The 130,174-nt window shown below is 44.5% G+C and overlaps 3 protein-coding genes across 11 annotated transcripts; 2 read left to right on the top strand and 1 right to left on the bottom strand.

Annotated features, from left to right (window-relative positions):
* Positions 1-17,590: 17,590 nt before the first annotated feature.
* Positions 17,591-19,526, top strand: CCIN (calicin). Its single transcript, XM_030567222.1, has one exon. It carries the CDS (start codon positions 17,728-17,730, stop codon positions 19,501-19,503), a length of 1,776 nt encoding a protein of 591 aa, XP_030423082.1. The 5' UTR covers positions 17,591-17,727; the 3' UTR covers positions 19,504-19,526.
* Positions 19,527-28,303: 8,777 nt separating this feature from the next.
* Positions 28,304-50,995, top strand: CLTA (clathrin light chain A). Of its 4 annotated transcripts, XM_030567926.1 has the most exons (7): positions 28,304-28,582; positions 40,353-40,390; positions 42,429-42,546; positions 44,631-44,742; positions 47,972-48,025; positions 49,452-49,487; positions 50,538-50,995. In XM_030567926.1, the coding sequence occupies exons 1-7, from the start codon at positions 28,357-28,359 to the stop codon at positions 50,707-50,709; spliced, it is 756 nt and encodes a 251-aa protein (XP_030423786.1). In that variant the 5' UTR covers positions 28,304-28,356; the 3' UTR covers positions 50,710-50,995. The 4 variants fall into 4 exon arrangements, with proteins under 4 accessions (XP_030423786.1, XP_030423787.1, XP_030423788.1 ...); XM_030567927.1 differs by lacking the exon at positions 49,452-49,487 and having other exon boundaries at positions 28,305-28,582; XM_030567928.1 differs by lacking the exon at positions 47,972-48,025 and having other exon boundaries at positions 28,306-28,582.
* Positions 44,749-127,426, bottom strand: GNE (glucosamine (UDP-N-acetyl)-2-epimerase/N-acetylmannosamine kinase). Of its 6 annotated transcripts, XR_004001069.1 has the most exons (14): positions 104,968-105,062; positions 87,558-87,760; positions 79,573-80,024; positions 77,372-77,524; positions 76,461-76,673; positions 75,562-75,649; positions 74,758-74,968; positions 70,834-70,963; positions 61,699-61,920; positions 60,444-60,626; positions 59,339-59,455; positions 56,855-57,090; positions 47,392-47,589; positions 44,749-46,770 (listed from the first exon to the last, which is right to left on the bottom strand). XR_004001069.1 is itself a non-coding variant. In XM_030567920.1 (13 exons), exons 1-12 carry the CDS (start codon positions 105,040-105,042, stop codon positions 56,855-56,857), a joined length of 2,283 nt encoding a protein of 760 aa, XP_030423780.1. In that variant the 5' UTR covers positions 105,043-105,062; the 3' UTR covers positions 44,749-47,589. The 6 variants fall into 6 exon arrangements, 5 of the variants coding, with proteins under 5 accessions (XP_030423780.1, XP_030423781.1, XP_030423782.1 ...); XM_030567920.1 differs by having other exon boundaries at positions 44,749-47,589; XM_030567921.1 differs by lacking the exons at positions 44,749-46,770; positions 47,392-47,589 and adding an exon at positions 55,858-56,652.
* Positions 127,427-130,174: the final 2,748 nt, after the last annotated feature.

The following is a 130,174-nucleotide window of genomic DNA, read 5'->3' as shown; positions in this document are numbered from 1 at the left end:
GGACCACCCCCCCGCCTCTTCCACCCCTTCCTCGCCCCCATTCCAACTCCTTCCCCAAATCCCAGCCCTGCCTCTTCCCCGAGCACACCATGTTCCCACTCCTCCCCGCCCCCCCGGAGCATGCTAACGCCACCAAACAGCTGTTTGGTGGCAGCCAGGCAGGAAGCACTGGGAGGTAGGCAAAGGAGCGGGGGCGCGGTGTGTTCGGGGGGAGGAGGAGGTTTGGCAGGGGGTGAGGGGAGGTTGGCTGCCAGTGAGTGCAGAGCACCCATTAATTGTTCGCCGTGGGTGCATTGCCCTGGAGCACCCACAGAATCGGCGCCTATGGTAGCAGGGATTACCCTTCATGCAGCAGTGGATGATTTTTTAAAGCCAGTCTCATGATTTCTTGGGCGGAGGGAGGCTGACATGATTTTTAATGTTTGCAGTTGACAACACTGACACCATCAGTGAGCCAGGCAATTTAAACACTTAATACCCCACCCACCCTCCACTTTGGTCCCCACTCTTAGTCTCCCCTCCCATTGTCAAGTTCCTTTGGGGGATGGGGGTGGGAATAGAGTGACCAGATGTCCCGATTTTATAGGGACAGTCCCGATATTTGGGGCTTTTTTTTAATTTTGGGCTCCTATTACCTCCCACTCCATCCCGATTTTTCACATTTGCTATCTGATCACCCAAGGTGGGAACTATTTGTGCTCAGGCGAGTGACTATCAAAATGGTGTCATCTAACTCACCAGCCCCACTCCCAGTATGTGTTCAGAGTCCTGGCTGCTTACTTTAGTCACAAAAGGACAACTTTACTACTTTCTCTTGCAAAGGTAATGCAGCTATTGGAGAACCATCTGGATTCTTTTCTGGCTCACAGGTCATAATCAGAATTGTTAGCTAAAGGGGACAGAATTTCTAATAAAAGGGACATGATAAAATTTTATGAAATAATATGAATCGAAACGTTCCATTGGAATTTTTTTAACTCCCCCTTCCCCCCCCCCCCACACACACTCTCTCTCTCTCTTACTTTGGTAATTAAACCACTTGCGGTCTATCCGCATTTCCTAAAGATATTTGCAGTTAGTCCAAACAACTTACTAGATGGGGTCTCCTGATACATGGATGGCACACTCCCATACATACCTTTCTATCCCAAACATCCCACTCTAATCTTGACAAAGTGTGGTTTAAAACACCTGTTGTTGCTGGAACCTAGCTGGAACCTAGTTGTTGCTGGAACTTCGGAAATATTAGATAAGATTCTTCACATCATATGTTTCTGAAATTTCAGATATCTTGTCAGTCATGAATAAGGCCCTTTGTTTTCAGTTTGTGTTTTATTTAATGTTTCCCAGCGAGAGGGATGTCGCTGCTTCCAGGGAGCCCCCCAGGTAAGCGCCACCCAGAGCCCACCTCACCCCGTCCCGTGCCCCAACCCCATGCCCCTCCCACACCCAAACACTGCTGTTGTTGGAGGGGAAGGGGCAGTGGCCCAAGATTGCGCTGCCAGCAGCAGCCGATGCAACTGGCACACGGGCTGCCTGAGCTGCCCCCGGGCCCTGATTCTCCATTGCCTTGAACTTTGTGTAGTCTTTCCAGCTGGGTGAATTGGGAGGGAAAGGAGAGTAAGGAAGCCTAACATATTGATGGAGCTGGGCCCTATTCCATTTTACTCTGCCCCTGCAGGTGTCCAAGTATTTTAGGTCCAGTAATTCCAGACTGGGCTCTTTATTTGCAGATTTAGTACCAAAGCTCTTTTCTACCAACGTGTGAAGGCTTTATTTCAGAAGCAAAGGCGATGTAAGGAAAATACTTCGCTTCCATGAGGATTCACCATTCAGAATGTAGCAAGAGAAAATACTAATGTCTAACTGACTTTCCACCCAGACCTTTAAAGAATGATGACGTTGTGGTAGGCATTTGCATTAGTGAGATAAAAAGCTGATTGTTATATTTGTACAGCAGGTTTCTGAGTCAACACAAGTCAGTTATTCAGGTCAGCTATGTTAACAAGAGAAACAGTGAGCAGTATATTTGCATTTGTTGGGTGTGGTAGTGTTTTACTGGCATTTACTGCATTTTAACCTCAGGAAAAATGAATGTGTCATCGATCATTCAGTACAAGAGAACATATTTTAATTGGGATCAAAAAATGATATACTTGTTAAAGTGTGGACACTTGGAATCTCTGTCTGATGAATGATCCTGCTCTCAACTTCATCCTTGACTGAACTTTGTGCAACTGTAAGATGTGGAATTGTTTATTCACTCCCTTTAATCCCTGATTCTTTTCTTTTCTATGAAATACTCTGTTTTAAGTAAAAACAACGAGGAATCCTTGTGGCACCTTAGAGACTAACAAATAGAAACAAGTAGATGTAACATAAATCCAGAGACTAACAAATTTATTGGGGCATAAGCTTTTGTGGGCTATAACCCACTTCATCAGATGCATGGAGTGAAAATACAGTAGGCAGGTATAAATATACAGCCAGGGCCACCTCTAGCTTTTTTGCCGCCCCAAGCAAAAAAAGAAAAGGGGGAGAGGGTGCCGGAGAGGCAAAGCAGGGAAAAAAAACCAAAACAAAACCACAGCAGGGCCAGAGCGGCAAAGCGGGGTGGGAGGAACAAAAAAACAGCGTGGCTGGAACTGCAAAGCAGGGGGGAAAAAACTGTAGCACAGCCGGAGCAGCAAGGCAGGGGGTTAAAAAAAACAACAACCAAAAAACCCCACAGTGCGGCCGGAGCAGTAAAGCGGGGACGGGGGACAAAAACAAAAATAAAAAAACGGTGGGGCTGGAGTGGCAAAGCAGTTGTAAAAAAAATAAACCCTGCGGCGCGGCAAAGCCAAGTGGGGGGGGATAAAACAAAAACACGGAGCAGCAAAGCAGGGGCGGGGTTGAACGGCGTGGCTGGCAAAGCAGGGATAAAAACAAAACCAAAAAACCCTACAGGACGGCCGGAGCTAGGGTGCAGGGGGACTTCCTGTGCTGCAGAGTGCACGTCCAGTCTAATGGAGGGGAGGGGGAGAGAGAGAAAGGGGGCGGCCAGCGCTTCAGTGGGGAGCTCACCCCGCAGCCCAGACTACCGCACCACCTGCGGGAGGGCTCCACACTGCTCCGGTTGGCGGGGAAGGAAGGACGTTGGCTGCCCTGCCGAGTTTGCTGCAGGGCGCTCCCCTCCTCCGCACCCTACAGGGCAGTCAGAGCAGCAAACAAACAAAAAAAGCGACCATGCTGCCTTAGCTTTGGGCGGAATGCTGCCCTGTGGAATCTGCCACCCCAAGCCCGAGCTTGCTCAGCTGGTGCCTGGAGCCGGCCTTGTACACAGCACATGAAAGATCGGAGTTGCCTTTCCAAGTCGGGGGGTCAGTGGTAACGAGGCCAATTAAATTAGGGTGGATGTGGATGTGAATTGGCCTTGTTAGCACTGACTCCCCCCAACTCGGTAAAGCAACTCCCATATTTTCATGTGCTGTATATTTATACCTGCCTACTGTATTTTCCACTCCATGCATCTGATGAAGTGGGTTTTAGCCACGAAAGCTTATGTCCAAATAAATTTGGTAGTCTCTGGATTTATGATACCTCTATGTGTTTCTGTTATGTATACAGAATTGCTATTCTTTAAAGCAGTGGTCCCCAAACTTTTTAGCTCGTGCCTTCCCCATCCTCACCTGCCCCACTCCCCGGAGGTGGGGCCAGGAGCAGGGCCATGGCTCTGGGAAGGGGTATGCAGACACGGGTAAGAGGGTTGAGGCTGAGGCCATAGCTGGAGGCAGGGGCAGGAGTTGAGCCTCGGCTGGGGGCTGAGGCCAGCAGCTGGTGCCCCAGGTGCAGGGTTGGGGCTGCCAGAAGCAGAACTCCAGAGTGGGGCCGGCAGTCAGATCCCCAGGCGTGGGGCAGGCAGCAAGGACCCCGGGAGCAAGGCCATCAGTTGGAGCCACAGGCGTAGGGCTAGCAGCTGGAACCTTGGTCACAGGTCCGACAGCCACGCCTGCAAGTGGAGCCCTGGGAGCAGGACCAGCAGCTGGTACCCCGGGCATGGGGCTGGCACCTGAGGCCAGGAGCGGAGCTGGCTGGTGCTCCCTCCCCGACCCCGTAGGAGCTGGCCCAGGCTTACGGTGACCAAACAGCAAGTGTGAAAAATATAGACAGGAGGTTAGTGGTAATAGATACCTATGTAACACAAAGCTCCAAATATTGGGACTGTCCCTATAAAATCAGGACATCGGGTCACCCTTCTCGGGCCCCAGCCACGCCCCCCCAAATGTTCCTTTGCGCCTCCCTGTGGGAGCATGCCGCATAGATTGGGGATTTCTGCTTTAAAGAATAGTGCTCTTGAATATAAAATTCAGCTTGTGTTATACATCACACTTTTTTATGTTGATAATGAGGCATAGGTGGGTATGTAGCCCAAACTGGTCAACCTTCAACAGGCTGCATTATATCAGCAATATAAAAGAGATCTTGGAGTCTGTGTTACCTTGACAACTTTAAAATATACTGGACCAAATTAAGCCCTGCTGTGTAAGCAGGTGCAACTTCCAGTGAAATCAACAGTTGTGCCTACTTAAACCAGAGATGAATTTGGCTTATAGAGGTGGAAGTGGCATAAATAGAGAAACTCTTGCTGTGTAAAGGTTCAGCACCCCAATGTAGCCAACATTCATGATTTTATTGGGAATATAGTGTGTAAGAATAGGGTAGTAGCTATTTAAATAGTGTTTGAGCCTCACCATTTTGCATGTTTTAGAAGCTGCCAGAACCAACCAGAGCAGCAGTATGTATATGCAGTGATGCCTTAAACACAGTTATCGGGATCCTGTACTACTCGTGTAATTCCTTTATAGCATGTTTATTATGTAAAGATCAAAAGACACAACAGTGAATCTGGCAATGTTATTTTTTCAAGGGTTCTCATGGATTTCTTCAATAGTGTGTAGTTTTGTTTTTATCCAAAAATGTCAGCCATCTATTCCTACCTATGGAACTAAAGCCACAGTCTATCCCTGAGGATGGCCAAGATGGCTGCCACGACCCTTTGACCTTTCAGGGAAAAGCAAAGCTGTTTCCCGCAGAGATGGCTTCCATCTCCCATTGTTTTCAATACAGGGTGGGACCCAGGCTGGCTTCAGGCTTTTTAATCACCCTATAAGGGACAAATAGGGAACAGAATTTGGAGGTGCCAAGAATGAGAATGAATTGCCAAGAAGGGGAATGTGTTAGGAAACTAAGAAGGAATGTATCCCAGTCAGAGTTTGGATAGCAGGAGGCAGAGGGAGAGAGATGAAGGCGAAATTGGGGAGCGGGAGGCAGGCTGAGGGTTGCAGGGGAAATTGGGGAGTGGGAGGCAGGCTGAGGGCTGCAGGGGAAATTGGGGAGTGGGAGGCAGGCTGAGGGGATTGCAGGGGAATGTGGCATGGCAGAGAGTGATGGGTAGGGGAATGTGAGGGAAAAGGAAGGAAATATGGGGGTAGGTGAATGTAGGAAGTAGGAGGGAATAAGAGACTGTTGGGGAACATGGCAGGTGAATGTGAAGCTTCCTGTCCTGTCTAGAGACGGAGGGAGAGGAAGGGCATAGAATGGTAGCTCCCCAGAGTTGCCAGTTTTGGTTGTACATATTCCTGGAGGTTTCATCACAAAACATAATCTGTAATTAAAGATTAATCTTTAATTCCTGGAGACACCAGGAAAATCCTGTAAGGTTGGCAACCCTCCATACCAAGAGGATACAGAAAGTAAGCACAGTCCTCTCGGAGCGTGCAGTAGGGACATCTGCATTTTTGAGAAGGTACTGAAGCTTGAATTTTGAACCTGAGACGGTCACACACAAATTGAGGGTGTGAGGCTTCCCCCAGGTGAAATAAGCCGGAAAGCACTCGAGAAACAACATGACTTTTTTCAAAAAAGCTCATAATTTTTTGAGATCTGACTCACAATTTTCAAAGGAGTTGGCAGTACTGGGAGATATGTGATAGTAGCCACACTCCATGCAGTGGAACCCCCCTGCATACAGTTAGTTACTGCTGCTCTCTCCTTTTAATGAAAATTTGGAAGACTTATTAATTGTCCTTAACAAGGTAGTTCATCTACTCCCCTCTGTGATAAGTAAATAAGAACATCTGGATGCTGAGCCGCAAACAGGAGCTGCTGCCTGACACAAACTGTTAGTGAAGTGTAGCAGGGGGGTGATGAACCAGTGCAGGCAAGTGCAGTGAAATCTTGACTAAACAAATTTAAAAAACTGACTAGAAAGAAGTGAAAAATTCAGTGATGTTCTGGGTGTAGCTGACAGGTGTGTGCGGGGACAAAGTTGTTCCAGCAGAGACAGTAGCGGAGCTGGCTGGTGTACATAGTTAAAACTATTAGTTACACTTGTCCCCTTAAGCAATTAGCATCATTAAAGGTTGGCACAATACTAAGAGGTCCAGATGAATTAGGTCCCTACATTCTAAATCAGGGGTATCAAACTCAATTTGCTTTAAGACCTGTGCCAGTCCTCAAATCCTCCCAGCAGGCCAATAATGTCACTGAAGATGATGTTCAGAAAATAAAATGTTTATATTGTATTTTTTAATTTGAATTTCTTAGAAATAGTAAAACTGTCAGAAAACCTTATACAATTCTTTGCCTGCCAGAAAGTTTTTAGTGTTTGCCAGACACCTGGCAGTGCTTCAGTTCTGTCAGTTTGTTGATGTTTGGCCTCCATGACTGAACAGTTGAAACCTTCAGGATTGCATTAAGGTGTGCGTCAGATAGCTGTGTTCAGTATTTTGACTTGTTTATATTCATTGTGGAAAAAAGTGATGTTGTCTCCATGGCTGACTCTGCCTGGTAACTAATGATGATATCTCTGTCCCTCTCCCCCCGCCAGTGGGAGCTACGGGGGGGAGGGGGTGCCTACAGCAGACATTGCCGGCTGCGTTTCTGTGTCTCTCCTCCGCGGGCCGCAGTGGGGAGGTTCTCGGGCCACAGATGGCCCGCGGGCTGGGAGTTTGAGACCCCTGTTCCAAAGGAACCAACCAGGAAAATAATGTTGAAGGTTTCTGATATCTCAGTAAGCAAAGAGTTCATATTGGAAAAGGCCAAATGTAATTCACTTATGTAAAGCCCAATCTAACAACCAATGACATAACTGAAAAGACTCCCACTGATTTCCCTGGGAGTCAGATCAGGCCCTTAGAGTGGAAATAAGGGCACACCATGAAGTGTCTGTTGAAAGTTGCTGAAACCCTGACATTCATAGTGAGGCTGATCCTGGAAATAGTGATATGGGGCCAGGTTGGAAAATATTTAGCTTTCCAAAGGGGGTTCCGGGGCAGCTTACATTGCCACTGTACATGTTGCTCAGAGTCTCTGGATATAGAGACTGATCCTGTGAAAACTAAACACCTTCAACTCCCATTTCAGTCTGCTGGAAATGAGGATGCTCAGGACCTCCCAGGTCAGACCCAGATAGAAGCATTTATTTTTCAGGGATGTTAATTTGTCACCTTTCATGCACATTACAGAAAGTGCAGGCAGCTCTGCCCATAGTTAAGGTTGTCTGACACTTTTCTTAAAAGACTCTGTTTTCAGTTGTTTATAACTTTGTTAAATGAATAATACCTATCTCTTAGAGCTGGAAGGGCCTTTGAAAGGTCATTGAGTCCAGCCCCCTGCCTTCACTAGCAGGACCAAGTACTGATTTTTGCCCCAGATCCCTAAGCGGCCTCCTCAAGGATTGAACTCACAACCCTAGGTTTAGCAGGCCAATGCTCAAACCACTGAGCTATCCCCCACACTGCCCCCTTATCTGTTTGGTCTGAAATTTCACAAGCTGGGTGTCTGCCTCAGGCTCAGTTATTTTTCAAAATAACAGTAAAAACAGCCATTTATCAGAACAAGATTAGGGAAAATACATTATTTTGTCCATGTTAAATTCTTACAGTTGTTTCATTGAGCAACCATGGCACTTCCATGCTTTCAAGCAGGAACTTGAAAATTGGCTGGTGTGTCGCTTTCATGTCAGGGGTGTTCTTTTTGCTTTTCCTATGAAAAACTGCTCAAAACTGGCCAAGTTTTGAGCCTCTGAAAAATCTCAGTTTGCACATGCTCAGCAGAGACATGTTAGTGTTTGACAGCTAAATTCTCCAAAGATTCCATCTGCACTGAGCATGCTCCATCCCATCACAGCTCCTCCGTGCCTTGGACTGTGGCATTGGAGTAGGACTTTCCCTGCAGTTCCTCTATAGCCAGGAGTTACTGTGGTGCTGGACACAAGGAGACCTTGGTGCTCACAGCCCAGGCAGTAACAAGGAGAAGGAGGAACTGGGGGACAGGGATTGAGATAGGGAGTTGAGGTGGGAGGGACTGGGACTCAGATGAGGCGATGGGGTGGGGACTGGCATGCGAAAATGCTGGGGTGCCTGAGATGGTATGTGGCACTGAGTGGTGATGTGGGAGACTGGGACTAGGACAAGTAGCCAGGGACAAGTAGCCTAGGGGTGCCTGGTGCAGAAGTGACAGATTCATCTCTTCTGGGACTGACCGCATCAGCTAATCGTACCGTCCCAAGGGGCCCCCCAAAGTGCAGGGCCGGGGCAGAAGTGACTGATTAGTCCCTTCCAGGACCGACCATGCCAGCCAATCGCTCTGGCCTGTGGGGTCCCCCAAAGTGAGGGGTTCGGAGTGGTTGCCCCGATTTGCCCTACCCAAGGGATAGCTCTGGGGAGAGGGGAGGGGAAATTAGACCCATAACAGGGCTGGTCATAGGAGCAGGCAATCAGGGACCCAACGTTTGGGAGCACCAAATCATCAATAAGGTGGGGTGTTGGGGGGGGGGGGTAGGAGGCCTTTTGGTTGGTGGGGGGCAGGGCTGAAACCTTTTTCTGCCCTGGGCAACAAAGCACCTAGGGCCCTGCATGGAGTAAGGATATGGGAGACTGGGTTAAAGAACTGAGATGGGGTAAGGGAAGACTGAACTTGGGACATGGAGTCAACTGTGGAACTGGGGGAAGCTGGAACTGGAATAAGGACAGGCTAGAGGGGATGGGGCTGAAAGGGTCAGGCTTGTGGGGAGCAATGGCAGAAGGGTCTGTAACCACTAGAGCCCCCTCCTCACACAACATGTGATGGAATTTCTGTTTTTTCAGATTGCTTTTTTTTAAACTTAGGGGGAAATATTGCCCCCCTGTTGAAAATGTGTACCTTATTTCCTGGTTTTGATTGTTTTCCTCCTTGTTCCATTAGGTGGCGATATGCTAATTTTAAAAGGAAATAGATTTCCTGGATGAACTGAATTTGACACTCCATGAGTTGAGTCAGCTTGGTTTTCGTGTTTAGCTTTTCCATGGTAATGCTGTAAAATGATATAGTCTTGCATTTTTGTTATACTAATGCCAAAATACACATTAAATCACATTAGATTGTTCAGCCCAGAAAGCCCCTGGGGCTGCAGGAAGCCTGTGGGACTGAAGCTGGGGGAAAGGGAACATTATTTCACTGTGAAAATATTTTCATGGATCAGAGGCACAGAGTTCATAGAGTTCTACAGTATGTTATTTGTGAGAACCAGAGTGTCTGTATTATCTGTATCCCATTCTACCTTCCAGTACACTTCACTGAAAGTCAACATACATGGGGACCTAAAATTAGCATCCTGTTCTGGTTAGCTCCTGGTATCAAGTCCCAAACAGGCCCATGCATGTGCTGCAAAAGCAGTATTGACATATGCCTTGTTCTGACCAACTCCCAAACAGAGCTTCTTTGTGGAACCTATTTCTACTAGGAGTATGAATCAGCTGTGCACAGAGAGGCAAGGATTGCAGAAACATAAATATTGGTATCACATTCCAAAAGACTCCTTCACAACTTTTTTCAGTGTGGGCCAGTCTGTGAAATTTTGAAGGGGTCAAAATAGGAGCAGTCAGCACCTCTTGTTAGTCATGAGTTTTGTGTCACATTCCTCTGCAGAGTCTGGGCTTGGTTCACCAAGTTATTGTCTATACTCAAGTCTTTGTCACAAAAGCCCTTATCTATACACACACACCCTACTGTGGACACACTTGTATTAGTCTAATGGTGCCTTATGCCAGTATAGCAATACCCAGAGGGAAGGGGAATTACCCATATTACCATACGGTACCTTTTTACCAATATGACTGTAGTCACACTAGAAGATGTACTGGTATAATTATATCATTAGAGAAATCACACCCTAACCAAAATAGTTCTACTCGTACAAAAGACTGTGTGTAGACAAGGCCTAAGAAATACTCTAGGTATGTTTTATAAACTGTGAATACCCTTACCATAATGGAACACTGTGCCTCTGTTTGCCATCTGAAGATAATAGTGGCTTCCTAACTTTGTAATGCACAAAGATCTATGGATGATGGAAAACATGGTACAGATGCTAAGTATTATTATTTGTTTGTATAAGCTATGCAGAACAGATGGTTATTTCCATGAGCCTTCTATATTAGATGTACCAGAGTATTGTCTTAAGGGTCGTGTTAGTAGGCTAAAAGCCTCCAGGTTATGATCTCTTGAAACTGTGAATAATCAGTCACAAGACAAGGGGAAATTAAGTTTAGTGCTGTCTCTAATACTTAACAATACATACTAAGTAAAGAAGCCTGAAAATGTATAAAAATAGGAATACCTCTGTACATACACCTATTATAGAAGCACACACTTTCTGGATCTAATTTGTTAGTGATTTGGGCATGCTATTTTGTGCCCATGACAATTCCTGGGTAATTATCTATATACTACTTGTTTTTGCTGATAAGTCAAGTAGTTAGACATCAAAGCTACCATTAGTTGTGCCTGCAAAAGAGTGGGAACAAAAGAAGACATAATTATTTGTGGTTTCAGAACTGCCACTTCAGAAAGAGAGGCTGAGTTGACATCTGCTTGAGAATCTGGCCCTTTTGTATATAGGAGGAATAGTTACACTGTATATTAAGGTTACATTTATAAATAGTTGCTAGAGGGTTAGTAAAATATTAATAGATGTCCTAAGCATGTTACAGATGTGAGTAATATGTATTATAAATTGTTATAAGCCCATCATTTGAAAGGATTATAGATGGTTATAAGCAACCTATTGATGTGTTCGACTCTATAACAATTGATTAACCATTTATTAAAACATCTTTTAAGCATTTAATTCTAGAGAAACGATTTACGAATGTAAACTTAATACAAAGTGTGCTTGGAACTATGTAAATAATTACAATGAGGGGCTCAACACAATTTAATTGATTAACAGAGCAACTAATTAAAACACCTTTATTAAACACTATTTAATAAAGGTGGAGCAGAACCATGCTCCAAACATTGTGATATTTGGAGCAGTTTCTTAAGGAAGTTGTCTGATACAGTTAGTCTCTTGTTCAGGTTCCTCTAACCACTGGTCCTCACTGCAGCTAATCTACATGTATTTACCTTCATAGTTTTAATACACCATGAAGTCCTTCTCCATTGTGTCTTGACAGATGTGCAGCTATCAGCCTTCAAGGACATTGACTTGACTGTGTGTGCTACTGCATTACAGGAAGGCTTTGGCAGGCTGGAGATGCCGTACTACCTTTCCTAGAAGATCATTAGACGTGCCAAGTTCGTTCCATACAGACACACCAAGTTCTTCCCACCTCCACCGAACTAGCGCACACCCTGTGCTTGAGGCAAGTTTCCTGCCCAACCCTGTGAGTTAAGTAAGTAGGTAAAAGATGCCTCGAGTACATGAATTCCCGATTTCTATGAATTACAGAGCTCCAGAACCAGTAGTTTTCAACTCTTCCAAGTTGTAGAATCCCTAATAAGCACTTTGCAATAGCAATTGTGCACTTGCTTTTTGATGAACGCTATATGCAATGGGTGAAATCCTGCCCTCGTTGAAATCAATGGGAATTTTGCCATTGACTTCAGGTGGGCCGCGTTTTCACTCAATATGTATTGCCAATATATTTTTTTTGTACAATCAGAACACACATATATCTTTAAGCCTTTACTTTTAGGGATAACAGCACAAGAATCACAGGCAATATTGTCCCTTCATGTTACAGCTGGAAATTGTCCCTGTCATTAGATCCCACCCAAACTCTGCCAGTGCCTGACCTGAGGCTGTGAGAATGTTGTGTCCATGTTTCATTCTGTGCACTTTTATTAGTACAGTTTGACTGCAAGTCCAATAATGGACCTCTTTTAAAGCTTTTATACTTTCTAGCAATTCAAAGATTCCTAAAGCCTTTGATAGATGCACATAGTTAGGTGCAGACTTTTGCAGTCTCATGGGAATTGTGAAATCTTTTCTAACTTCTTAGAGGGGAAAGTGTGAGGCTGAGTTTGATATTTTTTTTCCTCCTATCGCAAAAGCCTGTTTGAACATTGCCCCTGAGGACCATTTGCCTAGGATCAAGGCAGCTGTTGTACATGTAGCTCCCTACCTGACACCACTAGCAGATCACCTGTAGCCGGGACTCATGCTACACTTGTGATAACCAAGCTGAGATTTTCCTCAGACACCTTAGTCAAACGCACACTGGTTTGGATTAAAACATAAAATAAGTTTATTAACTAGAAAGGGATAGATTTGAAGTGATTATAAGTGATAGCAAACAGATAAAAGCAGATTACCTATTAAATAAACAAAACCATAAACTGAGCTTAATATACTAGGATATGAATTAGCAAATTCTCACCCTGAGTGAGAAATTGGCTGGCAGATTCTTAAGGCACAAGCTGCCTTTGCTTTGCAGCTTGGGTTTCCCAGGTTTTCATACACAGGCTAGGAATCCCTGTTTGGTCTTTGTTCCTCGGATGTTTCCAGGTGTGTTGTAGGGAGAGTGAGGTACCATTGTGATGTCATTTCCCCCTTTGATATCTTCTCCCCACTTGCTGGAAAGCTCTTTTGCTGTGACCTGGGTCAAACAGTTCCCATTCTGTAGTGCTATCTCTGAGAGGTTTCTATTGTACGCAGTTCCTGCGGTAATCCTTGTGTTCGTGTGCATTTTCTCAATGAGCTATTAACATTGTTTGGCCTTTTTACTGGTGTACATGAAAGGTTGCTTGTGGGTGTTTTCAACCTCACGTTTCAGTAACACATACATAGCCAAATCTCATAACTTCACATATGATGATAGCACATACAATCCAATGAGATACTGATGTCTAGCAGAGCAAGACTTTTAGAATGATACCTTGCAAGGCGCACTTTGTACAAAACATATCCTAATTACATGACAGTGGTGAATAAGGGGGTTCCAGGGTGTCAAACTGCTGGCCAGTGCTGATAGGCAGCCTCCCAGAAACTTGGATAACAAAATTGCTGAGAAGCAGAAAGGCAGCTACCAGAGGAACAAACACGCCAGAGAAAGAAGCTGGTAACAAGCTGCTGCACAGTGACAAAGACCCAGAGAAAAGCCGACCTGAGCCACAGGCTGCAGAAGCCTACAGAACCAACAGAGGGAGGAAGGAGCTCAGGGGAAAGCAGGAGAATTGTGGAGGACTGATTCTGCCTGCCTGCATTAGGGGCCCTGAGCTGGAACCCAGTGGAGTGGGGGAGGGCTGGGTTCCCCCACTTACTCCTTAACAGAGAGTTAAGAGCAAAGGGGGTTCCAGGCCCTTCAAGGGTCAGGGCAAGATAAACCCCAGATAAACAGAAGGGAAGTCTGCACTGCCCCCCCGTGGGACAGGAATTAACATCCTTGCCTTCAGAACAGGCCTGCAGAGACTCAGACAAGAATGGTGGCCTGACCTCCTGCTCTGTTCTGAGCAGACTCTGCACAATGCCCTGTCTGTCCAAAGGGGGGTGCTGACACACGAGGAGGCGCCAGCCCACAGACCCTTACTCAAGTGATTATTCCTTACTGCTGTGAGGCCAAGGAGACGGCTCTTGTGAACAAGGGTTGCAGAGTGAGCAGGTGCGGCTCTAGACATTTTGCCACCCCAAGCACAGCATCATGCCACGGGGAACGCTCTGCCACTTGCCGGTCCCATGGCTCCAGTGGACCTCCTGCAGACACCGAAGCCGCGGGACCAGCGGACCCTTCGCAGGCATGCTGCCAAAGGCATCCTGCCTGCCGCCCTCCTGACGACCGGCAGAGCGCCCCGCGCAGCATGCTGCCCCAATCACGCGCTTGGCGTGCTGGGGCCTAGAGCCACCCCTGAGGGAGAGGCCTTTGTTTTGTAAAGAAAGGTTAAATGTGAGACAGTTGGATTGAAGTGTGCAAAGGACCAGAAGACACTATGAATAGGAGGAGAAGGGAAGGAATAGAGATCAGGGTGATGATTGGATGTCTTGCCTCAATATTACAACATTGTTATCTGACTTGTTTCTGATGTCAGAATCCCACAGGGGAGGTAGCAGTTTGGGAAGAGAGAAAAAGAAGGGGAATGTGATGATTGGCTGATTTATTTCTGATGTTGCAATCTCCTAAAATTCTGAGGTTTTCATAGTGTGGCAGGAGGAGGCAGAGACATGAAGTTGGGAGACTAGGTGAAGGGTCAAGAGAGAACAATACTGCTGATTTTTCTGTCCTGAGAAGGGCTAGAACACAAGTTAATTTACATATTGAACAAATCATATTACAAGGGATCACCATAAATCTTCAGTTACTTGAAGAACTGAGATTTCAAAACTGTGGACATTTTATCATGGAAGAAGATCCTTAATATTTCAGAGCAGAAAGAAAGAGGTGGGGCAGAAACAGAGAAAGAAGAGAGAGCGATCATGTGTGAAAGAGATCAGATCATGGAAAAGGAAAAAGAAAGCAGAGGGGAATTTTAAATTATCTATCTGTTGATCTATCTATCAATCTATCTTGTAAATCCACTGATCTATTACTCTCTTATTTTAAAAATAGCCACTATTTTGTAGAGACACAGAAATGAATCATGTGAGCTTCTCCAGCAGATATGAAGCCTCATGACAGAGACTGGGCCACGTCCTGCTCACTGTACTCATGTAAATACACTCTTTTTGATTCCAAATGTGAATGGACAAAATTAGGGCCCAGTCCTGCAACTACTTACTCCGAGGCCTAATGCTTACTATGGAGTGTAATCCTACTGAAGTTAATAGAACTGTGCCGGGATAGCAAGCATTCTGGACCATGGTAACACTAGAAACTCTGAAAGACTTCCAGAAATCATATCCCTACTCATCATGGCTGGTGAAATCCAGCAAAAACTAAATCAAAATTTTTAAGAGGGAAGGCCACCTGCCCACATACCTGTAGCATCTAATAGTCCAGCCAATTTTCCAGAAACCAGCTTTGGACAACAACAGTCTCACAGCTCACCACCTGCCCTACCTAAGTAAAATCATGCAAACATTATCAATGATGTAACTCCAATAGAATGGGCATTTGCCAGTATCCAAGAACCTTCACAAGCACGATTCAGAGCAGGTCACAGTATAGAAATGGGTTTCATCGCACTTATGGTCTCCTTGTGGAGATCGCACTTATGGTCTCACTTATGGATAGAGTTGAAACCTCCATGCTCATACTTCTTGACTGATTCACAGGCGTCAGCTGCAAGGTCTTACTGATCTGCTTTCATCACTTGTGTCATAAACAGATAGTTAAGGGTTAATGTCTCTTACCTGTAAAGGGTTAAGAAGCTCAGTAAACCTGGCTGACACCTGACCAGAGGACCAATGGGGGGACAAGATACTTTCAAATCTTGGTGAAGGGAAGTCTGTTTGTGTTGTTTGTTTTGTTCGTTGTTCGCTCTTGGGGCTAAGAGGGATCAGACGTACATCCAGGTTTTCTCCAATCTTTCTGATCAGTCTCTTATGTTTCAGAATAGTAAGTAATAGCCAGGAAAGGCGGATTAGTCTTATGTTTGTTTTCTTAACTTGTAAATGTGTCTTTTCTTGCTGGAAGGATTTTTACCTCTGTTTGCTGTAACTTTGAATCTCAGGCTAAGTGGTGGGGGAGGTCCCTCTAGGCTATATGAATCTGAATACCCTGTAAAACATTTTCCATCCTGATTTTACAGATAATTTTTACCTTTTCTTTTTTTAATTAAAAGCTTTCTTTTTTAAGAACCTGATTAATTTTTTTTCTTGTTTTAAGACCCAAGGGGATTGGGTCTGAACTCACCAGGGATTGGTGGGGGGAAAAGGAGTGGGGGAAGGTTAATTTCTCTTTGTTTAAGATCCAAGGAGTTTGGATCAGTGTAGCCTCTCAGGGTAACCCAGGGAGGGGAAAATCTGGGGGAAAAAGATGAAGGGAAGGCTAATTTCTCCTTGTTTTCAGATCCAAGGGGTTTCGGTCTTGGGTTCCCCAGGGAAGGTTTTGGGGGAGCAGGAAGTGTGCCAAACGTTATATTTTTGGCTGGTGGCAGCGTACCAAATTTAAGCTGGTAATTAAGCTTAAAAGTGATCATGCAGGTCCCCACTTTTTGGACGCTAAAGTTCAAAGTGGGGTAAAAACCTTGACAACTTGTCTGGGTGAGCAGTATAATTCAAATCTGGATCCAGTTGCTTCTCTCCAACAGATCAGAGAGTAGAGATGAGCAACAGCTCCTTGTCTCCAAGCCCTCACACAGGGATCAGTCCTGCCCTCTCCTTTTCACCAACTTTAGGAAAAATCGTTAGGCATCATAGACTCCAGTGCTGTCAATGTGCTGATGTCACCAACAGGCTTTACAGCTCATTCTCAGCAGTGCTGGTGTCACAAAGCCTATGTGAGATGAGCCCACAGATGAGACACAGAAGTCACAATGCCTACAGGAGACAAGCACGTGACTGAAGCTCAAATCAGGTGAGACAGAAGTGATAGCTGGTAGGAAGAGGTAAACAATCTGAGGATCTTAAAAAAAATGACCCCGCCCTCCACCAAAGGCACCTGTCAAGATTACCCAGGTAACATGAAGCATTGGAGCACTGCAAGACTCATCCCTGCTTCTTGGGAACCAGGTAACAACAATACCAGGAATGCCTTCATCCACCTCTGCGGATACAGGAGACTTCACAAAGATCTCACAATCCATGTTTGTCACCTCTAAATCGGGTAATTCCCTCCACTTGGGGTGATTGATGAGGGCCAACCCAAAACTCCAGCTTGTTCATCTGGCAGCAGCCTGTTACTGAGTTGAAAGGAACACATGATACCAGAGTTCCACACTCCCCTTCTGGGAATGGGCCCACTTCAATATCTGGTCCTAACCTCAAAGTCTTTAATGGGCTGGGGCCAGGTTACCTGCTCATAAGACCACAGTGCTTCTTGGGGACACAGATGCTCCTAAAGTAAGAATATTGGCAGCTGAAGGCATGGTGAATTGGGTACTGGACCCTATACAGTGAAATAATCTACCGGGGGAAAAGAGTGCATTCCAGATCCACCACCTTGAAAGCTCGGTGCAAAATGCATGTTCCTGCAAACGCCTAACCTAGCCATAGTGATGGGGCAAAAATGATTTTATATAAATACGTATATAGCTCTTACCCCAGGTAGGTGAGAGAAGACCCCAGTCTGGTTTGTCTTGTGCCTCTCTTATTTTACTATCTCCATGCCTGGATACTGCAGCAATTCATACTCTATCTATATCACAGCTAGCCAGATTGTTAAAAGACTCTTTTTCTACATGTCACAGGTGTTGAATTGTGACCTGGCTGCTATACCTAATGACATCACTCCTCTGTCACCGAGTGGGGCTTTCATAACACCTGACAAGTAGTCCTCCTACAGCTTGCACTCTCATCCCTGTTTCTTGCCCAACCATACTAAGAACATGAGGATGCAGTTCACAGAAAAGAACCACAACAGCTTGGTCCTGCAGGCCCTCAACAAGCAGAGAAAGAATAGCGAGTTCTGCGACGTGGTACTCAGCGTGGACCAGCAGGTCTTCTCTGCCCACCTCAATGTCTTGGCAGCTGTATCTACCCACGTGAAGAATCTGATCTCAAGCAATGACATGAAGATAGGTGATGAGCTCTTTATCATCATCGATGCTAATTTCCTGAATCCTACCTTGGTAGAGCAGCTACTGGACTATTTCTACACTGGTAAGGTGTTGGTGTCTGAGAAGAATGTGGAGGAGTTGCTGAAGGGGGCTAACTACTTCAGCTCAGAGTCTCTAAGAGCCCACTGCTCTGACTTCCTCCTTAGGTCCCTCAAGAAGAACAACTGCCTGTGCTACCTGTTCCTAGCCAACACTTATGAGCTGAAAGAGGTGGCAAACAGTGCCTACGTTGGTATCCGTGAGAACTTCCACTACTGGTCGGGCCCAGAGGGGATTTCAGACCTCCTGCGCTGTCCCCACCAGATCTTTGGCAAGCTGCTAAGGGACGAGAACCTCCACGTGCAGAACGAGGACCAAGCCTTTCTTGCTCTGCTCCAGTGGGTGAAACACAAACGGGGAGAAAGAGATAAGTATTTCAAAAAGTTCTTCCCCTACATTCATTTAACTGGTGTCTCGACCAAGACGCTGCTGGCTGCCAGCCACGAAGTGCTGCTGTTTGAAAGTCACTCTGGCCCCCTGGCCCAGATGGAGACCATTTTGAGTGACAGAAAGCAAGAAAGTCCTCAAAATCTGCTGCTTTTCCAAAGAAAGGGGGCCTTAATGGACTCAGTGGTGATTTTAGGAGGCCAGAAAGAGCATGGTAGATTCAATGATGGGGTTTTTGCTTACATTATTGAGGAGAACATGTGGCTAAAATTAACGGAGATGCCGTATAAAGCAGCCGCTCTCAGTGCAGCTGCAGTAGGGAGGTACATCTACGTCTCTGGAGGAACAACAGAGCAGATATCTGGCTTAAAGACTGCCTGGAGGTATGATATAGATAACAACTCCTGGACTAAACTGCCTGATCTGCCCATAGGTTTGGTCTTCCATACCATGGTGACGTGTGGGGGAGTGGTGTACTCTGTAGGAGGCAGCACAGCCCCAAGAAAATATGTCTCTAACATCTACAAGTATGATGAGAGAAAAGAGAAGTGGACGCTGGCTGGGAAGATGAGCATTCCTATGGATGCAACTGCATTGATCACAAAGGAAGACAAGTCTATTTTTATTGTGACAGGAAGATGCCTGGTCAATGGGCGTTTCTCCCGAGTAGGGATAGTGGATTGTTTTGACACTCAGACAGGAGAAGTGGTACAGTACCTCACCTTTCCCATTGAATTCAATCATAAACCTTTGTTGTCTTTTCAACAGGACAACATCCTGAGCATACAGAGCCATAAACAAAGTCTGAACATAAACCTGCAGAAGATTAAAGCCAACAAGTCCACGAACACTGTGCCTCTCTTGCCAAATAACTATACTTTGGATTTGTCTCATGCAGTATGCTCTGTTGGTGACAACAAGGTGTTCGTGTGTGGAGGCATCATTTGTGCAGGTGAAAAGCGTCCTGAAGATTATTCTGTCAATCCAAATGCCTACCTGTTAGACCAAAAGACAGGGGAATGGAAAGTTTTATCTGATCCTCCGGAAGCTCTGGATTGCCCAGCTTGCTGTACAGTTAAACTACCTTGCAAGATTCTCCGAAAAATTGTAATAAGTTAATTTGGAAAAAACAAATACAATTCCTAGCAATAAAGAATGATTGAATCGCTGATACAAACAAATGATACATTATTAATTCACTTTGTTTCTTTATGTCATAGCAGATTCGAGTGGATGTTACTATTTAGCATGCCCATCAGTGGTCCCTCATTCCAAGGAACAGTCACTTATTTGTATCCCAAAATTACAAATGTGATGTTCCTTCACTTTGAAGATTCTTTATTTCAGCAATAGAGAATCATGGGCCTGAGATTATAGAAAGAGTTCTTAAACTGAAAGGAGTCTGACAGTGTTTTACATTTCATGCATGAATATTTTTGGGTTCCCCTCATTTTGGGTCTCGGTCATACATTGCATTCCATATTTGGGTCTGGCCACGTTCAAAAGAATGCTGTGCAACAAAGGATATCTACATCTATTTACAAATCAAGGGCCTGCTCTTGTTCCCATGGAAGTCAATAGTAGCTTAAAAAAAAACCTAGATAAATTCATGGAGGGTAGGTCCATTAATGGCTGTTAGTCAGGATGGGCAGGGATGGTGTCCCTAGCCTCTGTTTGCCAGAACCTGGGAATGGGCGACTGGGAATGGATCCACTAGATGATTACTTGTTCTGTTCATTCCCTCTGGGGCATTGGCCACTGTTGGAAGACAGGATACTGGGCTAGATGGACCTTTGGTCTGACCCCATATGGCCGTTCTTATGCTTAGTCATTGACTTACATGGAAGTAGGATCAGGTTAGGTGTTAGAAGATATGTTAATATTCAAAGGAGGTATATTTAGTTGATATGGTTGGGTAGTCAGGGAAAACTCAGAGTGTAAAAAATACAGTGGTGGCCAGAGAGTAGTACGGGGATATGGAGTGTGTTATTAGCTTGATCCAGGGTGCTGACGTGACTCAAGAGCCTCGTCTATGCTACAAAGTTATGATGGCTGCTAGCAATGGATCTTCCCGAACAGATGTTGATAATGCTTTCAGGGCTAGTGTCGATGGTACAGAACTGTTTTCCTCACGGTTATAGAAAGTGTGATTGAGATGTACCAAGAATATTTGAGGCCTTGATGGACTCAGGAATGATTTTAGAGACTTAGAAGGAGCATGGTATGTGGATTGATGAGGATTTTTGCTTACATTATGGAGGGGGACATAAGGCTGAAACTAAGGGCATGTCTGCAATAGAGCTGGAAGATGTAATTTCCAGCTTGATGAGACATACCCGCGCTAGGTCTGACCAAGCTAGTGCACTAAAAATAGAAGTGTAGCAGTCCCAAGTACAATCCCATCTGAACCCAAGTCATGCAAGGTGGCTAGTATCAGAGGGGTAGCCGTGTTAGTCTGGATCTGTAAAAGCAGCAAAGAATCCTGTGGCACCTTATAGACTAACAGACGTTTTGGAACTAGCAAGATGGCTAGTTCCTTCTGCTGCTGTGGCTACACTTCTGTTTTAGCTGGTATTTCTCCTCAAGCTGGAAATTACACCTCCAGCTCCTGTGAAGGCATAACCTGAAAGAGATGCAAATAAAGCAAGACTCATTATTTGCAGTGGTGCTGAAATTGCTCTTATCCTACCTACACTAGACGTAAAACCCTTTTCATCACCAGTTCAGAGGGTTCCATTGTGGACAAGTGTTGGCAGGAATGGGCCAGTTTCCCAGTGTAGATGGAGTTTTATTCTTTGCTCTCTGCCGGCTGGGCACTGGATTATGTGACATGAGTTGAGGTATCAGTCCTGTTACTAGTAGATAGGTACTTACATCAGAAACCATCAGCACTGTCCTTAGCAGCGTCAGCGGGGACCCCAAGAACTCGATGCTATGGAGAATGACTCTCTCCCACTCAGGTCAAGGCTGAAGCAAGCTGGCAGGCCAGTTACTCAGGCCACTGATATCAGTAGGACTACTCACATGTGTAAAGATAAGCATGTATGTAAGTGCTTTGCTGAATGGGGCCTCAGTGTTATCCTTCCCAGATTTAATTCACTAACTCATCATTAAGGAAGTATTTCCATGTCACTGTCAATATTTAGATTCACTGGTGTTGTGCATTCTTTCTTATTGTGGATAGGTTGGGGATAAAGTAAGTCTATTTAGATGGGAATTTGAAGTTGCTTACATTCCCCAGTGGAGTTCCTCCATGTTGTAGTACTTTTATTCTTTATAATGCAGCCTTTCCCCTGAGGAACAGATCATTCAGTTACTTGAAAAAGTGGCAGCAAACAGGTAACTTGTTCTTATTTCTTAGTAGATACTTATTTCAAGCTAATAGCATTTTATACAGAGTTGAAATTGCTGCCTGCTGGTCTCTTCAGCATCCGTTCTCATGCTGTATGAGCATTTCTGATAGCTCCCTGCAATGATTGCACGGTGATGGGGGAATATAATCTTTATTAGGAAATGCTGTGAGAATCAGTTTTCTTTCTTCATTTCCTTGATTCTGCATTATTCTTGCTGAGAAGCAAATACCCTGAAGAGAATAAATGGAAAATCCAGAGAGAATGCCAGTTTGGTGACATTTTTTTATATTCTAAGGAAATCTGCGGAGCCTAACACTACTGTTTCTTTATCCGTATCCTCTGCCTCCTGCGCTGGCTGTTCTTAGACTGTGAATTCCTCCATGCACGTGCTGTCCCTTCTTGAATGTTTGTCCAGTGCCTAGCACATCATGAGCACTGCTGTAAATAAATGATCATGATAACATGCGATTGCCCCACACATCTGAGATGGAACCAAATCTCATCACTTCTTTGTCCAAAAACATCTCTAAAATCCATCCATTTCCTTCTATCCCGTCAGCCAAAACTCTCACCCAGGCCTTCATCATCTGCTTCGTTGGTTATTGTAACTCACTCTGCATGTCCAAACACTCACATTGGCCTCTTCCAGTCCAGTCACAGAACAGCTGTTAAGATTGTGAAACTACCAGGCAAAGAAACAATGTCACTCCCCCTGTGACTCATCTGCTAGCTTCCCTGCCTCCATTCCATTACTTCAAGCTCGTTGTCCTTGCCTTCAAAAGCCTCTTTACTTATTCTCCCTGGCCTCTTTTCACATTGCCTCACTTCCTTCCCTGTTGCTGCTGGTGCCATTTGCCTGCTTATCTCTGTGCTTTTTTCCACCCCACCCCCATGCATGGAATGCCCTTTCTGAGCTGGTCCAGAAAGCCACTTCTTTCTCCTCATTTGCATACCTCCTGAAAACCCACTGTTACTGTAACCAAAACCTAACCAGTTTATAACAACAGCAAGGGTACAGAGTTATTGGGTAGTCGACATATCTATGCCAAAAAGAAAGACTATACCCCCACCCTGGATTACTTAGTACACCTGTACCCCAATATAACACTGTCCTTGGGAGCCAAAAAAATCTTACCATGTTATAGGTGAAACCACGTTATATCAAACTTGCTTTGATCTGCCGGAGTGCGCATCTCCCCACCCCACCCGAGCACCGCTTTACCGCAATATATCCAAATTCGTGTTATATCGGGGTAGAGGTGTACTATCAAAATGTTGCTTATGACTGTGACGTTACAGTCTATATGATTTTATAAAAATATGCTAATGAGTGAATATAATGTAGCTGAAATATGCTTCATGCAAAGTGTGTCTTGTAAGGTATCATTACAAAGCTTATAATCTACTGAGTGTGATCATCCTATTTGTATAAAGGTACCACTCTTGTATCTGAAACTAGAAATATGAAATATAACTCTGAGGGCCTATTGTAGTTATGCAAAGTGTGGGCCATTAATGGTGGTTTGAAATCTTGATGACTCCCATTAACCAGGACAGTTGTCTGCAGATGGGTGCTTTACCTGTAAATCTTCCTGTATATGTGTGTGCTGGCAAGTGAGCAATGAAGTCTTGCAGTGACATGTGATCATGTCACCGGAACTGGAATCCATCTTTAACCTGGTGTCTTTCCATTGAGAAGGAGGGGGTGGAAACCCAGAGGGGGACAAAGGATTCCCACCTTATACAAAAGATATACAAAGGGGTGGAACAGAATAAAGAGGGAGAGGAGCCATCATGAAGAATCCCGTAGCTACCACCTGAGCTGGAACAAGAGCTGTACCAGGGGAAAGGATTGTGCCCAGGCCTGGAAGAGGTCCAGTCTGAGGAAAAAATTTACTGAAGCATCTCTGAGAGTGAGATTATCTGTATTCAGTTTGATTAGCCATAGATTTGTGCATTTTATTTTATTTTGCTTGGTGACTTACTTTGTTCTGTCTGTTACTACTTGGAACCACTTAAATCCTACTTTCTGTATTTAATAAAATCACTTTTTACTTCTTAATTAACTCAGAGTGTGTATTAATACCCGGGGGAGCAAACAGTCATGCATATCTCTCTATCAGTGTTATAGAGAGCAAACAATTTATGAGTTTACCCTGCATAAGCTTTATACAGGGTAAAACGGATTTATTTGGGTTTGGACCCCATTGGGAGTTGGGCGTCTAAGTGTTAAAGACAGGAACACTTCTGTTAGCTGCTTTCAGTAAACCTGTAGTTTTAGGGCAGGTAATTCAGACCCTGGGCCTGTGTTGGAGCAGACGGGAGAGTCTGGCTCAGCAAGATGGGGCTGGGGTCCTGAGCTGGCAGGGAAAGCAGGAGCAGAGGCAGTAGCGTAACTAGTGGGATTCAGCGGAAGCAGCTGCTTCCACTCAGGCCGGCAGGCGCAGAAGTGGCGCCTGCCGGCTGGAGGAGCCACAGAGCAGCAGCGACAGCACGATGCGGAAGCTGCGCCTGCCGGCTGCGCTGCCTGCTGCACAGCCGGAGGAGCCGCGGGCAGCAGGCCGGCTCGGAAGCACAGGAACGAAGTTGAGCGGGGAGAGAGGGGGTCCGGTCTGGGGGCGTGGCCAGAGGGAGAGCTGGGGGGGGCGCCTCTTTTATGTTTTTTGCTCCTCCTACCCTGAAAACCTGGCTACGCCACTGAGCAGAGGTAGTCTTGGCACAGCAGGTGGCAGCTTCCAAGGGGGTTTCTGTGATTCAGCCTATCACAATGACCATAAAGCTCCCTTACTTATTTGTATGTTATCCTTTTTCCACCTTCCATCCATGTGAAATCTTTTGAGTAGGAACTGTGTCTTGTATCTTTGGAAAGTGATTAGCACATTGTAGGCACTGGGAGAAACAGAATAGTGATTGAGAAGTTTAGATACACCCTTCTCTCCACTCCACCTTGATCATCCACATTTACTTAACTCTCAAGATGACAAATCTATCTGAAATGTTGAGTCATATCCAGGTCCACTGGAGCGGGAAGGGGAATTGTAGTGGAAAGAAATGGATATAAAGGAATTGTGTGGTAAGTAAAATATGGACTGTTCTTGTAACAGAAAAGCTTTCACAGCAAGTACATGCGTAAGAGATGTGCCAAAAAGATTATGGGTATTTAGAAATTGGATCACTCTTTTTAGCATACTCAGAGAATCTAGAATCTTTAGCCAGGTTCACTGAATATTAACCTGATTCTGAATAAGTAATAAGGAATATATGTTGTAATATGTTAACATTGTATTGTATCCAGTGGCATAGCCAGGTGGAGGGAACAAGGGGAGCAATAAAAAAAAAAGGCGCCACCCTCTGCGGTGCTTTTACTCACCCAGCGGCGCTCTGGGTCTTCGGCGGCAGGCCCTTCACTCACTCCAGGTGTATTCGGCGGCACTGAAGGTCCCACCGCCGAAATGCTGCCAAAGACCTGGAGCGACTGAGTGAGTCTGACAGACTGAGACCCACCGAGTGAGTAAAATGAAATCGCCACTGTGGGTGGTGCCTTTTTTTTTTTTAGTGCTCCCCCAGGTGACTAAAAAGGTGCCAAGAAATTGACAAGGTGCCACTTGTGCTCAGTGGGAGAGCAGGGTCCCCCACTCCCCCCCAGCTACGCTACTGATTGTATCTTTGCTTTAATGAAAAGGTTCAAAAAAGAAAGAAAGAAAGAAAGAAAGAAAATCTGATATAAACAAAGTCTCATCTTTTTCAAAGTATGTATCAAATGGCTCTAGCTAAACTGGGGAATATATACAAATTAGTTGTCAAAGATTTTAAGGGGGGAGGGATAATTCAGTGGTTCAAGCATTGGTCTGTTAAACTCAGGGTTATGGGTTCAATCCTCAAGGGGGCCATTTAGGGGATTTGGGGCAAAAATCTATCAGTACTTGATCCTGCTACAAAGGCAGGGTACTACATTCAATAACCTTTCAAGGTTCCTCCCAGTTCTATGAGATAGGTATATCTCCAATTATAATATATATATATGAGGATTAGGAGTATAATCTATAGTCCATGGAAGTCAGTAGGAATCTTTCCATTGACTTCAATAGGCTTTGGATCAGACCCTAGTCACCTATGCCCACTTAATGTTAACTGTCATCAGTTTTTGATTTCTGAACCCCCCAGCTCTTGTGCATTACAGTTCTGTGAATGCCAGTCATTTTCTAGATAAATGCCAGTTGTAGGCAGAGGTGAAAGTAAGAAAAATTAGTTACCAGCACGGGGCCCGGCTCCAGGCCCCCACAAGGGCCAGGGCCTCAGGTGGAAGGGCTGGGACCAGGGGGTCAGCCTCCCCCTGACAGCTCTTCCACATTGCCCAGCTTGTGCCACCCAGGGCAATTTAAAGGGCCCAGGGCTCTGGCCACTGCTGCAGTAGCCCCAGTCGGGAGCCCCAGGCCCTTTTAAATCATCAGGCTCCAGGGCAGCTGCCCCTTTTGCCCCCCCACAATCAACAGCTCTGGGGGGTGCAAAAGGGCAGCGACATTAAAGTGCTGTTGTGGTACCAGCAGCCACTTCTTACCGGTATGCCGTACCAGCCCACTTTCACCTCTGGTTGTAGGAAGCCTGTCTCATTTACATGCCTGAAGAATTTTAGACAGCTGGTAAGGGTTTGTTTAAAATTCCATACACTAATCTGGAAAAGACATATTCTATTAAATGAATCATTTCTGAAGTAGACAGCCTTTAGAAACATTAAGTAAAGACTTAATCGACACAATGTCTTTCCAGTGATAGTAGGCACATGTTTACAAATCCCACATTCTCAGAGATGCCTGAATATAGTTGCTCAATTACTATTTATATTATTGAGAGTTACTCATTTAACCTCCCTGTACAAAGCTTTACCTGCAAGTGTGAAATATAAGTGGATGGAAGAAGAAGGGGAGCCCAGCTTTCAGCAATGGAGATGGGGTGCACTGCCTAAATCACTTATCTTTGGGGCAGCAAAAGCAGAAGTTGGTTGTTAGAATGATGCAAAAAATATTTCAAGGTGCAATTCAAGATAGTTCCACTTTTATCCTTCAGCCCTGGGCCATGTCAAATCATTCATGGAGGGGATTCTTCATCACCCCCTCACAGAGCATCAATTTTTAAACCACGGATTAATTTAAGCCATTCTGACGTAGATGAGATAGCAATTATCCTGTGTGCTAAATGTGAAAACTATTCAAAGATTCACTGGCATCTTATGCAAAATGTATTTAGAGACAGTTCTGGTTATTTGTTATATATTCCCATCTTCCCCATTCTTTGTTGTTAGAAGCATTTGCAAGAAATCAGGATCTTCTTAAGAATTCTTTTCCTGATCTTGACTCCTCACTATCATGTTGTTTGTGAGAATTCAATCATTTCCAAAGAAATACACTGTGGTGTAGAACCAGCAGCTTCTCTCAGAGAGATGGGACATCATGAGAAAGAGCGAGAGGAAGGCAGAACCCCCTACCTGATTAAGGGAAGGTATAGGAATGACAGAATGGTGGATGAGAGGCCTTAAAAAGGTGGAATTTTGAAGTGAGAACAAACTATGTGTTTGGGTCACTTAGGACTCCAAGAGGAACATGGAATAAGCCTCACTGAACTTTGTTACCTCCTTTGTATAGTGCTTTGAGTTCTATGGATGAAAAGTGTTATATATAAGAAATGGGAAATATTTTTATTTTATTGTCTCCACAAGATTATTTTTGTAAAGAAATGCATCTTTGCTCTGACTTCATGTTGGAGTTGAATTGCAAAACCTCCAGCAAATGCAGCATCTTGGTTTGTTGTCTCTGATTTCCTCAGCAGGCACCAGAACCTGTAATACTCATTTATTACACTTTTTGGGAAAACTCTTCTGCCCTACTAGCCCAGTGTTTACTGACTTATTTCCTAGCAAAACACATCTGAAGCAGGAGGGAAGGGTCAGTCTGCATTTCCTTTGGGCGGGTGATGACATTTTGATGGCATGTTTTGACATCACAGCATACTAGTCCCCTTTTAACAAACTCACAAGGCAGGCAGGCACCCCACTTCCACGGTTTTGTTTTTAGCTGACTGTGGCTATCCCTACTCGGGGAGTCTGAGCCGTTCACAGCTGGAGAACCGGCCCACAACGTAACAGACACACCGCGTTTCACACGCGTGTGCAACCAGAGTGCACGCCCACACGGAATACAGACAACGTAACCCCCAGAGGACACGTCTATACACAAGACACCTGTGCACTGGCCCTGGGTGCGCACGGGCACACGCAGCTCCACACAACGTAAGACCTCACCCGCCCTGACTCCTAGCCCGAGAGGGGTGGGGGGAATGGAATGGAGTGGGGAATGCTGATTGGTCCCAGCTCCACTCACGTCCCCGCCTCACCTGTCTCGGGGCGCTGCTGGAGTCACGTGCAGGTTTGTCATCCCCGCCCCTGCCTCTCGTTGATTGGCTGAGTGTTTCCTCTGTGCTCTCATCTCATTGGTGAGTGGCGCCCTCAGTCCCCGCCGGGCGTTAGATTTCCGGGGGAGGGAAGGGGAAGTGGCGGTCTCGGACCGGAAGTTGTCCTCGCTCGCGCCCCGGCCGTTGCCCGTCGCGCTCCGTGTCCGTTGCTGCCATGGCCGAGTTCGATCTGTTCGGCGCGCCGCCCGCCCAGCCGCCGGCCGGGGACAGCCCCGGCGTGGGGAACGGGGCGCTGAGCGGCGGCGAGGAGGACCCGGCCGCCGCCTTCCTGGCCCAGCAGGAGAGCGAGATCGCGGGCATCGAGAACGACGAGGGCTTCAGCATCCTGGAGAGCGGCGAGGTGCCGGCGGGGCTGCAGGGCCACGGCGGGCCCGCGCCGGGTAGGGCTGCGGGGACGGGGGGGGGCTGGTCTCTGCGCTCCCCCCCCCCGCGGGGGTTGATTCCCGCGGGGCCAGGGCGGGCCTCGGAGCTGGGCGGCTCGTGGGCCGGGCCAGGGGCGCCCCGTCCGCCGCACCAGCTGTTCCCACTCCACAGCATCGACCGGGCCGCTCTGCAGCCAGGCTGGGGACGTGGCACGCCGGCCCGTAGCCGCCGCTGTCCCCCCGGGAGTCGGGACCTGCCCGCGCCAACCTCCTGGCCCGGGGACCATGGCGAGTTCCTGTGGCTCTGACACCTCGAGTTCTCTGGGCCTTTCACCTCTCCCGTGGCAGCCCTCGGGCGCAGCTGCACTGGGCAGCTGAGTGCAGGAGCCGTTGTTACATCTGCCTGGGGCCCTAATTGCCCATAGAGTCCTGCAGAGGAACGGATACCACGTATTGTGGCTAATAACCTCACTCCCATTATTAGAGTGGCAGTGCTGTAGTTGCAACGTGTCTTGCTTTGTGTAGTGCTCGTACACTGAATAGGCATCTTATAAAGCAGAATTTCACGGGGAAAAGTGTTTTCTGTAGGCAGATGTGCTGTGCTGAAAAAATGTCTGTTTGGCCCTTCACTTCAGTGTGGTGCACTGTATAAGCCTCCCATATCAGTGCATGATATCACTTCTCCTACAAGTGTTGAAAGTAGTACCTGTTTAAACTACTAAATCAAATGAAGTTTAGCAATTGCAAATTAAACTTAATGTAAATTGTAGAATTTCTGGTTTGCTTATTAATATTGCTTTAAAATAGTGAATTGTTTAACATTTTAAAAGCAGCAAAGAATCCTGTGGCACCTTATAGACTAACAGACGTTTTGAAGCATGAGCTTTCGTGGGTGAATACCCCCTTCCTCAGATGCATGTAATGGCCATTACATTGCATTACATGCATCTGAGGAAGTGGGTATTCACCCACGAAAGCTCATGCTCCAAAACGTCTGTTAGTCTATAAGGTGCCACAGGATTCTTTGCTGCTTTTACAGATCCAGACTAACACGGCTACCCTCTGATACTTAACATTTTAAGAGTATCTTAACTTTCCTTATCTTGCAGAATGAATTCTTCAGTGCTGTACCTATAGCTTAATAATGGTATTTTCCCCATCTATGTGTGATTGGTTTGAAAGGACCATTATTAGCCTCAGTTTATGGACTTGCAAACCAAAACATTGCTGCTTAAAACAGCATGATGGACCTGTATTGTATTTAACGCTTCAGTCTTAATTTTGTGAATCTTTAGCTTTACTTTGAACTGGTCAGGATTCCTGATTCCCAAATAGACCAATGTACAGTGGATATTGGAACACGGAGATTTGTTGAAGGATGCATAGAAGCTGCAGGCTTGATGTCACTAAATTAATACATTCTATAAAGTTGAAAAGATTGAACAGCAGAATCCTTGATATTACCTCCAGAACTGGAGTTGCGTCCTCCAGGTTTAGTTAAACATTCTTCTTTTAGATGAGAAGTGGAGGCTTTGAACCTGATGTAGAAAAGAGCAATTCCTATTGAGAATGTTGATCGCTTATGAAAATCTGGCCATTTCATTTAGGTGCACAAACAGAAGCTGATGTTGAGCTTGTCTGAAAAATGTAGATGAGACTTGCTGATCCTATATCCATTCCACCAAGGACAAGCTAAGCTCTGAAGCATTTGGATCGCCTCTTTCAGTATGGTGTTTTTGGCCACTGGGCTAATATTTAATTTATGTAGCCTTCAGTCATTGTTTCTTAGTAACCTTTGTACCTCCTCCTAACTTAGAAAAATTGCCTTTGCATAATACATGCTGCTGCTTCTTCAAAGAAAGGTGCTCTTTGTATTTCTTAACGAGCTAAAATTTGATGAAATATTAGTTGAGTGTGTTGGCCTTACGCTTCGTGCATACATGGAGAAATGTGTAACTGTGTCAGTCTCAGGATATTGGAGAGACAAGGTGGGAGAGGTGTTATCTTTTATTGGACCAATATCTGTTGGTGAGAGAGACAAGCTTTTGAGCCGCACAGAGCTCTTCAGGTGACCATCTTATCACCAACAGATGTTGGTCCAATAAAAGAGATGACCGTACCCACCTTGTGTCTCCATTACACTTTTATGGGTACTCAGACTTTGCTAGACTTGCTACTTGTTTCTGTATTTTAAGTTGACTAATATAATGCATTTTTAAGTACTTGATGTTTTAATCCATCTCAAATATACAGAAATAGGATTTTTTTTTATAGCTTTGAAGTTGGAGATGTGCTGAATGATTGAGTTTGCGTTTTCTTATCTCATATGGTCCCTTAACTGAACACTTCTACTGTGAAGACACTGTAGAGTCTAGCTGGGATGACTAGGTGGACTGTGGAAGAGCATGAGACTTCCAAATGTAAAGCTTCCATGGTGCTTACTATTCCATTAAGGGCTACTTCTAAAGTAGTCACGGATGCAGCCCTTCTTTCCCAGTGCTCACAATGGAGCATAAACTCTCCTGTGTTGAGTATTCTAACAACTTTCTGCTAGGGATGTTTACATGGGAGTAACTTCCTGAGCTCTGGTGTTTGGTCCTGGCTTCTATTTCCTGCCCCATGTCCATCCTGCTGATAGCAAATAGTGCCTGTATAGATGAGTGACTTCACAGAGCACTCCGACTTCAACCAGGAATAAGCAGCAGATGAGTTTTTAAGGAACATGCACTTCATTTTTTATCATGAAATCTTTGATAACCTAATGGGTGTAAGCATAGATTTCAATGTCTTCCACTGTGCAGGTCTCTAAACAACATACAGCTGGAACTTCTTCCCAGCCTAAGTGACTTCCTAAAAGGCAAGAAACAACTTCTTTAATTTCACAGAAAAGTACTTCCTCTATGGGAAGCTTCCTCATGTCCCCTACGATCTTTCCTGTCTCCAGCAGAGCAACTCTGAAATAAATAGATCTAAAGTCAGCCTTTGCGCCACATCCATAGTGTGGCCGTCACACTGTTATGATTCCTCCTCTAATACAGAGAACCCTGCTGAACCTTCCAAAACTAATTCGGCTTGATATGAAAACCTCTAATTTTTTAGTAAGCCTCTCTTTTTAAATGACACGTTCACACTTCTGACATCCATATAGAAAAGATACAAATCTGTTGCTAATAGAGTCTCGAACAAATGAGTAGAAAAGAGGATTATAAAATAGAACTTCATAGTTTAGTTGGGAAGATCAGTCATTCAGTTCCACTTGAATTAAATGTAATGGGTGTTCTTCCCCAAAAGCCAGTACAGAAGGCTGACTTTCAGTTTGAGTTGCTGTAATTAGTTCTGATGACACCAAGAATTTGAACCTTCCTACTGCCCTGCTTCTCTGGGAGGTGAGGTTACTCAGAATCCTTAGTTCCACCTCTGACTATAAAATTGCATAAAGGTTGAAACAAAAGGGGAATCAGGACAGCTGTCAAATTCTTGGTGAGATGTAATAGTTTTGCACAAGACCCAATAGAAGTAATTAGCTAACTGCAAGCAAACTGCTTTTTGCATTGTGTTCATCTTAAATAAGCGCAGCAGCAGGGGATTTGTGGATTTACTTTTTTTAACTTTAATCATTTGAACTGCCTTAGATACCGATCATACCAAATAGGATGAGTTGTATGTAAGGCTGTATTACCAGAGTAGAATCAGGCTTTATGCAGTAGTCATGAAATAAGATTATAGGTGCCTCCATAGGAAATAACAAATTACAATGTAAGAAATGAAATTGTGCAGTGAAAAGTAATTACCAGCTTCAGCTTGGGTGTTTGTGAAAGGTGTGCTGGAGCAGCTTGGAAGTATGCTTTTAAATAAATAAATAATTTTAAAGAAGTGCAGCATTAAACTGTCTTAGGCATGTGAAAGAAATTCCACTCTAGTGTTATGTTCAGTTAAAAATCAAACCAATGGATGGTGGAACATTACAAGATATGGTGGAGCCATATCAAACATTTGACCAATTTTGACCCTCGCTATGTCTCTTGTTAGGCACCCCTTCCCCAGTTACACGCCTGTGCCTGTGTTTCTGTGTGGAAATCCCATAATCCACACCACTCTCTCCCTGGTTCCCCAGATCACAGCATCCCCATCTACTAGTTGTTCCCACAGCTAGGCCAACTGGGTCCCTGCTTTAGGCTTCCTCTGCCATAGGAACATAACAGGGAAAGGGTTAAAACAATGAAAGGATTCACTGTTATCCATTTGAGCACTGACAACTGAACTGCAGTAACTGCCTGGTTATCTGTGGAGAGCTCCAGCTAGAATTAACCTTTAGTTTTCCATAGAGCAAGCTATTCATAAGTTGATATTCCCTATTTTCTAAGGTTGCAAAGACCTTCTAGTAGAACAAAGGGTAAAGACCTGCTTGCTTTTTTTGAGGTACAGTTCAGATTATGAAAACAAACTGCCTGGATATTAATCTTTTCTTGCTATAGAAGTTAACTGTGTCAGCATGTCAGCATTTTTTTTTCCATAAGAAACACTGTGGAAACCAACACCACACTAAGCTATATTGGTGGCTCACGCATACGGCTGCAATTTAGTAATGGAATCCGAAATCTCCAAAGGCCTCTGACTTCAGCCAGCCTCAGCTGGGAGCTGCAGGGTCCAGGAGCTCCTGGTTGACAAGGGCCCTGCAGCTGGGAGCTGCTGTAGGAGGGGGACCATGTAGTTCTGGACCCTTGTGTGCTGGGGACCCCTGTAGCTCCAAGCCCATGGCAGATGCCCAGAATCCCCATTTTTGTCATGAATATTTTCAGTAAGTCAGGGACAGGTCACGGGTGTCTGAATTTTTCATTATTGCCCATGACCTGTCCACATTTACTAAATATCTATGACCAAAATCTTAGCCTTACTCATATACAGTGCATTCCAAAACAGTTGCTACTCAGTTAATGGGAGACTAGTAAATACAACATGATTACTTGCAGAGTTGGAAAAACTGCTTACTGGTGTGCCCTACTGTGGATGTCAGTGGTGTCTAAAGAAGGCTATGTGGGCTCTCTTTGGTTGTTAATCTTCTTTCCAGTCACTTTCACATTTTTCACAGGGAGTTGCACTACCCCATTACTGTTCTTTGAGTGTGAAGTGTCTCTTCTGGAAGTGTTTCATAATGATGTGGCTTGAAGTTGGTGGAATGCTTAATTTAGACAGTAAATTGTATGTTTATCTTCAGGCTGCAAGGCAATGTGAGGTGGCTGTGCCTGTCTGATAGGCACCCTGCAAGCTAGATCAGAATTACAGCCTAAGAGGACAATAGCCACTTAACACTTTTTTTTTTTATTGGTCTGCTGTTGCTTCTGCAAATAACAGTTAGGTCTGAATTCAGAAAAAATAAGTCTAATCTTTTTGCAGTTGTAAAGTTAAACTACAGTGTGCAGTATACTACTGTGGGAGAGTGTGTGTATACATATGGATATAGATCACACACACTCACTCCTGCTATGTGAGAGTGTCTGTGTAACCTCCCTCAAAGGTCTCTGCAAACATCTGGAGGAGGAGACTTCCAGTTGCTGTCTTATGAGACAGGGGTTATATTGAAAACCTGGTAAGAGTTAATGAGCCCTGAAGGGTAACTTGCTGTTCTCTGGGGAGAGAGCAGGGTCTAGAATCTACTTTTGTAGACCCTCTGTTTGCAGTTATCTTTAGTAGCAGGGGAAAAAAGGCATAACTGAAATTGGAGGTTTGGGGGTTGGAGAAAGCGGAAGGTTTCAGGTGGGCTCCCTCCTGAATGACTGACTGTGTGGGGGCTGGGATACTTGAGTCTTCACTTGATTCTCTCCTGTGGAAGAAGTAATGTTGTAGAGCAGGTATTAAGTTGCAGCCTACCAAGAAATGGAGGCGCTAGTGGAACCTTGTGTAGGGGTGAGGTGGGGTGGTGTCTGGCTTGTCTGTTCTTCTGTTACTGCAACTCATCAATTCTGGCTGATATGAAGAAAGCTGGGGGAGAGGAGTGGAACAAGAAACAAATCAAGTCTTCCTAAGAGAGCATATCCTAAATGCACTGTTTTGCAAGTGCATTTACCAATCCCCCCCCCCCCCAATGACTATGAAGCTGCTGTTATTCCCCCATCTGGGGTTAATGCGAAGATGTCAGTGTTAAAGTGCAAGAATCTCAGGGTGTTTGCTGAGCTGACGTCTTCTAGAATCTCCTTAAAACTTCTAGTGCTTGCAGGTTTACTGGGCATTGGCTTACAGCTTAATGTCCATCACACTTGTATGTTATATTAACTAGTGTAGTTTGCAAGGAAGGAAAAACAGTTCAACCACGTTAATTAGATGGGACCTTGACAAGGTGGAAAGGCCCATCTCCAAAAGCTACTGTTCAGTGTTGTCAGTCCTTTAACTAGTCAGCGCCTGCATTGACTTGCTGTAGTGAGAGCTTACACAGGGAGCCAACCAGTTAATAAACAGAGTAGTCAGACAGCATGACTGCAAAGAGAACTGTTTAACATTAGGTGTATCAGCTGGGTATGTTCCGTTGTAGCCTTTCCAAGGAATTCTGGTCCTATAAATAGTGTCAAGTTTCACAATCGCACTAATACATCTCAGAAGGGGAAATGAGATGTCATCATTAAAAGGAGCTTCTGAGCTCGCTATGTGGCATAGTGCCCCTCTGTAGGGGAGAGATGCTTGAGTAGGAAAGCAGGTCTCATATATTCCTAACGCAGTTGCTTAAATTTGGCCAATTATTTAGGGTAACATGATGGTGACTTCTCTTTTTGGCTTTTTTTAAACAACGAGGTCTCTTTCAGCTTGAAGGAATTTATCAGAAAATGAAACGCTTCTTCTGCTGCTTCTGTTTAAATTAATAATTTAACATTGGGCAAGAAGTGTCTTCAGTTTCCAAATTCCACTAGGCTTTTCTTTTCTGGTGATGCATATAGAGACCACTCCTATGGGATGGTAAAGTCATCTGCAAAATCTAGTTGGGGAGTTTGTTTGTTTTTAAGTACACTAGAAAGGAAGCTTCAGAACTGTAAAAAGACGTTTTACTCAGAAAAACAGGGTAGCAGACTAACCTGTTTAAAGGACAGGAAACTTGAAGTTGCCACCTAGTCTCCTCAACTGCCCTGTTCTTGAGTGGGCTGCTCAGTACTGGTGGGGTTTCAGATCCCTAAACTTGTAGAAATCTTGGGTTCTATGCAAATCTTGTGAACACCTGTTAGAAGCCATGGCCATCTGCAGAATTACTGTATGTCATACTGGGTTCCTGGCTGCCCTGTCATGGTCCCTGCAGGGACTGCTTTCCTAAATTGACAGTAAGCCCTGGGGGTGGGTCAGGGGTGTGATGAATAGGATGGTTTGCTGATGTAGGTAACCCCTGTCCCTTTTTCAGGAGGACAGCGAGTGGCTGTAGTACCCTTCCCTTCCTGAATGTGTAGAGACCAGTTGAGCAGGTTTCATATGAAAGGACTTCATCCTCCTCTTGCTAGGAGAGCATGCCACAGAATCCCTTCCACGTGCTGTGGGGCTTTTCTGTGTAATGAAGGGGAACACTTGGTTTAATAGACTACGAGATTGGAGTGGGGGTTAGAACAGGTATTCAACAGAGTAACCCCTCAAGGCAAGGAGTGCTCAAGGTAGCTGCAATTAGGAATAATAGAACAAAAGTTGGAAAAATGCTAAATCTGAGCGGTATGTGTGAAGACTTGAGTATAGTGTTTGACACAATTTGGGCAGTGCTGTGGAAAACCACCCTGATTAGTCAGAGATGGGCTAAATCAAGGGCACATCACTGAACACTTTGGAAGTAATTGAATTAAACACTAATTGTCAGTAGGGCATGACAAAGCTAAGTGGGAGTTGATAGCACTAACGGGTGGACTTTCATGCCACCAGTACGTGGTTTTGTGTCGGTGATTGAGAAGTGTCTTACTAAAGAGAAACCTGATGAAATTGGTTCTGAACTGTTGTCCATGAAGAGATTCTTGACCTCTACCAATTGGGCCTTACCTTGGGGTATCTGGTACCCTATATAAAGAGCCTTACTGCCCCATGTGAAGACGTAGCCTTAACTCTCAAATTTACAAATCAGATTTGAGAGCTGCCCAAAGGCTGGGCTGGGACAGCAAACATTAGAGACATTTCCTTGCTTTGTTTGTGCTCTTCTAGATGCCTGTTTATTGCAATCTGAATTAAAATATTTTCTCATGAAGTCCTCTTTCAGGACCTGTGTTCCCTCTCCCTCTTTAAGCTAGCCCTATATTTTCATTTGGCCATTGTCTCTCTCTGAAATGTGTAGAGGAAATTCTTCAGGGCTCTTAAGAGGCATTTCTCGCACTCTTCTCTCCCCCACCCCCATCACATAGTGGGATATCTAAGGGTATGTCTACACTATATGAAATTAGGTTGAATTTATAGAAGTCGTTTTTTTTGTTTTTAGGAATCAATTTTAGACAGTCAATTGTGTCCCCACTTAAGGCCATTAACTCGGCAGAGTTTGTCCACAGTACAAGGCTAGTGTTGCCTTCCAGAGCGTTGCACTATGGTAGCTTTCCCACAGTCTCTGCCGCCCACTGGAATTCTGGGTTGAGATCCCAGTGCCCATTCTGGGTTGAGATCCCAATGGCTGATGCCGCAAAAACAGTAATGCAGGTGGTTCTGGGTACATGTCGTCAATATCTTTTTTGAATTGTGACCACACTACCCCAAATTCAACCCGGCAAGGTTGATTTCAGCACTAATCCCCTTGTTGGGGGAGGAGTACAGAAATTGATTTTAAGAGCCCTCTAAGTCGGGGGGGGGGGAGAGGAAACAGCTTCGTCGTGTGGACGGGTGCAGGGTTAAATCAATATAACACGTAGTGTAGACCAGGGCTAAGGAAGTTCTCTAACTCCAGCTTCTCAGAGCTTTGAGTGTTTTTCTTCAGGTTTTGCCTGCCTTCTGCAGCTCAGATCCGCTAACATTTAATTGACTCTGGGATTCATTTGTTACATCTCAAAATGCATTGCATACCAGAGTGTCAGATCTCTGCCTCGCTGAGACTGTTACACCATGGAGAGATTAGGTCCCCCAAAGTGCCAGTATGCACCACAAGATTGGTTACTGGAGGTTCTTCAGGATGCAGTGGCACAGGCAGTTCTTGTAGCCTGTCTGTCTAAATCTGCCACTGGCTTTGGAGCCAGTGAGCGGCTTTGATATTGTTTTTGCCTGATGGAAAGACTCCCAGGCAGGATATATTTAAGGAAAGCAGACAGACTCTTCATGTGTCAAGAGCAAAGGCTGTCTGTCTGCTGCACAACTCAGCATTATTTGTACTGGGTCCAAGGCTGGCAAGCAGACACTTATTCCAGACCGCTGATACTGAATTATGCAAACACTCTACCTGAATAAAGTTGCAATAAGAGAATGCTTGGCTTCTAGTACTGCTTCTATTTTAGTCCTTTTGTGTTTGGCTTGTGGTGAATATTGGTACTGTATACAGAAGAGGGAATGGTGGTCTGCATGGATGAGATGGGGGTCAGTATGCTGACTTCGAGCTTCTCAAAATTTGCAACTGGAATACAAAGAACTAACATGCAGAAAGTAATTTACTACTGTCTTTACTGCTTTCTAATGTTAAGAGGATTGCTTTACAATGTCTAGACACAAATAGTCTTAAAATGCAAAGGTGCACATACATTCTTCTTGGGGACATTGTGTTCATAGTTCTAATCAGCAATATTTGTGTGTGTGTGTGGTATTGAAATTCATCTGCAGAGGCCATCTGTTTCTGCAGCCATGTAATTATATATGAAAACGTCAGTTTTCAATATATGCACTCAAAATGCTCCTCCCCATAGTATGTAGGTGCTATAGTGACCTTTAAAGTCTCTCTCTAATATACAATGACATCTAAAAAGCTACATTAAAAATGTTAAAATTGCAGAGCTTGTGCAACCTTAATTGGCTCTCTAATGCGAATGTAATTACATGATCATGTGTTCCACAGGACCCCTGCCTTGTTAGCTCACTGAATGGTAGCTATTGAGAACCGAAATTCCTTGCAAAACTTGCATTTTAAGGATCGCATGAATCACAGTACACACATTTCAACAACACTATACTAAAACTTTAAGCAACTCCTTACTGCTTTGTAATATCTAAAAATATAAGAATGGCTGTGCTGGGTCTCACCTATTGTCCCCCAGTATACGATCTTCCAACAGTGGTTGGTGCCAATGCTTGAGAGGGAATGGACAGGGCAATTTATCGACTGATCCATTTTCTGTCATCCAGTCCCAGTATCTGGCAGGCAGATGTTTAAGGCCAACCAGAGCATGGGGTTGTGTACCTATCCTCCATGAATTATTTAGTTCTGGCTTTCACACGATCCTCTGGCAGAGTTCCACAGGTTAATGGTGTGTTGTGTGAAGAAATACTTAATTTTTTTTTAAAAAAACCTGCCTGTTAATTCCATTGGAATTCCTGGAATTAATTTATATGAAGAGATAAGAAATTGAATAAAGAAGTATTATTTCCCACCAGTCGTCATTTGATAGACATATTCCTCTCACTAGTCTTTTTTTTCCTAAACTGAACAGTTCTCAGGCCATGGCTACACTGGCACTTTACAGCGCTGCAATTTTCGTGCTCAGGGGTGTGAAAAAACACACCCCTGAGCGCTGCAAGATACAGCGCTGTAAAGCACCAGTGTAATCAGTGCTGGGAGCGCGGATCCCAGCGCTGCAAGCTACACCCGTAAGGGATGTGGTTTATGTGCAGTGCTGGGAGAGCTCTCTCCCAGCGCTGGCGCTCCGACTTCACTCACACACTTCAAAGCGCTGCCTCGGCAGCACTCCGAAATGTCAAGTGTAGCCATACCCTAAGTCTTTTTTAATCTCTCCTCAAATGGAAGCTGGTCCATACCCCTAGTCACTTTTTGTTTATCCTCAGTACCTTTTTCCAATTCTAATATCTTTTTGGAGATGAGGCTACAAGGACTAGAGAGAATTCTTTCCTGGGTGCTGGCTGGTGAGTCTGGCCCACATGCTCAGGGTTTAACTGATCGCCATATATGGGATCAGGAAGGAATTTTCCTCCAGGGCAGATTGGCAGAGGCCCTGGAGGTTTTTTGCCTTCCTCTGCAGCATGGGGCACGGGTCACTTGCTGAAAGATTCTCTGCAGCTTGAAGTCTTCAAACCACAATTTGAGGACTTCAATAACTCAGACATACGTCAGGGGTTTGTTGTTGAAGTGGATGGGTAAGATTCTGTGGTCTACATTGTGCAAGAGGTCAGACTAGATGATCATAATGGTCCCTTCTGACCTTAAAGTCTGAGTCTGACTGCACATGGCATTCAAGGTGTGGGTATACTATGGATTGATATAGAGGCAATATATTTTCTCTTATCTACCACTTTCCTAATGTTTCTGAATGCTAGCTTTTTTTGACTGACTATTGCTGCACATTGAGCAGATGTTTAGAGATCTATCGACAATGACTCCAAGATATCTTTCCTGAGTAGCAACAGCTAATTTAGGCCCCATCATTTTGCAAAGTGTACTTCCAACTATACATACAACGTACATTACTTTGTATTTATCCACACGGAATTTCATCTGCCATTCTATAGCCCTGTCACCCAGTTTTGTGAGATCCCTTTGTAACTCATCCTAGTCATTTTTGGACTTCACTATCTTGAGTAACTTTATATTGTCTAGGCTTATTAGTTGTAACATTTGCAATCGTATTAAGGCTTAGGTATTGTGATTTTAACTCTTGCTCCAAGACCTGTCTAACCTACAGTCACCATTCCCTTACAGATGCTGTTGATGGGGTGATGAATGGAGAGCTCTATCAGGTAATGAAAGGGTATCTATCTTGAACAATAAAAAACCTGTTGGGTGAAATTAGAATACCTCCTAAATGTTAAATGACTTCTCAAAAGCAGTTTCTAGCCTCTTACAGTAGGATTACTTGTAGGTTAAAGTAGCTTTCTTAATCCAAATAGAAATGTTCCCCACTGTTTGCTTTTTTACTACACTTACATCTCCTGACTTATTAACGAAGGGAAAAAACTAATCCAGTCTCTAATCTTGTAATACTCTGTGCGATTCCATAGCTGCCAGGCAATTAGAGTACACTCCATCTTCGGATGAAAGACAAATTACAGCAAAAATCCATGTTGACATCATATTTTAATTGGTAACATGCCTTCCTCTGGGAAGACTGCCATGTACTCAGGTCCCATGTTAGGACTTGAGTTGGTACCTGGGGCTGGCACTGCATTACTAGAGGTAATGTGCTCCGACTAACAAGTTTATTCACAGTCAGCATTGACTAGGCACAAGCTAAAGATTCTGTGGTGTTCCATAAAGAGCAGGGGAGGATTCATTTTGGCAAATTAAGTGTTCAAGCATTTTTTAAGTTATAAGACAATCTCATGTTGAATTTTTATAAATTAAATTTTCACAGTTGTGGGGACTTACAGGGAGGTGTCAGACGATTATTGACCATGGATTTTAAGATTCAAAAAGTTAAAGCTTTATCACCATTAAAACACTGACATCACATGTCCAAATATGTAAAGTAAATATCCTTAGAAAATGTTACTTGACAACTTAGTTTTTCTTTGTCCATCTATTTAACTTCAGTTATCAATGGAAAAACTTGTCAATTTGTGTATATATCTGTTTACCAATATTTGCTGCTTAAAAATCCAGTCTCTCTAAGCATAGAGAACATTTGTCAAGACAAGTATCTTAACATTAAACTGTTCCTTATAACATATAAAACCCAGTCTGTATCCTATGCTCACTGCATTATCAGATCCAAACTCATTGTGTTTACTGTGCTTTTAAAATAGCTTGGGTGAAAGCTGTGAGCAGAGTTCTGAACCACTAGCCAAATAGTCCATTACTGTCCAATATGAAAGAATTACAATGGACACCAGTTTATCAAGTGGCAAAACAGAACAGATATTGCTAAGACCTCTTAAATAGGGACAGTAGTGTATATGGCTGGCTAACCCACTCCACAAACTGCTTTTAAAAAGTCTCTGGTACAGGTTTGATCAGAATGCTGTAAGTCTACGTAACTTCATTGTAACCTAAATCTGTCTTGGTGGTTAATTTCAAGTATGCAAGTTGTTGATGCTGTTGCAAAGGATTTGTTAGATGACCCTGTTCAGATGAGTGGTTGGCCTTTGGTCTAGCCACTTCTGCCATAGGTGAACACTTCATTTCTCAATGTCACTTGAGGCTTCAGCGCAATGTAGATCTGTGGACTTTTCCTTGTGACTGGCAATGGGAAAGCTAAACTACTAGCCGGTCTTTATGTACAATGTGGCTGAGATGCAAAATGAGATCTCGAGTTCTAATTCTAGCACTATCACTCACTGTACCCTTGGAAGGAATTTTTTCCCCCTTGTGTGCAATGGCAACAACACCCAAGTATAGAAGATGAATGGTATTTTCAGAGCTTTGAACATGTTAATTAACTCCTCTTTAGTAAGAAAAGCAGCCAAGGAAACTTCACTAATTGCTTGCTTATCCTCTTTAGTCCCCTCTGGCCATGCCCAACCCCTTGTCCAAACACCGTTTTTATCAAAGCAGTTAATAGTGCCTTGTCCACCATGAATTTGTAATTGTACAAATCTTCTCCCTAGCCTAAGATTCCAGCTGATTTCTCCAGTAAAGCACTAACCCTACTGCAAACCTCTCCTTGCTAGTTACCCTTGTTCATAATCCACTAGAAGCATTTGTTGCTGGCATGCCCTGTTAGCACTCGAGAAGGCTGTTCTTGGGCATTTCTAAGGTACCCATTACATTTTTGTGTTAAAGGTATTTAAAATGTTCATATTCTTGTTTAAGACTTTCCAATTGTTTCCTCTTTTTAAGGAGAGCAATGGGCCAACAGACTGCTATGCCGCTATTTCACATGTGGATCGACTGCAGTCAGAACCAGAGAGTATCCGTAAATGGAGAGAGGAGCAAAAGGAACGCCTAGAAGTCCTTGGTAAAGAAAATCATGAGGTTTCTGTATTTCTGCAGGGCTTGCTGTTAAAAATTCAACTTTTGTATGAAGGAATCAAGGTAGAATTTGAAGTGTCACTTGCCTATCTGCCATCTTAAATTCTTAATCCTCAGTTGTTCTTGTTGACAAACACTCTACCCAATCAGACTCCCTGTTAATGGGGAGCTGGCTTGATGCTGCCAACTGGAGGGGAAAATCTCCAGTTGCTTGGGCATCTGAGATTTCCAGCTCTGTTTTAAAGCTGGAAAACCTGGCCACTACAATATTGCCCCTTCTTAACCAATAGTGACCTTCACATTGGCAGACTTGAATGGTGTCTTGCACACAACAGTACCCTCCTGCCTGAAACCTGTCACGGAGAAAGCCCTTCTGAAAGGAAAGAGGCTGAGCAGAGATCCCTCTGCTCTTCATTCTCCAGCCTGCCTGGAAGGGGTTTCAGCACTGCTACATGCCAGAACCTCTGGGTGACAGGCAGAAGAATCTGCTTTCAGAGTTCAGCTCTGCCCAGCATACCGAGTATGGTGTAAGTGGCTTATACAGGTTAGCCACTTATGGACCACCCCCTTGCTGTCTTTTTTGGGGTCTGTTGCTACTGTATCAAATTTCATAAAGGAGTTCAACTGAAGCTAACACATCTGAGTGACCAGCCTCATGTGTTAACGGGTATCAAAAGGAAAACAACCCCAGCCTCCCTTCTGCCAGCAAGGAATGGTGGTGAGCATGGTGCCAGTCTGCCTCTCATTACCATGTGCTCCAGTGCTCTGTTAGAGACTGGGTAAATGAAGTCATTTATTACCAAAAGGATCTTAGCGGTTGGTTTAAAACTAATTAAACAAAATGATGTCATCACCTAGTGACCTGTCAACTGACTGCTTGGAAGGAATTCCTTCCAATGTGAATGCTATCGCCTAGGCAAGCAGGTTAGCCTGGCCAGCTTCAAGCTGGGGAGAATGTGTTGTACTTCATGAGATACCAGGAGAGCCACTGAAGTCAGTGTAGTAGCAACCCTTGCCTTCAGTGGGATAATATTGCTGTTTCTGCACTACTCGTTGGAGTGGATGGAGTTGGCCTTATGTAAAATAAGTGTGTGCCTCTTTTAGGCCTTTTTGTGGGTGCCAGGCCCCCCCAGTTTGCTTCACCAGGCATTGAAGAGGTATTTGACGTAAGGAACACGGTTAGCAGCACAGAGAGCTAAAAGGGGATCACCCCCTCACTGCCTGGCTGGCACTGTCCTTCTCTGCCTTGGCTGCATGCCAGAAGTATGGCTAGCCAACCAGGTTTTTGAGAACCTAGTTTAGGAAAGTGACAAGTACCATCTTGGTTTTTAAAGTGGCTGCTAATGGAATTGTGCTTTCCAGTAGATATCACCAGATGAAAGCCCCTGGCATGTTCACTGAACTTGCTCTTCTAAATTCTAAGCCCCACAAAGATCTGTAGTGGCCAGCTTCTGCTTCACTGATGCCCAATAAGTACCATTCTGGTGCTGGTACAGCTGCCGTAAGAAGTTGGGGAAATACATTAGGCAAGACAACTGCTTTACTTTCACCCTTTGGCGAAATAAGTGATCAAAAAAAGTAAATGCAGTAATTGGCCAAATTGCATCCAGTTTCAGATTGGCTATGTATAAATAGACTTGATGGGTGTATGGGGAGTAGCTATTAGCTAGTCTGCAAAAAGGATTAACACAAGGCTATTGCACATGGCTACTTTTGCAGCATGCCTTCACTAGCCAAGCTCAGTAGCACATTGAGCCTGTCCTCAAAGAGGAGGTAACCTTGAAGTGGCGACATTTTGCCTCTTGTATGAGGAAAATTTCAACAGGAAATAAATGTCTTTGGCATAAAGCGATAGCTGATGGTACTCCTTCCTTGAAGGGTTCTGTAGTGAGATGCCTTGACATTTTTACACTTCCCTTGTCTGATCAGATTGGGTCACAGTACCATTTAACTGGTGCACCATTTAAATCATCATATGAGGTTCCTGTCTGAAGTCTCAAACACTGCAAGAGCCCCAAAATGCATGATGTTGGTTTACAAGCCATGTTATGGCATCTCTTAAATCTTCAGATGCCAACTCTCGAAAGCAGGAAGCAGAATGGAAAGAGAAGGCGATAAAGGAGTTAGAAGAATGGTATGCAAGGCAAGATGAACAGTTACAGAAAACAAAAGCCAACAACCGGTAAGGATTTTCTGTAGCTCTTTGGAATGGTTGAGGTTTGTGGAAGGAATTGAAACATAGCCAGAGTGCTGTTGGCATCTTGTATACTTGTCTATATCCACTGTCAGACTAAAGATACGCTGGTGCTTTTGGTCCTCCAGTGCAACTCTTAGGTATTCAGCAGTAAGACTTGTGAGAGCAGTTCTTCTTATCAGCGGCCTTATGGTAAGTGCCATGAGGATGTTCTTGAGACCTGTAGTTGTGGCCTAGTGCATCAGTGTAGTTGGAGCCAGCACAATTAGCAACAGTAAGATTTTTAACTTGCGCTTCATGGCCTGCTCAGCTTAGGTGGCAAGAACATCATCTTTTTTTGGCTTTCCCACAATAACCTCTCAATACCTCGGCACCCTCACAGGATAGGTTAAACAAACCCCAGCAATTAATCATCTTGTTCTTGCCAACTGGGTGGGCAGAGACTTGATTTCCCCCCCCCCCCCTCAAATGGAAGGTGTCAGTACCCCATGAGGGGTGACCTCCTATCCTAGATAACATTCTAGTGACAGGATCTGTGGCGCGGCAGACTTTGACCCAAAATCTGACTCTCTGGATTATAATTCTTACCTCTTGAATTTGTAGCCATGTTCCAATGGCTGGAGCAGGGAGATGAGTCTTCAGCCAGAACTCGGTACTGAGTTGCTGTAAACCTGGCCAATAATTCTTAAGCTCTGTTTCTCTCTGTGTATGTGCAGCACGCGTCAAGTGGCAGTGACCAGGATTCATCACTGAATCCGGTCTGTGATTGGATCATTTAGCTTCCCTGGCTTGGGTCAGGTACTGACAGAGAATGAGATGTGAACGCTGATCCATAACCCCTCCTCGGCTGCTGAACAGTGATATAGTAATGACTTTATATGGTCTTAAGAACCTGACTTATGTGTCCATTTTAAAAATTAAGAATAAACTTCTTGTACCAGTCAATGGTTTGACCACTAGACAGCAAAACTATGTTGGAAGTACAGGGACTTGTCAAATGGTCCACTTGGTCTCTTGAAACTTGGGAGTTTCCTGGGGCAACTCCCTCATTGGAACAGGTCAGTCTAACTCCTTATCTCCCCCTCACCTAACCATTGCTCCCAGGTGAGAAACCTCTGCATAATGGGACTGAGAGAGGCAGGCATGGTCCTTTGAGGTGGAAGAGGAGCTGAAGCTCCCATGGGATTGGGAAGAGTCCTATTTTTGTACTAATCAAATGATGGACTTGGGGGACTTCCCCTTGGAACTCTGGCAACACCCCTACTCTTCACTTCTCATGGAAATGAAATTTCCATACTGCTCACCTCTTCCTGTTGAGGGTAGGAGTAACTCATTTCTGGGTAGACTGACCATGAAGTTGAGAATGTCATCAAAGCCTCTCCTTTAGCTAAGTCCTGGAGATCAGGTACTGTAAACCCTCAGATAACTGATGTGAACTCCTTGTAACTGGGGGATGAGCTCAGTTTAGGAAGAGGGGTTCATTTCCCTCCTCCATTGTGGTAATGGTGAACTTGGAGGAGCACTGGCCCAAATGGGTGTGATTGACAGTTTTTACAGCGCTTGGGATGGCTCTTCTGTGAGACTTCCAAGTGGAAAAGTAGTAACTTCAATGATTCCAAACAGGTCTCCAGTATGGTGGACATAAATGCTCAAGCACAGAGTGGCTAAAAATCTCATTTAAAAACAAACAAACAAAAAATTTTTAAATTGCAAGTTTTAGTTGTTTAAATAAACTAAGCTTAGGTCTTAACATAGATTTATTAAAAATAATTTAAAATCAAAAATCTAGAACATAATCTGCCAGGTTTTGAACAATCAAATCACTGAGCTGGTGGAAGTCACTGGCTGAGCACTCAAAACCAGAATCTGTTGAAGTGCTTCATCAGCAGTTGTCTTTTGCAGGTGCAGAGAATTTTTCATTTCAGTTTATTGTTAGTTCAGTGCGGTGACGTCTTCGTTCAAAATTAAGAAACCAATTGAGAGTTGAAAAAGCAGGAAAGTTTTCCATCTTCCAATCTATGGGGGGGGAAAACAGCCTAGATGTGTGAGGATCTACTAGTGCTAAAATCTCAAAGGGTGTGGTGACTAGAAATCAGTTCATGAACTACAAATAATACCTCCTGTTTTTAATAAATGAGTTTGAAATGCAAATGTTTTGATGTCAGCAAATTTCAAGAATTTTATTTATTAAAAGCTAGTTTTGTGCACTTTTAACTTCCGTCTAGACAGAGCTTGACACATCAAGTAATTTCCTTAATCTAGTATATTATTGGTGATACTTTACTTTTTTTTTTAATGTTGAACTATGTAGTTTAAAGATGTATAGATGGATTATATCCTCAGTACTCGCCAAAGCAAGCACCAAATCTAGTGTAAAGGCTATATCTAACCATCAAAATGTTTTAATGGCCGCCAACTAATGAGAATCAACCTTTGGGAATCAATGAGAGCAACAAAAAATAAAAGCTTTAGAAAGCCTGACCTGTGAGGGAAGGCCAGAAAAAGGGCATGTTTAGTTTTGAAGACGTTTTGGGTGGGAGAGAACCTAGCAGCAGTTCTCAGATGTTATCAGTTCTCCATGTTTACCAAAGGTAGGACAAAAAGTAATGTGCATAATCAGCCACAAGGGATATTTACGTTCACTATCCTTCCAGTTCAAAAGTAGTGAAGTATTGGAATTGGCTCCAAGGGAATTCCCATCCCTATCCCCATCAGTGGAGGTTTTAAGAACAGATTGGACAAACATCTGTCAGGGATGGTCCGTGTTTACTTGGTCTTTCCTCAGTGCAGGGGGCTGGACAAGATGACCCCTCCAGGTACTACATTTCCTTGATTCTATGAAAATAAAGTACAAATGAAAACAATTAAATTCACTTAGTTTTTCCTCCTTGCTGTAAAATCAGTGATTTAAACAGCTTTGATTTAAATGAGTCCACCCTGACGACCTAACTCCCTGAGCTAGTTCAGAGACTGCAGCTAGATATCTCAGTTTATTGAGCCGTTCTTCCCTGGGGAAAACTTGAGGCAGAACATGCAACTGAATATTAGTCACTTCCCAGCTCAGCGTACTGACTAACTTCAGATTGTCTGATTTGGTTTATCGTTTCATACCGTTCTCTTGTTTTACCTAACCTGTCTTCTGCTGTATTCTCTGCTTCTCATCCTTCTCTCTTTTCTCCTGCCTGCTTGCCTTCCTCTTGGACTACTTGCTGCCTAGGGTGGCAGATGAAGCTTTCTACAAACAACCCTTCGCTGACGTGATTGGTTATGTGTATGTTGCCTAACTACTAATTATCTGTCTGTCTGATCCTCTTCATTATCCTTCAGAGACAGTTAATGTTCTGTCTGGTGACTACATGAAACTGAGCATTTGGAGTCCAGCATCAAAGGCTGATGGGTGTCTATATAGTAGTTCTTCCTACAGTACAGCAGGGTATTTGAGCTGCAATACTGAAGAGTGAAATGTCATCTTGATCTGTAGAGGGTCACCGGAGACGTACTAACCCATGCAGCATGCATGCCACCAGTAATACACTGCTGGTAAAGCAGAATACAAGCTAAAGGACATCAAGACTAAAATCTGCTTCCAGGCAATGGAAGCTTGGTTGCACACTAAGGTGTATTAGGAGCATGGAGGTAACAAACCTCTCTGGTGCTGGTGCTTTCTCACCCAGATGCTGCTTTTGTACAGCCAAGATGTATAAGCTGTTCAATAGGAAAGTTGCTTTTCTCTGAACTAACACTTGCGGCTGGAAGGCTCAATTTGAGGGAGGTATAAAAGGGTTTCACTTGACTGTCCGAGGTGCTGAGCACTTACAGCTCCTGTTGAAGTCAGCGAGAAGGTCAGATGCTCAGCACCTCTGGAAAATCAGGCCAGTTATTTAGTGCTTAACTCTGTGCACTCAACTGTGGAAAAAGGTAGGCCTTCCTGTGCAGTCAGGGTGGTGGGGAGGAAGTTAGGATTGTTTGCCCAGTTTCATCTGTGTAGTATTCCCAGTTTCATCTGTGTAGTATTCCCATTTGGGTAATCTCCCAAAGGATCGAGTGGTGAAAGCTCCATTACGTGCAACATATTAAACCGGACAGCCAGAAGGTTGGAAAACAATGCTGTGTGTGCAGGCAGACAAGCAAGCCCATGGGCCTTTCAGTCTAGCTCTGCTTTGCTAAGTAAAAGCCCTGATCTCCAATCCGCAAGGAAAGATGGGTATTTTCGCTAATGGGTTTAAAGATTACAATGTGGCTTTTTTGGCTTGTTCATATGTTGATTTCTTCCCTTACGTTTATAGACTCGAATTCAAAGCTGACCATTTCAGATACTAAAGCCCCTTTTAAAGATGTACTGGTGAGAACAGTAGTAGGGTTTTGAGTGAATTCAGATTAAAGTTCCAGTGTGGAATTGATGGCCTAACTAGGTGGATGTAAGACGAGACTTGTGAAATGCTGGATTTACAGGTGGTTGACCATGTTCTGAAGTTTCCACCGAAAGCCGTGGAATGAAAACACTTGTTTCCTGTACCAGTCTCCATGTAGCCAATGTGTAATGGCTGCAGACTAAAACTGGCAGCATGTTTCCTGAATGTAGACTGAGCTGCTAGTGCATGTCCAGCTAGCTTATCATCTGCATTAAACTCATTTTCATTTTCTATATCTGACTTAAACTTTCTCTCCTTGTTTCTTTTCTTCTCTTCACCTTTAAGCACAAACATAAGCCATCCTTGCTACAGCCTAGAACAGTTAAGTAAAAATCTTCACTGCCCCCCTTAAGTGTCTTGTCACATGAAGTAGCAGTGTTTGTAGTGACCCTTGTCTTCAGTGGTGTTTGTTCTCAAATCATCCCTGGCCCCAGTGCTGCCCCTTCCCTTCCATAGGAAGATCACTGTCATTGCTTTCTCTGTACTGCTTGTTGGAGTAGATGGATTTGGTTTGATTTCTCTCAAAGTGCTTACTGCTCTTGCCCTTATGCGGCTACCAGGGACCCACAATTCGCTTAATCCAGGCATCGAAGGGTTACACGTGCCTTGGAGCAATGCTGCTAGCAGCACAGGGATGCCAAAAGGATAACGCTGATGCTTATGGTTTCCTAACCTACATGTTGGAAGGAAAGAATTCACTGCGTGCTGTTGGGATAAAAGGGGAACAGTTATCCTTTTAGCTGAACTCAGTGTAACCCTCCCCTTTGCCAAAACATGCCTCAAAGTCTATAGCAGCTGCAAGCATGGAAGCTATGACTCAAATTCCTCTTCGATCCACGCTGCTTCTCTACACCATTGGGAACCATCAGCACACAGTTTTACAATGGCCTGCACGCCCTGGAGTATCTGTAAACCAAATGGAAGTTACTCCTCAATCTTGCACTTCTGTAGATAGTAAACTTCCAGTTGGCAAACATCCAAAGCAAACTGCTAAGAGTTGAAGGCTTCATCAATAGTTAATGTACCAAGGCATTGCTTTAAATTAAATGCCTACATCGGAGTGCCTGAAACTTTTTTACTTGTGTGCAAACTGAGGCCAAGATTGAATAACTACTCTTAAACCAAACACCTGTATTCCAACATTTTACACAGCAATTTTCTACACTGCTTGTGCATAGCAGATTACTGCAACCTGTTCATCTCCAAGGTTGGGGGTAGGGGATCTTAACAATCCTTAATGTTCTCAAGCAGCTGTTAGGTTACACTTTCCTATGAAACATGTAAAATGGAACCCTAGTCTATGGAGGGAAAGGAGTGGCTTCCAGGGGGGTACAGAGCTCACATTAACATGTAGTATTGCATTGCTTCTAGGGCAGCTGAAGAAGCCTTTGTGAATGATGTGGAAGAAATTTCCCCAGGCACAGAGTGGGAACGTGTGGCTCGGCTCTGTGACTTTAATCCCAAGTCTAGTAAGCAGGCGAAAGACGTGTCCCGCATGCGCTCCATCCTTATTTCACTCAAGCAGGCTCCGCTGGTTCGCTGAAGGAAAAGCACAATGGAAACACTACAAATGCAATATCTTAACCTTACTCAGAGAAGCTGTGTTTGCAGTAATTGGATTAATTATGTTTAAATGTGTTTCTTTTTGGACCAAACCTCATAAAGTATCCAGAGTTGATCATTGTTTGTGATTGCATGTTCTTCCTCATGTTTCCTTCCTCTGTCCCAAATGGGAGGAGAGAATCTCCAGAACTGTAGTCTCTCTGTACTCTTGTACACTGAGATGTCACTTTCAACTGTACCGATATTAAAGGTCTGTTAAACAGTTACGTGTGTGTCCTCTTTCATAGACAGAGGGCACTTCCCCACCTCCCCTTCTAAAGGGGAAATTTTCAATCCACATAGTGTCCAGGAGCAAACTTCTGGCCTCATTTATAGTGGCAGTTGAAGATCTAAAGCACTGGCCTCACCCAGTGTGTGTGGAATTATAGTGAAGTGACAGACCACTGTGCAGGAAGACATCTGCTTTGCTGCCTGATGGAAGTGACTGCACCTTTAAAGCCCCCCTGTGGCTCTAATCTCAAGAAATTAAGCCCCTCCTTGCAAGCACCAGTTGAAACTGATTTGGGAACATTAGCTCCATCCTGGCTCTTAGCTCACTAACCTGCCAGATGGAAGCTGTGGGGGAAAGGAGCAGCAATAGAGCCATGCTGCCCACAGACAATCTGCTGATCTAACATTGAAGGCCCCTGCTTATTTTCCCTTCCTGCCCATTTAGAGACAGCTGCTTGTCAGCAATAGGGAAGGGGCAGGCTCATAGGCTTGCTCCTTGGTCTTCTGTGTCCTGTAGACACAGCTGGGGTGGCTGAGAGGAAAGGGAGTGAGGGGGTGACCTCACAGGGTGCTGGGGAGAATAACCTCTGTAAAAGCATTTCCTGTTCTCAAATTTGAATCTGCCATGTGCCAGTTGTGTTGAGTGCCCCTAGTTTGTGTGAGAGAGGTGGAGCAAGAGCTTGTAACTGTATCAAGTCCCATCTTGTTTGCCTTTTGGAGAAAAATTCCCAGTATTCTCAATTGCTCCAAGAGTGCCCAAATGTAGATGATAAAAGGTGCCAAATCTGTCATTCACCTTAAGCATGTACACTTGATTGAGTCATACTGTTCTGTCTCTGCAAGGATGTATGGATATACTGCAACTGCCAACCACATTCACTTCCTTATGGATAAGTGACTATGGGGAGCTCAAACTAGTGCTCCTTCCTTCCACTACCTTTGTAGAACAGCTGCAAGGCAAATGGTGGTTGAGTGAGTACATGTGTGTTCAGCCAACTCCCTTCCCTTAAGAGAGGGTCAGAAGGCAAGCAGAAAGAGTGAGATACAAGGAAGGAATAATGCCTAATCTCTTTATTAAACTTTTAAAAGTCCATGTGTGTTTTATTTAAAACTTCATTTTGAATCTCCAGTCAGTCTGTCTGTTACAAAGTACAGCTCTGGCAGTGTGCCAGTTCATGCAACCTTACAATTAAAATGCATGAATTATCCCAATGACAACTGAAAGTTGAACAAGTACCCAGAAACACTAAAGTATAATTACAATAAGCAGTAGGAAGATAACTGGTGTGAACATCCACTCATCTTGCTCCATATGAATGAGCAATCCTCCTAAACCAGTTTTCAACTGAGTTGCCATATAGAAACGGGGGGGGGGGGGGGGTGAGGGGAGTACAATATTCTGCAAGGACTAATACATGCTTTTACTATGTGTAGGAGGTGCCTTCATTGGTAATGAGAATCTAATTTATTCTCAACAAAGAGTTCTGTGGTACCTTAGACTAACAGATGTTTTGGAGCATGAAGTGGGTATTCACCCACAAAAGCTCATCAGATGACATGCATTCAACAACATGGGTATCCACCCACAAAAGCTCATGCTCCAATATGTCGTTAGTCTAAGGTACCACAGGACTCTTTGCTGCTTTTACAGATCAACTAACACAACTACCCCTCTGATACTTAATTTATTCTCATTACTGTTAGTTACAGGTGGTGTACCTGTTTAAAACAGCTCTAATTAGACAAGGACTGTGTTTGTCTTCATTTTTTTCATGGGAGCTCCTAGCATATTTTTACTACATAAGGCTGGTGCTGGTCTAAAAAAAGGAAGGTTCCTTGTAGAAGTTCAGTATAGCATCAAGAGTTCTCTATAACATTGTTGACTAAGGACTTTACCTGCAACTGCTTGAAAATTCTCTGAAAATACACAATGCACAGACTACTCCAGTGCACCCACACACCAGATGAGACACACAGCTCTCACTTCACAAGGGAAAACTCATCCCCATATTACTTGCTGAGGGTTGTGAGCTTTGCACCTTTTTTTTGTTAGGAGAGGCCTTACTCTGAACAAGGTCTTCATTGAGGTTCTGGGCTACCCAGGCCTCAGTGGAAGCCAAGCCCTCTCACTTGTACAGCAGTTTGTGTACCTTGGACCACATAGTGCTGAGTGACATGGTGCCCATTAAGCTGCAGCTGAGAGGGGACTTTGTTGAAGCATAGGCAGGATCTCGCAGTCATTTCTACCCTGTTCACAGCACCGCTGTTTGTCGAGGGGATGCTCCCTCATCCTCTGCGAAGTGTCCTATTTGTATTAAGGGGGGGGGGGAGGGTAGAGGAGAAGCCCACCAGGCTTGGAGGCCACCCTGGGCCCTGCAAGTAGCTTGGTCTCATTGGAAGAGGGTGTAGACTCTTGATTGTTTCCTTCACAGAGAACAGTGACCATCACTGGGCAAGTCTGGTGCGGTCAGTGTCATTCTGGGATAGATACTGGCAGTCAGAGAGAACAGAACACAGCACCTCTGCAAAGTACCTGAGGCTTGGGTTGCACTCACTCTAAAGTCTCAGTGTCGTATTCTTGTGTTGCTAACTGGAATGTTTAACTGGGCAGAGATTGTTCTCTTTGCTCTGGTGTCCAGTGCCCACGTCACATGCCTGGCTCCCAGGGGCTTGACTGTGCCCTCTGCCCACACATAGGGGGCAGTGCCTGCTGCTGCAGCAAAGTGCTTGTGGTTCAGATCTGCTATTCCACGACACACAAAGTGTTATTTATAGATTTCCAGGAAGCCTAATTGCACAGCTGGCACCCTAGTAAGTCTGAGGGCCCTTGGCCCTTCTCCCCAGCTGTGACTGTCTTGCACAAGAGTGTCTTTCTGACTTCCACTGGTAGGGAAGCCCACTGGCCATATTCCAAGCAGGATGAACTCCCAAACAGCCTTGACGAAGTCTGGGGCATGGTTGCACATCCATGCATGATGCTGCCACGCTGGACTGCTTCTTTGGAGGTCTGTCCTCAGACAGGGGTGCTCTCCCTGGTATGGTGTCCATGAGCACCCTGGAGATGTTTTTCAGACCTCGCCTAGGGATGCGGAGGCTTGGGCTTACCTTTCTTCTCCAGCTTGTACTGTGCATCTGGTGCAAGTTCTCCAGGGGCAACTGAAATAATATTTAACCCCCGTCCCCCAAAGACCACTCTCCGTTAGCGTGACACAAAAGAAAACTAGCCCCTCCCCATCCTTGCAAAGCCTTGAAGGGTAGCAAAGTCTCAGGGAGCTGGGAAAATTGCATGGCTGAGGGCCCTGCACGGAAGACACTGTGGCCCCAACCATACTACTATGGGGTCTCGCTGCTCAAGAGTTCCAGCTCTCAGGATTACGCACAGAGGTGCTGCTCAGAGCCACAGAGCTCTCTGGGGTGTTTAAAGTTCTGAGCTAGTGGAGTGGGAGGGAGGGGTCCCTGTCACTTCCTTCCGTATTTCCTGACATCTCGCTAGAGAGTGTTTCTGGCTTTTTCAGTGTCTGCAGAAACGGGCTGAAAGCTGGTCCTGAGAGGCTACCATAGGGCTGGGCTGAAGGGGCCTTGGAGAAGAGCTGCAAGCCCACATATCTAGGGGGCTCCCTGCTGAAGGAGGGATTAAGGAAGGACACACTGTGAGCTCCCCACAAGGGAAGTTTTTCTGAGGCAAGAGAAGCCTTTGTCGGAGATGAATAAAAACTTCCCTTGGGGCTGGGCAATGGGCTGGTTCTTGGTGCTGGCTTTGAGCAATGTCATTCCACTGAGAGCTACAGCAGCATCCTTGCAGACTAGAATGGAGGCAGGAGCCTGTCCATTCGCAGGCAGTTTTAGTGGCTGAAGATGACAGAGAGGACACAGGGCTGCTCATTCAGGAGCAAGCTGGAGGGGAGATTGCATGTTCTCCTCATAACAGGACAGAGCCATACAGGGAGCTGAAAGCTCTCCACCCTGGGTGAGGTGCTACAGTCAGCTAGCCTGTTCTACATAGGTGCTCAGCCCCATAGTATCTGTGCACCTTCCAGCGAAGGGACTAACCTCTGTCACATGGTGGTTTTCTCATCCCACCGCGACGCAGAGAAGTGTGTTTTGTTCTGGATGCTTTATACTAGCATACACACAGATATACTGGAAAGGTGGGGTGGGGGTGCATGTTTATGTTAGAGAAGACATGGTATAAGAAATGCCTCTGATGCTTGGAGCGGAAGCTGGGGAGGTTTGTGATAGTCTCAGTTCTTACAGAGTCTGTTCCAGTCCCTGGCCGGCTTGTGAGAAGGCTGTGTCTCCTGCTTGACATGTACGGTTGAAAGTTTCATTGTGCCAGAGGAGTGCAGTTGTCAATCATGATCTTCATACCAGAACTTTAGGCGCTCTTTTCCATACCTTGGGCTCAAGCCACAGAGCACCTTGAAGATAAGAGCCACGACCTTGAACAAGTATTCCATACCAGGAAGCTGGTTTAGGGAGCAGATGTGCTTGTGCTAGCCTGGGTTTCCAAGGCAATGTGGTACCGTGTTCTGTACCAGCTGGAGTTTCCTGAGTGCTGATGGCTTCATGCCCAGGGCTATTGCACTGCTGTAGTCCAGCTGACAGGCAATGAAGGCATTAATAATCCTGGCATGCTAATATGGGTCAGATTCATGCTGTGACAGACCAGCAACCCAGAGAAACTGAAATCTGCCCCAACCTCCATCCAAATTAGTAGAACAGGTCAAATTCAAATACAGCTCTACCTCGATATAACGCTTTCATCAGGAGCCAAAAAATCTTACCACATTAGAGGTGAAATCACATTATATCGAACTTGCTTTGATTCACCAGCGTGCGCAGCCCTGCCCCCCTCCTCCTGAGCGCAGCTTTACCGCGTTATATCCAAATTCATGATATATCAGGTAGCGTTATATTGGGGTAGAGGTGTAACTCACTGCTGGTCACTGCCAAAAGCAATCACTGAGGAGGCACAGATGACACTGTGCTACCTTGCTCCCACACTCCCCAGTCTGTCTGGCCACATGTTGCATTGTGTAAGCTTATATGGACTGGGACAGTCTTTCCTTTTGCACAAACAGGGCCCCGATCCCTGACTGGGAGCCCTCGGCACCAACTATACAAATAAATAACAAAAAAAAGAATCCTTCTCTGAAAGGAGCTCTAGCTGTCACGGTTGTCTCCTGAGAGGCAACCTCTGTGTTGTTTCCACCCAGCGGGATGACACCCTATAGGGTGACTGGACAGCAAATATGAAAATTGGGACAGGGGGTGGGGGGTAATAGGAGCCTATATAAGAAAAAAGACCCAAAAATCAGGACTGTCCCTATAAAATCGGGACATCTGGTCACCCTAACACCCTATGGGTTAGGACTGCAGCACATCCACTTGTGCGTGAGCGCGAGGAAATTCAAAGCTGAGTCAGACCAAACCAGTGCTTGTCTGCAGGCTTTTCTAGTTTCACATAGTTACGAGATAGAAGCAAAGTTCCCAAGTGTTGTCTAGAACTTGGCACATCTCACCAAATATATCCCAGGAGAACACTGGAATGTGCTTATGGATAAGTCTAGCATCACTTAAGCAACACTTGAGCTCCCAAGCTTCAGAGGTGAACAAAAAAAATGGAAATGCACATTATTTCATCCAAACTTGGCTAAAAGGTAGAAAAAAATACAAAGAGGTATTACTACAATAAGGAAATACTAAAGTAGGAACTAACTACCTAAAACACTAGTCTGCTTTACTACAGAAGAAAAAGCTGATGGTCAGCAAGAAATACTTTGGGCACAGTATTTCTCCCCTCCCCCGACCAGTTATACAGCTGGACTGTCCATTTCCATAACTTCCCCAGGTACCTAGTATATTCGGCGTGTACTGTAATCTAGCACCAGGCTAGCAGCTCCAAGCAGAGCAGGGTCCGCCAGATTTGAGACAACTACATCCACTGTGGCAGCAGAGAACAAAGCCTGCTGACGGATCACATCTTTGACGAGGTTAACATAATGGCCTGCTAAAACTCCAGAAAGGATCACCAGAGAGGGGTTCATGGTGTGCAGGATATTCACTACTCCAAGGCCTAGAGCTGTCCCAGCTGTGAAAACAAAGGAGAGAGACATTACAGCAAAAAGATAATACCACAGAAGAATCTGAACATCAGGGTCTAACCGAGTGTCTCTAAACACATTACTCCTGGGGGAATTCTGCACCATTGCATGTGCACAGAATTCATGTCCCCCACAGATTTCTTTGCTTCCCCACAGAAAAATGACTTTTTGACAGGGAAGCAAAGGGAAACTGCAGGACCAGTCATGCACCCCTCTCCAGCCGAAGCAGCTGTGGAGAGATAAATCACTGTGGGGGAGGGAGTGGGGACAGTGGCAGGGCTAAGGACACCTCAGCCACTGGCTCCTATGCTAGGCCAGTCTCAACTCCTCTTTCCCTGCAAGGACCCACCCCCAGAAACCTCTCCAGGCTGCAGGAAGCTCCACACCCCCCGCCCCTGCTTCCCGCTCCCATTGCTTTTCAGCCACAGTGGGAGGGGTAACTGTATGGAGAGCTGCTCCTTGGTCCAGCCAACCCTGGTGCATCCAGACCCCCCAATACCCAGACCTCCCTGATGAGAATTATTCCCTCTGCACCAAGACACCTCCCATGAGTCCCCTACATAAGATGACCAGATGTCCCAATTTTATAGGGACAGTCCCGATATTCGGGGCTTTTTCTTATATAAGTGCCTATTACCCCCCACCCCATCCCGATTTTTCACACTTGCTGTCTGGTCACCCTACCCCACCAATTCTCACCCCTTGCATCAGGACGCCCACCTCTGCACCCAGACCGCCCAACACCCTGACAATCCCCCTGCACCCAAACCCCCACCACACTGAGCCCCAAAAAGCAGTACCTGGACCCAAACCCCACTAAGCCCTACTCCCCCAGCTCCCAACTCCCCCACTGAGTCCCTTACACCCAGACCACACCTTCTGAGCCCCATCCCCCCACACCTAGACCAAACCTGCTGAGTCCCAACCACCTTCACCTGGACCCCACTGCAGCGTCCCATTGCCCCTGCACCCAGAACACCCCAATGAGCCCCTGAGCATTGAGACTGGGCCACACATAATCCTCTCACCCCACACCTGGATCCCCCAATACTAAGCCCCTCCACACTTGGATCCTGGTGTGCAGGGCCCCAGGGTGTTTCTGGGGCAGGCCCGGCCCTTGCGCTGTCTCAGAGTCAGGTCCAGTCTCACTGCCAAGTCCACATCCCAAGAAGCGAGGGCTGGGGGAGCCCTGCAGGGTGATCTCCCACCTCCCTGCTGCCAGTGGCCTGTGCTCCCCACTGCCATGCTGAAGCCTCCAAATTTATTTATTGACAAAATGAAATTTGCAGAATTAAAAAAATATTGTGAGCAGAATTTTTAACTTTTTTGGTGCAGAGCTCCCTCGGGAGTAATTAATACTGTGGTCACATGGCAGACGTTTCACATGGCAGACGTTTATGATTTTCTGCCAGAACTCTAGAAATACAACAGAATGTCTTCCTTTTCTCGAGAGACAGCTAGCTGGGCCACTTGTGCTCATCATCCTCTTTTCTTTCAAGGGTTTATAGTCAGGTAACATTACACCATGATATAGATGAGAGAGGTAAGTCAACACATATTGCTGTGCTCGGGGAAATAAAGGAAAGAAAATGCTATTCTACCTCCTTCTGCTATCTTGGTTACACGTAAGGAAACTGGTTATATTTAATGCTTGTTTTGAAAACTCAGAAAAACTGTGCATTGTAAAGTATTGCATAAACTAGAACAATGCTTCATAGAAACCATTTCATTTTGGTTGCCTGGCATATATATTTATTGGCCCATCCCTGAAGTGTCCCATAATTTCCCATAACCACACTGAATTATCAGAACCTGCCTTTTTTTCAGTGTGAAGCCAAAGCTATTTTGCTTGCCACAAGAAAAGGAACAGCATGATGTTTAATATTCTAATCCCCTAGAGCAGGAAATCCCCAGAGAAATAGCGAAGGGTCTCATGACCATGCAATCTATAATCTGTTTAACCAAGTCTCTAACACTGTCCCAGAATACAGTTTGTTGGAGAGAGGACAGGACCACTAGCCCATTCTCTTCACAATTCCCCAGTAGTCGTTGGTACCACTCCTATCCATGATTGCCACGCCTAAAGGGCCAGATCCTTCACTCAAGTGTAGTTCTGTAGAAACCATCACAGCTGCGCTGAGGATTTGGCCTGCTGTGGCAAAATACCAATTCTACAGCTCTGAGAATTTCCCTCTCATTCCAAGAGGGCTTCCCACCCTAAGTCTAGGTTCTTACCTGTTCTGAGAATGCTGTCAGCCTTTGCATTCCCAAGTTTAGCTGCCTGAATGAGATGCACAGCACTAATGGTCTCTTCTGTCTTCACTGACATTCCGCCCACTAACAACAGATCATCTGTTCAGGGAGAAGGGAAAACCCAGAGGGAAACATTAATAACAAATCTGCAGTTGGAATAACGATACAACAGGGTGTGTGAATCTATGTTCCTGACCTGTAAAAAGGAAGGTAACTTTTAAAAAAACAGACCTTATTTACACACCCAGGCCCAGATGCTGCAAACATATATGTGAGTGATGCCACTGAACTCAACAGGGCTACTCATGTGCCTAGTTATTCACGTGTACATCTGTTTGATGGATCAGCCTTAATTATGACAGTTCCATTGTGACAGCAAACTGGCTTGTTTTACAAATCGATCACTCCAAATATAGACGTAAAACATAATTAAGGTCAGAAACCGTCCACATTTTATTCAAGACGAGGGAGCTGCTGATGAGAGGTTCCAATTCCACAAAGAACAAACAGCTGAGCTCATCAACAAGACATAATCGAAACCGCCAAGTGGCTGGTGAGAAGGTTAAGTATTTGCAGTAGTAGGAATAACATGCCACTGAGAGAGTCTAAAACCCAAGATATACAAAGGTGCATTAGTCCAGAGAAATATAATCTTCCAAAGCTCACATGTAACATTGCCTTTAAAAGTATCACAATATATCACTTCAATGCTCTCACTGCTGTAAGCATTAATTGCTGTGGGTGGGGCAGAGTTACTAACCCTGAAACTAGGGGGAAAAAATTCTAAGGAATATTTTAAATTCAACTCAATACCTATGAGTTAAAGCTAGGATTTGTCTTCAATGGGAGCAGAATTAGGCCAATGCAGCACTTTCAAAAATCCCACCCTAAATGCGTTTTCTCTCTACTGAGGTTCACACTTATCCAATTTTGCCATTGTTGAAGCTCCTTCAGAATGCTTGTTAAAAATGGCTGCCCCCGTGGCATGCCTAAAATGCCATTTTAGGCTGGACACTCTTTGCATTTGCCAGCAGCATTATAGAATATTGAACAATTACATTAAAAAGAGGGTAAAAAATACACCTACCATCATGTAGTTTTTTAGCTTCTCTCTGCAAGGCTATTCCAGAGGCATATGCTTCTATACATCCATGGCTACCACACAGGCACTCTGGTCCTTCTAGAGACACCACAATGTGTCCGAGTTCAGCAGCACAAAAGGAACTTCCATGGATCAATTCATGTTGATGAATGATTCCACCTCCAATTCCTATAAGCATATACAAATTTCTGACAGTAAAAGAACAGTCACATAATGGCCTTGATTCAGCAGGGCACTTACATGTCCTTATCTTAAAAGGGAAGGCTTTAAATACATGTATCTGTGCATCACTGTATTAGGACCAAATAAAGGAGCAGTCATTAAAAATCTCTTCTCTGCTTAATGCACTTGGTGCAAGTAAATGCATAAGTCTCCCCTGCCCCTAGATGGCAAGGTGACCGTACACCTATAATGCATAGTTTATTGGTCATGTCATGATATAATTTGTTCATGAGATATTTAGCCAAAGAGGGCTATTGAGGGGCACATGTAGACATTATGTCTCAGCCTGTGAGTTCATAACTCCTGTCACAGTAGTCCTAAATTCTTTATGCATGAAACAAATATTTAATTCATGCTTAAGAAGCAAAATCTTATCAAAACTTGTAAATACTAAAGGTAAAACAGTAGAAGTCAATCACATCCTTCAGATGTGGTGCATCTAGAATTCTTGTCCTAGATCTGGTATAAAACTGTGATTTGCATTACAAACTATTGTTTATTATTCATTAGCATTCTTCCCTCGCTATTTTGGATGGCAGTGGCAGGCCTGGATGTTGCAATGCAGCAGTGGTGATATTGGATGTGTGAAGTCAGATTCCTTAACTCAAGATCAACCCAGATTATGTCTTTTAACATCTAGTCTACACTAGGAGAGACATACTAGCCATGCATATGCATAAATGGTTTGGGTTGGGGTTTTTGTTGTTGTTATTTTTTTTAACAAGTGAGGATTCTTCAGCTGAGGTTACTGACACCCACGTACATGGTCCATATCTTTTTAATCAAGCAAGTATCAAAATGCTATCCTGCAATCTACCACAATGTGCTACTAAGATGATGTGTCAAGCTGAGCTCCTCATTTAGCTACTACATACGGCTCCAGATCGGACCTACATTTTCTAGCGGGAAAGGAATTATATTACCACATTGGAACTGGAGGACGACCCCACTAATGCAGCTGTTCTGTGACACAGAGGCAGCAGGAAGTCAGTGCTTTGATGTCTGTGTTCACACTTACCTGTACCAGTGATTAGCGTTACAAAACTTTCCACTCCTTTTCCATGCCCAAATTTCCTCTCTGCCAGAGCAGCACAGTTGCCATCATTGTCCACCCAGACTGGTAAGTGCAGAGCGTCAGATATCGGGGTCCTCAGATCAACAGAACTCCACTCCTGAATGAGCTTTGTGGAATGAAGTACGATTCCTTCTCGGGGATTCACCCGTCCACCTGTAGAAATACCTGAGCCCCAAAACACACGAGACAAAAATCAAGGCTAAGGCTAAACAACTCTGGAACTACAATCTATTTGCTCCTTGGGAGGAAAAGGATTTTTATTTTTAACACTAAACAATATATTTCTGAATCTAAACAAAACCAGTCCTAAGCCTCACTTGCAATATATTACATCAGTTATGATATGAGATGAGAACTAACAGAATTCTAGCATCCTTATCAATATGTGCTCAGTGTTCCAGCTAACCAGCTGAAAATTCAATTTCTTATTTTAGGTGGTGCTGGGTAAGTTGCTTAACCCTCCTGTGCTTCTTCCTAGCCAAATATAAAAAACCTGTATAATACCAAGGAGTTGTCCATTTTAAATAAGTGTCAAGCAATCCAGACTTGTTGAAAGTCTCTGGTTAAGGATAAAAGGGGTAAAAAACAAGGGTGATGTCACTGTAGGGGTCTACTACAGACCATCGAACCAGGAAGAAGAGGTGGACACGTCTTTTTTTAAACAACTAACAAAATAATCCAAAGCACAGGACTTGGTGGTGATGGGGGAGTTCAACTATTCAGACATCTGTTGGAAACACAGTAATTCAGGGCATGGATTATCCAACAAGTTCTTGGAATGTATTGTAGACAATTTTTTATTTCAGAAGGCAGAGAAAGCTACTGGGGGAGAGGCTGTTCTAGATTTAATTTTGACAAACAGAAAGGAGATGGCTGAGAATTTGAAAGTGGAAGGCAGTTTAGGTGAAAGACTATGAAATGGTCGAGTTCACGATTCTAAAGAATGATAGGAGGAAAAACAGCACAATAAAGATAATGGATTTCAGGAAGTCAGACTTTAGCAAACTCAGGGAGTTGGTAGGAAAGATCCCATGGGAAGCATGACTAGGGGGAAAAACAATTCAAGAGAGTTGGCAGTTTTTCAGAGACATTATTAAGGGCACATGAGCAAACTATTCCACTGAGAAGGAAAGATAGACAGAATTGCAAGAGACCACCCTGGCTTAACCAGGAGATCATCAATAATCTGAAACTAAAAAGTGGAAATGAGGTCAAATTACAAGGGATGCATAAAAACAAATAACACAAGTATGTAGAGACAAAATTAGAAAGGCCAAGGCACAAAACAAGATTCAACTAGCTAGAGACATAGAGGGTAACAAGAAAACTTTCTACAAATACATGAGAAGCAAGAGGAAGACCGAGAGGGTAGGCCAGTTACTTAAGGGGCGGGGGGCGTGAAACAATAACAGAAAATGTGGAAATGGCAGAAGTGCTAAATGATTTTTTTGTTTCAGTTTTCACCAAAAAGGTTAGTAGCAAGTGGACGTTTAACGTAGCGAATGCCAGTGAAAATGAGGTAGGAACAGAGACTAAAATAGGGAAAGAAGAAGTTAAAAATTATTTAGGCTATGTGTTGTGGCAGAGCTCCGACCGTGTCCCTGTGGGTCCCGCGCTTCCAGGTGGTTTACGCTAGCTTCAGTGGCTCACTGCGACCCTCCATGTAGCCCTTCTCTCTGTAGGGCCAGGGTACAGTCTACCGAGCCCTTTTCATCATAGGCCAGCAAGGAGGTTGGTGAGAGAACTCCCACAGTCTCTGTTGTCCCTGGGAGCTTATTTCAGAACAGTTTAGCCTCCTGTCCTGACAGGGGCCTGTCTTCCCCTCCTAGGAGATGTTTCTGTGGTGGCAGGCTGGGGGGAACCCGGGCCTGCCCTCTACTCTGGGTTCCGGCCCAGGGACCCTAATGGCAGCAGCTGTTGGCAGCCAGCCTTTCACTGCCAGAGTTGCTACATTTCCCTGAGCCACTTCCCCAGAGCTCCCCCGCTTCTCTCTTAAAGCCTTCTTCGCCCTTACCTTAAGGCTCCCTTTCCCATGGTTTGAGGTTGTCTTCATTACCCAGTCCTTCAGCCACACTTCCTCTCCCTTGGCTCTTCCCAGCCTGACTGGAGTGAGCCCTTTTATAGTATGAGGGGGCTTAATTAGAGTCAGATGTTCACATTAGCTTAACAGCCTCTCACCTGACTCTTTGCAGGCTAATTGGAGTCAGGTGTTCTCATTAGCCTAACGGCTTCAACTCTTTGTAGGCTAACTGAAATCAACTGTTCACCCTAGCCTGGAGCAGCCGCTGCTCTGGTCAGTCAGGGAACAAAAAACTGCTTATCCAGTGGCCAGTATATCTGCCTTCTACTACTCTGCTGTACCCAACTGCCCTGGGTCTATCACAATGTACATTACAGACCTTGCAGCAACACAGCTCTACAGCTAGGCCGCTGTTAAGGTCTCCCATGTAACAGCTCTCCTGCCAGCATAATTAAATCACCCCCCAATGAGGGGTGCTAGGTATGTCGGAAGGAAAGCCTCTTCTGCCAACATAGCACTGTCCACACCAGAACTTGTGCTGGTGAAACTTATGTATGTCAGAGGTGTGTTTTTTTCACGATCCTGACAGACAGAAGTTTTACCAACAAAAGTGGTAATGTAGACAAAGCCTTAGACAAGTTAGATGTCTTCAAGTCACCAGGGCCGGATGAAATACCTCTTTGAATATTCAAGGAGGTGACTGAGGAGATATCTGCGCCATTAGCAATTATCTTTGAAAAGTCATGGAAGACAGGAGAGATTCCAGAGGACTGGAAAAGGGCAAATATAGTGCCCATCTATAAAAAGGGAAATAAGGACAACCCAGGGAATCAGTCAGCTTAACTTCAGGACCTGGAAAGAGAATGGAGCAAATATCTTTGCACCAATTTGCAAACACCTAGAAGATAATAAGGTGATAAGTAACAGTCAACATGGATTTGTCAAGAACAAATCGTGTCAAACCAACCTGATAGCTTTCTTTGACAGGATAACTCGCTTTGTGGATAGGGGAGAAGTGGTAGCTGTGGTATATCTTGACTTTAGTAAAGCTTTTGATACTGTCTCACATGACCTTCTCACAAACAAACTACAAAAATACAGAGATACATAATACAAACTAGAGAGATGAAGCTACTCTAAGGTGAGTGCAAAACTGGTTGGAGAAACTGTTCCCAGAGAGTAATCATCAGTGGTTCACAGTCAAGCTGGAAAGACATAATGAGTGGGATCCTGCAGGGATCAGTTCTGGGTCTGTTCAATATCTTCATCAATGATTTAGAATAGATAATATTTAATCCTGCCATGAGTGCAGGGAACTGGACTAGATAACCTCTCAAGGTCCTTTCCAGTCCTACGATTCCATGATTAGTAAAATCTGCTGAAATTGGAAACACTTAAATAAACATTTAGCATGTATTGAGAAGACAACCATAGAATCATAGAATATTAGGGTTGGAAGGGACCTCAGGAGATCATCTAGTCCAACCCACTGCTCAAAGCAGGATCAATCCCCAGATGGTTATACTCATCAGATGAAAACTCTGGAATTCAGTGGGAACATGAGTGCAAAGCACCTCTGAAAGTGGGACCACTTACTGAGGTGTCTAAATAAATACTAGGGTGGCTATCTTAAGATACCCAAGAATAAACATTTTGGTCACTGCTTTTATACAGAGAACGCATGATGGTGTGGCATGATATAAAGGTGATATCAGCATGAGTTTGGAATAGCTGCTTTCCTCATGAGGGGCAATGACAAGAGTGAGTTATACAGGTCAGCCTTAACGAGTGCAACTAAACATTTATACCACTAATCATGGGTTTGGAATATGCCAAACGTTTTACAGAAAAATTATTTTATAAGTGCTTCAGGGTTAATTTTTTTTAATTATTCCTCTTATTTCACACCCTTACCTGTAAATTGTAAAGACTTTGGATGGACAGGATAATTAAGACAGAAGCCTCTAAAATTACTTAAATTTGCATTTTTACTTCCATAGATCACAGTATCTGGATTTCAACATCTGACATCTTACTGGAAAATGGATTTTGTTTTTTTTTAATCTTCCTAATGGAATAAAGCTCCCACTGTTAGTTCTGATACATTACAAAGTACTGACTGGATCGTGAACCAATCACTGGTGCACAGCTGAATACTTCCTGATGACCCCGGTACTTAGATTCATGTCACTGAGGGAGAAATTCAACATTTCTTTCAAGGGAAGGAGGAAACATTTCTCTGCAAATGTATTCGGTTATACTAAAAAAAGAAGTTGCTTGGAGCTCAGGGTCGGCTCTAGGTATTTTGCCACCCCAAGCATGGCAGGCAGGCTGCCTTCGGCGGCTTGCCTGCGGGAGGTCTCCGGTCCTGTGGATTTGGCGGCATGCCTGCTGGAGGTCTGCCAAAGCCACGGGACCCGCGGACCCTCCGCAGGCATGCCGCCGAAGGCAACCTGCCTGCCGCCCTCACGGCGACCGGCAGAGCGCCCCCCATGGCTTGCCGCCCCAGGCACGCGCTTGGCATGCTGGTGCCTGGAGCTGCCCCTGTTGGAGCTGCTCAGCGGTTTGGAAGGTATGGCCCTAACACTGTTCAATGGGGCCCAAACACTGATTAGGCAGGCTAGTTGGACTGTAATATAATTAATTAATAAAATAGTGCTGCCAGGGTTGGAATAGTGGGCAGAGTGCAGGTGAGGCAGTCAAAGCGGTAGGGAAAAGAATCATGCATCCATTTATCACATGGTACCCACCACTATATATATGGTGTGTGGGTTTTTTAAATCAAATTCAACTGGTTAAAACTTGGTCATACTGCCAAATATAAATATTCCCCATTACGCATGAAAGAGGGCTTTAGTTGAGAGAAAGCATACTTTATGGCCAAGATTATTATTGATTTCTAACATATCCAGCAGAAACAGACTGGCGCCGGGTGTAGAAGAAAGTCAACAAAAATACTTATCTAAAACTACACCATTAGAGGGAACATGTCTTGTTACAGCAGGCAGATACATGGCAGAAATTGCTTGAAAGCTACAATATTTTTCAAACTACTACTTATATTTCCTTCACCACAGTACAATGCATACAGCAAAACGTGTAACCATATTCCCAAAACAGCCAAGTGTTGTACGCAATGAATACAACAGCTAATAACATTTTAAGTAGCTGCAGTATGCAAACTATTTTTATATTGTTAAATTGTAATGATGTTTAGCGTCTGCATTAATTTATGATGTCCTCTTTTGTAAACCCACACTAAGACTGGTATTTTGGTGGGGTTATGTTAGCCAGTTAACTTGGTTACCGTGGAATACAGCTTCAGAAAACAGATTTGCTTGGCACAGAAAATCCATTTTTAATCAGTACAGAATCCATTCACACATGTAACATAGCAGGAACCACTGGATAAAAGGATTAAGAGTCACAAGTATAAATTCATGCATTGTATGGGAAAATAACGTTCAGCAGAAAGTCATTAATCAGATATTGAGCAAAGCTAACTCACTATGATAGTTTAATTTGTGCAAGGACAATAGGGTCTTTGGTAGCTAATAATATTCAAGTCGCCAATTAAAAGTTTAATAGGCCTGATTTTGATCTCTCACCAATGTAAGTCTGGAGTGAACCACAGAATTCAATGGAGTTACATCACAATCATGCCAAACAGGTTTGTTTAAATAGTTCTTACTTGGGGAAAATATCCAAAGATTTTGTTAAACGCTGGAGTGCTCACTTCCATCAGGATTCACTCTACCCTCTGCAACAGTCCCTCTACTGAGAGTTGTAGGGTGAAAGGGGAAAGGACAGTTTTCTATTATTATAAGGGTTTATTTGATTTTAATTAATTAGAACATTCCAAAAATGGTACTGTCCAGAAATCCAGAGACCAGGATTACAAATTCACATGTGGTTTGATTGTTGAGCACCTCTGAAAAATCAGTCCAATAACGATAAAAAAAGTCACAAAAAGCCACATAACAAGTCAACTAAACTCAGCATTACAGCTATGATTCTGCACCCAATTCAGCAGTGACATAAGCAGCTGTGAAAGTCTCATCACAAAAATATAGGTGTACATAGTGCAGCTTGCATTGGGTTAATATTCAGTAGCTGCGCAAAATGAGTACAACTTGCACAAGGAGGAGGAAAGGGAAATGTAGCAGGAAATGCAACTAAGAGAAGGAGATAAAATAAAACAGCCCCTCACACACACAGAGCTAACCACAAGTGGAAGAGAAGAATCAGGCCCACAGTCTGGTAGCATCTGACACACACACTGCACAGGTGTGCATGGTGACAAGGCGCACAGCACTGGACAAATCAACCATTTTACCCTATAAGATGCTATTTCTAACATCTCTCCTCCCTTTGAGCTTGTAAGTTACACGTCTCTTGCACACCCACTGAATGTCACACCCATGCAAGTCACACCATTTGGTCATTAACACCTAATTTCAGACCACCTTACACTCAACGTCCAAAGTTTCCCACTGTTTAAGTCACCGCTGAATTTGGCCAGGAGACTTCCAGAGGTGCTGAACCTATTTATACCTGGTCTCAGTTTGTCCTGCTGGACCAAATTCATCCCTAATGTCAAACATCAGTAAGATCACAGCAGGATTGAATCTGGCTGTGTCTTGGATAGTCTCACTTAATGTGTGATCTTTTGCACTGCTGTATTTAAGTACAAAATAAAGAGCTATAGATACAGGGATAAATTCTACATGCACTTACATCCTCATGACCTCGCAGTGCACAGGGAGTAAGTCAGCCCAGAATTTGGTTCACAGTGTCGGCCAGAAAGGTGATTCACAAATATGTTCTGAAAAAAGTTATGGTTCCCCTTAGGGCATTTCAAAAAGTTACCATTTTTCATGTTTGCAAATGGCCAGCCATCTTGGCGTGAGGCCTGGCAGGCATTGTGCTGGCGACATCACATCGACCATAAATAGCATTGGAGAATACTTTTCAGGTAAGTCCAGTTTTTCCAATATTGCAAAGAATTCTGCACTCAGTTACCATCTATGCAACCAAGCCAAGTTCAGTGAAGGATACACAGCTGTAACTGTGCAGGAATTAGCCCACTGTGCATTTATTCTTTTAAGTAACTGATGATATTTATATCACGTAGGTTGTAACAGAAGATCTAATAAGAACTTTGAAAACAATTTGCAATATCAGAAGCAGAAGAGGTCTTGCCTTGTAGCTTACTGCTATGGGGGGCATGTATTATTACTTGAATAGCTGAGGTGAACTCAGAAGTGTGCACTCCATAACCAGAAATATATCCCTAATGTCCCTTTCCCATTTGTTTAAATGGAAGTCAGAACATTCCAAAAACATCCTTGCAGGTGTTCTATAATTCTTTTGATTTCACGTCACATCTAACAAATTATTTGAATTTTTTTATTTTCCAATTTTATTTAAATAATGACAAAACAACAAAAATCATCATTAAGATTATAAAAGCAGCAAAGAATCCTGTGGCACCTTATAGACTAACGGACGTTTTGGAGCATGAGCTTTCGACATGCATCTGACGAAGTGGGTATTCACCCACGAAAGCTCATGCTCCAAAACGTCCGTTAGTCTATAAGGTGCCACAGGATTCTTTGCTGCTTTTACAGATCCAGACTAACCGGCTACCCCTCTGATAATTAAGATTATAACAGCTCCAAAGTTACATCCAGGCTCATTTGAACTTGATGACTGGGAACAAAGTATTAAACTGAAGTACAAAATACATCTTTTTCTTTGAGATTGTGTCATGTGTAGAAAAATAGCATTTTATTTTCTTAAGAACGATGACTTCTCAATGACTCCTCACAACTGCTTTATATTAAAGTGAATTCTTCAGCACAAACTAATCCTCTGAGGCCAAGTACAGAAAACTTTTAGTCCAAATGAAATATCAGATGTCAAATAGGACCTTTTGTTCACTGTCATTATTCTGAAAGATTCCATTATTTAATGGAGTAGTATAATCATTTAAGATAGAATTTTCTAAAAAAAGTTCTCTCTGGCAATAAAGAATTTATAAATTGCCTTTTTGTAATCCTTCAGTTCAGGGATCTGGATCACACACGTACATTGCTTCTTTTTCTTTTATGTACTCACCACTGAAGTTTTTCCAGGCTCATTATGGCAAATAAGAATTTTCAAGAGTTGAAAGTAATATTTTTCTAACGTGATTTAAATCAGAATTTTGGTTTAAAGCAACACTTGTCTTTCGTCAAAATGGAATGAGGTTCTAATATTCTGGTTAAACAGAATCCTTTCCACTAAAATAAATGTTTCAGAACAAAACTTTTAGTCAGTTATTAAGCAGAATGAAGCTGGGACCAGTTACAGTATAAACAAAATAATTTAAAATGGGTTTCTGCTACCGTGAAATTGAAATAGCAAATGAAAAACTATCTTGCCTTCCAGCTCTGCGGACACAAGCATCACTTCTGGACTGTGTTTTGGCCTCTTTATGCTGCTCTGGTGTGTCAAGGGGCTTGGCACCCAAGTTATTTGCCACAGGCAGCAGTAGGAAGTATCTGTCAGCTATGGCAGTTTCACAGGCTGCTCTAACTTATGTTCTCCAAATTCTGGGGCTGGGCCCCTGCGTCAAGGTAAGTTAAAAACAACCTTTGCCACCCACCATCCTCAGGGCTGTATCTCCTCAGCAACACCAGGCAGGCACTGCTATTCAGAATCATGGCCCTAGAATCAAATGCCACAGAAATCAGCATGAATGACAAAGTTCTTCTTATGAAATGACCAGTTCTGGAAATACTGTGGTGTTGTAGGTTGGGACTGAGGTGCATTGGCATAGCTTTGTGGATAGCTTTCACAGTTCCTACTCAGAGAGAGCTGACTCTAGTCTGTTTTCAGCCCCTCATTTTCACATGCATTTAAAAAGCATCCCTTATCACACGCACTAAATAATGGAATAAAACTGTCAATATAAAAGCTGTGAAAATGCCCATGATCAATTTTCTAACACAACTGGAACAATCTCGTTTAGTGCTTAAAGTCTTGGAAGAAAAATTCAATATTCATTAACTTACCCACTCCCAAAATTCTGCAGTTCAGATTTACAGCTTCTGATGCAGCCTCCATACACATCTTCAGAATCAATCCTATTCTGTCTTCATACGTTTTAGGATTGAGCTGGGTATATTTCTTCACTATTTCACCCTAAGAGGGAAAAACGGTCAGGCCTATCCACTTATATAAATGCCCTGCAAAACAAATGACTTCTCTTCTGTTTAAATTACAGACCCATCAGCTATAAAAACAATTTTATATTTGCAAAGAGCCACAACTCTACCTCCAACTGTGGAGAAAAAAAGATACAAGTCTTAGGCCCTGACCCTGCAAGATTATGTGTGTGGGTAGGCCCCTTGTACCCATGTGGGGCCCTAGACTGGTTTCTGCAATCAAGTCCTACAAGCTGAAATACAACATACATCTAAGATAAGGACCTTTGAGCTGGCAACAGAATATGCCACTGGCTGTCATAAAGTTGCTGCAAACAGCAAACCATAATGTGATATGCTGGAGGTTTTGCTCTGTCCCAGCACTGAAGGGGAGGAAGGGACAACTCAAATAGCTTCATGAACAGTGGCTGGATTAAAAAGCAAGTGTTAGTTTTAAATATGATTAAACAAAAGTTTGTTTGGTGTCATAAATATTGCTATTTTACTGGTAACAGGAAACTTAAGGACACACATGCTTGGAATTCAGATGCAGGAATTAGTCTTATCAAGGTTGTTAAGAGAATTTAAAGGGCATCTGTTATAAATATTGTTTCTTACATAGCAATGCTGACTGAATATCAGTCTTTGTAACATTTTTTGCAGTAATGTAATCTCTGACGTCTGTTTGTGTGGGGGATGAGAAGGGGAGCATGTTTATACCCTAACACTCATAAAACAATGGAAGCATTCATTATGTGTGGGTGCAGGGGGAAAACAAAAGTTAATGCAATGTTAAGCTTGCAAGATCAGACACTAAGAAGTAAATACATTTCAAAAATGAAGGTATCCCAAAGCACATCTTGTGTATTTTCTGGTCGCAGAATATCACACTGTGGTTTACATTTAACAAGGGAAAAGGAATAGACCATGCTGCGTATGTACCATATGACTGATTTAATGTTACGAAACCAACTTCAGCTTCGGACATTTCCTGACGTTTGCGTGTTGGTTCTCACTCAAATGTCAGCATTAGATCAATGATGGCGTTTTATTTTTCTTTAATTTTCATTTAGTTTCCTCCACCAGTTTTTGTTTCTTTAGGAACAAATATAAAAGGTAACTAGAGAAGTTTTTAAAGGTAATCTCTTTGTTCTGACTTTGCCAGAAGAGCTTGAAAGCTCTTTGAAAGCAGTCGTTTCTAAACTTTCAGAAACTGAGTCCCACCCTTCAGGGAATCTAAACCAACTGCACCTTCAGCTCTGCCATATGTTGCTAAAATGCATACTCAAAAACAGGGTGTCACTCAGACCTGGCCTACATTTAGGGATAGATCAACATAACTACATCTGCCAGATGTGCAAAAAACCCCAAACCAAACCAAACCAAACCCTCCTGAGCACTGTAGCGATGCCAACCTAACCCCAGGATAAATGTGCTACGTTGACAGAGGAGTTGACACAGCTGCCACCACTCAGGGAGGTAGTGTTCCGACACTAATGGAAAAACTCATTCTGTCCGTGTAGGCTGCATCCACAATATAGGGTTATGCCGCTGTAGCTACAGGGACCTAGCTATGCTAGTGTGGTCTCCTCAGCTTAGACACACCCTTACAGTAGATCAGAGTAGATTGTGTAGATCTTCACATTATAACATTCTTTCTCCTGTCTTAGACGTTTTGAGTGGTGAAATCGTTAACAATGGTGACCAAATTTAAAGGATCATTATTGGTGCCTGAGTTGTACCCAGTCAAGTGAATGAGGTAGTTAACACCTCCAAGCTCTTGTTTCAGGCTTTTTGCAAACATCTGTTCATCAGTTATGTCTGGATCACATTTTCAAGGTTTTCTTCACAATCAGAACAGTTAGACACTTTTTTTTTTTTTTTAATTAAATTAAAGCTCAAGTTTCTGGGAAACAACTGAAAGGCCTATTTGTGCTTCCCTGGCTAGTTCTTCATGCTAGAGCCAGGGGCACACCACCCACTCTGGGAAACATCACTTAAATGAGCTAGCTGTGTACAAGCCGCGCAACTCTAAGCCAAAGAAAAACGTTCTACACTCCATGAATTCTTTGGTGGTAAAAGATGATGGAGTGACAGCCCTGGAGACTGAAGTCTTTTATTCACAGAACATCTACCACGCAGGCTGTGATGGTGCATGTTTCCCCCCACTACCCCACAACATGCCTCAATCTATTCTGGAACAATCACTTTTAGCAGAGAAAGGGGTAGGTTAGTCTTCAGGTTCATGCAGTTCTGGGTTTCTCTGAGAATTTCAGCCTGGGTGCCAATTACCTTCTATTCTGACAACGGTTTAGAGCAGGGGTCTCAAACATGCATGCGGCCCGCGGGGCTCTTGCATGTGGCCTGCCAAGCTCCCTGCCCCTCTGCCTACCCGTGGGATTGCCCCCTCTGGTGCTGCGAGCCCTGAGCAGCTCTCTGAAGCAGCTGGCTGCATGCCCCTTTGGTCCGGGGGGAAGGGGGAAGGAGGCAGAGGGCTCCTGAATTGCCTCCTTCCAGGCACCGCCCCCCACAGCTCTCATTGGCCAGGAACAGGGAACCGTGGCCAATGGGAGCTTCGTGGGAGGTACCTGGAGGAGCCGCAAGAGTAGCAGACGCATGAATCCTGAGCCCCTCCCCCTCTCCCAGTTCCAGCTGCTTCCTGGAACAGAGCGGCGCAGGGCCAGGGACCAGGGCAGGCAGGCAGGGAGCCTGCCATGACCCCGGAGCGTGCCGCTGCCACCCCGGAGCTGCTCTAGATAAGCAGCACTGGGCTAGACCTCGCATCCTGAACCCCTCCTGCACCCCAACTCCCTGTCCTGAGCCACCTGCTGTACCCTGCACCCCGACTCCATGCTGCACCCCTCACCCACTTGCACCCCACACACCAACTCCCTGCCCTGAGCCCCCTGCCACACCCTGCACCTCAACTCCCTGCCCTGAGCTCCTGCCACACCCTGCACCCTTTCTGCACCCCCTGAGGCAGCGTTGGGGTGGGGACTTCGGGGAAGGGGTTAGAATGGGGCAGGGAAGGGGGGAGAAGAGGTGGGGCCTAATGGAAGGGGTGGAGTGGGAGCAGGGACAGAGGCATTGAGGGGTTTGTGTCAGTGATGCGGCCCTCAGGTCAATGCACTAGTCCTAATGTGGCCCTCGTGGTCATTTGGGTTTGAGACCCCTGACTTAGAGTGCTGGGCTCCTGTTCTCAGGTATCAAATGGAGAGCAACTGTCACCTGCTGTTGGTCCAACAGCCATCAGAAAGTAACAACTTTTGGCCTAGCTGTGTTTTCATCGGTGACAGAGGTGAAAAACTCCCTATCACATGACCAAAGCCACCCATTCCTTCTTCAGTGAATTATCCTTGGAGTCTAGTGTCTTTTTGTTTTTTTCCCCCCAGATATTCTGCATGTCCATTACTAAGGCATATGAGGGGGTTGTGTGGAAAGTGAGGAAAATGGCACTAGAAGTCTCTCCCCTTGTGTGTGGTCTATATCAAGGCACATGCTGAATTGCAGTCCCTGTGCTCAGGGAAGCACAGCAGCTGCTCCCTGCCTATTCCCCTGTGGGTGCATGGCTCCTCAGATAGAAGGAGCCTGTGTGATCATGGCTTTGCTTTGCTCCACGCTGGCTGGCAGACCTGGCCAGCTGCACAGGAGCACAGCAGCAGGCACACTTTATCAGCGCACCTAGGATCTCCCCCAGGGACAGTACTGCATTGCACTATCCCCAATGCAGTGCTTTCTCATCGAATACAGTGGTGTCTACAGACATATATAAAGGCATGGTATAGTACTTACCTTCATACTGACTATTGCTACTCGGAGATTTGTTCCACCTAGATCCACAGCCAAGGCACTCTGGGTTTCTAGGATATGGTCAATATCTTGTGAGATGTTCTCCTTTACAGGAGGGAAGCAGAACTTCTTCTGCAGTGGCTCTTTGAGGTCAATAGATTTGAGGAACTTCAGAATTCTTGGGACAGCATTACCATCCCCATATATTTTTGAGCTGTAATATAAAAAAGCACCAATTATAGGTGTAAGTAAAACAGCAAATCTGTAAAGCACTTATAAAATAGAAAGCCACAATATCTCACATCTCAAAGGTTATTAATAACTACAACGTTATCTGCCACGATAATAATTAATTTCAAGCCTCTGTGAGTGTGCCACAGGATGTGTTGGATGCTTTAGCAATTTGGAGTGGGTTGAGGGCTATCCAGCTACAGGTAGCACAGGTAGCACACGTGTGGAATTATTATCATTTTTTGCCATGGGCTCTCATTTAACCATGTTCCATGAGGTTACAGCACTATTTGTTTGTTTGTTTTTTTAAAGAATTCTAGATATTGACACTGAATCCTAGACATCAAGCAGCAGAGCTTTGTTGTATGAGTTCCAAGCTGCCAACATTGCACAATGATTCTGAGATTCACAGACTGCTTTCCTTTGTACGTAGTAAGACATCCAAGATGATTATTTCTTCCTAGAGTGGGGAGCTAACCTTGGATAAATATGGTGAAATCTATTCTCCACCCCAGTACAAACTAAGGGACTTCTCTCTGGTCCCCTGAAGAGCAGTGGGCGGATATATGTACTTACCAAGGATACTGTTTTCCAAATTGAAGATGCAAAGCTTGTAGTATTTTGTCTTGTGTGTCAGCATCACGAACATGAAGAACATTTTCGCCTAGATAATCAAAAATACAATGTCATTCCAGTGCATGCCAGCTACTTGATAAATAATGGGGGAGGGGGGGAAGAGAACGGAGAACAGAATTTGAAATGAACAAGCAATTACTTTTATGTCCTGGCAAAATGTGTTAAGGCCTCACACCTACTCCAAAGGAACATGACCTACATGCACATAGTGCCCCTACTTCTGTATGTGTCATTTTCTTACATGCAAATGCTACGCTGACATTGCTCTGTTAGGACCTGCTACCACTGAAGTCAATAGCAAAACTGTCATGGTACAGTATCCTGCCTGCGAAGCACTTAGAGAACAGAATCCTTATTAACTCCAATGTAATTCCCACATAAAAGAACAACACAGAGAAGAACAGGAGGGTAAACTGTTATTTACATCTTATCTGAAGCATCTGTGTGATTGTGAAGAAAAACTATACATTTGCTTTTTATACCCGCTGCTGGTTGTGGTATATGTGTATATTAAAATTGCAGGATCATTCCAGAGTGCATAGTTTTATGCCTGTCACATGTACCTGCACCCATAAAGAAAATATATGCAGTGGTTTATTCTGGCAGGTGGAAGCCATTGCATATATTTATTTTAGTTGGACTATAGATAAAAGGCTTTTCTACAAAAATCATCAGGACAGAAGGAACAGATCAATGAAGTTATTAAGATAGGTCAAAATTACCCTGCTCTGATAATGTCCGTTAAACTCTGACTTTACCTTCTGTAATGATGCAAGCACATGACCATACCCAACACCCAGCAAGTTAATTTAGCAGAGACCTTAGCAGCAAACACATACCTGTTTCTCTTCCTATTTGACGTGTTCCCAGATTGATGACAGGGGTTCCAAACGCTCCCACCTCTCGAACACCACAGCTGCTGTTACCAATCACACAGCCAGCATGTGCCACTAACTGGATGAACTGCTCAAACGGAACATGCTTTACTGCTCGAAAATTGGGATGATGCTCAATGCCCTTCTTCCTCATCACCCGAACCATCTCTTTGCTTCCTACAGAAAAAGCCAACAATTGAGAACAAAATGTTAACGGATAGCTGAATTTTCACTGTGGCTACTGAAGAGGCCACTGTATACACTGTAATGACATGTTAGTAGCTGTCACTGATGCTAACACAGAAGTACTGTGAAAGTAGCCGGGTTGGTATTCCTAGGACTGCCCCCATCAGCTCTCTGTACATGTTCCCAACCACTCTTTGCTCACCCGCCCTCCACAGGACTCTTCACAGCTGTGTCATTGAGGATAGGGTTCCAGTTGTGAGTCTGAGATCCAATGTGGAAATTCTTCATGACTATTATATTTTTAAACATTTTAGAGCCCATGGGCAAGCAGAATAGCTTGTCTGTCCCCCCAAATTGCAATGTTTTCCCTTTATCTTCCTCAGAAGACTGAAGGGTGAAGGTGATCCTGCATTCAGCACACGGTTCCAATGAGTTCAAACATTATACCTAGTTCACCAAGCTACCTCCATGTGGGCAGATGACGTAGCACAAGTGAAGATGCAGAGAGGAAAGAGACAGTCAGATGGTAGGGCTGCAATGAACAAGAATGGAAGCAGGTGGATTAAGAGGTCTATGAGTGAGACAGAGGGGAAGTGACTCCATGGAGAGTTCTGAAAATCTGGAGAGCAATTCTTCGTCAGTTTAAAACAAAAACCAAACCACTTATAAAAAGTACCTGTTTCACTCACCTGCATCAATGTTTGGGAACAGAACTAGTGTCCTTTTGTTAAAGGAGATGAGTGCATCCAACGTTAGTTCAAACATCTTTATGGAATGTTTAATATCCGTGGTCACAGGGTGCTGCAGAGCAACTATATAATCTCTTGGTTTTACATCTTCACCTGTTTAAAGGGAGCCCAAAAAAAGCTGTTTTATTAGTAGCGTGGTGGTTGTTGTGGGAGAATGATTCTGAAACCATTGAAACAAAAACCTTCTCAAGTTCTAGACAGCAAATCTGATTTCTAGCACAATGAATTCCATTACTATAAGAGATCATAAGGGAGTGACAGGAGAATATGGGTTTGAAGTTTACCACTGTAAGTAAGACTGAACAATTGCTATTGTCTAAGGCCCCAGCATGGTGTCAACTGTAGTACTGGGCCCTAAAACTTTACAAGAGTACTTTGAGAGCAGACTGAGGCCACTCGTTACACCAGCATAAACCTAGATTAACTCAGTTGAAGCCAATTAACATATTCTGGATTTACACTATTGTAAATGAGAGCAGAATCTGACCCTGAGGCTGTGGCACAACAGCAAACAGGCAGATCTGATAGAGATTTTTACTGTGATCATTCCTTTCAATCCATTAGACTATTCAGGTTTCCTGGGAGTCTTCTGGGCCTCAGCGGATGGATTTTCACCATTTGCTTAAAAGAAATGAGAGCGTGACTATCATAAATACTTTACTTCATTTCACTTGTTATAAAGAGAAGCAGGCTCATTTTACTTTATTCTGAAAATGACTAAACTATTCAACTAACAAGAACCAAGTTCCCAGCTGACAGGGGCTGAAGAATTTTTCCTGTCAAACACCAACAAGATATGCTGATTTATATGGAATGATCTGAAAGTAAATGGATGACATACAACACAAGTCTCTGAAATATATCATGCTACTGTATTGTACTGTATAGGAAACAATGTACAGCATGTAAATTCCCTTGATTTTCTGCAAATTAGCTCCATGCACAATCTCTAATATTATTAGGTCAAACCTGCTCCGAGCTGTCTGGTTATAAAGGATATGAACAAGATTCTGAACCTCTGTGTATCAAAGAAATAGCTCTGAGTTCTAATTTATTTTTTAACAAAGAACTCAGCAAATCTGACTCTTGTTTTTTGACTCAGCAAATAGGAGTTTAGATGTTAAAGACAATCTCTGGGTACACTTTTTTGGGTCATGTCGGGTTACTTTCTCCTGACTACAAATACGAGAACAGAAATTGTAGAAATGAAGGTGTTTCTTGAAGAAACCAACACAGTCAAAATGTGACATTTGGGTCTCTAGAGAGGAAGGGGCCCCTGAATATTTAAGCATTACATCTGATATTTGATGGGATGTAATTATGTTAAATAATATATGATGTTGGGGCCTCTATTGCTCAGTCTTTCAGGCTACAGGCCAATTGGCCTTGTTATTAATCTTGCCCTGGAAACAGACTATCGTGATATGATAACATTTGAAAGTTTTGTGTTATTTTTCCTCCTTTTGGTTTACCAAGAGCTTTCGTTCTCAAAATAATACGCACATTTCCTTAAGGCAGTGGTTCCCAAACTCGTTCCGCTGCTTGTGCAGGGAAAGCCCCTGCGGGCCGGGTCAGTTTGTTTACCAGCCATGTCCACAGGTTCGGGCGATCGTGGCTCCCACTGGCTGCGGTTCACTGTTCCAGGCCAATGGGAGCAGCTGGAAGCGGCATGGGCCGAAGGATGTGCTGGCCGCCGCTTCCTGCCACCCCCTTTGGCCTGAAACAGCGAACAGTGGCCACTGGGAGCCACAATCGGCCAAACCTGTGGATGCAGCAGGTCAATAAACTGGCCCAGCCCGCCAGGGGCTTTCCCTGCACAAGCAGCGGAACAAGTTTGGTAACCACTGCCTTAAAGTGTGAAAGGCAGAGCACATGGGTATTTTTCTTTCAAAAGAGCAGGGGAAAAGACATAGGGAATAACATTCAACTGAAAAACAGTATACTAAGGTTTTTAGTTATGTCTGTGTTTACTGGGTCTATCTGTATTTCTGTGGTGGGAGATAGAGGACAGAAGAGCAGCGTCAAAATGTGCTTATACCATTCATAAAATCCTGCCTGAGCTTCATGAGAATGCCCAACAAAAATGCATGCCTGCCTGTTGCAGAAATCTTATGAACTTTGAACAGAAGTGCAATACACACCTATCCACATACGTATAATACTCATGTAGTCTTTCTTTTTGGAGGAGAGAAGCTTGTCATATGAGGGACAGCCAGCCAAAAGAATGCGATCATGGTCTTCGCACATGGATATCAAATGCTGCTCTGCACTTCTTGTGCAACACACATGAAAATGAGCCAGTTTGGTTATGGCGTGTCTTATTGAGTCATCTATGGTCCCACTGACTTCCCCGCCTTCAATATGAAGAATCCGAATATTCATCAGGGCTGCAGATGTGGCCAGTGCCAGAGCATCAAATCTGTCCCCATGAACAATCACTATGTCAGGTTTCAGACGGCTGAGGACATCTGGTAGCTTTACTAATGCAAGGCCTACCGACTCCACCATGGCTGCCTCGTCTTCGCCTCTCACTATGGTGTGCAACCTCGTGTGAATGTCAAAGTCGTCTTGTTCAATCATACGGTAGGTGTTACTGAAGAAAGGAGTGAAAAAAGAAATGCTCAAACTGCAATACTGCTTGCTTTCACACTGATGTATCTTATGACAGCATTTCATTACCAGTTTCATAGAAGCATAGAATATCAGGGTTGGAAGAGAACTCAGGAGGTCATCTTGTCCAACCCCCTGTTCAAAGCATGCCCAACCCCAACTAAGCATGCCCATTAACTAGCTTTGAGGAAGCAGCTAGATTTTCTCTCTATGTGAGAGACACCTTTTCAAATTTTTAATGATCCTTGTTCACTGAGGCCAACATTTTCCAACTAGGGTGCCTAGCATAGTACTTGATGCTATGCTTGAGCACCTGCATAGATGTGCCTGATCTGTACTGTGCTTGAGCACCCGTAGCTCCCGCTGACTTCAGTGGGAACTGTGGCTACTTAGTACCTCTGAAAACCAAGACATTTTGATTTAGGTGCCTAACTTTAAGCAGCCTAGTTGGAAGGCATTGACTTGCTTTCTACAGCATGCAATCAAAGAAGGACCTTACAGATTACAAAAAACAAGTAATCCAAGTTCAGGCTGGGTTTTCAGCACAAAGAGACCAGATTTTTAAAAGGAGTCACACAAAGGCTGTAAGCACATGGGACTTCTAGGAATCTATTTTTTTTAAATACTCACTAGACTTCACGTACGTTAACGCCTGTATTAAATATCACAAGTCCAGAAAAAGCAAAGACTCTTTAACCATAAGCTGTTTACTTTAAACTGCAGAACACATTTTAATCACCACCAGACATTTAATTAGCACAACTCTACCAAAGTCTTTTTTCCAATATACTTGAACCAAGTTGTTACACAGGCTGGGTAGCAGAGGAAAATGTTGAGCTTCTTGAATGGAGTAGAGTTCGTGGGTGTGGGGGGCTTAAAAGGAAGTTTAGTTAGTAAGACTTCTCCATCACATCTCTGTAATTTAAATGACATGTGAAAGGCTTCAAGAGGGCTACCAAGCATTAGGACCAGCGGTAACTAGGATGCAAACCTGAGTACTGTATATACACTAGGGCAGGGGTCTCAAACACGCGGACCGCATGCAGCCTGCGGAGTTATTTGCTGCAGCCTGCCAAGCTCCCCTACCCCCTCAGCCCCCAGAGTTAATTCCTGTGGCCGCCAAGCTCCCCTCTCCCCGTCCCCCTCCTCCTCCCCCTCAGCACGCCATGTCTCCGCTCCTCTGCCTACCTCCAGTTACTTCCCGCCACCAAACAGCTGTTTGGCGGCACTTAGGGCTTTCCAGGAGGCAGGAGCGGGGAGCCGCGCACTCAGGGGAGGAGGTGGAGAAGAGGTGGGGCTGGAGGGGCAGGATTTGGGGAAGGGGTTGGAATAGGGCCAGGGGTATGGCCTCATGGAAGGGGTGGAATGGGGGCGGGGCCAGGGAGGGGAGACTTTAACCAAAGTAATTCTAAAAGTCAGTGCATGTTTTGTCCTTTGAGTGAGGTGCATTACTGAGTATTTATATTTTATTAAAACCCTTCGGAAATGACTTCATCTCAAAAAAACACTCAAAGAAGAAAAGAGAGTTTTCCAAGACAAATGGAACAATTTATATTTTTTCACAGAGGTAAAAGATAAAATTCAATGCCTTATTTGTCAGTAAATGATTGCTGTTCCCACGGAGTATAACATACATCGGCACTATGATATGATGCATCATGAAAATATCATGCATTCACCAGAAAAATCCAAGAGGAAGAAGTTCAGCAACTTAAAGCAGCATTTGCCAAGCAAAGAAATTTCTTTTCGGAGATTAACAAGTCTAGTGAAGATTCAGTAACAGCAAGTTTTGTGATAAGTGAAATGATAGCTAAAACATCACGACCTTTTACAGAAGGCCTATTCGTAAAAGAATGTCTTGTGAAGGCCAGTGAAATTTTATGTCCTGATAGGAAGAAAGTTTTTGAAGGCATAAGCTTGTCTGCCAATACAGTTGCCTGCAGGATAACGGATTTAGTAGATAATGTGCAAAAACAATTGATTCAAATGGCAAAAGACTTTGAAGCATTTTCAATTGCTCTTGATGAGAGTACAGATGTATCAGATACCACACAGTGTACAGTGTTCATTAGAGGTGTGGATTGCAATTTGAATATAACTGAAGAATTGCTAGACTTAATGCCACTGAAGGGTACCACAACCGGATGTGACATATTTCAAGGACTGGAAGAGTACATTGAAAAAGCTGCGCTGTTATGGAACGAACTCGTATCTTTGGCTATTGAAGGTCCGCCATCGATGTGCTCTTAAAACATTGGTGTGGTTGGATTATTGAAGACCAAACTGAACAGCCTCAATATACTAAGAATTAGCTTCACCAGTATACATTGCATTTTGCACCAAGAAGCTGTGTGTAGTAAAAGTCTACAAATAAAGGAAGTTATGGATGTTGTTGTCAAAACCGTTAATTTTATATATGCATGAGTGCTGAATCACAGACAGTTCATTTCTTTTCTAGCAAATATGGATAGTGAATATGGGGAACTTCTGCATCACACTCAAGTTAGATGGCTGAGTCGTGGACATGTTTTGAAGCATTTTTTTCCCTTAGAGAGGAGATTGATTTCTTCATGAAAATGAAAAACAAGGAGGTTCCACAACTTGCTGATTCCACTTTTATCTGCAACCTTGCTTTTCTAGCAGATGTAACTGTTCACCTGCATGCACTGAACTTGAAGCTTCAGGGTAGAAAACGGGTGATAACACAGATGTACAACAGTGTTAAGTCATTCAAAGCCAAGCTTACTTTGTGGGGGAAATAGCTGACTGCCAGCAATTTGGTCCATTGCTCGACTCTGAATTCCTTAGGAATAGCTGAACCCAAATCCCTGAAAGAATATGCAGAGATCATTTCTTAGACAAACAGGTTGATGTGTGGTTTAAAGATTTCAAGGCACTTGAACCACATTTTCAACTTCTTTCCACACCATTTGCTGTGGAAATTGACAATACTGCAGAGAAAATGCAGATGGAGTTAGTGGAGCTTCAGTGCGATACCATTTTGAAACAGAAGTATACAGATGCTGGAATTCCAGAATTCTACCAGTTTCTTTCACAAGAAAGATTTCCCATGTTATTCTCTGCTTCCACAAGGGTAATGGCAATGTTTGGAAATACATATACATGTGAACAGTTCTTCTCTTCCATGAGGATTAACAAATCTGTGTTAAGGCAAGGCTCACTGATGAATATTTGAAAGCAACACTGAGATTGGTTTTGTCTCAGGATACCAAACCTAATACTGATGCTCTGATTGATGCAAAACGCTGCCAGCTAAGTGGCCAAAAATAAAATGACTGTCAAACTTAGCACTGACTTTTCACATTACAGTTTTTAAAAAGTTAATACATTGACTTTGAATAGCATACTATATTACTCTTCATTTTTGACTATACTTTTGCACTGTTGTATGAAAAGGTTTCAGTGATGCGGCCCTCGGGCCAATGGGCTAGTTCTCATGTGGCCCCTGTGGTGATTAGAGTTTAAGATCCCTGCACTAGGGCCAGCAGCTGCCAGGCTGTTTGCATTTTTTTCCCTTATATTTTTCCCCATTGCTATGCAGCTGAAGGGCCACTACTGTCAATATAATAATTCCAATTTACTGCCTGACCAAGCAGTTCCTCAGCCCTCTAGAGTACGTCATGAAGTATATTAAAATTAACAGAAAGCAAACTAGGTGCAGGAACAAATGAAGACAGTTACAAGACCTTGAATAGTTGCTGCAGGAGGCACAGCAATGCCACAGAGAGCGGCTTCATTTTATGCTGCTGAGATGACAAGTACTAATAGCAGCTTACACCCACAATGGAAAAGCTGTAATATTTCTGATATGCTGGAGTCATTATCACCTGCACAAACACACTTGTAATCTATAATTGGGGTGAAGGACAAGAGGCAGGGTAATAGGAGAAAAGATGGCTGTTCTGATTACAAGTATATAGTGATGCACTTACATACCATATTCATTATACCTGACCGTATAAATGTTCCAGACTCTCTGGTTGGAATGAGAGATGAGAAATCAAATGGTTCTAATTCTTTTCCTTAAGAGAACTGATCCATTCATCCTCCTTAGTGGAAAGGAGCAAACTTCCCGATAGGATTTTGTCAGATTTAACGCTTGGTGAATCCACTCGCATGTTGCAAGTTAAAAATCGTGGCTGGCAAGCGTGGTGGCAGAGCAATGGTTACAAGCAAGGCAAAGAGCTCAGCCTCAGGAGGAGAGGAAACCATTCCTCTGTTCAGCTCCAGAAAGCCAATCGTGCCACTCCCAAATTCTTCTTACTACAAGTGCATGCAGGATAAATCTTGGCCAGTGACCTCCTACCTGATTTGTTCAGAGCTGATACTATTCCTGAAAAACTGTCTTTCAACCTGCTAACTTTAAATAGTTTCCTCGGCATTTTGTTTTTGGCTCTGTTTACAACTAACCTCTGCTCACCACTGCAATCTCATATTCAATAGCTTTAGGACATTCTGTGAGTGCCTTCCTCACTGATACCTAGCAACCAGCAGCAGCAATGGTGGTGGCTGTAATCTTTTTCATGGTTCAGTGTCCAAAGTACCCCTGTACCTTGAGCAATGCAGGAACGATGGTGATCCTCTGAAGTCGAATCTATTAGCGCAGGGATGGCCAACCTGTGGCTCCAGAGCCACGTGCGGATCTTCAGTAGTTAATATGCGGCTCCTTGTATAGACATTGACTCCGGGGCTGGAGCTACAGGCGCCAACTTTCCAATGTGCTGGGGGATGCTCACTGCTCAACCCCTGGCTTTGTCACAGGCCCTGCCCCCACTCCACCCCTTCCCACCTCCTCCCTAGAGCCTGCAGTGCCCTCGCTCCTCCCCATCCCCCCCCCCACCTTCCTGCATTCCATGAAACAGCTCATCGGGAGGTGGGGGGAGGGAAAGGGAGGCATTGATTGGCGGGGCTGCTGGTGGGTGGGAGGTGCTAGGAGCCAGGGGGAGCTGATGGGAGGCTGCTGGCGTATTACTGCGGCTCTTTGGCAATGTACATTGGTAAATTCTGGCTCCTTCTCAGGCTCAGGTTTGCCACCTCTGTAGTAGAGGCTTACTCTGCCGCAGCAGCCTGCTGCTAACTGGCTGTCTGCTGCTTCAGTCACAAGAGTCAGCAGGCCCAGTCCTGCTCCCATTGAAATCAAAGGCAAGGCTCTCATTTATTTCAATGGGAGTGTAAACGGGTCCACTGACTTTCCTGGGAGTGGATAAAAAAAGATAAACAAAAGAAACAGTATTTTTCAATTCTCCTCATACAAGTCCACCTAGTCCTACTGCTTGTTCAGCTAACCTCTGAGATAAACAAGTTTGTTTATATCTAGGGGGGATAATGCTGCCTACTTTTTATTTACAATGGCACCTGAAAGTGAGAACAGGTGTTCACATGGCACTGTTGTAACTGGTGTTGCAAAGTATTTATGTGCCAGATGTGCTAACATTCATATGCTCCTTCACGCTCTGACTTGCAGGCTCTAAAGTTTTACATTGTTTTGTTTTTGAGTGCAGTTACCTAAAAAAAAATTCTACATTTGTAAGTTGCACTTTCATGATAAAGAGATTTCACTACAGTACTTGTACGAGGTGAATTGAAAAATACTATTTTTAAATCTTCTGTACAGTGCAAATATTTGTAATCAGAAATAATATAAAGTGAGCACTGTGCACTTTGTATTGTGTTGTAACTGAAATCAGTATATTTGAAAATGTAGAAAAACATGCACAAATATTTATAATAAATGTAAATTGGTATTCTATTATTGTTTAACAGTGCGATTAAAACTTGATTGATTACAACTTTTTTTTTTAATCTCATAATTGTGATTTTTTTTAATCATTTGAGAGCCCTAGTTTTTAGTGTTTTGATTTACAAGAATGTCTTTGTTGGAAGAAGCCTTTCTAAGTGGTTGTGCAGGAAAGGCCATATACCCTACAGGGATCGGCAACCTTTGTCACCCGGCTCATCAGGGTAAGCACCCTGGCAGGCTGGGCCGGTTTGTTTACCTGCCACGTCCGCAAGTTTGGCTTATCACGGCTCCCACTGGCAGCGGTTCACCGCTCCAGGCCAATGGGGGCTGCAGGAAGCAGCGGCCGGCACATCCCTCATCCCATGCCGCTTCCTACAGCCCGCATTGGCCGGGATCGGTGAAACAGTGGGAGCCGTGATCAGCCGAATCTGCGGACGTGGCAGGTAAACAAACTGGCCCGGACCATCAGTGTGCTTACCCTGGCGAGCTGCGTGCAAAGGTTGCCGATCCCTGCCCTACAGACTCCTCTCACTTGCTGAGGGGCACAGAAGTGATCTGAAGTATAAGTGTGCTGTCAAGCCTCACTGATACCAAATCAAGAGTCACCTGCCCAGTCCATAGGATTAACCCTTCCTGCCACCAGATGAATACAAGAACATGGGACTCCCATTAGAAATAGATGTTGGCTGTCTGGATAAAGTTAACTTTCTCAGACAAAATTATTGTTTTCTAACAGACTTTGGGTAAAGATTTCCAAAGCACTTAAGTGACTTGGAAGCCAAAGTCCTATTTTCAAATGTGGCTTAGGCACCTGGGAGCCTATGTCAGACTGAAAGTCAATGAAATTTAGTCTCCATCATGCCTAAGTTACTTTCAAAAATGGGATTTAGGACTGGTGTGTACTCAAGAGTGTTTGCATGGCTCTAGCTCTATTAGCTTAGAAACTGATAAAAGGGATACAACATGCTCAAAATAAACTGGAAAAGACAGAACAATATTACAGTAACTATAACTGTTACTTGTTACAACAGAAGGCAAATCATTTCCAGGAAGACAAGTCATTTTAATTAATTTATATTTATTCAGGCTGGGATTTTCATAGAAGCCTAAGACTTTGTCTACACTGCAGGTTACTTCGTTATAACTTCTATCGCTCAGTTATATTAATAACCCACACCCCTGAGCGACGTAAATTGCACCGACATAAGCGCCAGTGTGGACAGCGCTACACTGGCGGGAAAAACGCGTCTGGCTCTCGTGGAGGCAGGAGTTATTAAGCCATGGGAGAACTCTCTCCTGTCGGCTTAGCATGTCACCACCACAAGCTCTTCAGCGGTGCAGCTGCACTGGCACCAGTGTAGGTGCTGTAATGTAGATGTAGCCTGAGAGAGTTGGGTTCAATTCCCAGTGACTTTCAGTGATCTTGGAAAAGCCTGGCCAAAGTACTCAGATCCTCAGTTAGGTGGCGCTAAGAAAGTACTAAGTCTGCTATTATTATGTGATTGATTTGAAAGAGGAATGAGCAGCCTAACAAGGACATTTTCCCCTTTACCGAATGTTAATGGCTAACACGATCTAATTTATCAGATCTGAAACAATACTTGGTTGAACATATACGGGTCTAAAATCCAGTCCTAAGGATGAACATTTCCTGCTTCTCTAAGAGATAACTAACATACCATTCTTTATATAGGATATCAAGTTGGCAAGGATTTGCCACTAACAACATGGCAGAGATGCAAATTTCCATCTTACCCATAGTCATCAATCAGATGGGAGCCAAGCACCACTACATCAAGTTCAAAGAATTGTGGTTCCGCCTTAATGCCAAACATAATAGGAGCTAATTTTGAATAATCAGCTCGGTTGCAAGTAGCAACGCAAATCCGAAGTTTTCGGTTGTTCCCATTCTTCTCCATGTTTTGTTTCTGTTTGGAAAGATTCTTGAAATACAGTTCCTGAAACAACAAAAAGCAAGGGTTAATATTTTTCTGTACAGTCAAAAAACTGCAGGCTTAAATAAGGAAAGACATGTGGCAGAATGCCATGCTATTCCAGTGTGGAAATTTGGACAAGTGCTAACTAATCAAAAGATTCCCATTTAGATAACAGGTACCTGGCTGGGAAAACCATGCTTTCAATGATAGGTATAATCTCAGATTGTGTGTGTGTTCATACACACGCATATGTGCTTTCACGAAGGAAACAGCTGTTTAGTGATTAAAGCAAGGGGCTGAACATCAGAACTCCAGGGTTCTATTTCTAGCTCTGACACAGACTTGTTGTGTAACCTTGGGGAAGTCACGAAGGCCTACATTTTCAAAAATATCCACTAATTTGGGATGCTCAATTTGAGAGATGTAAAGTCTGATTTTTCAGAGATGTGACGCTATCCTGATTTAAAATGGGAGCGGTGGATGCTCAATTCTGTTGAATATCAGGCCCCAAAAGTCTCAAGTTGGGCATTCAAAAATTGAGGTATCCAAAATTTGTGGACGTTTGTGAAAAATTTAGGTTTTAACACCTTTGAGCCTTAGTTTACCTGACTTTAAAATGGAGATAATGATGCAAACACACTGAGGTTCAATTGTAATTAAAAGCCTGCAGCATGCTTTGAAACGGTCAGATTAAGTGCAAAGTTAATATTATCTTCCTGGATGACAGTCATATCCCAAAACCCCATAATGGAGAGACTCTTGGGAGATAACCCAGGGCTACACTAACAAAGACACTGTGTGACCACCAGAAAAAAGTAGTTCCTAAAAATTAGGCATCAACTCCTTTATCAGCAATGCAGAAACACTATGTAAGTGAGGGGCTGGGCTTGTAACTATGACCCTGATTGTGATCTCATTTGCGCTGATGTAAATTAGGAGTAATTCCACTGCAGTCAATGCAATTACATCAGCGTAAAACCAGTTTGGGATTAGAGTCAGGCTCTAAAACACCATAATTCTTATCAATCTTCAGCTACTACTAGATACTCAGTTCTCTCCTATTTCCCCGACACACACGTGCAAGTACAGGACACAGTCCCCTAATTTTAACATACATAATTAACTGGCATTACATCTGATCTTTTCTTAACAGATGTTCAAGCTTCACGAAAAAGATATAGTAAAAAAAATGATCAGATTATTCCTTATATTGGTGTAATGCTGTAACGGAGTATTTTATGAGTTTAAATGACAAGCTTCACAAAACAAGACAAATTTTGTACCAATAATTTTCCTACTCTGAACCTCCCCTTCACAACAGAAAAGAAAGATCAGTTAAGTGTCAGATAACTGACTGGGGCTCAGTTCAGAGATCTTCATATATCAGAAATCTTCTGAGCCTTATTCTAGCTCACATTTTAAATTTGCAGTAGAGGAGATAGTCTCAGAAAGTTTCCAGAATCTTTAACACCAGAACACAGTGGCCAGGAATCATCCATATAAGCAAAGGGGATGAAAACACAGTGAACTTCTGGACTGGGGCAAGGAAACACTTACTGCCCATTCCATGGGATCTCCACAGTGAGCTTCCACAGATCCATAAGAGTGAGCAAAAGGTTACAGGCATTTTCCTCTCATTCTCCACTGGAGCTACGTTACTGTGGAGACCAGAGTGAACAGGAGCGGGCCAGAGGCTCCAAAGACAGTGTAGAAGTCAGATCTTGGGGCTTTGCTGGGTTTAGGGGCTGAACCTCCTTCTCATTCCATGGGAAAACCACCTACAGGAAACTCAGAGAGGGAAATCTGAGTTTCCAGTCTCACACACAACAGGCTGGTAGGATTCACCCAACACCCCTCACCTTGTTAGCAGGTGTTGAGCCTGTTGGGAAAGGGTTCAGTGTGTTAGTCAAAAACATTGAAGACTCTAGTTACCCCAATCTGGATATAAAGGAGGCAGGAGTGGCCTCTGGGGAGATGTAAAGGCTGAGCAGTCCTGAGGCAGGAAATCTTCGGTGAATGTCTGTACAACAGGGCTGAGAAAGGTGCCAGCTCACAGTTTGGTGCAGAAGTGTTGACACAGAACAGAAAAATAAAGACATAACGCTAGAAGTCATGAAAGGAAAAATCTACCACAAGCTGCTTGAATTCACATCGCTGCACACTGTGTACCTGGCCACCTATGCCATGTGTGCTTTAAAGGAGTCAACTTGTAATAGGCATGTACATTTAATTAAATGCTAACCAAGGGCCTGAAAAGTTAACAAAGAGTTAAAGGGCTGTGGGATCAGGCCCTGAATGTATTCTGCCCCCACTTACACACCATTTGTCTCTTTTTGTCAAAAGGTCACTTTTGACACTTTCAAACAGGTAAGCTACAGAACAAATATTGGGAAGTCTGTCATATTTACATTACATTAGAACAGTGATCTCTTTTTGTCCTCAAGAGTTTCACTGTGTGCACATTGCTCAATAAATCTCCTCCTCCCCAGAAACTCTTAGTTTCAATCTCCTGCTAACTAATAGTCAAATAAGAAAGTCATATCCTCCCACAGAAGTGACTCAGTTTTCGTGGCTTCATACTAACATATTAGGTAAATACTTCCTTCTATTATGCCTTCCTGAGATGTCGCAGACCTTTTCCTCACTGCTCCATATCAAATCCTGCTTCTGTTAACTTGAGTCCTGAGAGCACTCAATCCTGATAGTTCATGAACATTTACAGTATAACATCAAGCTAATTAGATCAGAACACTCGTAGAAACTGAGTTCTTGCTGGTTTCATCACTAATGAAATTAAGATCAGCAGTCTTGCTTCTAGCAAAGCCATGTCTTCATCTGAAGTTTCTGCCTTTTAAAGTTTATCGTCATTGGCAGACAAGATGGCTTTTCTCAACCTTAGTTTGAGTCCCTACAGTTTCCTAAAATCCTGAATGAAGAGTTTAGATTTCAGTTACTGTGCGGAGGCTCTCTGTAAATGTGGTCAAATACTGTACACACCACTTTACAGGTCGAAATGCATCAAGGTTATAGTAAATATAACATTACAACAGTTTGAACAACACATTCTCTTTTTGAATCAGATATTTTTATATCACTTTTTGGAAATAAATCAAACAAAGATTATTTTAAAAAGCTATCATGCAGTTCAGTGGAATAATGTGTGCTGTATTTTAAAAGTGAAACTGTCAATTTAAAAGCCATACCTCTTTTCAAAACCTTCTGTAGTTACTGTTCATACAAGTAACACTTAGGATTACTATTCTTCAAAGATTAGAGAAAAATATTTTTGCAGGTTGTTTACTTTGGGTATCTGATAGCACTTCACATAAACCAGGCCATGTCTACAATAAAGACCTCACGGCAGCACAGCTGTACTGATGCAGCTGCACCGTTGTAAGGTCTCTTGTGTAGCCGCTCTATGCAGATAGGAGTAGGCTCTCCCCTCGACATAATTAAACCATCCTCAACGAGCAGTGGCAGCTTTGTCAGTGGGAAATGCTCTGCCGCAGATATAGTGCTGACCACACCGGTGCTTCTGTCGGTGTAACTCAGTGGTTCTTAACCTGGGGTGCACGCACTCCCTGGGGGTGTGAGATGCCCTTTCTGGGGGTGCGACAGGCCAGATTTTTTTAGAAGGTAAATCATTGAAAACACAAATTAAGCACAGGCACATAAGTACAACTACTTTGTTTCATGAAACCTGTGTAGTTATTATTATACAGTTTTTAACTATTACTGTAATATACAAACAAAAAAATTATTTTCACGATTTAAAGCTAACTGGAGTGAAATTATCTCACTACAAAATACAGTGTACCACCACGTTGTGGAGTATTTCTTGATGCATGAGCAGATGTTAATGTGACATATATATATATTTATATAATTATGATAGGTCTAGGTTTAAAGAACTGACCTACTTCAACCATTTTTGATAAGGGGTACAAAAACATATTTTGAGAACCAAAGGGGTGCAGGCTGCAGTAAAGGTTAAGAACCACTGGTGTAACTCATGTCGCTCAGAAAGGGTGTTTTTTCACACCTCTGAGCAACGTTATACCAACAAAAGTGGGAATGCAGACATAGCTTCAGTTTCACCGTTTCCTCATAAGAGTTCATTGGTCAGTTTACCCTGCTGTTTATGTGGGTATTACACACAGCAACAGAGGAGACATACTTTGTAGAAATAGAAAACTATGGTTGTGAAAACACAAAAACAGGCAGGGGAAACTTGGCAGCAGGTTCACTACCTGAAAGCTACTTTTAACACACTTCTTGAAACTGGATAGCGTTTAAAATGATCATGTCCTTTTGACAAGTTATGAAAACTAGGAACTCAAAATCTTCTACATTTCTCAGTGTTTCATTTTTGTGTAATAATACGTTAAACAAAAAGTTTCATTTTTCCAGAGTGATCCGGAAACAGGACTGTTCAACTTTAATGGAATCACATAAGCAAAATAAATTTTAAAAAACATTTTTGTTCCGTTTTGATAACTAGGTGAACAACCGGGCATGTACAGCTATATAGGCATGCCAATTAACTTCCTTCTGTGGCTTCTCCGCACATACTACCCCTGTGGTTGGGGCCTTTTAAGAGCCAGGCAGTGAGTTCCCGGACAGGACAGAGCCTTTAATCTCACCGCACCAGAGCAGGACTGATTTCACACACATTTTTGAAAGACTGCTTGCTTCCTTCTGCCAAACTGAATATCTCTGCTATCTATCTGGGCACAAGCACCAACCCTTCTCCAGGTCAGATGCCTTAATTATGCAATGGCAGGAATTTCAGACCCCTCTAGAGCATTGCTTAGGGGCTGCCATGTCAGTAGCACAAAGCACTACCCACAAGAGTTAAGAATGTTGCCACCACTCCCCTGATTAATTAAATGAAAGGCAATGGGTTTCAAACGCTGACCCTCCATTTGGCAGCTTGGTGCAATAAGCTAGTGTTATGCAATCCTTCAAGGTAGACATTTACTATCCTTCTGAAATTCTTTAGAGAGTCTTAAGTATTAGATTTCTTCTTGCCCAATTTCAAGTGCAGTTGGAAAAGTTTTCTGTGTTTACAAAGTTTGACCATTCAAAGACACATATGAAAAGCTATCACATTTAAACAAACATGATGTAGGAAAATAAAAATGAACTGAGCGACTTTTACAACACAGGCTGTCAGTGGCAGACATTAGATCATTTACTTGGCAATAAAGTCAGTTCCTTTTATTAAAAGGGTAATGGAAAAAGCTAGAACACACCAGGCTACCAAATCTAGGATTTATTCATAAACCTATTCCTGTAAGTTTAAGCAAAACATAACAGGCCAGTTCAATTAGCTGACTTTTCTCAATATGTTTCTCAGAAACATTTCTCAGAAACATTTCTCAAACTGGAATTTTATAGAGCAATTGCACCTAGTTTCCTCTGAAAAACCAGTGTGTGACATGTAGGGGCTCTGGCTATGCCGGCTGCAAGATACTATCAGTCAGTCAGGAACTGGTTTCCTTCAGGCATTTCAGTGCTTTAAACTCAAGACTTCCAACTAGCTTTGGGGTAAGAGACCTGATCTGGTTAATTACGGTAAGCCCCAAAACTGGAGCTCTACTTCCCCTCAGCATCAGGAAGGGGTTACCACTCCTACCCATTTAATTATGTCTCCAGCATGACTAATCTATTTTCTCTTTTATACAATTAGAAACCTTACCTTTCGCTCTCCTCTACGCAAACTGCAGTGAAGGTAAAAAGGATCAAATATGAATATATATGAAAAAAGAAGCTATGCTATCTTCCATAGGCTAACACCACCAACTTTTCGTTTCCTCTACACAAACTGCAGTGAAGGTAAAAGAGGATTAAATATTAATGTATAAAAAGTAGCTCTCCTATCTACCACTGGCTAATTTCAACCCCTGCTGGGTTTTTTTTTTGTTTGTTTTGTTTTTTGAAACTGTAAATCATGTTTAACTCCTGAAACACTACACTCCTGAAACACTAGACTGGTTTCTAACTCCTCAGCTAAAGCAGCATAATACCTAACAAAACAAAGAGCTAACCTCTAGTACTCTGTGGGCCAAGTTATGTCAAGGGTACAATACACCTCATTATGTTACAATGGATTATCTTGAATGTCTCATTTAATGGGCATCCTGCACCAGATTTAATCCCCTGGAGTTTTTTTGTTTGTTTGTTTTGTTTAAACCTTTATACATTCCCTCTACAATCGAGGTTTGTGCGAAGGTTAATACTGATATTACTGCTGGAGCTATATTCTGAACAAGCAGATAATGGCCCTAGCCAGACTGCATGAGTTAAGAGTAAGTCAGATGAGCCCAAGTGGAGGGGATGGGAAAGTTTTGAGCAAGCAAAGCAATACTAAAAGGGACCACTTACAGTCACAGACATTTCCACTATTTCTAAAGCAGCAGTAGCCTATTATCTTCTCAGCTGGACATTAATTCTGCCTTCTACAGCTGATTAGTTGAGTTTAGTAACCATACTACTCAGAGGACTCATCACTAACAGCAAGGCTTCTCCCCTAGCCCTGTCACCTGCTCCAGAGTCCCCTTCCCCCCTATTATTTCATAACCTCACTCTTGGGGTAGAAGGGATAGCTCAGTGGTTTGAGCATTGCCCTACCAAACCCACAGTTGTGAGTTCAATACTTGAGGGGACCATTTAGGGAGCTGGGGCAATAATCTGTCTGGGGATTGGTCTGCTTTGAGCACAGGGCTGGACTAGATGACCTCCTGAGGTCCCTTCCAACTCTGATATTCTATGAACCCTCCTCTTTAGCCTCTCTACTCCCTCTGGTTCTCTATGATTGAGTCTTCCCAAAGGCCCCATGTACCTGTAGCAAAGTGAATAAGTTTTGCAGCTGACTGCAAAGTTTGTGGCAACTTCATTATTAAATATTCCCCTTTTTAAAACAGGAAGGAAATATAAACATGAATAGACACAGCAAAGTAGTCCCTTTTATAAACCATGATACTAAATTCAATTTAGTTTATGCCATCCCCACATTTTCAAGGTGCTGCCGATATTTCTACTGACAATACTTAATTCCATTATAGAAGTTGTCAAGAGAGAATGAATAAGAAATAGCTGGGGCTTTTAGCAACTATAGAGTTGAAGGATGCTGTCTGGGATTGTGATAAGCACATCAACTAGATCTTTGTCCAAAAATGATGTGCAATGACATAGTGCTAACACTAAACTGTCATTAGGTTTCCAGTGAAATGCTGCTCCACTGAGAGGAATCGAGCAGTTCGTAACTCTCAGAAATCATTTCAGGCTATCTGCATACTTAGAAAGGCAACGCTCTATTGGCTTAACCTTGAAAACATGACCCAAGTATATATTTGTAAATATGAGGAAAGGAACATTTCATTTAAATAAAAGTTAAGATTCAGGACCACAACACTATCACAAGGTGCAGATTCCACAGCAAATCCTGCAATTTGGGAATTTACAGGGACCGGGAGAGTTCTCATCCTCAAAAAGGCTCTCTCATTGACCCCAACTACTGCCTTATCTCCCTTCAAATCCAAACTCATGGACCCCCCCACCACACACACACACACTCCCCCCCATCTACAACTTTTGCCTTAAATCTCTCTCCTTCAACTCCATCCTGGATCCCTTCCAGTCTGCCTTCCATCTTTTCCAAATCTGAAATCACTACCATCAATATCGCCAATAACCTCTTTTGGACCAAGTCTCAGGGCCACTACTCCAACTTCATATACCTTGCCCTCTCTGCTTCTTGTTTTCATGGTGAGCAATCAGAAGCACTCATCAGGGCTCCTGCTTCAGCAGCAAGAAGACTGCCTTAGGGAATGTTCTAGTTATTTGTATTAGAGGAGAACCTCGGAACTGCAATCAAGGATATGGTCCCCTCAGACACAGTACAGAGAAGTAACAAAGATAATCCCAACTCTTGAGAGCTTGATGCAACCTAACTAGCATTGTTCTGAAAGCCAGCAGGGTACCTGTTTTAACTATACTGCGACAGCAGAGATGTGATGGGACCTCCCACACTACTAAGGGTATGTCTACACTAACTTTTATAAATCAATTTTATACAGTCGATTGTATAAGTCCCCACTAAGCAATTAAGTTGGCGGAGCGCGTCCTCACTACCTTGGCTAGCATCAACTCACGGAGCGGTGCACTCTGGGAAGCTATTCCACAGTTCCCGTAGTCTCCGCTGCCCATTGGAATTCTGGGTTAAGCTCCCAATGCCTGATGGGGCAAAAACATTGTCGTGGGTGGTTTTGGGTACATGTCGTCAGTCTCCCCTCCATGAAAGCAACTGCAATCATTTCACGTCTTTTTTCCTGGGTTTACCCGTGCAGATGCCATAGCATGGAGCCCGCTCAGCTCACTGCTGCTGTTGCAAGCATTGTAAACACCTCGCGCATTATACTGCAGTATGTGCAGAATCTGGTTAAGAGACGGCAGCATGAGGAAAATTGTGAGGATATGGACACAGACGTTCCTGAAAGCACAGGATGTGGCAATTGGAATATCATGGCAGCGTTGGGGCTGACTAATACAGTAGAATGCCAATTCTGGGCCCAGCAAACAAGCACAGACTGGTGAGATCACATAGTGTTGCAGGTATGAGATGATTCCCAGTGGCTGTGAAACTTTTGCATGTGTAAGACCACTTTCCTGGAACTCTGTGATTTGCTTTCTCCAGCCTTGAAGCACAGGAATACCAAGATGAGAGCTACCCTGACAGTTGAGAAGCAAATGGCGATAGCCCTGTGGAAGGTTGCAATGCCTGACTGCTACCAGTCAGCTGAGAATCAATTTGGAGTGGGCAAATCTATTGTGGGGACTGCTGTGATTCAAGAAGCCAATGCAATCACTAATGTTCTGTTATCAAGTGTAGTGACTCTGGGAAATGTGCAGGTCATAGCAGATGGCTTTGCTGCAATGGGATTCCCTAACTGCGGTGGGGCGATAGACGGAACGCAAATCCCTATCTTGGCAATAGACCACCTTGCCAACCAGTACATAAATTGGAAGGGGTACTCCTAAATGGTGCTGCAACCCCTGGTGGATCATAAGGGACGTTTCACTGACATCAACGTGGGATGGCTGGGAAAGGCGCATGATGCTTGCATCTTTAGGAACTCCAGGTTGTTTGAGCAGCTGCAAGAAGGGACTTAATTCCCAGACCAGAAAATTACTGTTGGGGATGTTGAAATGCCAATAGTTATCCTTGGAGACCCAGCCTACCCCTTGCTCCCAGGGCTCATGAAGCCATACACAGGCAGCCTGGACAGAAGTAAGGAGCAGTTCAACTAGAGGCTGAACAAGTGCAGAAAGGTGGTAGAATGTGCCTTTGGATATTTAAAAGCGTGCTGGCACTGTTTGCTGACTAGGTTAGACTCACTGCAGCCAATATTCCCATTGTTATTATTGCTTGCTTTGTGCTCCATAATATCTTTGAGAGTAAGGGGGAGAGGTGGTGGGAGGTTGAGGCAAATGGTCTGGCTGCCAATTCTGATCAGCCAGACACCAGGACTATTAGAAGAGCACATATAGGTGCACTGCACATCAGAGAGGCTTTGAAAACCAGTTTCATGGCTGGCCAGGCTACGGTGTGACAACTGTGTGTGTTTCTCCTTGATGCAAACTTGCCTCCTTTGTTGATTTTAATTCCTGTAAGCCAACCACCCTCCCCACTTCGATCGCAGCTGGCAAAAGAAATAGTCACTATTGTTTTGATACTATGCATTCTTTCTTTATTAAATTTAAAAAAAAAGGGAGATTATTGATAAGGTAGCCCGGGTGGGGTGGAGTGGGGGAGGAGGGAAGGATAAGGCCACATTGCTTATTGTAGCCACACTACAAATCAAAACTGTTTTAATGACAGCCTTCCGTTGCTTGGGCCATCCTCTGGAGTGGAGAGGCTGGGTACCCGGAGCCTCCCCCCCATGTACTTGGGCATCTGGGTGAGGAGGCTATGGAACTTGGGGAGGAGGGCAGGGGGTTGTACAGTGGATGTAGCGGCGGTCTGTGCTCTTGTTGGTTTTCCTGCAGCTCCTCCAGATGCCTGAGCATGTCCGTTTGCTCCCGCATTAGCCTCAGCATCACTTCCTGCCTCTTCCCATTGCGCTCACTTAATGCTTTCCTGGACTCTGCCACTGAATGCCTCCATGCATTCAGCTGTGCCCTATCAGTGTGGGAGGACTGCATGTGCTCAGAAAACATATCATCGCAAGAGCATTTTTTTCGCTTTCTAATCTGCGATAACCTTAGGGACGGAGATGATAGGGGAAGCATAGAAACATTTGCACCTGTGGGGGGATAAAAAGGGAGAGTAAAATTTAGATGATACATTTCTGAGAACAAAAAGGAGACTCTTTCACAGTGAATCAAGCAATTCACAGCAGACAGCACATGTGCTTTATGTACAAAGTCGCATTTTGCCTTTTATATTGAGCGCCTGCCAGTATGGTGACACATCACACATGGCTGGGCAACAGAATTCAGTTTCCAGACAGCCATGGTAAGCCAAAGAGTATGCGGGTTTGGATTCTAATGCCTTCATAACACGTGGGAATGTTTTCAAACTGCAGCACCTTCCTTTCCCATAGCAAGCAATGTCTGTTGAGTTTGCCATTTAAAAGGAGGGGCTGCAGTTTTCGGGTGGATGTGCAGCGTCACACCTCCCCTTATCCCTCCACGTGGCTATTTGGGATGATCCCTTCACCCCTCCCCCTGCCACGTCGTTATTCTCAGAGATGATCCCTTTTAGCCAAGCGCGAACAGCCCAAGAGGAATGGGGTCCTTTCACGGTTCCCTTACAAAAATTCCCCTATTTCAACCAGTTGACCATGAATGATATCACTTTCCTGAGGCTGACACAGAAAGATATAGACCTAATGTTCCTTGAATGCAACCAAAACCCAGGACCATTCGCTGCCATGCTTTGTATTGCAATGATTCCAGACTACTTGCTACTGGCTTGGCGTGGTAAAGTGTCCTACCGTGGAGGACGAAATAAGGAAGCCCTCCCCAGAACCCTTCTGCAAAGGCTTTTAGAGTACCTCCAAGACAGCTTCATTCCCACTCCATCCCCAGACTTGTTAACAGACTTTTCCAGTAGCTGTACTGGCCGCGAATGTATCAGAAGTCTTCAGGGCAAATCAAACATTAAACACAATTGCTTTTAAACCCTGTACTGTAGTTACAAATGTGCACTCACCAGAGGTGCCTTCTCCATCTTCAGGGATCCCACCTTGGGAGGGTATTGGCTTCAGAGTAATGAAAAGATCCTGGCTGCTGGGGAGAATGGATTCACCGCTTGCCTGCTGCACATTCTCCTTCTCCTCTTTCACAAAATCCTCCTCCGTGTTGCGTGAGACTCCCCCCTTGCAGCTGTCCACCATCAGTGGGTAGTGAGGTAATGACAGGGTCCCACTCTAGAATGCCATGCAGCTGATCGTAGAAGCGGCACATATGGGGCTCTGACCCAGAGCAACCGTTTGCCTCCTTTGTCTTTTGGTAGGCTTGCCTGAGCATCTTGACTTTCACGCGGCACTGCTGTGTGTCCCTGCTGTAGCCTCTGTCCATCATGCCCTGTGCAATTTTGGCATATATATTAGCATTTCTTCTTTTTGATCAGAGTTCTGCCTGCACAGATTCTTCTCCCCATACAGCAATCAGATCCAGTGTCTCCCGTTCACTCCGTGCTGGAGCTCGTTTGCGATTCTGTAGGGACTGCATGGTCACCTGTGCTGCTCAGCTCGCCACGTGACCAAGTAGGAAATGAAATTCAAAAGTTCCCGGGGCTTTTCCTGTGTACCCAGCTAGCACATCGGAGTTGGAAGTGCTGTCCAGAGCGGTCATACTGGAACACGCTGGGATAGCTCCTGAAGACCAGTAACGTTGATTTGTGTCTATACTACCCCAAATTCAACCCAACAAGGTCGATTTTAGTGCTACTCCCCTCACTGGGGAGGAGTACAGAAGTCGATTTTAGGTCAATGGAAGGGAGTTACTTTAAAATCAACTTAACACGGCTAAATTCGACCTAACCCTGTAGTGTAGACCAGGGCTAAGAAGGCTGTGGACTGCAGACAAAAAATAGCCATTGGCCACAATGCGTACCAAGGACACAAGTGAGATGATTTAGTAATGGCTGGAAAATATCCTTAGGTTCTTAGCCCAACTTTTAGAAATGCATAAAAGATAAACTAAGCCTAAAAGCTCTATATAAACTTTATTTTGACAAGGAAAAATGGTCTTGCTTAAATTGGGTTTAAACATACATGCTTGCTAAATCCAATTTAAACCCAGCCTTTTACCTAGTGTAGATGTACAGTAATACCTTTAGCTCAATTTTAGCTGGATGTGTTCCAGTGTAGACGGGGTAACTTGACTAGAAAAAATGGTCAAGTTTAAGTAAAAGGCTTGGTTTCAAATTCTTTCCTCTTGGAGAAAAACAAAATGTTGCACTACATCACACAACGAAGCACCATCCTGGGGTTTTTGTTGGTGGTGGGTTTTTTAACATTTTAAGTGCAAGACCTCACACAAATAGGGCTTTCTTAACACTGAAACAATACTCAAGGAAGTGCACTAATGCACATAATTTATATTTGGCAGAAGAAAAAAAGCAGTTTCTCCCAACCCCTCCGCAAACATTTAATAGCAAAGCTGTAATGAGTTGTTACGATGCAAAGACCTTATCTAAAAAAAAGTAAAGAACAATTAAGTATCATTATTAACTAAAACTCAATTAGTCGCCAAAATAAGGGAACAAAGAATGTTTGGTGATTCATTATACAACCATTTTCATTGTGTTCTTAGGGCCTGATCCTGCAAACAGGACTGATGTTTTCTACTCCTAGCACTGCTTAGTGCAGTACAACGGTGGGATTACTTACTGAAGTAAGCAGTACTTCTGATAGCTAAATGTTTGCAGGTACAGACTCTTATTTACTAATTCACAAAATTCAGCAATTTTCCAAGGATTTCCCCCTATCATCAGTGAAGTTTTCCTGTGTACAGTGAACAAAAATGCCTTAGGATAATGACATATGTAATGCTAAAGCAGGAAAATCAGTGGGACAAAATATGTGATTAAAAACCACAGATGTGGCCTGTATGACTCTGAAAAAAACCCAAACAGAACTCCAGTGCTTTGTTTTCTCAGGGCAATAAACACTAATAAATAAAAAAATTCCTAACCAAGTTCAGAACTGTATTAAATGGCATCACAGTCATATTCTTTCAACTTGGATTGAGATACCACTGTTATACCCAAACACCATTTAAAAAGCAATCAAATATTAATTAATGACTCTTTTAGAAATTTAATAGCTTGGATTCCAATCCTTCAGTGAGACTGTCATTTTCTCCAGCTGAAAAGTTCTGTATCTTTGCTATTGATACTATGTCTCAGCGAAAGTCAAAAATTAGTCTTGGATTTAATATCCTTTAACAGTTATGCCTTTTTTAAAGGTATAATATTTGAGAACAACTTCTTTCCTTGAGGATGTGGAGGGAGGACCCTGCAACAATTCTAGCAACATTATTTCGTTGCCAAAGTCATATAGCACATAGTCCTATATTGCTAAATGAAATCTGTAAGGCCTAATTCTTTCTCCTCCTATATGCTTAGTAGATGTATAATAAATTAACTTGATTCATATATCACTGTTAGAACAGAACTATTGCTTTCTTGGTTTTTAACAGCTCATTATAAAAACTTTTTTCTAAGGAGCACAACATCCCTTCATCTATGAAAAACAGAGGTCATAGTTAAAAATAAGAACATGCTCAAAATCTGCAAGCAATTTTTATTTGAGTACAAGATTGTCTTTGATATCGTCTAACTCAGTGGTTCACAAACAAGTGTCCGAGGGCCCCCTAGGGGGTCTCAAGCAGGTTTCAGAGGGGTCTCCAACCAGGGCCAGCATTAGACTCTCTGGGGCCCAGAGCAGAAAGCCAAAGTCCCAACACATGGGGCTGAAGTCCAGGTCCTTGAGCCCTGCCACCTGGGGTTGAAGCCAAAGCCTGAGCAATGTAGCTTCATGGGGGCCCCTGTTGCATGGGGACCCAGGCAATTGCCCTGCTTGCTACCCCCTAATGCCGGCCCTGGCTTTTATATGCAGAAAATCAGTTATTGTGGCATATGTGGGCTATGGAGTTTTTATAGCACATTGGGGGGCCTGAGAAAGAAAAAGGTTGAGAGCTTCTGGTCTAACTAATAAATTACAAATACATAGAGCCTTTCTCACAGTGATTTATGAAAATGAATATGTATTCCCCTATTTACAGTTGGAGAAACTGAGGCACAAAGAAGTGAACTGACTTTTCCAAGGATACAGAGAGAAGGAGTGGCAAAGTCATGAACAAATCCCAGGTCTCCTCATTCCAAGTTATGTGCTCTAAACATCAGACACCCCAACTCCCTTATCTGCTTATTTATGCAAAATAGGCTTAGAAAGCAGTATTGGTTCAATTACGTATTCTATCTTTCCATTCAGTTAAGTATTCTGTCTTTCCAGGCCCTTTTGGAAAAAACTCGTATTTTAATATCCTAAGGCCATTCAACTTAGATCCAGATAAAATCACCCATCCTAGATGAGGAAAGAATTTACCCTGAGGATGCCAGAAGTCAAAAAATCTCGAGACACACAATAATTACCAATCTGTAGAAAATTAAGTAGACAGATTACACATCTGCATAGCAACACATTTTAAACTTAATGATCAGTGTCTGCCTGCTACAGCAATGGCCTCTTACAAATAGTTTGCAAAGTATCAGCTGAGATCAAAGGTAGATTGTTACGACACCTGCTCTGAGTTGACTAGAAACAAAAGAAATTCATACTGTAGAAGAGCATTTCAGTTATATTTAGTGTTAATAGGTTTCAATCAACTCGCAGCAACATTATTTTTAGTTTTGAGTTTAACCTCTGTAACATGTTTGGATTCAACAATGAAACTACAAAAATTAGGACTGAACTGTTGTTTGTACTGATACACCTGTTTCGGTTAGGGGTATGATTATTTTTAACCCATATTCTTGTATCAGTACAAACCCTCATGTGGGCAGTTATTGGTAGAATGATAGTAGGTGAGCTGCACCACTTCAGCTGTGTCAGTACAGTCAAAACTTGTCTATACACAAGCCGTTAGTGGTGGCCTTGTACTCAGATTCTGCATTCTAAAGAAATAGAATCTTTCAATTGGATGACACAGTGCAAGGAGCAATTTAAGAGCACAGACAGAATTTATTTTTTTCTTATAGGCTCAAAAGAGATGAGAGTTGAGATCTGATTTGTGTGTGTTTGAAGTTCTCAAGAGATTTGCACTGTGATGCAGCTAGCCAAGGTCAATACAATAACCCCACCTGGCTTTGATCTCACCTAGCTCCACCATGGTAAAAACTCCAGAGCCTTGTCTCTATTAGGATTTGAGAGAGAGATAACTAATGTGCCTTAGCTCTCTTTCTATTAAAAAAACCACTTTTTTTGGCAGTGAAGATATAGGCAAAAACCTTTTTAGCTGTTTCCTCGCACTGTGCTCTGAAGCAGCTCTCTGTCCTACTAATGGTCCAGGGACATCTACATTGAACACATCACCGGCCACCGACAGTACCAGGAAGCATGAGCCGGAGTGACATCATTCTTCGACTACGAGAAAGGGACCAAGAGACTTTCTCCATTGGATCATATGAAATGGAACCATAAACTCCCTGAATATTAAATCTCACCAAATGAAGATCAATCCATCCTCATCATCATAGCCACTCATTATACTCCACACCCAAACGTAGCCATTATAAACTTCATACCCTCATATCTCAATGTCTGTACTTTGACCCATCAATCTTTTACTTCCAATCGGGGATATTGCAGATTATGTATTCCTTATGCCATTTGATCTTAAACCGAACTTCGCACCCCTCAATAATCTGTTATTCCCTGATAACCAGAAATTTCTATGCTTAAACTCTGTACTATTCACTTTTTTTAAAACATCATTTTAATAAAAATTTTAAATCTGTTAAAATGGAGCCACCTCTGCCATGGAACGAAGATCCATCTTGGCAGGGAATGCGTAGGTAAAAACCTGTAAAACTTGTTTATACTTTACGTTACATACCTGTACTTTATGCATTAAGTGCCTATTCTGCAGTACTGAAATCAACGGGAAAACTGCAGTCGAATTAAATAGGTCTTAAATGCTCAATTCTGAAAATGCTCAATTCCACGTAAGTCAAGTAGCGGGGTGGACACTCAGTGCCTTCAGTGTATAACATCTTTCATAATGATTTATTAACAGTGGAATGAACGGTATTGGTTTTGTGCTATGTAGTCTTCACCGGTTTGGGATCTTCATATCTGAATGACCACGTCTCTCTCCAGGCTGGAATCAACGGTGCCCTCTTTTTTAAATATCAGGGAGAGCTAGTCAGACAGCACTCAACATGAGAAATCAGCTCATCACCTTGACTGCAGCCAGTCTGGCCGTGTTGGCCTTCATAAGGAAGTGAAAGATCCCCCCTTGTTAATATTTAACAGACAAGTAAATGACAGCTCTTCTGCGCTTTATCCTCCCTTGGGTTCACTACCTCCTGGGAGAGATGCAGGAGGCTCTTTAACCCAGGGAGAAAACAGGAGGGAAACGGGGCAAGTTTTGTGCCTTATGGAATCACACGAGGGGCACGCACATAAGAACAGACAACCTGAAACTGGGCCCAGGAGAAACACCAGCCCCTGCCCCCAAATCCTGAGTGTGTGTGGGGGCGGGGGTCCCCTTATCTGCCCCCCACTGAGCGCAAGGGCTGACTCCCCTCCCCCATCCTGTGTGTGGGGGGGTCTCATTATCTCCCCCCCTCCACTGAGCGCAAGGGCTGAGTCCCCTCCCCCATCCTGTGTGTGGGGGGGTCTCATTATCTCCCCCCCTCCACTCAGAGCAGGGGCTGAGTCCCCTCCCCCTGTCCTGGGGGGGGTCTCATTATCTCCCCCCCTCCACTCAGAGCAGGGGCTGAGTCCCCTCCCCCTGTCCTGGGGGGGTCATTCCCTTTACCCCGCAGCCAGCAGCGGCTGGGACCCCTCCCCCCGCCGTGTAGGGGGGTGTCTCCCCGCCCCCGCCCGGGCTGTGACGCGCTGTGGCAGGGGAGGGGCCCTGCCCTGGGCTGCGATGGCGCCAGAGCCCCGCCGCGCGCGCGGGAACGAGCCCGGACGCTCCCCACTCACCTCCGCTCCGTCCCGGCCGCGATGGATGCGCGCGGCACGTTCAGGCACCGGCTGGGGCCCCGAGCGCCGACTCATCGACCTGCCGGGGCGGCTCGTCAGAGAGCCCCTCCCCCCGCCCCCCGCATGGGGAGCTTAGCCCCGCCCACACCCCCTGGGCGCGCGGCCTTTCCCCTCACAGCCTCGCGGGGGGGGGACCCTGCATAGCTCCTCCCCCCACACCCCCTCTCCAGCTTCATACACGCTGGGAGGGGTAGGGACACTTCCCACAGGGCCCCCACCTGCAGCCGCTTCCCTCTCACAGGGGGAGCCCAACCCCCCCCCCCAGCCAGTTCCTTCCTCCCCCACCCCCACTCATGTCCCTGGTGGGGGGGGCAGGCAGTGATTCCCCCCGCCCCACGCCTGAGCTGCAGCCCAGCTGCCCAGGCACTGGCAGGGCAGGCGCCCTCGCCCCGCTGGCCCTCGGAGAGCCCCTGCCCACAGGGGGATCCTGGCCCCCAGTTTAAAAAGGAGCTTCCAGCCTTGGCTGCTGTGGAGAGAATATAGGCAAATAACAGGAATGGAGATTCAAGATTAGAAAGGCAAAGGCACAAAACGAGCTCAAACTAGCTATGGGAATAAAGGGAAACAAGAAGACTTTTTAGCAATACATTAGAAGCAAGAGGAAGACCAAGGACAGGGTAGGCCCACTGCTCAGTGAGGAGGGAGAAACAGTAACAGGAAACTTGGAAATGGCAGAGATGCTTAATGACTTCTTTGTTTCGGTCTTCACTGAGAAGTCTGAAGGAATGTCTAATATAGTGAATGCTTACGGGAAGAGGGTAGGTTTAGAAGAGAAAATAAAACAAGAGCAAGTAAAAATATCACTTAGAAAAGTTAGATGCCTGCAAGTCACCAGGGCCTGATGAAATGCATCCTAGAATACTCAAGGAGTTAATAGAGGAGGTATCTGAGCCTCTAGCTATTGTCTTTGGGAAATTGTGGGAGACGGGGGAGATTCCAGAAGACTGGAAGGGGGCAAATATAGTGCCCATCTATAAAAAGGGAAATAAAAACAACCCAGGAAACTACAGACCAGTTAGTTTAACTTCTGTGCCAGGGAAGATAATGGAGCAGATAATTAAAGAAATCATCTGCAAACACTTGGAAGGTGGTAAGGTGATAGGGAATAGCCAGCATGGATTTGTAAAGAACAAATCGTGTCAAACTAATCTGATAGCGTTCTTTGATAGGATAACGAGCCTTGTGGATAAGGGAGAAGCGGTGGATGTGATATACCTAGACTTTAGTAAGGCATTTGATACGGTCTCACATGATATTCTTATAGATAAACTAGGAAAGTACAATTTAGATGGGGCTACTATAAGTTGGGTGCATAACTGGCTGGATAACCGTACTCAGAGAGTAGTTATTAATGGCTCCCAATCCTGCTGGAAAGGTATAACAAGTGGGGTTCCGCAGGGGTCTGTTTTGGGACCGTCTCTGTTCAATATCTTCATCAACAATTTAGATGTTGGCATAGAAAGTACGCTTATTAAGTTTGCGGACGATACCAAACTGGGAGGGATTGCAACTGCCTTGGAGGACAGGGTCAAAATTCAAAACAATCTGGACAAATTGGAGAAATGGTCTGAGGTAAACAGGATGAAGTTCAATAAAGATAAATGCAAAGTGCTCCACTTAGGAAGGAACAATCAGTTTCACACATACAGAATAGGAGGAGACTGTCTAGGAAGGAGTATGGCAGAAAGAGATCTAGGGGTCATAGTGGACCACAAGCTTAATATGAGTCAACAGTGTGATACTGTTGCAAAAAAAGCAAATGTGATTCTGGGTTGCATTAACAGGTGTGTTGTAAACAAGACACGAGAAGTCATTCTTCCGCTTTACTCTGCGCTGGTTAGGCCTCAACTGGAGTATTGTGTCCAGTTCTGGGCACCGCATTTCAAGAAAGATGTGGAGAAACTGGAGAGGGTCCAGAGAAGAGCAACGAGAATGATTAAAGGTCTTGAGAACATGACCTATGAAGGAAGGCTGAAGGAATTGGGTTTGTTTAGTTTGGAAAAGAGAAGACTGAGAGGGGACATGATAGCAGTTTTCAGGTATCTAAAAGGGTGTCATCAGGAGGAGGGAGAAAACTTGTTCACCTTAGCCTCCAATGATAGAACAAGAAGCAATGGGCTTAAACTGCAGCAAGGGAGATTTAGGTTGGACATTAGGAAAAAGTTCCTAACTGTCAGGGTAGTTAAACACTGGAATAGATTGCCTAGGGAAGTTGTGGAATCTCCATCTCTGGAGATATTTAAGAGTAGGTTAGATAAATGTCTATTAGGGATGGTCTAGACAGTATTTGGTCCTGCCATGAGGGCAGGGGACTGGACTCGATGACCTCTCGAGGTCCCTTCCAGTCCTAGAGTCTATGAGTCTATGAAACATATTTTTTTAAAGTTGGAGAAATTTCATAACCATGTCTCTTGTTATGGAGATCACACAAAGTAAATTACTGTTCCCTTTTTCTAAAAGCAATGAACATTGTTATGAACACACTAAACTGCTCTGATTAATTTAAAAGAATGTCTTTGTTTCAGTGAGTTAAATATGTAGTAATCTGGAATGCTGGCTTAAGATTTGAGTACATTTAAAATATAAATTCAACTTAGAAATACTGATGAAGAAAATGTAAAACAGAGAAGAGCTGCATCATGTATTCCATTATATGTAATGTTGTATTCAGCAGGACAGCTGACTCACCCTTACTATGAAGTTTTTGCAAATAAATCTCTGACAAACTTCAGGGCGTATCAAAAAACCTGTGACTGACATTTTTTATTCCCAAATTTTAGTGCTTTTAATTAGGTACTTTCTTCATGTCCATTCTGCATGAGGGAGAGTGCATGGAAGTCTCTGCGGGGAACTGTGACTCTCCACCACCATGAGGCAGGCTGGGCATCTCATTATCCTTTGCTGTCAAGTCCCTCCTCCCCCTCCCCCACCAGGCTGTGAGCTTGGGCTGCCATCCGGCATAGGGGCACCAGTTTAATAATACTGCCTAGGGCCCCATAAATCCTAAGGACGGCCCTTCCTGGCTCCCAGGGGAGGCTGTGATGCCAGACGCCAGCAAGAGCCCAAGCTGGACTGTGTTTAAAATCACAGAGCTCTCAGGGTTTTTGAACCCTTGGTGCCCACCAGGTTGCTGTGAGTGGGTCCAGCTGCACCGATGTCATAGGAGGCCCCCACTGCAATACGCTCCCTGTCACCCAGGCCATGGCCGTTCTCCTGTGGCATGCAGAGAGGACCCTCAGTCACAAAGCCGAGGCCTGGGGCTGGCCCATGCGCAGATGTCACTACAGTCCCTTCTCCACTGCCTGGTGGAAATAAACTTGTTCCACATTGCAGCACAAGCCGGCCCCGATCCTGCAATCAGTTCCACAGGGCTGGTCCCAGGGCCATCCCTAGCATTTACAAGTCCTACACAGCCCCAGGCTTCCCCCCCACCAGAGTCTGGGAGACAGGAGCAAGGGGGGCACTTTTGGAGGTCCCACAGACCCAGAGTGGCCTGGAGGATTAGTGGGGGGCTGGGAGCAGCCCACTCCACTTCTCTCACCCCAGCCCAGCCGTGTCACTCAGGGGAGGGGGCTTGGGGAAAGGGATCCCCCCCACACACACACACACCGGCAGCGGCAGGAAGCGGAGCAGCCTGGCCCCAGCCAGCTCTACTCCGCCAGCTCCCAGGTGCTGCGCTCTGCTTCCCGCCGCCAGTGAGTCTGGGGGGGAACCTTTCCCTAACCCCTCCTCCCCCAGCAACACAGCCGGGGCAAGGAAAGTGGAGCAGGTTGGGGCCGCATTGCTCCGCTTCCCACCGCCAGTCAGTTTGGGGTCGCTGGAGGAAGAGGTGGAATGGAGATGGAGCAGGGGGGAAGAGTAAGAGGTGAGGTGGAGGGAGTTGTCTGCCCCTCACCCCCCGGGATGGCCCTGCCCCTTGCAGTGGGCACAGGCCGGGGGATAGGGCTGGTTTCCGGGGCTGGTGCTGCTGGATATGCAGCCTAGGGCACCATGAAATTTGGGGAAATTTGGTGCCTCAAATTTCATGGTGCCCTGCAGAGCTGCACATGCTGCGTATGCCTAAGGACGGCCCTGGCTGGGCCCTTTGGAAGGGTCTGCTTGAGTGGATTAAATTGCAGGATTAGGATACTAAATTGTACCACTGCTTGTAACAATAGTGTTGGGGGGTGCAGGGCTCCAGGTAACTGGCAATATGGCGTGGGGTCAGAAGTTTACATTCTCAGGTCTACGACTGCCTTTCGAGCTAAACAATATGTTCCTTTAAAGTTAGCATGAGTACATGTAATCATTTATCATTTTCTTGTGTTCTTTTGTTTATGGTATAAGATGTAATCGATCAAAGGGGGGGTCAGTAGTATGGGTTAAGGATATAGTTAATTAAAAGATCCGGTAGTTAATGAATTGTAAATGATAAATTGTAGCACCTGTGAACATCTTTGTAAACAAGTAAGGTATATCAGACATGGCAACGAATAGTGCCATGATCTGAGATCGTATATCTCCTGGCACCTTATTTGACTCAAATAAAGATACTTGCTTCTCCATTCCAGTGTGGTCATTGGGGATACACACACCAGGCAAACGAACCCCAACTGTTGCCCCCCCTGCAACAATAGTGTACATATATTTCTTAGTATCAGAAACATTTGCAGTAGAACTTCAGAGTTACGAACACCAGAGTTACGAATGGATCGGTCAACCACACACCTTGTCTGGAAACAGAAGTATGCAAGCAGGCAGCAGCAGAGACCCAAAAGAAACAAAAACACACCACATAGAGTACAGTAGTGTGTTAAAAATAAAACTACTAAAAAAGGGAAAGCTTAAAAAAAATTGACAAGATAAGAGAACCCTTTATGTGCTTGTTTCATTTAAATTAAGATGGCTAAAAGCAGTGTTTTTCTTTTGCATAGTAAAGTTTCAAAGCTGTATTAAGTCATGTTCAGTTGTAAACTTTTGAAAGAACAACCATAACGTTTTGTTCAGAGTTATGAACAACCTCATTCCAGAGGTATCCGTAACACTGAGGTGTTATTGCATCTCTCTGCCTCTGTGACTCAGGATAACAGAAACTGCATTAAAGATCTCATGGAGGTAGAGGCTGGAACCAGGGGGCTGTTCATAATAATTTTGGATACCTTGTACTAGATTCACATTGCTAGTAAGCCAGAAAAATGTACAGAATGAATAATACCCCAGATAGCTGTCAATTTACAAGTTGGATAACTAGCTGGTAGAATACAGCTCCAAACACAGGGGGACATACTCAACATAGAAACTGCTTGGATTTTAAGGGTATGTCTACACTGCAATAAAAGAGCTGTGGAGCAGCCAAAGCTGGCCCAAGTCAGCTGACTGGGTCTCAGGCTGTGGTGCTAAAAAATTGCAGCGCAGATGCTCTAGCCCAGGGGTGGGCAAAATTTTGGCTTGAGAGCCACACTGGGGTGGAGAAATTGCTTGCAGGCCCATGAACGTAGGACTGGGGCACAGGGTTGGGGTGCAGGTGGGGGCTCAGGGCAAGAGATTGGGGCACAGGAGGGTTGCAGGATGTACGAGGGGGCTCAGGGAACGGGCTTGGGGTACAGGGAGGGGCTCAGGGCAGGGGGCTGAGTTCAGGGAGGGGGTTGGGGTGCAGGAGGGGTGCAGAGGGATCAGGGCAGGGGGTTGGGGTGCAAGAGGAGTGCACAGTGTGGGAGGGGACTCAAGGTAGGGGTGTATGAGGGGTGTGGAGTGCAGGAGGGGGCTCAGGGCAGGGGCTTGGGGTGCAGGAGGGGTTCAGGGTATGGCAGGGGGCTCAGGGCAGGTGGTTGGTGTGCAGGAAGGGGTGCAGCAGGGGGCTCAGGGCAGAGAGTTGGGATGAGGGGTGCAGGAAGGGTTTGGGGTGTGGGCTCCAGCCTAGTGCCGCTTACCTGGAGTGGCTCTGGGGTAGCAGCGGCACACACCGAGGCCAGGGCAGACTCCTTGCCTGCCTGCCCGCCCTGGCTCCGGCCCCACACTGTTCCGCGAAGCGGCTGGCACCACTTCCCTGCAGCCCCTGGGGGGTAGGGGGGCAGAGGGCTCCGCGCGCCTGTGGGTACCTCCCCTGAAACTCCCATTGGCTGAAGTTCCCCGTTCCTGGCCAATGGGAGCTTCGAGAGCAGCGCATGGAGCCCTGTGCCCCCTGTCCCCTAGGGGCCGCAGAGATGTGGTGCTGGCTGCTTCCCAGAACAGCGCGGGCCCCATGGCACCATAGGGGTGGCAAATCTGCAGGCCAGATCCAAAGTCCTGAGGGGCTGGATCTGACCTGCATGCTCTAGCCCAAGCCTGAATGTCCACTAGGGTTGCCAACTTTCTACTCACTCCGCTCCACCCATCACTCGCTCTCCCCACCCTCACTCAGTCAGTCAGGGGGCTGGAGGGGGTGAGGGCTGGGAGTATGGGCTCCAGGATGAGGACAGAAATGAGGGGTTCAGGTTGTGGGAGGGGGCTCTGGGCTGGGGCAGGGGGTTCTGGTAGGGGGTTAGCATGAGGGGGCTCAAACTAGGGGTGTAGGCTCTGGGGTGGGGCTGGGGATTAGGTGTTTACGGTGCAGGGGGTGCTCCGGGCTGGGATCGAAGGGTTTGGAGGGTGGGGAGGGGCAGCGTGTGGAGCCCCCTGGCTACCCCTCCACGTAGGAGCTGCCGAGGGACATGCCAGCTGCTTCCCGGGAGCCGCATGGTGCAGAGGCTAGCAGGCAGCCTGCCAGTCCTGCTGCGCAGCGCAACGGTCTGGTCAGCCAACGGTCTGGTCAGTGGTGCGGACTGGAGCCGTCAGGATACCTTTTCGACCAGGTATTCTGGTAGAAAACCGGATACTTGGTCACCTTAATGTCCACACTGCAATTTTTAACCCTGCAGCCCAAGCTCCTTGAGCCCAAGTCAATTGATCCAGGGTTGGCCTTGGGGCCACAGGTTTTTTTATTGCGCTGTAGACATACCATGGAGGAGGAGAGGGAGGCTGACATATAAATTGGGAGGCTGCCCTAAACATAAGGCACAGCATGAAAGAAGGTCCCAGAATTAGGAGTGGGTGAAGGAGCTATAGGCAGCCTGGAGAGAAGCTTGAGCTGAGCATCTTTTGATTAAGGCATTGGACTGGAACTCAAGAAATCTGGGTTCAATTTCTGGTTCTGCCACAAACTTCTGCATAACTTTGGGCACCAATTTAGGAATGCACTTAAGCATGTTCAAATGTAATTGACTTAAAAGGGACTCAGCTACCCAATCAAGAAAACTGCAGAATAAGGTGGCTAATCTCACTGTGCCTCAATTACTCATTTGTAAAATGGAGATAATACTTCCTGCAGCTGTCTTGTCTTCTTGGGTTATAAACTAGGTGGGGCAGGGACTGTCTCTTCTGTGTTTGTAGAGTTCCTAGCAAAATGTGGTCTTGGTTTGAGTCTTGAGGCATGAATTGTAATAAAAACAATGATAATCAATGTCCTCCAAATTCGGCTTTAGGGACAACACTCATGAAAATCTTTCTGTGGCTGTGTGGCATGTATAAAAAATGTGTGGTTGGCTAGGATTAGTATTTATGATTATGAATCTTCCTTTGATGGATCACATATTGGCCTTTACCAAAGCTTGGCTACTGCACTCAATAGGTGAGCTGAGAGTCTGCTTTGGTAGGGCAAATTATCTGGTCCTAAAGAAATATCAACCCAGTCTAGCATGTGGGCATCAGGTACTTGCATTCTGGGGTATTTTCTCAAGCGAAATTGCATTGATGAACACACATCAATATAGCAAGTGGGGAGGCTCTGTGCCCCTCCACTTTTGTCTCTTTCCATCACAAGCATATTAGCACTAATTTCTGCTCCTGCTGCTTCATGTGTCCAGAAAAGGGTAGATGCGTGTGTAAAGGGAGAGCATGTGGACTGGAGCATTCTCATCTTTTCTTTGGAGGAAAGTGCATACCTTTTCTCAAAAAAACCCAACAACAATGAGGAGTCCTTGGATATGTCTGCACTACGGGATTATTCCAATTTTACATGAACCGGTTTTGTAAAACAGATTGTATAAAGTCGAGCGCACGTGGCCACACTAAGCACATTAATTCAGTGGTGTGCGTCCACATCCCAAGGCTAGCGTCGATTTCTGGAGCGTTGCACTGTGGGTAGCTATTCCATAGCTATCCCATAGTTCCCGCAGTCTCCCACGCCCATTGGAATTCTGGGTTGAGATCCCAATGCATGATGGTGCAAAAACAGTGTCACGAGTGATTCTGAGTAAATGTCGTCACTCATTCCTTCCTCCGTGAAAGCAACGGCAGACAATCATTTTGTGCCCTTTTTCCCTGGATTGCCCTGGCAGATGCCATAGCATGGCAACCATGGAGCCCGTTTTGCCTTTTGTCACTGTCACTGTATGTGTACTGGATGCTGCTGACAGAGGCGGTACTGCAGCGCTACACAGCAGCATTCATTTGCCTTTGCAAGGTACAGAGACGGTTACCATCCATATTGCATCGTTTGCCATTGTAAATTGGCGATGAGATGATGGTTATCAGTCGTTTTGTACCATCTGCTGCTGTCATGGGTGCTCCTGGCTGGCCTCGCCGAGGTCGGCCGGGGGCGCATGGACAAAAATGGGAATGACTCCCCGGGTCATTCCCTTCTTTATGTTTTGTCTAAATATAGAGTCAGTCCTGCCTAGAATATGGGGCAAGTGTACTAGAGAACCAGAGAGCACAGCCGCTCCATGTCAGAGCCCCAGAGATCCCGCAGAAATGATGAGCTGTGTGCCATTCTAGGGGGTGCCCCTGCAACAACCCCTACCCATTGCTTCCCTCCTCCCCCAACCCTCCTGGGTTACCATGGCAGTGTCCCCTCCATTTGTGTGATGAAGTAATAAAGAATGCAGGAATAAGAAACACTGACTTGTTAGTGAAATAAAATGAGGGGGAGGCAGCCTCCAGCTGCTATGATAGTCCAGGCAGGAGATTAAAGGATGGCGGGGGAAAGGAGCGCAGCCTCCCGCTGCTATGATAGTCCAGGCAGTAGAGAATCTTTTCTTTAGACATGAAAGGGGCAGGGCTGATGGAGTTCAGCCTCCAGTTGCTATGATGAAGACGGTTACCAGTCGTTCTGTACCATCTGCTGGGAATGACCGGGAGTCATTCACGTTTTTACCCAGGCGCCCCCAGCCAACCTCACCAAGGCCAGCCAGGAGCACTCACAGGCTGATGACGAAGACGGATATCAGTCATATTGCACCATCTGCCTCCGGGAAGGTGATGCTGGTGTTCAGCGCTGCAGCACCCCGTCTACCAGCAGCATGCAGTAGACATAGGGTGATATTGAAAAAAGGCGAGAAACGTTTTTTTCCCTTTTCTTTTTTTTGGGGGGAAGTGTGTAAATTGATGACATATACTCTGAAAACACCCGGGAAAATGTTTTTGACCCTTCAGGCATTGGGAGCTCAGCCAAGAATCAAATGCTTTTCGGAGACTGTGGGGACTGTGGGATAGCTGGAGTCCTCAATACCCCCTCCCTCCCTCCATGAGCGTCTATTTGATTCTTTGGCTTTCCGTTACACTTGTCACGCAGCACTGTGCTGAGTCCCTGCTGTGGCCTCTGTCTATCATAGCCTGGAGATTTTTTCAAATGCTTTGGCATTTCGTTTTCTGGAACAGAGCTCTGATAGAACAGATTTGTCTCCCCATACAGCGATCAGATCCAGTATCTCCCGTACGGTCCATGCTGGAGCTCTTTTTGGATTTGGGACTGCATCGCCACCCGTGCTGATCAGAGCTCCACGCTGGGCAAACAGGAAATGAAATTCAAAAGTTCGTGGGGCTTTTCCTGTCTACCTGGCCAGTGCATCCGAGTTCAGATTGCTTTCCAGAGCAGTCACAATGGTGTACTGCGGGATACCGCCCGGAGGCCAATACCGTCGATTTGCGGCCACACTTACGCTAATCCAACGTGGCAATACCGATTTCAGCGCTACTCCTCTCGTTGGGAAGGAGTACAGAAATCGGTTTAAAGAGCCCTTTATATTGATATAAAGGGCCTTCTTGTGTGGACGGGTGCAGGGTTAAATCGGTTTAACGCTGCTAAATTCGGTTTAAATGTGTAATGTAGACCAGGCCCTTGTGGCACCTTAGAGACTAACACATTTATTTGAGCATAAGCTTTTGAGGGCTATAACCCAATTCATCAGCTGCATGGAGTGGAAGATACAGTAGGCAGGTATAAATACACCGCACATGAAAAGATGGGAGTTGCCTTACGGGGGGGCATCAGTGCTAACAAGGCCAATTCAATCATGGTAGATGTGGCCCATGTTGACAAGAAGGTGTGAGTATCAACAGAGGGAAAATGATGTTTTGTAGTGACTAACACGGCTATTACTCTGAACCCTACCCTTTCTAAGGTGCACTTTTTAGCAGTTGTGAACATAAAGGCTTTAACAGGGCAAATATAAAAGTGTTTATTTAGTTACAATCTTTATCTACTGGAAGGGGAGTTTTGCCTGAGTCAATCTTGGATAACGACTACAGGGTTTGTCTTCAGGAAGATTCCAGTGTCTCACTTCACTGAGTTTTGTGGAAAGCAAAAGAATGTTGCATGAATTACAGTAAGTCCCCAAAATGGGCTGTGCTGCAACAGTGAGTCATGGTCTCTCAAAGCACCAGTGACATACATAATTGCAGTAGGCCCTCTTCTCAGATTACCAGTACAACCATGAGATTGTAACTTGAAATGCTGATCGGAGGTAGAAGCTGCAGCTGGGAGGGACCCTGGACTGAATTCCTGGCAGACTTAAGCTGTTTTCATAATTTTCTGCACATCAGTGAATATTTATGTATATTGTGCACATTATTTAAAACTCTTTGCATGTTTAAAAATGTCACTATAGATTAGTGCACTGTGTCCTTTGCACATTTCTTTGGTCCCTGATATGATTTCTTTAATAGTACCTGAAAATGCATTAACTGGAATGAAAAGTCTGAATGATTTTTCAGAGTTAATTAGCCTTTTTTTTAAAGATATATTCTGAACGTTTCTCATGCCTGCACAAGAAATGCAAATTTTGATTTAAAGTGTGTTAGGGATTAACGATCCTTTATGCATAGCACCCTGCGTGGATATAACATTTGTATCTGCATCCAATCCGCCTGCCGCAAAAACGGTCCGTGGATATCTGCGGTCTTGCAGGGCTTTATTCATGCAGAATCCTTAGCCTTTTACCTGACTGTCTTCAGAGGTATTATACTATAATGATGTTTTCAACAGACCACAGTTTAATCTGTACTAAAACAGAAAAAAGAAAGAATCCTATATAGATGAACACTTGCCCTCTTGCTTCGCCACCCTCCCCGCCTTATCAGATATGTGGACCGAGGCATCCTCTCCTACTCAAAGACTGAGGGAGCTCTCGTCACATCTCTGGAGCATTTGAGAGCAGGCCCCTGCTTACCCCACTATTACCACTGAAGATAGGGCAGTAGCAGAGGCAACACTCTCTACCCTGCCCTGCTTCAGCATGCCTTGCTCACTCCAAATCTGTAATGGTCTCTGTGACGTTGCCCCCCTGTGCCCATGCAGAGCCCAACTGACTGCAGTGGGGCCATCACAGGGCTCCCTGACGGACTGGGGCCTCAGGGATGACATAGGACAGTTGGACTTTTCCTCCCCCCTCTTGTACCTATGCAAAGCTGTAGGAACTCTTGCAGCCTCAGTGCGAGGTTGTGGGAAGAGGGACAGATTCTGGACAAGGAATAGGAGAGTGCAGGAGGTGGGGATCTTATTTACACAACACTTCTCTCCAGTTCTTGATTTGCATCCCCCAGTCGCTCAGAGGGGTTTGGGAATTACAAAGTAGGCAATCCTCTCTTTAATTTACTGCAGGTCCAATATCCATGACCTGTACTGCAGCAGAAAGTATCAAGAGCCCATAATACATGAGAGAGAGAATCAAGAGGTTTACCAAGGTAGTCTGAAAATAATACAGTTGGCACGTGGCAGAGCCAACACAACTACAGTATTTTTGCATCATTCAATAAGTTTAACATCCTAAAACACTGTCATGTTCCTGATAAAAGGCACCGGAGAGTGCTCCTGTCATCTAATGCTGGCTTTCCTAGCCACATTTTTTTTTTCAGTGAATACTCTCTCTCTCTCTCTCTCTCTCTCTCTGACCTAGTTAATACAAGCCACAGCAGAAAATGACATGAAAAGCATTGTAATCAACCTGCTTGTATCATGATCTGTGGAACTGGGGTCAAGAGGGCCAGTGTTCCCTGGAGGGACTGTTATTGGCAGGACACCAGTGGAACAGGGAACCTGGGGAATTAGGCTGGCAGCAACTCAGGCACATGGACAGGCAGTTCACAGGTGGGCCGGCCACCTATCCAGGTTGTCCTGGGATCATCCTGTTTGAGGTAGCCATCCTGGGACCTCTGAATGGCTGCTCTGTACACATGGCCAGCTGTCCAGTTTTAGGAGCTCAGGATTATCCCAGATGTCCCATTGGTTTGTATCTCAGAGGTGGCAAATCACATCACAGGGCATAATAAAGTTACACTTGTTCTACTTAACCTTCATTCAGCTATCCTCTTTGTGAATGAAACACTGCTGGCTCCTTACTGGGTACCTCCCCCAGGCAACATCCAGCTAGCAGAGGGCTCCATAATTGCTCCTGTCTGGGAAAGGGAAGTTAGGGGGATTTGGCACCAGAGGGAGTGGCAGCAGCAGTGACAATGCCAGGCAGTTTAGGAGCTGGGACTGAAGGTCTGAGAACCAATCTGGGATGCAGCCCTTTGCTGGCAAGGGGACCCCTGGTAGCTGCAGCTGGTGGATAACCTAGTAGCCTAAAAATAGAGAGCTCTGTGAATGGCCCCAAATGAGGCTACAGATGTGGGATAAAAGGACTGGATTCTGTCCAGGGAAGCTGCAGACTGATGCATGATTGCCTGCAGGGCAAGGGGTGGCCTGGATTGAGCATCCCTAGCACTGGGCTGGCAGACCCGCACCTTCATCTGACTGCACTGGAGTGCTCTTAGGGCTGGGCTGGGGCCTGTTATGGGTTGATCATTTTTTGTTGGTAACCCAAAGCAGTAGTGCCTGGGGAAGGTGCAGTATTTATGTCCAGCAGTCCTAGAAAAGCCTCCTTTGTTAAACATGGGCTTCTGGGAAGTGAGTATGGGCACCCACTGAGGGCCAGGGCTTGAAAGGCCTAGCGGTTGGAGTACCTACAATGGCATGTGCCTCATAGGATTGCCATCCCTCTAGGATTGTCGTGGAATCTCCAGGAATTATAGATTAATATGTAACTAAAGATTACATCATGTGATGAAACCTTCAGGATTACGTCCCAACAAAATAGACAGCTCTAGTGCCTCAGAGCTCATGCTGCACTCAGCATGCTACCAAACATCTAGGGGGGTAGCACAACTGAACCGCACTAGGGTCTGTTACAGTATTACCAGTGTAATAGTCACTAATTCATGGCTATGGAGACCATTGTACTAGCCAAATACAATATTACAAAAGTGGTTTTAACATATATTTCATTTACGCTATGGGGCTCTGCAGCTGCGTTTCTTTGCATGGGAGTTTTGCCTGAGTAAAGAGCATAGGACTAGCCAGTTGTCAGCATGTACTGCATCTAAGATGGAGCTACTTCATGTTCCCTTGTATAACTGTCTCTTCATTTGCATTAAGTGTATTTATACTGAAACTGCGAAGTAACTAAACGGGATGTGAAAATTCATGTCAAGATTTTTAAAAGCAACTAGCAATGTTTGGCTGCCTCATCTATGCTGTGCCCAACTTAAATCACCTTCACAGGGGCCTGAACTTTAAAGGATAGTTGCTCAGCACTAAGAATCAGGCCCCTGCAAAGTATCTAAAGTTGGGCGGCCAAATCACTAGTCACTTTTGAAAGTCTTATCCCTAGGGTACAGTCACTGTGAATTACCTCTGTAATGAATGTACTATGTGTGAATTTACTACAACAGTACCAAGCAACAAGTACTACTTGTTATAAGCACGAAAGAAAAATATTAGAGCAAGCACATGCAATGGAGTGGAAGGGGGGGAAGTGATCATCTTGTAATACATTTTTCTGTTTTTTTCCTAGTTAAAGCTGCCTGGTAAACAGTGAGCAATTGTTTATGACAAAGGAACTATCCATATCTGAACAGAGCAATGGATCTGTCACATCCAGTATCCCCCCTCTGGTAGTAGATTATATGTGAAGCTTCAGAGGAAAGGGAAGGGAAGGATAAAGCAAGTCCATTTGTGCCTTACTGCACCACGTAGAAAGGAGATGTTGGGGTTATTCCTTCTTACCCTCAGTGTAGAATCGATCCTGTAACTCCTTGTACAGGGTTGTATTCCAGTACAAGGAAGGCATGGGCACAAGTGAAGTTAAGCACTAGGCGTATTCTGTGCTAACAGGAGGAAAGTCTAGACTAGCGCTGTGGGAAAAAGAGTTTTTGGTTCAGGACAATCCAGAACCAAAACGTTTCCTTTGATCAAAAATTAAAAAATATATTAGTAGGGAATCTTGTTTCAATTTGAGCATTTATGTATTTTTAGTTTTTTAAAATAAAATAAAAAAATTTCAAAATGAAAAGTTGCTTCCAACTGAAGAATTTAAGTGTTTTGTTTTAGGAATGTTGAAACAAAAACATTGACCTCCCCCTCCAAGATATTATCATTTTTTAAACCAAAACAATATGCCAACATCATCATGAATTCACAAAACATTTTAGTCAACCTGAACCTTCATTTTCCACTGAAAAAAGTTTTGCCCTTTTTTCTAGTCTATAGCCCTTGTGTGCTCCTTCCCTTACTCACAAGAGCATAAACAGTAGTGAAAGTCTCAGGGTGTATCAAAGTCCCAGATAGAAGAGAGAGTCTGGATTCCATTTAAAGAATTCAAACATTAACTCATAAATCACACCAGTTCCTTTAGAATCTGGCCATGATGTTTTTTAAAATCAGATGTTTTGGGAATTTTATTTAAATAGTGTGTTCTTATTGTTTGATCAATCACAAATATAATTTTTAAATTGAGTCACGCATCAAACATTCAGAAGTACAATCCAAGGAAGGCAGGTGTGTTTACTGACTCTGTAGAGTGACATCTTGATTTGGATGAAAGGAAAAAGTAACCCCCATTGTGGGGGTTAACATGGATGGAAGAGTGAGTTAGGGACCTGATCCAGCGTCCATTGAAGCCAATAGGCTCCCACTGTGCTTTGGATCAGGCCCGTAATCACAGAAGTGTAGGACTAGATGGGACCTCAAAAGGTCATCTAGTCCAGTCCCCCCACACTCAAGGCATGTAGGTCTGAAGCCCTAGGCTCATTTGGTTACAAGTTAAGATGGATATAATGGTCTTATCTTGTTCTGTCCTCATTTGTGCATGTCAAAAACCCACCTGGACAGAACTGGCAATCTGCTCAAGAGGTGCTGTAGAGCCGAACTGCCAGTGTGTTGCACTTACTGAGATGAATTAGCACTGAGGATGTACAGCACCTGCCTGCACTCTGCCTCACACACACCAGTATCCTTAGAGCCTCAATTTTCATTAGCTTGAATAAACTTGGTAAACATAGGGGTCAAAATCCACAACCCTGGCTCAGTCCTAAATAGTACAGCTAACGTAAGCCTGACTAATAAACCAGGGTATACTCCTACAAGGACGTCACCCTGCAGTTGACTTACTGAAACTTCTGCTTATTTACATTGTTCAAACTATGATTTATGCAGCATAGCAAATAAACATACGCAAAATAAATCTTTAGTTGCAGCCACACAGGAAGGAACGGAGCTACTTGTCCTTACTCAAAGCATGTATGCAGTGGACAAAAGCCAAATAAGAGCTCTATTCCGATACAACTCAATTCTGAAAAGCTGACATGATTACATCCTAAAACATTGCCCAAAATCCATAATGTAGCCTGGACTCTGGCACTAAGATTGCCCCTGCCCCTGCCCCTGCCCCTCCACCCCCCCAAAAAAATGAACAGAAAAACAAAACAAGACCTTGTCCATACAGTAGGGTGGGATAATCACTTTTACCAAATTCCAAACATCAGACCTCAGTATCTATCAGCGAAGAGAATTATTATTGGTATTGTGGCAGTTTAGGATGTTATTCTTATTCAACAAAGCGCTTAAGCATATGCTTACGTCCATCTCTATTCAGCAAAGCATTAAAATTAAGCATGTGCTTCGCTGAACAGAGATAGATGTAAGCATATATTTGTGTGTTTTCCTGAATCGAGGCTTCTAGTACCCTAATTGGGTTCATAGCCCCATTGTGCTAGGGGCTGTACACACAGAGAGACAGTCCACACCTTCAAAAGATTACAATCTAAATGCACAAGAAAGACAAAAGGTGGAGGGAAGAGATGATGTGAAGTGATTTGTCCCAGATCACCAGGCAGAAGAGCTGGGAATAGAATTCCCGTCTCTAAAGTTCCAGTCTAGCATGTATCTACATCGTCTCTCTAAGCAAATTAATCTGGTTACTGCAATGGAGCGGGTGGGAACATGCGTACTAAGGTGAGGGACGGGGGTAGGTGGAAGATGAGTGCTAGGAGTTGGGGTGCAGGAAGCAGGCTATGCAGGTGAGGGGGTGGTGGGCGGAACTGGAGCATACTTAATATTGGCTTTCACCTCATGGCAGTGGCTATCATCAACCCTTGTTTTTTCAGATGACTTTTGTGTGACTATGGACCTGAGCAAATTGCTGCATTTGTGTACAGATCAGATCCAAGCAGGGGATTCGTCCCAGCTCTATTTTTGAGCTCAGAAGTAGGGTTTGACGTTACTCCTGTAAACAGGTGATTAATTCCACTTCTTGCTGAACTGGTTGTCTCTTGCAGGAGTGCTTCAGCCAATACTGAACAGGTTGGAATCTTGTCAGTTTAAAAAAAAAAAAGTGGGTTACAGGGCGTGGCTGTATGTAAGGGTCAGTCACACAACAGGGGAAACTGACAGTGCGGGAAAATCAGTGAAACTAATGGTACAGAGTGCTGTCAAATGTGGAAAGAGAACTGAAAAACAGAAATATTTTTCTTTCAGTTGCTGTCATCTTGAACACTACATTACATCATACATGCTGCCTCTCAAAATGAACGACATTATATGTTTAAAGAGCTCTGCTGCCCACCCTGAAGTCTGACACCAGGGTCCTTGGACTTGGGTTAAAAAAAACAGCACGTCAAAAATGGAGATAGAAGTGTGATTATTTTTTAAAAAGCATCAAGACTGCAGTCAATGGGCCTAATCTTCCATCCATTGGTGCCACTGATTTCAGATGGAGCAGGATGTATGGAATTCCTTCCCCAGATTCTACGGGAACTTGGGGAAAGGCTGCAGGACTTTTTAAAAACAAATTAACTCAAAAACATATTAAAAACACTACCATATGCTTTATAAAGAGCTACTTGTATCCTAAGACCTTGATCTCGCAAAAACTTAAGCACGTGAGTAGCTTTATGGATGTGATAGTTCCATTGAGTTCAAAGTTTTTCCCTCACATACAAGGAACACTAAAAAGAAAAGGTTATTTCCAATGTGAATTAATAAGAAGCAATTCAATTTCATTGCTTTTGTTCTGTGCTTGCAGAGCACCCATGTAATGTCCGTGATTGCGGCTCTTGAGCTGGGCCTAATAAATAATATCCTTTTTGTTGTATCCCATTCCCTACCCTGTACCTGTTTATTTGGACCCCAATCCAGCAAACCACTAAAGCACGTGTGTACTCCCACTGAAGTTCAGTTTTTACAAATAGAAGGTCAAGAATCTTTTTTTTCCAAAAATTAAATCTTATTTTGTGTTGAAAAGAATAGGAACGCTATAAGCCATCACAGACCTTAAATCCACATTAGAGCTTTTTTCTGTGGAATGGTACTTATCTTCTCTGGTGCTAGTGACCTTGCTGTTATCTTTTGAGCATGCTGCCAGCCACGCAGGAATCTAGGTCCAACAGCAACATAAAGCACGAAGCAAGAGTAATACATTTCTCAAGATCAACAAAACAACAGAGGCTGGTGATGCTTCTGGCGGGAAATACTCTATGTTAAATAAAGTAGGCTCTGAGGATAGATATTACTGCACTGAGGGGGGAAGAACTGAAACTTATCGTCTACTGATAGTTCTTCATGATTTTTTTCAGTTTAAATTGTCAAGTAATCATGAAAGATAAATTATCTTGCTGATCATACAAGCTGACAATAAGAAATGCAGCATCACACTGTCTCTTGCTGCCCTATTTTATGCTTCACATTTTTAATCCAGATCCAAGGACCCTGGTGAACTGTAGCTCAGTTCTGAGAGGTAATGTGATCTAGTGGATGGAGCACTGGGCTGGAACTCAGGAGACCTGTGTTCTATTTGTCACTCTGCCACTGGCCTGCCAGGTGACCTTGGGCAAGTCACTTCCCCGCTCAGTGCCTCAGTTTCCCCTCCTACCATTTGTCTGTTGTGTCTACTTACACCACATAAATTCTTCAGGGCAGGGACTGTTTCTCACAATGGTGAAATCCTGGTTCCACTTGAGTCAATAGGACTTTGGCCATTGCCTTCAATAGGATCAGGACTTCTCTGTTTGTGCAGAAGCTGGCACAGTGGATGTGGGGCCTCTTGACACTCTCATATACAAATAGTAATAATAATAATTTAGCAGACATCAGAGAGATCAGTCAGTAGCAGATCTGACCAGTAAGAAATCAGTTTTAAAGGCAACTTCCCCCCACCCCCACTGAACATTTTAAAACCAATGCTGGTTATTATATAGTCACTGTGGATAGAGCGGGATTAGGAGTCTATTTGGTTATATTAATTTCGTAAAAGTTATGGAGTATTCATTTTCTTTCCCCAGTTCAGTAACTATATTGCCAGTCCTAAGCTGGATATAGGATTTTCTCCAAACATACTGATTAACAAAACAGTGCAATACATGCGTGCCTCTCTTTAATTTGCATGAAAGACACCCGGCTTTTTTAAAGGGCTGTGCACAAAAGCATAAAGATCTTCATTACGCCCATATGTCTCTTTTGCGTCTGAGACCCCGGATTTTCTTAGGCAGCCTAAAATGGTTGCAAAGAGTAGGACACTCTGCATGTTTCTAATGGGTGGCTGGGCACAGTGGGAGGCACCCCCTGCACGGTGCAGAGAGCTCTAGGAGACATTGTGTCTCTTTCTGAGTGCAACATGGAACTCCCTGTGGGGCAGGCTGGCTTCAGATTGCTCCTAACAAGGGCCAGGAATTCACTGCTACAATCTGGCCGGTAGGGTATAATCCAGCTCTGACTGAAATCAGTGGGAGTCTCTCCATTGAAGTCCATGGAAGCTGGATTGGGTCCTTAATGCACTGTTAGGGTAGGATGTGTTTTATCCCCTGTCTGAACAAGGTCATGATAATAAACCAGTGTTTATTATTGCAGAACATCATTTATGAAGGAAGCCAATTTCATTTCACTTTCAAATCCTTAACAGCGTTGCTAGAGCACGCTGGTCGTGCTTAAATTGTAATGAAAGAGGTGCCAAGGTTTAAGCAATTAGGTGCCAGAGTTTAAACAAGTTTTTTCATTTGTAACTGATGCAGCAAACCCAGAGGGGCCGGGGCTCTGAACTGCAAGGCCCAGAGGGGCCGGGCTCAGCCCTGGCACAGATTAAGCCCTATATGACAGATACCATGCCGAAGCCCTTTGCATCAAAACTGGTATCAAGTTAAACAGGCCTTTCTGTTTGTTTGTTTGTTTGTTTGTTTATAAAAGGAAGACTGGCTTTTGTTTAGATCTTAAATAGAATTATTGCAATGGCAGGTATTTAGCAGACACGCCCCCCCGACTTACTATGTGTCCTTCGATAAGCCCTGATCCTCCAGTGGGCTAGTGTTAATATAGGGGAAATCCACAGCTGTACAGGCTCTGATGTGGAAACCTGGGCCATAGACACATGGTTTGTTTATGTTAGAACACGTGTCATGTTTCAAGTGGTGGCTTTTGTTTCTCATGGAGGGTTGGGAGTTCCTGGGTCTCCTCCCTACCCCAGTCCTAAAATGCTAAGTATTTTTGTTGTCCTGCTTGGGAATGAAAAGGGATGGATCTAGCTCTCCTGAGGACCTAAGTATTGCTCCAAGCACTAGCCAGAGGCTGACATATAACACCTAAATCAAAGTAGCTGTCTTAGCCTAAATTCCCAATGCTATTGCCAGACACAATAGGAACTGAAAATGCTCTTAATGCAGTGGAACAGAGGCTAGGCTTGAACATTCAGATTCTGGGAGGACAGAGTGGCAGGTGTGGGCGTGAATGTCACTTCCCTGACCTCCCCGCACAGAGCCTGATTACTTAGGGTCAGATCCTCAGCTGGTGTAAATCGGTGTAGCTCCATGATGTCAAGGAAGCTATGCCAGTTTACACCCACTGAGGATCCGACCCATAGGCTCTACAGGGGTGGAGGGAATGTCACCCTCAATACGCTGAGAATGGGCACATCGGTGTCTGTTTCAGTACGACAGTACAGTTCACACCGTGGCACAGAGCAGTATCCGGGTATTACAGCAGCAGAGCCAGTGCTAGCATCTCCAATCCAGGGAAGGCACAGCAATGCCTCCTGGGGTCTCAAACAGCCGAAGACTTCTGCCCTCTGCTGTCTGGCTGTTTGCTCTCTCCTTCTCCCAGTCTCTTCATCTCAGCTTGACTTCACTCCTGCCTTTCTTACCTTCTTCTCCTCTGTCTCCTCACCCCACTTCCCTTCCCATTTAACTGATCTCCTCCTAACTAACCCCCCCTACCAAAAATTGTGGAATTAATATAGCTTACACTATTTGTCTATCCCTTCCCCACCCAGGCTGTCTGGTTGAATTTGATTGTAAACTTTCCAGGCAGGTACCATCTACTATTGTACAGCGCCTGGCACAATGGGGCTCCATTCTGCCTCAGGCACTGCCATAACAAACATAATTACTATCTATTATTATTAACACCATGCTTGGAATCTGAGTCTGCTACACTCCAAGTGCTACCAACAGAGCAGCGTAACTGAAATCTTTTCCACCCAAGGAGTACAGAGGCGGGGACGGGGCGCGGGGAATCATTTGATATGAAATAAACTGCCAGCTTTAGGAAGTTGCCAGATGTCCCAGCGTCTGGCTTTAGACTAAACAGATGGAAATAGATGCTGTATAACAAAGCTACTACTTTGCACAGTGCCTTTCTTCCAAGGATTTCGATGTGCTTTACAAACCAGTTACCTTGAACCTCACAGCAGCTAATCCCTGTCACCATATGACAAATGAAGAAACGGAGGCACAAGAAAGCTAAGTGACTTGTCCAAGGTGACACATGAAGTCTGATAGGAGCCAGTGACACATGAAGTCTGATAGGAGTTGGGGGGAGAGAATCCTGGACCTATGGAAGTCAATGGGAACCTCATTTAATTCAGCAGGGCTGGTATTTCATCCAGCTCTCAGGCCTGTGTTTTAAGCACAGGACCATTCTTCCTCCCCTAATATTTTCAGGCCCTAACAACATTTTCGTAAGATTTGCCTCCCTGAATGACAGATGACACAACAGCAACACTATGAATTTTTCGTGCTTGTGACTTCTTGTTGCAGCGTGGAAATGGCTTGTGACAAGAACAGGTGACTTTCCCAAGTCTCCTGCTTTCCGCAGATTATAATAAAACTCATTAAAAAACAAAACAAAACAAAACAAAACAAAACAAAACAAAACACAACAACCCGGCACAAAACAGCACAAAGCACAAGGCAGAGCGCTTCCCCTTTCTGCAGCCTGGGGATTAATTTACTCCAGTGACCGGTGTCAGATTTGCTCAGTTAAGAAAGCAAAGACACCAGGGTCATAAAGCAGCCATATAAGCAAGTCAAATTCCTGTGTTTTTTTTTAAAGCGATCTCCCTACTTTAGTATTTCTCTCTCTATATTCCTGGCCATTGCTCCTTTGTTTGGAAACAGATCTGCCTCACATGGCTGAGAAGAGGAAAGTAAGACAAAGCCCGCTCCATTCATGTCTTGCCATTGTGGCAGCAAACGGGGGAAGAATTAAACCCCCCCCCCAAACACCTTTATCCTTGTTCCGCCTCCATTGGAGCAATGCAAATACCAGCCCTTGATTCCCCGCATTGCAATAGCTGAGAAAGGCAGGATGCTCCACCGCCCATTCAAGCCAGAGCAGCCACGTTGAAAGCAGATGCTCAGTTATCCTGCCTCCCACCCCCCCTGCCTGCAGGCTCTCTCTGCTCCTGCGAGCTCTCACTTACATGCGGCCCTCCGACGCCCTGCTGCCTCCGAGGATGCACGTTGGAGCCCATCCTGACGAGCCTGGCTCGGTACCCCACGGCCCGACTCCGGAGCAGAACAGCTGGTTGCTCTCCGGCTTCAGCTGCCACCTGAATTCCATCCCGGCCCAGAAGCCCCGCCCCTCTGCCAGTCAGGCGGGGGCTCTGAGTCATTCACAGAGTCCTGCTCGGCCTGGGCTGGACAGCAGCTGAGTCTGTTCTTCCCCCTTCCAAGGCTGTGGGGAGGGGGGCGGGAACTGGATGATTTTACTTTTCCACTAAAATCATTGCAGCCTCTTCAGCTGCCTGGAGCCACCAAGGAGCAACTCGTGCCAGACTGCCCTTCCTGAGAGCTGGCTGGCTCAGAACGCCTGGTTTGTACATTCTCAGCACTGTCTGCCCCTTCCCGGCTAATGCTTTCTGCTGGGGCACGTTGAATCTTCAGCAGTTGTTACACATGCTTCTAATCTTCTAAAAACCTAGAGAAAACAATACTCTGCTGGGCATCAGGACACCAAAATAACACCTAGTTCTTATAGAGCACTTTTTATCCATAGAGCTCAAAGCACTTCACATTGTACCCATTTTACAGATGAGTAACTGAGGCCCAGGGAGGTGAAGTGACTCCCTCAACATAAGAATGGCCCTGCTGGGTCAGACCAGAGGTCCATCTAGCCCAGTAACCTGTCTTCTGACAGTGGCCAATTCCAGGTGCCCCAGAGGGAATGAACAGAACAGGTTTTCATCAAGTGATCAACGGTCACACAGTAGCTTACTAACAGAACCCAGGTTTCCGAAGTCCCAATCCAGTGCGCTATCCTCTAGGCAACAGTGCCTCCCTTTGAGGCAAGGCTGTCTCAGGAGAGGACAGTGAAATCTGAAACACCCCATTTTCAAAACTGGAGGATGTGTGTGTGTGTGGTTCTGCAGACAACACTCCATGTGGAGGTATATGATCACATTTGTGCATTCAGAGCCAGTAGCAGGGTGCGCCAATCAGGCAAATGCAGACACAGCAAAGGGACACCTAGATGTTTAACTAGCAGCTTGAATGCACAGCTACCCTGCGTGCACGCAGCTATAGGGTGACCATATTTCCCAAAGGGAAAAGGGGACACCGGGAAGGGCTAGCCGAAGGCTGCCCCATGGCTGGCCTGAGCCCCCCACCCTCCCTGCGAGGCTGGGGTTGCTGGAACTCTGCTTGCCCCCCACAAGAGGCTGTCACTGGAGCCGTGCCTCCCCTGCTTCAAGGGGCTGGCATCTCTGCTCGCCCCCTCCACACTGCACCCCACTTTTTTTTGACAAAAGTGAGCATTTGTCCCATTTGCTCTTGCCAACTGACCATGTCACATGACAAGACAATGCCCACTTTTGCCAAAAAAGCCAGGACAGCCGGGACAGAGCTTAAAAAAGGGACTGTCCAGGCCAAAACGGGACATGCGGTCACCCTAAGCTACAGCAACTGAGTGTGCAGCTGTGATCTTGCCTTGTGCAGCCATTCTCAATGAACGCAGAGACCAGCTCATTGGTCGAGGGGTGACAGGAAAAGCTGAAGGCGTTGTGAAGGGAAATCCAGGATGTTTTTGACCACATGCACCTGGGGGAAATGTTTATGAGACGTGCCCAGCATTGTTAGCAGTTCGGCTCCACCACTGTTTTCATACTGCTGATTACAGCTGCTCTCGACTGGGCACTGTGTTCAGAAGGATAGAGGCACCCTGGCTCCCAACTCCCATAGTAGCAGATAGGACTGTGAGATCATAACACATGGCGCTAGTCTTGCTTCCTCATTCCATCATTATAAGGAACTCAAATTGCTATTGATCAGGATGCTGAAGGGTACTTTTGGTATCACTGTCTGAGCTGTTTCCTCTTCCTAAGAGCCCTGAGATGCTGTATGTGGTCCAACGCTTCTGGAATGGGTGGATTGACAGGCATTTTGATAAATCTGGGCTCAGACCCCTTCCCAATCCCATGCCTTGCTATGGGCCATTTGTGCTACTCAGAGCTTTGTGCAAAGGACCAGGGTTTGGATCTGTGCACTGACAGGAGACCATCAGACAACAGTAATTATTGTTGTGGGCTCAAGAGAGCTTTGAACTGGCTGTTCTAGGGCCTTTTGAGCCAGTCCAAGTCTAATGGAATAGTTTGCTGGGGCTTTATTACTTCTGTTTTTGGGTTATTTTGATGACTATGAATCACATGAACTTTTTGTTCTGTGTTTGTACAGCACATAGAACAGGTCCATGATTACAGTTCCTTGACGTTACAATATCGGTCTTCTTCTTTCTTGCCACTGACCCAGTCAGCATCGGTGACTTTTACAGCCTTCTTCCAAAACTCATGCTCCTATGCCAGGCTGTTGTGCACATTGGATATCCAGTCCATGTACCGAGTCTTTGGTGTCCCCCTGCTCATCTTCTGCTGAGTCACTGAAAGAACCATCCTACTGACAGAACCCTCCGATCTCCACTGGATCTGCTCATACCAACATAACCTAACCTAACTCAGCTTGTCTTCAACTGGAGCAACCCCGGTCAGGCCCCTTACAACCCCTGTCATGGAACGTTCAACCATTTGACCAGGGATAGGCAACCTATGGCACGCATGCCGAAGGCAGCATGTGAGCTGATTTTCAGTGGCACTCTCCCTGCCCAGGTCCTGGCCACCGGTCCGGGGGGCTCTGCATTTTAATTTAATTTTAAAGGAGGCTTCTTAAACATTTCAAAAACCTTATTTACTTTACATACAACAATAGTTTAGTTATATATTATAGACTTATAGAAAGAGACCTTCTAAAAATGTTAAAATGTATTAGTGGCACATGAAACTTTAAATCAGAGTGAATAAAT

The sequence above is a fragment of the Gopherus evgoodei genome, chromosome 6 (genome assembly GCF_007399415.2).
Source record: "Gopherus evgoodei ecotype Sinaloan lineage chromosome 6, rGopEvg1_v1.p, whole genome shotgun sequence".
NCBI lineage: Eukaryota > Metazoa > Chordata > Testudines > Testudinidae > Gopherus > Gopherus evgoodei.
The sequence above is the reverse complement of the archived record's forward strand: the minus strand, read 5'-3'. Positions and strand labels throughout refer to the sequence as shown.

What these genes read in the sequence shown, in the direction of transcription:
- CLTA (XM_030567926.1), top strand. Translation starts at nt 28,357, where the DNA reads ATGGCCGAGTTCGATCTGTTCGGCGCGCCGCCCGCCCAGCCGCCGGCC. An exon ending in CCACGGCGGGCCCGCGCCGG is followed by an intron (nt 28,583 to 40,352) that starts GTAGGGCTGCGG and finishes ATTCCCTTACAG; the next exon opens with ATGCTGTTGATGGGGTGATG. An exon ending in CCTTGCTACAGCCTAGAACA is followed by an intron (nt 49,488 to 50,537) that starts GTTAAGTAAAAA and finishes CATTGCTTCTAG; the next exon opens with GGCAGCTGAAGAAGCCTTTG.
- CCIN (XM_030567222.1), top strand. Translation starts at nt 17,728, where the DNA reads ATGAGGATGCAGTTCACAGAAAAGAACCACAACAGCTTGGTCCTGCAG.
- GNE (XM_030567920.1), bottom strand. Translation starts at nt 105,042, where the DNA reads ATGAGTCGGCGCTCGGGGCCCCAGCCGGTGCCTGAACGTGCCGCGCGC. An exon ending in TATTATACGTATGTGGATAG is followed by an intron (nt 77,525 to 79,572) that starts GTGTGTATTGCA and finishes CCCTTTAAACAG; the next exon opens with GTGAAGATGTAAAACCAAGA. An exon ending in CTGCAGAATTTTGGGAGTGG is followed by an intron (nt 61,921 to 70,833) that starts GTAAGTTAATGA and finishes TTTGGGGCTCAG; the next exon opens with GTATTTCTACAGGTGGACGG.